This window comes from Xiphophorus hellerii, chromosome 20, assembly GCF_003331165.1.
Source record: "Xiphophorus hellerii strain 12219 chromosome 20, Xiphophorus_hellerii-4.1, whole genome shotgun sequence".
Taxonomy (NCBI): domain Eukaryota; kingdom Metazoa; phylum Chordata; class Actinopteri; order Cyprinodontiformes; family Poeciliidae; genus Xiphophorus; species Xiphophorus hellerii.
The window spans coordinates 26513485-26635508 of NC_045691.1; the positions used below are offsets into that span (position 1 = coordinate 26513485).

The following is a 122024-nucleotide window of genomic DNA, read 5'->3' on the forward strand; positions in this document are numbered from 1 at the left end:
TGGCAAAAGCTGAAAATGAATGTTTACAGTTGCTGAGAACTTAATTGAGTGGGCTTTAGCTACTTTGCAAAGAGGATTGGGCAAACATTTTAATCTTTAGTTGTGGAAAAACTGGTAAACGTACAGCTGGAGGCCGAACTTGGATCAGGGACGTACTACCTGGGTCATAAATAGGGCAAAATGGCCCTCCTTTTTATTTTTTATGTGGAGACAGCTCAATATGAGATGTGCAAACAGATGCTGAGCATCATTAAGCATGTATGAGCAGTGCATCAGCACAAAACCCACCTGCCCTTCAGCTAAGGTCTAATGACAACAAACGCAACAAAAGCCTTAGGTGATCCGCCCAGCCTCGAGGGGGCCGCCGTAGCGGTCTATTCAGCCTCTCATTCACCTGTGAGAAGGGCTCAATGGGGCCTCATGTTATTAAAAGCTTTCATACACGTGGTCTGACAGCATTATGATTTGCGTGGAGGACACCCGCTCAAAACAACGGTTGGTTTTTACATGATGGTTGAGGCTTTTGTTGAAGCGTCCGGCCTGGCCGCCGCTCTTAACATTGGGTTATTTTGCTGCAGCGCTTTAATTTAGTAGATTTCCAACATAGAGCTTGTAAGTATTACGCCACCCAAACACATGGATATGCAGACAATAGGCACGCGAACAAGCTAACCAGAAGGCATGGCTAGGTTACCGGTAACAACGTGTACTTAAAATCTGTCAAACTTTTCCATCACACCATAGTCACAGTGGGAGTTGGGGGGGACTACTACATTTAAAAATGTAGTGTAAAAGAAACTTTATTCCAAAGGGAAATCATAACCCATATGTCATCCAATATCTTCAAAGAGTTGATGCTATGGGCAGAAAGGACCTCTGGTAGCAGTCTGGAAATGAATCTGAGGAGGCCTCTGACTGAAGACTGTATGAGACCGTATGACAGTCTCATACCAGACATCATATCTGATGACTGCCTGAAATAAAACTTCCAGAGTATTCCAAACACCGCTGAACCTACATGCCTCAGACAAACCTGTCGTCTGTGTAGCCTCATCCTGTTTAAAATGCAAACAAGCACACTGCATTGTTTTGGCCCTAAGGAAAAATGACTTGGGTGTCAATAATGTTTTACATCAACAAAATAATGAAGTGAGGGATTTCAGTGAGATGTTACCTGTAGGCAAGACGTGTTGTGAGGTGAATGAAAACATTAACATCAAGTTGCATAAAGTTTTTGTTTTCATATTTTAGCACAACAAAAGCAACTTTTAAGAAGCACAAACTAGAATCGGAGAAGCATGAGTCTAGTGAGGTGGCATGCTCTACTTTACTACCACGTTTTTTGGGGGGGTTGTAAGCCAGGCAAGTGTTGTGGGGGGTAGTTTCTGTTGTGATCATGTGACAGTTTGGTCAGGAAGAAGCGTGTTTTTTTTTGTTGTTTCTTTTACTTTTTTTCACAGACTGTTGTCTGTTGTGAAACTCCTGGTGGATAACTGTGCTGCTCTGTAACCCGTCAGGATGAACCGTTTGACCCCTGACACACAGCTGCTCAGTGTGAGACACACAGGCTCCCGTTTCCTCCTGGGACCAACATCAGTTAGGATGTCTTCAGCTGAAGACAACCGGACACACACACACCACATTAACACACACTGTACACCAGGGTAATGTCAACCTTAGGCCATGATGAGCTATGGAAACTTCAGATGAGTCACAAAAGTGTTACTGCCATCTAGTGGCGGAGGAGCGCTATTTGTTCCAATACGGAAAATGTCTTTCCATAGGGGGGAATATTTGTGTGTAAATATAGTTACTACTATCATTATTGATAATATTTTTTAAAAAGATCTCTAAAGTCATCCATTAACAAGTGAAGACAAGTATCACTTCAAATCCAAGCTAAAAAAAAACAAAAAAAAAACTAAAGGCAATCCTAATGCAGCTGTCCATAAATTAACCTGAGCAAAAAAAAAAAAAACACAAAACAGTCAGCATGGGAAGACGGTGAAATAAATAAAATAATAATAATGTGAACAAAACTTGAAAAGTTATGGAGGGAGTTCCATGACTGTCAAAGCATTAATAGGACAACTTTTTTTTAACATTAATTCTGTTCATTTAAATTTTTCTTTGGATTCAATGAAACATTTTTGAATTTGAATTGATGTTTGGAGATAGTTGTTTACACACCTTTACTTTCAATCAAGTTGGGCTGGGAACTTTGGGGCAAATTAGTTATGCAAGATGTAGCTAAACCACTCTAATTTCATAAAAAAAATATGTTTTTTCTTCATTCAAGTTATAAATCAGCTTTCATTTAAATCTTTTAGAGATTTTTTTTTGTGTTTCTCTACAATAGCTCCTGTAGTGCTTTTTGCGATTTAAACTATTGCGCAACTAGAATCATCTGAAAGCAACAACTTTCAGACGATTATGACCAATTTGCATGGACGCAGGTTTCACCAACTCAAACTTAAGACTTTTTAGGTCAATTATGAATAAAATGTAAAATCTCTATCACTAGAGAGATACAAAATTTACAGTTTTGGTCCCCTTCGTTATTTTGTGTGTCTTTTTGTGGCTCTTGACAACAACCTTGTGCTTCTCACATGTCATATACTGCTCTAGCTTGCTGCTAATACTTGGTTGCTAGTTGGCTAGCTAGAAAACAACTATCAGCAGCTTGTTACTGGTAGCCTTACATGAATAATGTATTCATGTTTATGGTCTTAACCACTTGAGTCACAGAACGCAGCGAGTGAAGATGTCGGCACACAACTCAAACTTTTGCAGGGTCCTTCAAGAAAAAAACCCTACATAGAATGAGATTAAATAATGCTGAAAGGCCTGCAAATGACACATTTAAGGCTAACTTACATTTTTGTGTTTGAATTTTAGATATTTTAAAGCCTTAATTTTAGATAAATTAAGACTTTTAAATATGCGGACACCCTGCCGCTATATTCAGTATTGCTTTGGACCAAAAGGCATACCTGCCAATTCGATTAATTAAAAGATGATGAGAAAATAAATACAAATCACACAATCATGTTGAATTTTTAATTACTGAAGAAGGTGAGTTAGTTTGTTATCCAGCTTATTATTGTGCATTCTGAGAATGAGACTGCAGATCCTGCACTTTTCCTCACTGTAGATGTAGAAAAAACAAATTAAAACATTAAGTCGTTCTGTTTCATAACCAATGAATAATGATCATATAAAAAAATAGCAACATAGATTGACAAAATCCAACAATCACGGTACAAAAAAAAAAAAAGTTACTCAAGGCTGAGAGTCAGATGGCTGATTTTACACACTATTAAAACTACGTCACATAAACGTTTACACTACAGGGCAGTTTCTCCTGTCTGAGTCTGTAAGGACAGGATGAGATGTGGGTTAAAGAAAGAAGAAAAACCAAACATTGCTTCTTTTTATCCATCTAATAGCTTGAGAATGCTTTCTCTCTCCTTCAGAGCTTTCCAGGCCTGATCCTTCTCCTTCTTGGTCGGTGTGCGTTTCTTCTGCCTGGCAGCCATGATGCGCCGGAAACCCTCCATCACCTCGTTATCGGCCACCCTCACTCTCTGCCTCAACTCCTGCTTGCGCATCTCTTCTTTTGCCAACCTGTGGAGACAGCGGCATGTCAAAGGCTCAAAACTGACACCTAGACTTCGTTGGTGCAGTTTACACCAAAAAGGTACAATCCTCACCGGAGCAGCTCCTGCTTCCTGGCTCTGTTGTGGGCAATTAGGGCTTTGAGTTCTGCTTGTCTCTTCTGCAGCTCGGCGAGGACCTCGTCCTCCAAGTCTCCTCCTTGTCCGGGTCGCTCCTCCGAGTCCAGAAGCCCTTGAGCTATCAGCTCCTCCTTGATCCGCGCCTCCAGGGAACGTGTGTGAGGAACACTGGGAGCAAAGAAACCGGCAGGAAACTGTCACTACCAGGGTGTGTGCAGGTTTCACCAACTCCCTTTTAAAGGCCATAATGTCATTAATGTTAAATTAATGACATTAATTGGTAAGACTAGTCCTTGGCATCCGTGTTTAAAATCAACCAAACTTCCAACTTCAGAGTTTGTGCTGCATCAAATGCTGCTCTTAGATCAGTGCTAGTACTAGCTGACTTTAAATGTTGAGGCAACGGCGTTCTTACAGAGTCATATTCAATAAATTAGAATATACATCCCGACGAGTCTAGTTTATCGGATTAAAAGGAGCTTTTTAAAATAACGACTTTAAGCAGGTATTTACAAAGCCCACGTTTTTGTTTTATAAAATAGATGTTTTTACTGGTCTTATGTTATATTTTAGTCTTAAATGCCGTGTTTTCATTAACTGTAAGGATAAAATCCATCATGATTAAGAGAAACTCGTTTACTGAATGGGTCTGTACATTAGGTTGATGTTGCAAATACCTGAAAGCTTTTCCCTGACTTCGAGGGGAAGTCCCAGCTCCATCATTCGCGTCCTTTCCTGACATGTCTGGTATTGGAGAATCCTCCATGGGGGATATAATGTTCTCCTAAAACATGACGGGGGGGGGAATGCGGGGTGAAACAAAACTCAAACGATTATTTCTTTATATTTTATCTCCTGTGATTTCTTTAAAGGGGTTTTAAGAAAAATCCTCTAAGCTTTGGGAATCACATGAATCATCAGAGTAGAAAACCTGGATCTGACCTCTACAAGGGCCTGAAGCAGACGCTGAGTGAGCGGACCAAAGGGACAACCGTCTTCTGGTGATTCGTGCTGAGATTCGGATTTCTTCAGCAGTGAGTCTACATCTACATGGATGAACACATGGATGAGTGCTGACATGGAAACACGGCTGTGCAGAAATACGATCCTGTCACTTTAAAGCCAAAGGCAGACATGGCTGTGTTGTTCTCTCACCTTTAGCATCCAGTTCTGACAGCGGCCCTCCCATGATGCTCTTCTTCTTGTCGTTGGCTCGTGCCCCTTCCCTCTGCTCCTCCAGCAGGTCTTCTTGAGCCCACCGCTGGGAATAGTGTTTCCCCAACGCAGGAATCTACAGGAAACAGAATTAAGTGTAAGAAACAGATTCCCATTTATTAATGGGGTCGTGTTGTTTCCCATAATGCTACCCCTTATTATGTTTATAGCAAAATCAGTTGTTATACAAATACTATGTCAAATATTCAAAGTCTAAAATTTGACTTTGTAATTTAACGACTTGAATTTGGGCCTCTGTCTCTTTAAAAACGCCTGCTTTTTCTGAAACTCCGCCTTTATGCTTTGTATCTACAATGATTTACTGATCCATTTTGTACAAAAAAACACTATTTTGTTGACTTCAAACATTTTCATTCTTTTACTTGACTGTTTAGTAGATAAAAAAGGCAAAAATGTTAGTTTTAAAAATGCTATGAAAATATTTTTTTGTAATGGCTAAAGGTTGGGACAACTCTTGTCTACATGTAGAGTAACAATCCAGCCTCAGCTGAGCCGTTTTAGCCTCGAATGAAGGAGCCGAGTTTTGTTTTCTGTCATACTTTGAAATACTCGGCCTCGTCCTCTGGAGGTTTCAGAAGCTCCTCCAGCAGTCGGGTCTCTTCATTGGTTATATCCGCACAATACGGCTCAACTGAAGCCCAGAACCTGAAAAACAAAGTAGCACCAAGGCGCCTGAAGAACTTTTTTTTTTTTTTTTTAATGGGTTGTAAGTTTACAGGAAAGCAGGGATTCATTACCTGTTGGGAGCGTCGTTTTTCGGAGTGCGGGGGATATCTTGCGGATCATCTGTAAATTCATATTCTTGAACTTTCGGTTGCAGGTTTTTGGATTTGGGTCTGCCGGGTCCTGGGCCCGGCCCGTGCCCTCCCTTGCAGTCCAGTTTTTGCTTCTTGGGCTTGTGGCGGACAGGGGCTGCAGGATCTGGGTCCTTGCTCGGCTTTAGAAAACGCTTGTCTCCCTTTTTGTCCTGCCAGTCTGTGAGGATCTGAGGAGGAGCACGCCACAATGAGGGCAAGGTGGTGCGGTCACAAAGTAGTGCATACCTTTTATTTATTTTTTTCCCCCCAAATATTAAATCAGTAAATACAAATGCATACCATTTATAGTGTAATTCAGAGCAACAAGCTGATTCAGAAGTAATCTAAACAAAACTGGCATAGAGACTCACCATTCATCAGACAACTGGAGTGATGAATTTGAATTAATACAAGTTACAACAACATTTAACTTAGTTTTGGATCAATAACGTATTTCTGAATTTTAATTCGATCAAAGCATATTCAACTGTTAGGAGGATGTAGCCAAAGTCCAGAGCTAAAACTGGTTGAGCATCTATGACAAACTTGAAAATGGATTTTCACCAGATTTGACCAAGCTTGAGCCATTATAGACAGAATAATGAGCAAAACTTCAGCTCAGATATGGAGAGCTGGTACAAGCATAATCCAAAACACTCGGAGTTGAAACAATAGGGGAAAGTCGAGGATGGATTGACTCAAGAGACTCTCAATAAAAATACACATCACACTTTTCAGACTAATTTATTTATTTATTTGTTGTTTTTTTTTACATTAAAGTCTATTTAGCATCTTCCTTTCAGGTTTAAAATATGTGCTACTTAGTAAAAATCCCAATAAAATTGCATTAAAGTTTAGAAATAATGTGATAAAAAATTTTTTTTTAAAAGTACACAAAAATGTTTAAGAGGTGTGGATAAAGTGTCCTGGATCTCCACGCACCTGTCTCTGCTCCTCCAGGGCCCGCAGGCGGCGGCTGGCCGAGGACAGCAGGGTCTCCAGCTCCAGCTGCAGGGTGTCCAGCTCCTCAATGCCGATGCCATCGTCCTCTGAGCGGCCCAACACCGCAGTGTAGCGGGGGCACAGCTTCACATGCTCCACGGGTTTGAAGTCGTAGTATTTAAGCGGGGGACAGTCCTTCAGCTCGCTCATGATGCTGTCCGGCGGTGGTGGGGGTGTCTGTCAGCGGCTGTTCACACGGGCAGCGTCGTTATTTCTTCATCATCAGTCTTATGAACACACAGCGCGGCGTTTCGCATCTCAAACCCAAAGCACGTCCAAACGGGGCTGCCTGCTTCACACGGCCGCCAAATTACTGCTCCGTTTTCACGAAAGCTGCTTCAGTGTTCATATTACGTACGCAAATAATATATACAAAAACGTTTTAATAACCTGTTCTTATGTATTCGGGGCGTATACGCACCCAAATTAAATGTTTTAAGAGTAGCAATATTTACCGTCAGTGAACGGCGTCCATGATGGGAAAAACCATTGTATTGAGAGGGGTGTTTGTAACGTATATAAACAACGTCGTAACCTCATATAAAGCTAAAACTCGCTTAAAAGTAACATTACATTTGCCTTAGTGCGTGTAACAAAGTTAATCATTCAATGTAGCGCCAAATATGTGGGTAAAATTATCAAGTTTCGATCCCATCTACTTGAAATGCTAAGGTGGTATCTTCAGAGCAAACCATTTTCCCACCATGGTGTAGCTGCGTCAGTACTGTCCTACTAATAATTTAATTATAACCTTTCTAACTGTACAATATGTAGTAAAATAAACACTTTGCTCGGAAACCGGCCTAAAATCGTTGAAATGATCCCAAAACAAACCGTTAAACGCAACGTCTTCTCCCATAAAATAATGGAATGGACTCGTCGGGGTGTACGCTCGTTTTGTTTAAAGGTACTTCTGACCTGGGCGGTGGCTTGAACTTAGTTCATGGTTTTCTCTGTGACGTGCAGACATCCGCCCCTTCAAACAAGGAGTTAATAGAAAACGAGCGCACTTTCGCTGTACTCTACTATGTAGGATTTACGGAAGAGTCGTCCCAGGCGTGGCTGAGGAACTTCCTTCTTGTACAGATCAAAAATGGTAAGTCTCCTACACTACATGTACCTTTATATTTAAATATTTAGCTTTTTAATTCGGCCGATCGCGAGCTCGTTCAATGCGATATTAGCTAACTACCTAGCTTAAGTGGCCGTTTTGCGGCTGGGCTGCAGTAGAAATCAGAGCACGGACATCCTTGATGAAACGATATGTAGAAATTAAGGGAGATTTAGCTGAGCTGTCTTTTCTTCTCGGGCCTCTTGTTACGGATTTATTTTTTCAACACCTTTACATTTCAAGGCAAATATATATCTATTTTTTTCTCGATACTGTCGAGGATTTGCTTGAAGAATAACGACGAGCTACCGTCACCTGAAGGCATCACGTCCACTACTCCTAAAGAAACCAATCACTTCCTTCCTAAATCCACACACAGCTGAATTATAGCTTAATAACTTTGTGTGTACGTGCATAATAAATCATTATGAATGAAATGAAACCTTAATGTGAAATGTATGTCAAACCTGACCTCAGAGGTCAGGCCCTTTGAGCTGGTAGGTTCACTTTTGTTCCTGCTCTGATCTTTATCGCACAACAACATAGCAGGCGATAATCATTCCTCCCGTTTTCTGCTCAGACGGCGACTCTGCGCCCCTACCTGAACGCTGTGAGGGCCACCCTGCAGGCAGCCCTCTGCCTGGAGAACTTCTCCTCTCAGGTGGTGGAGCGTCACAACAAGCCCGAGGTGGAGGTCAGGTATGTTTATTGGCACTGGCTCATTTGGAGCCCGTCGAGAATTTTTTTTTGTTTTCATTTTTATTCCATCCCTCAAGCCTCTTGTGGATATCCTGCAGCTGCCACACAAGTACGGACTTGATCCGACTTGCATAAGAACGCGTGGGGAGGGAAGAAAGAAATAGCACAGGCGCGAGCAAGGGCTTTTGAAGTTGTGCTGGAAGGGGGCTTGCCGCAGCCTGTTTTGCCATCAGCAGCTATCTTGTAAAGAATGAACGACCCCGAAGGCTGAAAGATGCGCTTTCCGTTGACATGGTTACAGGAGCAGTAAGGAGCTGCTTCTCCAGCCCGTGGTGATCAGCCGTAACGACAAGGAGAAGGTTCTCATCGAGGGGTCCATCAACTCCGTCAGAGTCAGCATTGCCGTCAAGCAGGTCATTTTAACACAATTTGATGTTGTTGTTGTTTTTTTAACACCACAATCTAAAAGCAATTCTACTCAACTGCAGGCTGATGAAATCGAGAAGATTCTTTGCCACAAATTCATGCGGTTCATGATGATGAGAGCTGAGAACTTCTTCATTCTGAGGAGGAAACCAGTCGAGGTAAGTAATCAGTTTTTTGTTTTTTTTTAAATATAGATTTTTTTAAGCTCTTTAATGACAGCAAAGGGTACAATCATCCATATGCAAACAGAATACAATAAAGTACCGACATAAATCACATTCCTCTACAGAAGCTGGAGTGAGATAAGCAGAAAGATGGCGAACGGATGGATTTTTTTTTTTCTTTTTGTTTTTTACTAAATTGTTTGCATCTTCTGTCACATCTCCACAGGGATATGATATTAGTTTCTTGATCACCAACTTCCACACGGAGCAGATGTACAAACACAAGCTGGTGGACTTTGTCATTCACTTCATGGAGGAGATCGACAAGGAGATCAGCGAGATGAAGCTGTCCGTCAACGCCAGGGCCCGCATCGTCGCTGAAGAATTCCTCAAGAACGTACGTTTATTATTTTTAATTTTTTATAGGCTTCAATATTGTTTGACATAATGACTGAGGCTAATTATCCGCTTCCTTTCCACAGTTCTGATGCTGGCCTTGTCTTTGGGGTCTCTCTAAGGTGCCAATCAACTCACGGAGAACTTAGGGAGTAAACAGCCAATCAGCGAGGAGATGAGATCGTTGTGACCAATCCGACAGCCTTTTGTGTGCATCCTGTAATATTTCCCCCGTATTCATGGATATCAATTCCTGTATATAATGAAATATTTGCCAGTTTCATTTTCAGCCTCTCTGAACAAATCCCCAAACAAAGGCGGGTCCTTAAAGTATTAATCAAGTTGATAGCCATGAATATGATGGAGCGCTGAGGATTTGTTGTTGCAGATAAAAAAAGAAAAATGACCGGGTTTTTTTTTTGTTTTTTTGTATCGTCTAACGGAGTCCTGTATGTTCTGTCGCCATTGCTTCAAAAATTGTCTCCAAAGTTTTGAACACAAAAATGTCTAAGGGGAGCGATCCGCGCGGCATTAAATCACGGAGTTGGAAGCTGCTCTAAAGTTGCCATGGTAACCAGTGAAAGAAAAAATAATGAGAGAGAAATAAAAGTCATCTGTTTGTACTTGTGTGTTTGGAGTCAGAAAAGCGCCATACATGGTTTGGTGCCGCTGCACCTATAAACACTTTCTGAGGAAGTGGTTCGTCGAAGGCAGTGAGGTCATGTCAGCGAGGAAGGGGAAGTGCTGCGGACGGCATGTTAGCATGACACTTCAGGGAGATAAGGTCATTTGGTTTTAAAGTGGGGTTGAGCGGACTACTCCAAAGTTCTCGATGTCTTACTTGCAGCAAATAGCCGTCATGATGAAAATTGAGCTAACTGCTTTTCTTTTATATCTTATTACTTTCAGTTAAGACAATAACCTCACATTGGCACCGCTTTCTAAATAAAACAGTAGCTGTCACTCCATGATGTAAACCCCTACTAAAATGTTCACTTCCTCTTGTTTAATTCTACAACTAGTGCAGGCAGTAAAAACGAGTTGGTAACATTTGACGCTTTTAACACAAAAAACGTTACTTTGGCACAATAAAATATATAGATTTTGGAAAAATACTACCTTGCCACACCAGACAATGACAAAGTAATTGGTTTATGACAATACTTTAGCTTCACTCACTGGTGAGAGAGTTTGCCTAACTTCCTGTTAGTAATGAATCATATCAGGCATATTTCATATATCATCGTCATATATCATATTGCTGTTTGTGAGCAGAGAAGAGGCTAATGCTGTTGGAAAAAGTAAAGCATTCAGAAAATACAATAAGTGGAACAGATCAATACAACAAAAATACTGAGTGGTTTAGAAAAATATCTTTATTGCAGTAGAGTTGGGTCATACATTTTCAAGTCGAGATTAACACCACCAATATTTTTGGCTAATGATCCATTCCTATTGCTGAAATGTGTTGCTTCACAATAATATTTTACAGGTGGGCTTACCCCCATCATGTACAGTAACTAGGAGGAGAGGGGGGAGAACTATTTCCACCCAATTGTAGCGACAGTTTCTCCTAGTTTACTGCTCCACTCCGTTCACTCCTATTAGCACAGACAGTTATCATAAAGAGCTTTGTTTACATATCAGAGCAGGTTCAAAACCTTCAGAATTGCACATGATCACTGAAGCCACCTTCATGTGAAATTATGATTGCACAAAGTCAAACATGCAGCAGACGGATCGCATGATTATTTCGTAAAAACCACAGGGTTAACATTTGAAAACACGCTACAATAACTTCCCAGTGTCAGGTCTGCTGCCGCACAACACCAAAACGCTGAAAACGGCGAATTTAACGGCCGCCGTGAGCCGAGTGTGTACGATATGAACATCTGGGTCACAAAGGTCAAACGTTCCTCCTTAAACTTGGAACAGGACAAACACAGGACACAGGAGGAGCTACAGGTTGTGGCAGTGTGGCCACCCAGTGGGTCACCAGTGGAAAGCGTTTGGAGTAACTGGAAATGTGAGAAACGCACAAGACCGGTACGGGTGGAGGGGGCAGGGAGCTCACTTCAGTATCACCCGATTCCAACCCAGACATCAGAGGTGAGCAGGAACGGTCTGCAGGGCGTCTTGAGTGGTACGATGGATGTCAACGTTCTGGAAGGAGGAATGAGGCTGGGTCAGATGATGCTTTCATATCCAACATTTTGTCAGCCAATGAAATCACTCATGTCTGTAGAGTTAGTTTGGTGTAACGGAGGACAAAACCCAGAGCGGTTTGACACCTTCAATTGTTTTTATTTTTCAAATACATCGCACAATTGGAAATGGGATTTTCTTCTTTCGTCTTATACATATATAAAAAAAAAGTCTTTGCTGCCATTAAAATAATCAAAGCTCCCGTTAAAATATTTACAAGTTGAAACTAAATGCCGAGCATAATTCATTAGACGCTCCTCTCTGAGCAGACGGGAGTCTGTTCTGGACACAGAGAGGATTCTGTTCAGGCCCAAAGGCAGCCGCTCTGTTATCCAACCCCAGAGGAACCTCTGCATATGAATGACCGGGAAACAGACCGAGTCCTCAGAGGAAAGAAGCACTTGGTCTGGGGAGTCTGTCAAGTATATGGTGATTTTAAAATTTTTTTTATCTCAAAGTAGCCTTTTTAGAAATCTGGTTTAAAAAAATCTATATAATAATTTACCTTTCATTTTGTCAATAACTCCAGGCAGACCTGGTCAAAATGTCATCATAACCATGAACTAAAGCATGTTTGAGCATTGTCAGAAAAGTTAGTTTTTTTAAAAATTATTATTATTTTTAAGGCAAAACTAAACAATTACGCAAAATATAAATTAGGATGATGCTAAATATTTACAACCATATTTAATAAACTCGACAGCGCGAGTGAAAATCTTTTTATAAAAGTTCTGCAGCGTGAAATAAGGAAGAGGCTGCTGTATAAAAGACACCAACTGTAGCATGCAACTGTATTTTGCCCCAACTTGTTTAAAAATATAGACAATATTTATTTACCTTTATGTCAGACAAAGTGGCTTGTGTCTTAAAACGAAAAAGTAAAATACAAAAGAAAATGGCGGCTAGCATAGATCCTTGGGGAACACCAGTGGATATTGTAAGTTGAGCTTTCAGATATTTCCACATCAGTTCTGACCTCTAGACCAAATCATAAGACAGGAAGTCTAAAACTACTACATGTGTTTAAGTAAAAAAAAAAAGAACAGGTGTCATTTTTTGTCTGGTGATTGTTTGATTTATGTTTTTCTGTACTTATGTCTGAAACAAACCAGCTGTCAATGGAAACTTAAAAACAATGAAGCACAAGGAGAGTTTGGTAGGAATCAGTGGATGTTTGGGTGAAGTTTATTTACAAACAGCAAACAAAAATATTCCTTTTAATTCTGATCATTGATATGAATATCCTTCAAGATCGTTCACATTATTTATCACAAACAGCTACATAAATCCAGCATTTCTGACTTAATACTCTTTCACATTCTAATAAATTAAAGATTGTTAGGAGAAAAAAATAACAATCTGCAAAGTCGTGTAGGTAGATTAGAGTTTTGATAAAAAAACTTTGAGGCACTAGTAAAGCAAAATTGACATCGCTAAGACGTACAGGCAAGATTTTGCTACACATAAAAGGTCCTTCCTCAGATGAGGTGCCGGAGCTTCGTTGCTTCAGGGTTTGGAGTGCAGCGCCATTTAAAAAGCTTTTCGTTCATTCTCCAAGAATGGGAGAGCGAGCGCGGCAAGATTCGTGGCAGGATTAAAAGAAAACCCCAAAGATTAGCAACCGGAGTCCGCTTACTTGCCACCTTCACCGCGCCTTTAAATGCAAGCGGAAGAAAAAAAAAACAAAGACCAAAGAAAAGAGGTTCAATCAAGGTTTTTAGAGTGCGCCTTAAGGGTTCATTGTGCGTAATCGAGGCTAATGGAGGGAAAGGAGTGAGGGTATCGGAGAGCGCTAACTGCCTCACTGGTGAGCTGGCACAGTAATCAAAGCCTCCTCTGACATCCGTGTCACATCTACGTTCTGTTTGATAAAAACAAAAAACAAAACAAAGCAAAGGTGGAGGAATCAAACACAAGGAAAACAAGAGATACACTACATACACACATCAACACACAACTTGAAACCATAAAAACTCTTCCACGTTTGGTTCTTTAAGTGTTTTTTTTTTTTCCTTCATATGACAGTTAGCTGTGAGCTAGCAGGAAGATAGCACCTCATGCTAAATATTATGCATTTGATTTCGAGAGCTAAAGCATCTTGAGGCTTCATTAGTGAAGTTTAAAATGGTGCCAAATGTTTTCCGTTAGCTTTGAACACATCCAGTGTGTTTGCACCCTGCAGACAAACGACACAACCGTTACGCTCAACAACCGAGGCTACGAATGCCAGCGTCGCGTGACCCACCTCTGGTTTTTCTCTGTGCGTGTTGACTGCGTCCACGTTTAGGCTGATGGACTCCACTTTACAGCCTGTGATGACGGATATTTGTTGGTAAAGAAAAATGATCTTTTTCAGCGCACATCCACATGTTAAGCACATTGAGCACAAGATGGCAGCCCTACCGTAGGCCACGGGGGTCAGCTTCAGCACGGTGTGCAGTGGGCACTTCAGGTACGGCAGCTCCTCTACACACACACATAAATCAGATGAATGACACCACCAGAAGACCACCTCGCTGCGCTTCCTGTGTCCATCAATACGGACATTTGAACGACATTCTTAAAAAATATGTATACATAAATACGTTGAAAGAATTTGACTTCAGGTAATTTTACATGACATTTAAATATTTCTTGATCTAGCCTTCAAATTCGCCGTAGGAAGGATCTGGAATCATTTTTCAGCCTCGATTCGTATATCATCTGGCTGCCAGGATTGGATGATTTTCAGAAAAATTAATAATCACAACTTAACACCAACAAACAGAGGAAAACTGTATTTTATGTAACGTGTTAAGCCATGTCTGTCGTTCATTCAGCCTTTGAGTGAGCGAGAGAGAGCAAGACTTTGGAAATTCTTTCCAAAGGCCACAAATGGCCCCCGAGCCGCACTTTGGACACCCCTACTTCACAACACAAATATTACCAGCATTTATTTTTAAAGAAAAATTTATAGTTTCCTTACAAAACCCAAGCAAATGTGTCATTTACACATAATTCCGTTTTGGTTATCCCCCCACAACGTTTCACTGGTTTTATTTTATGCTTGACTTCTTAAAGCACCCACCTGCCGTCTTGTCCAGGAAGTAGGCCAGCAGACAGCGCATGACCGCCTGGTGGCAGATGACCAGCACGTTCTCCTGCCTCTCCAGCTCCATGATGACGGGCTCCAGGCGCTGCACCAGGTCCTCGTAGGACTGAGCGTGGCAAAAATGTTCAGAGGGGCTAATGAGGTCATCAATCAAAAGGCGGAAGGAAAATCTGCCGAGTGAGGCTTTCTCCGTAAAGGTAAACAGACTAAACATCGGAGGAGGTGGAAAATGGACAATAATGACCGAATCCGTCTTCGTCTGGGAGATTAATGGAAGGCGACAGCTGAGCGGGCGGCGGGCGTTCAGCGAGAGAGCCACTGATGTGAAGTCTTTGGTTACTGCGATCTGGTGTTTAGCTAAAGCCGCCTTGGAGGCTGAATGTCCGAGCAGAGTCTCATTAACGGAGCTATTTGAATAATGTGTTTATAACGTGGTTACTATATTAACAACGGAGAACTGAACTGAGTCTGAGTCACTCCAATGTGGACATGGGATGTGCAGCCAGTGGACACAAAAAAAAAAAACACAAGTTCATTCATCATTTTATGTAAAGTACGTCTAAAAATGGCCGCCTGTGCATATTTTTTAGGGCTGCAACTAACAAATATTTTAGTAAGTGATTATTTTCATTCGGATGATTAATTAATTGATCGGATAAAAGGAATTTTCACATTCTGCAGGTTTTTCATTTAACCACTAATGCCTTTTTATACTAGATTAGAAATACATTAAAAGATGCAAACAAGCAATTTAGCTCCTTTTTTAAATAGTAAAAAGCATTTTATTTACGCAATAAGAGAGCATTCCTTTAGTGAGCGGTTTATCATTTGCAGATTAATTGACAAATTTTTGCATTAACCAATAAATAATTGGAAAGCAAAAGATGCTTAATAATAGATTTGGGTTTTTCCAGAATTTGGACCAAGTTACGCCATTTTAGGAGTTCTGGGAAGAACATATTTAAAAATATATTTAATTCTTTATCTTAAATGCTAAATATATAAATATATATTTGGACAGTTTGGGCTTAGTTACAGCTTTAAGTGTGTAGTTCTTTCAACAGACATCTGGCCTTTTTTTAGTTTGCTTACTCCAGTTAACAATTAATCAACTGCTAAATTAGTTGACGATTAATCACAATTAAGCCGATTAATCGCGTCAGCCCTAACATTTTTATTGGCTGCTAATGCGCAGATGCATATCAGTAATTAAAATATGTTTGAAAAGTTAATCCTGTTGTTTGTGCATCTTTTTATTTTTCTTTCACTCAACTTTCCATCAATATGTTTACATGTGAACCAGCAGCCGAGGCGATCAGCGACAAACCGAGACCCGATTATGAAGGTCTACAAATGAACATAAACATAATAAAATGATTATTTCTCTAATGCTCTTATGAGGGACCATCAGTTGGATCTGATGCCATTTGAGTTAATTGAGGCAGGTTTTAAAGTCGCCTCACTACCCACAGAAACGCGGATCCACAAATGTTCCACACTTTGGCTCCGATAAGAAACCCACAACAAACATAAAAAATGAGCAGAAATCATCTTGCAAGTCAGCAGTAAAACTCTAAACTTGCAAAGTATCACTTTTTTATTTAAATTCAGAACTAAATGCTGGAACGGGTGACTCAGACTTGTTCAGGAAGCCTTCAATATTAATGTGGATGAATGCAAACAATGAATTGCTTCGCTGGTTTTAAGAACATAAAATGTTTGCAGGTAAAAAACAAACAAAAAGAAAAACACAGAATCAGACAAAACTTCATCAAATAAATAATAACAACAAACTCCGCCTCTGACCTCTCCTTTTGGATAGCGATAGCGGTATTTGTCCTGGTCCCTCAGAGCGAACTCCAGGGGGTAATTTTCCTGGATCTCCTCGTACCTCATCTCCTCACACACACCCTAAAAATTACAACACACACACATTGAATTAAAAAAAAAATGGATAAAACAAGTTGCTTAAAAACAGCACTATGAAAACAGTACTTGACGGTCCCTGATGGTAATTTCTACCAAATATTATATTACTTATTGACATTTTCAGTCAATTGATGCTTATTCTATTTAGTGAAGAGCGCAGGAAGAAAATATTGTGGTGCAAATTTCACTGAAGTTCGTATCTGATTGTAAGATTGTAATTTGGCTCTAAATTAAAGGACTATTTCACTGTTTTGGGGGAAATCTAGGCAAACATTTGATCCTCTCTGGTGTTAAATCTTACATATCTACACTGGTCAAACCTAAATTTGATGATTCTAAGCTGAACAGAAATCCCTTTCAACACAGTTTTTTATGAAACTATTTGAAGGAAAAATACATTTCTGAAGCTTTTTGGACAACCAAAGATTACAACGCATAGACTGTGTTGTGGCCATTATTTTTCACTACAAAAAGGATTGTGTGGCCTTTATTCACAGGAATCACACAGGAAGTGGTGGGGGAAAAAACATGAAGCAAAGCTCCTAAAGGATTGGGAATCGAACCCTGGATGGCTGCATCAAATGAGTTGATAGCTCTACCGTTAGCTCGACGGTCCAAGCCTGAAATCACTCTTTAATACACAACTGAGGTTCAGAGAAGGGAAGCGATGAGGTGAAGCTCTCCGTTCTTGTAAGAACTCACCGCGTCGATCTCGTTGAGGACCTTCCACTGCTCATAGGGGGCATTGAGGGCCTCTGCCGTCTGGATGGTTCTCTTCATCTGGCTGGTCCAAACCTTCAGCTCGCTTATTTTCTGTGTCTGGATGAACTGGTTCAGCTTCTTAGCAAACTGCACGGAGAAGAAGGACGTTCAGTTTTACTCTGCTAGTCTTGAGACTACATTTCTGAAGACTCCTTCTCTTCTACCTCTTTCCCCCTCGGCGTGAGACCCGAGTCGCCTCCGATCCGACCCTTGACGTTGAGATCGCTTTCGCCGTGGCGACACAGGTAGATGGAGCGCGGCGTGATGTGGATGTTCATGAGGTAGTAGACGATCCGGCTCTGGACGTGGTCCAGCACCCTGTTGACCAAGTAGCGCCGGCCGACATCCATAATCTTGATGAAGGAGAGATCCCTGAAAGGAGACGGTAAGTTGGCTCGGCTTTCATAACTTCGAGCCAAACGAGCGACTGCGAACCGGTCAAATCTCGCTGGATGTCATTGTTCATCCTGACCTGTCCAAGACTTCATCCAGCGTCTCATAAGAGTTTTCATAACACTTTATCCTCTTCATGAAATCCTCCACTGCTTCTTCCGTGTTGCAGTTAGTGTAATCTGGGCTTCCCAACTTCACTTGCTGAACAAAACAACAACAAACAAACAAAAAAGAAAAGAACAGAAAGAAAGACAGGGGAGCACAAAAGTGAATTCACATCAAGGCAAAATAATCTGATGCAGTACTTTTTAACGTTTTGTCACTTTATATCAGAGTTTCCCATTAGGATTTTATGTGATGCATCAAAAAAAAAGTATTACTGTGATGTAGGGTTGATTTTCTTCAGCAGGAACATGAAAACTGTGGCTAAATATATGAGAAACATGAAGGGGAGGGGCTTCTGCAAAGCGGCTACTTACAACGATGTTTTCCTGAATGACTTCAGGGTCTTCACACACCGACTCTACAAAAAACGCCTAAAAGAAGGAGGGAGAAAACACAGGTTCAGCGCAGCCAACATTAGAAACATTCTCTTTACGTCTTTACATGACAGCCATGATAACAATTTTTACTGGACAAATTGTCCCAGGAATTATCACAATAAAGGCTAATATTGCTTCTTTTCAAGCAATTCAATAAGTCAACTCTCTTAAAGATCAACAAACTTCAAATTTGTAAAAGAACGCTTAACACTGGAACGGGAAGATATTGTAAAGAACCAAAAATAAATGAACAAAGCGAGCAAAAACAATAAATAAAACAGAAAAATTGAAACCACACGCATTTTTGCGAGCAACAATCGACCTCCAAGAAATGAAGACTCATTAGAAAGGAAATAATTGAGTTCATTTAAATTTTGAACTGATTTGCTGCAGGTTTCACCTTAAAACCGTTCTGTTCTGCAAACTCCAGGATGGTGACCCTTCTCTCTCTGGTTGTGTTTGTCGCATCAAAAACCTGTCAAGCAGAAACTGAAGTTTCAGGCGAGCCTCTTAATCCTTCAGCTGCATAGAAAGAAAGTAAACATTTAACCTACGGCGACTTGGCCTCCATCCTCTGTTAAATATTGTCGCACATCGTTCAGAGCCGCGGAAGCACACTGCCTGCAAACACAATGCAGACATTCATAGATTTGCTGCTCAAGAAAAAAAAAAACCAAAAACGTTAGCATAGCGACAGCTACGGATTATACCTTCTGATCTTCAACCCTTCCTCGTTGTCGGGACGGAAAAACTCAAAGGACTTGTAGATCTTGAGGAACTCCCTCCGGTACTGTCCAACATTGAACTCTGGAGAAAAAAAAAAGAACAGGAAAACAAATAAATACTCTCAGATGTTTGTACAGCTGGAGCTCCATGTTTCCGATGAGTTCGCCTCTGTTCACCGTGGCTGAAAACGCCGAGAAGTCGTCGCGGATGTGCACAGATAGACACTATGTGGTGCTAGAGTGTCTGTCCCTTTAACTTTGGAGAGATACAAAGTGCTTTTTATTAATTATGCGTATTGTATGTGGCCCAAGGTGGTGCTTCTGGATTTAAAAGCCTACATTACCACCACCCTATATTTTTGTTTGTCACAATAATAAATATTTGAAGAACGATAAATTGTCCAAGAAGTTATTGCGATAAACAACAATTAATTGAATAAAAATGAACGATCACATTCTTGTATTTGTATAAACTTAGTTGTTAGAACTTGCATAAACTTCAAGTTCTAACAAACACTTAATACTGGAGCTGGGAGACGTTTTAAATATCCAAAATGAACAAACAAAACAACAGAAACAACAAAAACAATGAATTATGAAGTTTATGTGAACAAAATTATCTTTAAAAAATGGGGCTAGTTGAGACCTAAGCACCAGACTGAAGACTTTAGTCATCCAGTTTGTGCTTAAAAGAAAGAGCGAAAAGAGGAAAACGATAATTCATGCAATGATTATTGAAGTTCTTTTAATCAATCATGCGATTAACTGATTTGTTGCTTATCGCAACAGGCCTTCCTCACATTACGTTTTCACTTCTTTCCTTTGTGGTCATATACCTGGACCCGACAGGACCAGCTGCTTCAGAGGTGCTCACTAATACATATATACTAGTATAAGCAGTAGTGATACATATGATAACATACAACTCTGGAAAAAATTAAGAGACCACTGCAAAATGATCAATTCTCTGATTTTATTTTTATATGTAAATATTTGAGTAGAATGAACATTATTATTTTATTCTATTAACTACTGACAACATGTCTCTGAAATTCCAAGCAAACATTTAGTATTTATTTTCAGAAAATGAGAAATGGACAAAATAATGAAAAAGAGGCTGTGCTTTCAGACCTGAAATGATGCAAAGAAAACAAGTTCTTGTTTTTATTTAGAAACAACAATACTAATGTTTTAACTCGGGAAAAGTCCAGAAATCAATATTTGGTGGAATATCAATGGGGGTCAGTGCAGTGGACTCTTAGTCTTTTCCAGAGCTGTACATGTGTCAGTATATTCACATATATTTGTATATATATTTTCTTCTGTTTTATTTGGACAAATTGGTTTTTTTTGTGTTTTTTTTTAATGAAAGGTGACTTCAAAGACAAAAGTATTTATTTTCTTGTGAGCGGCATCAAGAACCTTCCCCGCCTTCCCAGCCCCAAAATGTCTGAGCCCGTCGCTGGAAGTTAGTACCTCTGGTCGGCACGCCGATCCAGTTCAGATAGCGGGTCAGCTTCTTGGAGATGTAGGTCTTTCCTCTTGCAGGCAGCCCCACAGTGACGATCAGGGTGGGACAGTTGGTCATACATACTGGAATAACGAAGGGAAAGAGAAAACCTCTGTCATCACATTTTATGAGCATGGAAGACACACACAAAAAAATGCTTTCAGCTTCAAAACACCAGGGCGATCACTCCAATTATCTTCCCCAGCTATAAAAAGTAGACAGTGTCACTTTTACTGCATGCTTAATTATTGCCTTTCATCAAGTATAATTAAAAGGCACGTATCTCAGGCTAGAATGTTTTGTTTTTTTATTATTATTTTTATGAGGGCTGATCAAGGAGCAGAGGTCACTTTGTTTCCAGGACGTGTCACTATGGTTGTGAAACGCTGGATCAGGAAGGCAAGGAGCAACTTTCCCCATCGGGGCCCTTTTAACTCGGTCAGAGAACGCACAGTTTGCACGGTTTGTTCGTTTCTTTGTCGTTGTGAGACACGGAGTACTTATCACACCGGCTCTCTGAAATCTGAACCTGGCTTTGCTTTTGTTGCACGCCCAACCAGCCGATATCCAGCGACGTCGCTCCATCTCAACAGCTCCTACAGAGCGACTCTGACGTTCGCGTCTGATTCACAGCGCTTGATTAAAGCAACTTTGGTTAGTCCCTTAGATCAAGATTTTATTAAAAACAACAGAGGATTCATACAGGTTTATAAATTTCATAGGTTGTACTGGTTTAAGAGGGCTTCTCCTAAAGAGTTTCAAAGTTTAAAAAAACTCACTCTCTGTGTGTTTTCACCAACTTAATAACGATTTTACAACTCAAAAAATATTTTGAGTAGAAATATTCACTCACAGTTGGATTTTTAAAAAAATGTTTCAATCTTGAACTGCAGCTCAACAAAAGTACAGAAGCTGTCCGACACTGTGTGCAGCCCAAAGCAGAATTCGATCCAAATTTCGACTAATTTTTCACTCTTATAAACCTACCTATGAGTTTAAAGTGTTTAGGTTTACATCCACTTCCAGGGGCCCTCACCGTACCCAGAGGGCCCTAAACAGACGCTCAGTTTGCTTTTGCTTCGGGCTGGCTGAAGCCAAGCACCAGAACAGCCTGCTGAGTCGGGTGCCAACTTCTTCAGGCTCGTTAGGTCTCGACATTTTAAACCGCTCTTTGAGGCCCGCCACAGTCTGTGCGCAGATACAAACGAGTGACTGTCACACGGCAAGTCTTCCGCATGAATGCAAAACAAACAGTTCCTGTCTGTCAACTGCTGGTGCTTCGCGAGGCAGAGATGAACAGAGCGGATCTTTTCTCCTCGGCGGAAGCACATCTCATCTGCGGGGAAGATTACGTGAATCCTTACATAACCGTGCGAACCAGACGGTCGGAGCAGCAGTGCTGCATCTGAACTCCGCGCACTGTCTCCCCCCCACCAACACACGCTTCAAAACAGACGGACTGACGCAGCGCTAATTCATCATTAAAGGGCGAGTTCGCCAACATACGCGTCTCGTTAAAGAGCCAGAAACGGTAACGGTAACTTAGCAACCGTCGCCACGTCGTCTATACGCACCCCTTCGTTGAGAAATGTGTTTTTCAGGAAGGCCATTTTTATTTGGCATCCAGATCTTCTTCAAAGGGTTTTGGGTGAGTTCCCGTGGACTGAACGTGGATTTGTCCTCCATGTCGCTCTGCGGTGATGCTGAGGCGGCCGCGGCGGGGACACTGACCCGGGGAAGCTTCCCGTGATGCGGCTCCGAAGGTGACCGGCGCTTCATCCGCGCGGCTCAGTTCAGATGGAGACAGGCCCGCAACTGCCGCTCGCGCGCTCTCTCTCTCTCTCCCTTTCTCTCTCAGGTTAGTGTTGCGGTCACGTGCTCAGTTTCGCTTCAACGGAACCCAACCGGCGACTCAGTATGGCAAGATATCTTAACATTTAATCATAAACTCCAACCTTTACTTTTTCAGAATCAGCAGCTATAATATATATGGCCAAGTTTCAGCAACAAAAACAAGGGACTCCACCTTACATAAAAAAAAATGTTCAAGATCCTAAAATTTTTTTTATTAAAAATGTCCGAAATTGTAATCTAACATGTCCAAATCTAAAATGTCCAAATCAAATTTGATCAGAAATAAAGTAATGTCATTTACTCTTAGTCAAAAATATTGTGTGAACTTTAATAAATCTGATGCTGCTGTTACACCTAAATCCCCCCACTGTGGCACAGTAAAGCCCATTTCTTTTCTATTATAAATATAATTTTTAAAGTCAAAATTTACATTACAACTACTAAGAAAATGCTTACATATCTAATGGAGTCCACAATTCCAATTGCATTTGTTCCCAGCTACTTCTCATATTTGCCCTAATATAACCTTGTCTTCTTTGTTTGTAACAACGCCGGTCCTTGAAATCGTCTTTATTTACCGCCAAATTTCTATATTTATATTTAAATGATAATCACGAGCAAATTGGAGCTCAAGTAAAAATCCTTGTTTTTGTGCGCAGACTAGAAAAGTTGATCCCAGAGCTGCTCCGAGTTATGAAATGTAATTTGACTTGCCATACAAGACCGTAACGACTGAAGTACAGGCGCAACTTGGTTCCTGTTCATCCTTAGAATAGGCATACAGAGAAGAGCACTTTAGTTAGGTTGGGTGCAGTAATTAATTTGAACAGCCGATGAACCTTGAATGACATCACACTATCACACAATAGTGATAAACTATTATAACAGCAGGATAAGCACAGATAGAACTAGTAACGCAGTAAGTTGAGCAACAGGTTGACGTTAGATAAAATGTGCACTGCCAGCAAAAGCATTATAACAAGATAATATTTTCTAATGTCGTCAGATTACAACAAGGTTTATTCAATTTTATATCGTGCTTGACTTAGACAAAGTAACACATAATTGTTTAATAGAAAGAAAACAGTACATGGTTTGTACATTTCTTTTATAAATTTTATAAATTTTGAAAAATGTGACATGCATTTTGATTCAGCCTCTTTATGCGCCAGTGTTTTGTAGGAACATATTTTGATACGATTACAGATACAATTACATCCGTATCTGTAATTTTATGTGTAATTACAGATTTCATTTAATGTCTTTAATTAAATGGGATGTCGCCACAATGAAACCCAGTTTAACCAACTGTCATAAGAAGTTGCACAATTAGTAAACAGAGTCCACCTGTATGTGAATTAATCTGTAAATGTAGCTGATCTGCGAAGGACACAGAGAACATTGAAAGAGCAAACAACACATTTGGTCGGGGCGAAAGATGTGGAGAAGATCAAAAGCACTTAAGAGTTATCAAACAATACGACTGCCTTTGAAATCTCCCAGAGCTCTATCTAATCTATCATGGCCTGACTGCAAACCCATAAAGACATGGCACGCAAAAAGGAACGAATTAAGAAGCGCATTAATCTGAGATGCAGCCAAGAAGCTCTGGGTAACTTTGGAGGGGATGCAGAACTCCACAGCTCAGGTGGGAGAATCTCCTAAACAGACAATCTACAATCTGGAGAAGTGGTAAGAGTTTTGGCCTAACCTCTAAGAGATGAGGACAGACTTGGAACTTCGCCTTCTAGCAGGACAACAACCCTGAATACGCAGCTAGAGCTACAATGTAGTGGTTCAGTTCACGATGTATTCATGTGACAGATGAGGTGGGATAGGCCAATCGCTTAATGGCACACATAGGTATTTTTCAGCTGACTTTAGAGTCCAGCCTTTTGTCATATTTACATCTGTTCTGGTGTTGTCTCAATTCCTTAGCGACTTATAATCACGTGACTTTCCAACCTTTGCGTTTGAAGTAAAAAATAAATAACTCAAAGTCGAGACCTACATCCTACAGAGAATACACGGTAAAACCTGAAAATTGATCTTCATAACCCCAATCCAGTCTGACTAATGTTTAGCAGATGGCACGCAGTTCCAAGTGTCTGTAACTCACTTGGTTCTTTGCAGGTCTGGTGTGTTTATGCCCTACATATACCAGTTTGAAAAAGTATATCTAGGTTTCATGTATTACATATAGCATTACTATTATTTTTCCCTGTAGAGGTTTAAATCTTGCATGATTTGTACAAATTTAGCAATCTGGAGACAATCGGAGGATCTTTAAACATAATGCATACAACGAGCCAATACCTTGTGAGCAACAACTATCGGTTACACCATCAAGCAAATCTTAATATCAGTCAAAGATAACCCGAGAAAACACAAAAATCAGTTTTCAAATGATACATTTATTTACTAAGGTTAAAACGTTATCAGGCTCTGTTGCCCCTGAACCTAATAAATGGTGCTATTGCCCCCCTCGGCATCAACAACCATCATCAGGCCTGTACGATGACATGTCAATAGGAATTTTTATTCATTCTTTTGCCAGAATTATTTCAGTCATATTGAAGGATTTTTTAAAAAAAGAATGAATACAGACATTGACTAGGCCACTGCATATTTAAACTATAAAATATAAAAACTTTTTTAGTCACTTAGGGAAGTTTTTAACTCACTGGTGTGTACTATCGATTGTGGCAACCTGCGCCACGCACTGGATGTACGTAGGGATGTTACACCAAACATCCGCCAGCAGTGTGCTGCTGATCGCTAACAGCCTTCTGTTATTAGGCAGGAGTCTGTTCGCCCAACCAACTCCCTACGTTTGTTTAAAATAATACGGCATCTCTTGCATGCAAGATTTGATCCTTAAACTACTCCAAGTCACTAAAGAAGAAATGGTCTCTGAAACACAACAAAATGGGGCTCAGCGAGTAGAGAAGGAGCCATCTCAACAATCTAAACCAAAAGAGGGAAATGGGACGATGACATCTGTTTCTGAGCCGGAAACCCTCAAGATGTTTCTGGAGAAAACAACAAAACGTTTCATTATGGAACAGAGTTGAGGATCAGATAGCCAAATTCATAAATGATATTTATGCAGATGAGGCTTTCATCTCTGAGTTACTCCAAATCGCTAAAGTAGCAATGGCCTCTGAAACACAACAAAATGGAGATCACCAAGAGGAAAAAGAGCCCTCTAAGAAATCTACATGTAAGAAAAGGAGAAAGAAGCAGGAAATGAAAGCGGTCTCTGAGCTGGAACCCTTCAATAATCAAAAGACTTCTGGAGAAAACTCTGGACAACAAGAAGTTTCAGTGACAAAAATAGCTGAGAATCAGACAGCCACCTTCAAAGATGAGATCACAGATGAAACTGTGATCTCTAAACTACACCAGGACACTGAAGAAGAGAAGGCCTCTGACATGCAACAAGATGAGGAAGAGCTTTCTAAATCTGAATAGGAGAAAAGGAGAACAGCAGCAATGAAAGCTGCCGCTGAACTGGAAGCCCTAAAAAACCAAGCAGAGATGGACATCTCTGAAACTCAGGATTCTGGCAAAAATGCCAAGACTCTGGCACCACGAACTATTTTAGAAGTAAAAACAGAGAACTCCCAGACAGTTTTTGAGCAAAAAGAGACACAACTTACAACTTGCAGCTTCATCTGAAATGCTGAACGATCAGGAGGAAAAAACACAGAGGTTTAGTGAAGCAGAAATGGACTCTACAACCAAAGAGAAATCTAACCAGGAAGAATTACAATCTAAAACAAGTAGGAAGTCACAAACCGTCTCTGAGCCTCTAACAGTCAACAATGTACAACTTTCTGTAGATGAAATAAAGACAGTCTCAGGAATCAGAAACCCAAGAAGTTATTGTCTTGGCTGAGCAGGACAACATCTCTGAAGAAGAGAATAACCTGGTAAAAAAGGTTTCACTGTGCAGGTGTTTTAAAAAAGCCATCACTCCATCATATCTGCTCCAGCATAAAGACAGAAGAGAAAACCACCCAGAGTAGACTACAACATGGATCTGTGACATTTTAGATTTTAAAGGGAGTTGAGGTAAGTCTGGGCCTCCCAAGTCAGTTTTAGGTTTTTCAGTATAGTCTGGTTTTATTTAGTGGTGACTTTTTGTTTGTCTAATTCAGGTGGTTTTAATTAGTTTTTAAAGTGCATTTGCTCATTTTATTAGTTATTAGAAGTTAAATATTGCTTAATTTTACTATAGTTTTTATTAGTTATAATATTAGTTTTAGTTCTTTTATACTTCTATTTAAAAAAGCAAGGGCTGCACGGTGGCGGAGTTTCCCCGTGTATGCATGGGTTCTCTCCGGGCGCTCCTATTCAGTCCAACATCCATGTTCATCCAGCACAATCTTTATATCTGATTCTAAAATATAAAATGTCTGTGGGTGTGTGTGTGGGTGTGTGGGTGTGTGTGTGCATTTGTTTGTAATAACTTGTGGGGACCGAAGCCTGGTCCCCACAAAGGGGAAATGCTGTTTTGGGGTCAGGGGTCAGATTTAGGATTAAGCTGTGAATTGAGTTTTGGTTATGGTTAGGTATGTAATGGTTAGGGTTAGATTAAGGTTTTGGCTGTAGAAATGAATGGAAGTCAATGGAAATACCCCATAAAGATAGTCAATCAAACGTGTGTGTGTGTGTGTGTGTGTGTGTGTGGGGGTGTGTGTGGGGGTGTGTGTGCGTGGGTGTGTGTGTGTGTGTGAGGGGCTTATGAGGAAACCTGCTTTCCTGTATTGCTACAGCACCTCATTATATTTGAGATTGTGTTATCCAAGCACAGTGGTTTCCTGCTGACATTACATCAGACGCCTGATTCAACAACAATATCTTTGCTGAATGAAATGCTAACCTTTTAAAATCCGAGCTAATCTTACAGCACAATGCTTATACTTCGAGAGCCAGCGGAGAAAAACTCCAGCTATGAGTGCAATTCTGGTTGAATCGTGATGCACATAAGAAGTTGTGAGTTCTTAATTGCTGAAGTTTTTTTGTCAGTAAAACCTGGCAAACTATTTATATCACTTAATCTTTTTCAAGTTAACTCTACAAACGTCAATGTAGTTTATCAGGATTTAATGGCATAGACCAACACAAAGTGGCACAAAAATGGAGTAGAAGGAAAATAAAATGTAGTTTTCAACCTTTTTTCCTGATAAATGCTGAAAAGAGTATTTATAACTTGGTACAAACACCTTTCACTGCAAATGCAGCTGCGGCAGACTGAAGGATTGTCCATTTCTCTTCTTTCTCCTTTCACATCACGGTTATGTTAAAATTTGTTTTTGGCCCATTACATAAAATCTTAGCACTTCTTTCTCACGTCACTTTCAGACAAACGACACTAGGTGGCGCTATTGCACTCCCTTCAACTGTCAATCAGGTGACCCAGGTCTGCTAAGCATCACTACACATTGACGCCAGCATGTCCTAAACAAAGCTGAAACAAAGGACACATTTCCAACACTTCCATACCTACAATTACATCTTCTCTTCATATAATGTCTGTTTTTTTTTCAGGGAGCTACTCAGAATCTCTCTCCCTCCAGGGCGAACAGAAACCCTCAGTGTGTGTGTGGGCCGAGTGCAGCCACCTGAAAACGCTACAACAAGCAGGACTTCTCCCGAGCAGCACCAAATTGCGCGGCTGGACGAACGTTTCCAGGTTAGTAGGCCCATCTGCTTGGTGCTTTTTCCTTTAGCGCTGATTATATTAAGCTCAGAGTCGGTCTCGCAGATGGAGCTGCAGAGCCTGTGACCTAAATGCGGCGAGATGGAGGTGTTTCTAATTAAATGACTGCAACATCCATGGTCCCTTACTGCCATAATTTAAGTCGGGTTCATAGGGTCCAGGAAGAGAAGTGGCTCCCGTGACTCGCGGCGTATTTTTAGAATTTCAGCTGGTTAAAGTAAACATGCTGCAGAGCTTTTATGATCCTGTACAAACTGAGACGCCTCTTATCGGCCTGCGCTCATCTGGCGGGTCATGTTTTTTTTTTTTTATATGATGGTCTCGACTCTAGCTGAACGGGGTGGCTTGAGACGCTTAGCCCATGAACTTTCTCATAACATTTACAAGCTTTTAACGTATTTTAATGTATTTTACGTGACAACACAAAGTAAGAACACATGCATTTCATCAAAGAGGGAAAAAAACTACGATACAGCTCCAAACCTACCAAGACACGGTCGTCCAGCTGAGCCGACAGGTCCAGTAGGAAGAGCATTGAACAATAAAGCAACCAAGAGGGCCGTAGTAACGCTGGAGGACCTGTCGCCATGACAACTTAAGTCTATCATTTGTGGGAAAGAGGCAAGAAAAAAAAATCTTTGATAGAAAGAGGGAAATAGTCCTATTTGCATGTTAACAATGTGCTCAGGTCGTAGTTCAGCTACATACAAAATGAAATTATTTCAGAACAAAATTGCCTCCATCATCAAACACGGTGGTGGCAGCATCATGCTCTTTGAAAGCTCTGCTTTTTTTCTTTCTTTTTTTTTAACAGAAGACAATGTTGCAAGTTGATGGGAGGATATATCATTTTGAATCAATGTGAAAAATAAAGTTATTTTGAAACCAAATTGCCGTCACCGTAGAACACGGTGGTGGCAGCATCATGGTGTTAGGGTGCTTTGTTAATACGTGCATAATTATTTTTAGCTGGGACAGAGAAATGATTGTAAGTTGATGGGAGGATGAATCATTCTGGATCAATGTGCAAAATGAAAGTATTTCTGAACCAAATAACATGTTTGTTTTTTTTAAGCAGTTTAGCAAAACAAAAGTGTCTTCTGAAAAAGAAAAAGCAGTTGGACTAGCAAAAGATCTTACAGTGATGTCTGAGTTAATCTACAGCCACAGATGCAATAACATGCGTTAGATCAAAGCAAAGTTGTGGTTAACATTAAGTCAGCTAAAGACTAGATCTGGAAGGTCGAATCTTTTTGTCACATGAGCCAAAAGTAATATTGGGCCAAATATAATATCATTTTTAAAAGCTAAAATGACCAAAAATGTTGTTTTTTAAAATAATTACTCAGCAATAAACTAAGCATGAACGATTTTTTTTGTAGGAAATGGATCATACATCCACAATTTAAAATGATTTTTGTACGTTTTCCTTGTTCATGGAAAGATGTCCAGTTTGCTTATTCATTAACTCAGAGGGCTGAATTCCAAAAGCACACCACACTTTTAAGATTTTTATTTAGCCTTAAAATTCCGCACCAAGTTATCTCAGTCCTTGTTGCAGAAACCGGAACCCAGGCAGAGTCGCGCACTCCTTTTTGGTAAGGCGGCAAAACACTGAAGTTTGTGACAAAATGTCAAAGGTCAAGGTCGACGCCTGCTGTTTTAAGGCACTTTAGGGCAGCTATTTATGTTGGAAACAGATTCTTCAGTGAGGTGCCTCGCATAGTTTACACCAGAGCATGAACAGGAAGCAGAGCTCAGCTCCTCCTCCTCCCAGCAGCTGCCAGGCTCTGATTGCAGCTAGCTGCCTTTTAGCCCGGACAAGTCACTTCCCAATATAGAAGTGTGTGTGATGGCCGTATGTATCCCCTCAGTAAGGATCCAGCTCCGGAGCCTGGATCTGGGGCTTCAAGCATGACGTCACTGGACTGGACGTGTTGCGTCGCTTCGCGGCGGTCCAGTCTGATAAGAGCCGCACAATCACAACAACAAACAGCTGTAAACAATCCGACCACGTCCTCACACAGCCAGCATATCTACCACAACCACCGAGGCAGGAAATTACACTGAAACGCGACGTCTCGTCCAGATTCTCTCTTTTCTTTCCATCTTCCTTTTATTTATATAAATCTGACATGTTGGTTTGGAGCCCGGATCGAGCCGCCTTGCCTCTCCGTCCCCTGTTACGGTCCAGGCTGCTTTTACAAACAGGCTGCTGACTGTAAACAGCAAAGATTATTGTCGGATGCTGAATGTAGGGGAAAGGTGAAGCAGCAGCAGCAGCAGCAGCAGCGCTCCTGTTTACGTCTTAAAGAGACGTGCAGACCCCACGGTCGCTTCCTGTTATCTTGCTAAAATGACAGCAACAACGCAGCTAAACGCACGGATTCAATAATAATAATAATAATAATAATCATAACAATAAAAAACAGCGACGTCTCTTACCCGCGTTGCCCTGGACTTGCGTGGACTTGCATCGGCTGGAGCAGCCTCTCATGGTCGTGGAAGAGTGTCTGATGGAGCGCAGTGCGTGGCGGTGAGTACGTGCCTCCAGCAGCAGCCTGCACACCGCTCCACAGTGATGCTGGAGCGCACAGCCCCTCTCTGCGTGTGTGTGTGTGTGTGTGTGTACGTGAGATAGCGAGGAGCCTGTAGGTCAGGAGGAGACTTGTACAGAAATGGATGTGATGAAGGAGTTGCCTCTACCTGTCCGTTCTCCTCCTCCTCAGCCTCCTTCACCCCACCCACCATCTGACAGCTGTGTGGGGGCTGCACCCACATGCTGCACCCGCCACTTTGCAGTGGCTGGACGTTTCAAATGACACGGGGCAGTGAAACTTAGGATCTGCGCGGTCTGCGTGGTTGGAAACCCTCAAATGAATTAATTTGGCATTGAATTAGCAGGGATTTCGCGGAAATTTTTGTTGTTGTTGAAAAATTCAACTTTTTTTTATTCCATTCAGGGTGACCTGCATAAAAAGTACCTTTAAAATACACGCAACAAAAGCTTTTTTAAAAAAAGTTAATACTTTTTTATTTTTATTTTTATGTTGGACAAAGTCTCTAGGAACCTTCAAAGAAAACATTTCTGTTCCCCAGGGGTATAAATATGATGTGACACAGAGACTCTTATGCCAACTCTTTTTTGCCAACCGCCAATAAAACCACGAAGAAGAAGAAGACTTATGCCAGTCAGTGTCATCCATCCATCCATTTTCTGTTCACTAGTGATGGTGAGATGAAGCCTCATGAGGCATTGAACCACTTGAGCCAATTGGTTCGAGAAAGGGTTCATTTCTTGAGGCTTCATGTGCACACGAAACCACCTACTGGCCAGGTGTATAATCACAGCCAGCTGTAAATTAACACGTGTGATGCATTGAATTTTTGTCTATTATGGCTCTTGGGAATGACTTCACAAAAGGTGTAGGACAAAATCATTTGTCTACATAAATTATGTATACACATATGTGTATAATAAAATATTGTTTGAATGTATCCTCTGTGTGTAATTATTCCCAAAATAGTAGTGTCGTGATATGGCACTATGGGGAGCAGAGCGCTTTCAGTCGCTCTGCTCCCCAACTCTGGAACTCATTACCACCTCACCTTAGAAACATAAAGTCATTCCCTAAATTTAAAACCGAACTTAAAACAAACCTTTTTAGAACTGCCTTTTCAATATGACACAATTGGTTTGCTTGATTTTTATATAGATTTTTTTACATAGATTTATATATAGATTCTATATAGATACATTGTTGTGTATTTATTTGATCTATTTTTAATTGCTACATTTTATTGTTTCTGTTACTTTTGCTCTTTGTACGGTGTCCTTGAGTGCCAGAAAGGCGCCTTTGAAATAAAATGTATTATTATTATTATTATTATTATTATTATTATATGGCATGTTGTGTAGTAAAGTTTTTCTGTGACTCTAGAAAAATGGCATGGGCTTAATCAGGCAGAGGACAGTGAAAGTGCTTGTGGAACTAGGGAGGGGGCAGTGAATAGGCTAATGCTTGTGTAACTTGGATGATTTCATGCATTTTTATTAAGAAACAACAATTTCTCCACAGTTTTTGGTTTCAAACGATTTCTCTTTTTTGACACTACATGGATGAGGTGTTATTATTGTACCCCAACTCCTTGGAGCACAATAAACACCTCACCTTTACAGAAAATAAGAAACAGTGAAAAATACAGTTCCTCATAAGCAAACCTAATGCATCTGCAAATGTTCAGTTCACCTTACCTTACCTTGTTAGGGCTTATCAAATCGAAAGAGGAGGGGAAATCCTCCTCTTTCTCGCCGGCTCCATCCTTCTCCTATCCTGTCCTCGCGCTCCTAAATCTCCTATCTCCTATCTCTCTCTCTCTCTCTCTCTCTCTCTCTCTCGTAAACTCTCCAAACACCAAACTAACTGTCTCAAACTAAATAACCACTATCCAAACTTTGCTATCCAAACTATCAAAACTCTATCCACTCTCTCAACTGACTGCAACTCGCCTACAACAACCCACATTTTGAATGGAGCCTGTGGGGTTTCTAAAGCTGTCAAACCCCGCGCCAAACTCTGAGCCACTTCCCGAAACAGTCACGTGGTACAGCCGGGCAGCGAGGCTTCGGACGTCATCGTTTCCGGCTCCTCCCCTAAATGAAGCAAGCCTCGATACGCGCTTTACGGAAACGCCCCCTCCATTACTCGACACACGCCTCGAAGCCTCGGCACATCACGTAACATCACTACTGTTCACCTTTGTCCCTAATGGGGTCGGGAGGGTTCAGTGTCAACAAAACACAAATTTTGTTGTTTGCCAGCCGCCAATAACATCAAATCTTCTTCTGAAGAAGAAGACCCTCTTATGATATATTCCACTTGTACTCGGAACTAGGAAATTCCCACTTTCCTGTCGAAAATAAAATTAACAGTAATGCCCTCCTATGGCCGACTACCCTCAACTTATGTGAGTGATTTTGCGTTTCAAAATGGCCGCATCAGCTGCAGTAAGACGTAATTCAAGCGTGTTTATTTTATAAGACACACATGTAAAACCAATGCTACGTGCAAATTGAACTAATTACAAGTATTGTTAGGAAAATAAAGCTTAAAATGACGCTTGTAAGATATATTACAATACAAACAATCTTTATGGGCGTCGCCATGTTGAAATTGCTACTAAATGTCTGGTTGATTGTGAACGATGATCTGCCATGGCAAACATAAATGTGAAGAGTTCGCCAAAATTGACTTCAACTTTTTATTTATTTATTTATCTATCTATGCTCTGGTGATGCGAGACTGGGATTGAGCTTTTGAGTGAAAAAACCCAACCACTCCATGCGGAATTGGTGTGAAATAATCCATGACTAGCCACCACACACTGAGTAGAAAAACACCTTCTATACCATGGAGTGCAGCGGATGATGTATGGTGCTGTGGGCCTCTTTCGCTTCCAAATTTTTAGAGTGTATCATGAAGGAGACGAGGAGATATTAAATACAAATCTGAGATGCAAGTGCAAGAAAATGGAAAAGGGGTCATCACTGGGCAAATTAATGATCCAAAACATGTTCCCAAATCAAGTGTTCCACAAAACAAAAATTGTATATTCCACAGACCTAAATCCCACAGAAACCTTGTGAGATGAGCTATAGAGACAACAGCAGAGGACTCGGGACACTGGACAAGATGTTGTAAAGAGTACAGGTCAAAGATTGAATGTTATAGGAGAAGACGTGTCCTATTGGACAAAGGTCATTGCACCAAGTTTAGGCCTGAATGCCTAAATATCTCAGCGAAAAGTGGCAACTCGGGTTCCATCAGATGGTTACATTTTCAAGGGTTTTGCTTATGAAATTTGAATAAGTTAGTATTTTAATCAGGTTGGGATTTGTATTTTGGTAAGGCCACTGCACCGCCCAGTTCCATTCTGCCATTTTGATATTGATTAACTTCTGAACTCGGGATCGCTGAAACAATGCATGAGCCAGCCTCAGCTGTCGCAGAGCCGGCCTCACCTGTGGGTTGAGAACATTTAGAAATCCCTTCTCTGAAGTGGATTAGCAGTTCAGATAACCAGCAGGGCTGCTACAACTGGACTAATACAAGTTATAACTAATACCTTTTGTTTCTCAAGTCTATCATCAAAATTAGTCTCCACAGATTGCCCTGCCCGTAGGAGTTTGCGTGTCATTCAGCGATTGGTCGGCTCTGTCTGAGCTAGCGTTTCAAAACAAACATCGTGGAAGATACGTCCGATTCCTTGTAAATGAGTTGCGTCACAAATGTTTTTCAGAGAACTGAAGTTCTGTAAGTGATTCTAGGCGACCAATTCTGGAAGCATCATCCAGAGATTTCTGGCTAGATTAACCAATCAATGAAACATTTAGTCAATGGATTCAAACTCTTTAAAATCAAGTCTCACATGCTGACATTGTATTTCTTTAGAGCCAGGAAACGTCTACTGGCAGCAGCTCCAAACCAACCATACTAGCTCAGCCTTATTCTAGCATTGACCCAATGCATTAACTTATTGGCAAGGCCTGACCTCCGTGTTGTTGCGTCTCCTCATGTGCATCATGCCAACTCATCCAAACATTTGGGACGGGTAAACGGCCAAAGCATCTGCTTCAACAAAGATTGTTTTTGGTTCTTAGATTGAGCTTGCCTTATGAACTGGTTGATATGAAAGAGAACGCTTATTAATCTCCATGGCTGTCCCGGCTAATTGTGCCCTTCACACAAATTCAGGAAGAGGCGTTTGGAGGTTTCCAAGGAAACCTCAGCTAGACGAACTGGTCTATCGGGTGTGCCAAGAAATAATGACTCTTTTCTTTACGTAACAGAACGCGGACGAGGCATGCGCCAGCTTGTTACAGTGTTTGTTTGAGGAAAGAACAAGTGTGGCATAATAGAAAGTAAATCTCATCGGCCAGGACAGGCAGAGGCACATGCAGAGAGGTCCCAGCACTATGGCTCTCTAAGGATAACATAAGCATCATGTGACCTGTCTGTGAGGACTGGAGGCTATTTTAGTAGGAATAGCAGGAGCCTATGACAGCGCATGGCAGTGACTGTAGAACCGGGGTCTGGAAAGGATGGGAGTTAATTTCAGCATTTTCCAGGTTTTGATAAAATGAAAATAACAATAGAAGATGGAGCAATATTTACATCTATGGAGTTTATGTCATTTAACCTAGTTTAATGCATTTCTTCCTTCTTTGAATCCTCTCTTTCTTCCTTGTGTCCGTTTTTTCTCTGTTCCCTCCTGCCTTGATGTCTTTCCTATCTTTCTCCTTTCTTCCTCGTGACCTTCTCTCCGTTTATCACTCACTTCCTCTATCCAGTACATGGGTGCGCCTATTCCACCACCGATCCACGCACAGTCACTTTCTTTCCATTCTTTTTCTCCCTCCTTTCTTGCTTCCTTTATGTCTTTCAGCTTTCAAACTTTTGTCCTTACTTTGTTCCCTTTCCATTTTCACTTCTTTCTTAGTGTCCTTTCACATTCCTCGTGTCCTATTTTTCCTTCCTCCCTTCCTTTCTTCTTTCTTCCTTGCCTCCTTCCTTCTTTGTGTCACGCTTTTCAGTCTCTGTTTTCTTTCAGGTTTTCATTGCTAAATCCCGCCTGATTTTCTGGGGAACTTTTTAACGACCGAGTCTGGAAAAGTGTGAAACATCGACGCGAAACTGTTCAAGCAGAGCGAGTGGCTGCACCTCTGTGAATTAACGAGGCGCTTACGCTACTAAACACAACTAATCAGACGTTTCAATCAGAGCCAAGAAAAGAAAAAACATAGCCAGAAGGCATCAGGGAAAGTTCAGACAGCGCTGGACTATGCATGACAGGGAGGCCAGGTCACATTTGTAGGTCACTCTTCATTGACCCCTGCTCCCTCCACAACGCCAAACACATTCCTTCCCAAAAGGCCAAACTGATCAGTGTCCCTGCTCCACCCGCGAGACACTCCTCACTTCCTCCTGACTCCATTCCAGTCCTACTGGTCTGAGATCAAGCTATCAAAATGTGCCTGCATAGAATGACTGAGCAGCTCATCAACAACATCAAGGAATGTCAGGAGTTTCAGCATCAGACGCTTCACAGGCCGAGCCAGAAACGTTTTGTTTCTATCTTTGCTTCCCCGTCTTGTTTGTTTGTAAAACCGTAGCCGCCGTAGGTGATGGCGGGCGACAGCTGAGGAACACCGCCAGCAGGAAGTTCAGGAGTCACTGTTACACCGTGTTAACCGTGCATCGGCGACGCAGTGAATGGCGTAATCGTGACCAGCTTTGTTTTTCGTAAAATGACTCATGACCACGGGCAAAAACATCTAGCTGCTGCTCCTTCATGATGAAATTCACGATCTGTGAAATTCCAGCAATAATTTAAGAAAAGCAATAAACTCTTGTACTAAATTAAATTCCTCCTGCTGTGTTTATAGCCATATTTTACCATAACCAAACCAAACCAAAGAGGAACTCACAGTAGAAACCAGTTGTTTACAGCTTTCGCAAATTAAAGAGCCATTTCTCAATGTGTGACGTTGAACGTCTGCTACATTAGGTCAGTAGGTCAATCATGTGGAATTTGTTCCCTAGGATGAACCAGACGTCTGTAGCTCCGCTGTTTTCTTCTTGATATCTTTTGACTTTCCCCGTCATGTCAAAAAGAAAACAGTGTGTCCCAGATGTGGCCAGGTGTGACTCCAATTAACTCAAATATGTCAGTCTGTCTATCAAAAAAAATAAACATAAAAAAAATCCAGAACTATGACATCATGAGTTGGGCTTTCTTCAATTGCTTAAAGAGACCGTAACCATTCTGTCGCTTCTGATTTTGAAGATATTAACGAATAAATCTGACAGATTCTCTCATTCTTGAGGCAAATAGAAACATTTTCGGTCATTCTGACTGACCGAAAACACAAGAAGTTTGGTTGGATTTAACTTTAGAAAAAAATGTGTCTTTTTATTCAGGCTATGCAAACTTTTGCTTTCAACTGTGTAATCATCGTCATCGTCTCATTGTTCCAGGAGTTTATGATCCCCTGACCCACACCCATAATACTGCACAGCCATATGATCGAAGTGGGGGAAAGGTTATTTTCTTCTAAACATAATATTGTTGACCTTTCGGAGTGTAGTGGCACGTCAGATGGCTGAGTCCCCTAAAAGCACTTCACTGCTGCTATTTATAACACCCTAACAAAGCTTCAAGGACCCCAGTTACAGAGATGATGATAAAAAAAAAAAAGCCTTGCACGTAACGGGGCGTTTTGCTGGTACTGGGAAGTCAAAAGTTCTGAGTTCAGTGTTGGAAAAATCAAATCCAAAACTCTGTATGGTCAGGAAGGAGAGTTGGACATCCTCTGCTAATCTGAGTTCAGTTTAAATATGGCGGTTGCTCATATAGTTGCGGGTACAAACTATTTCTGAGCGCTTATGAACACTGTGTTTGGGTGTTTTACTCTCAGTTCTCAACTCCTGAGACACAGACACATGAAGTGGCCTTTGACCTTTCCAGTGAGACTTCAGGGTCCGTTTCTTGTTGCATTAATCCTCAAAGTTTTACAAGGACCAAACATGGAGACGCAGCATTCGGTTTTTATGTTTTATGCTCCACTAATCAGGAACAAACTTCCAGAAAACTGTAAAGATGCTGAAACACTGAGTTCCTTTCCACCTGCGTAGAGTTGCCTTTAAGTGGAACATTGATCAACATATTTAATGTATATCTGCTTGATGATGGCATTTGATAAAATGAAATGTTTATTGCTTATTTTAGAATTGGTCACAGTAATATTTTTATTGGTGTAAAGCACTTTCAGCTGTCTTTAGTCAAATCCGCATGGATTTAAGTCGAGTCAAACTTCGACTGCATTCACAAGGCGTAATCTGAAAGCAAACTGGAGCCACTACTTAGAAGCGCTTCACTCAGCCGTCACACACCCAAAGCTTCAATGTTTCTTAAGCTAAATGTCGTAAATCCATGTCACACCACTGGTAACCCACCGGTTCTTGTGTAAAACTCCGTTGCGAGACTTTTGTTGCTCCATTTACGGGAACCGGCAGCGTTCCTCAGAAATACCACAGAGTAACAAAAAAACAAAGAAATCTCACTCAGTAGTGAACATGACGGTATGTTTATTTCTGCTTCAGTGAAAAATATTTCTTCGGATGGAACTGTAGGTCGATACGGAGGCTACATTTTAATAACGGGACAGTCGGCGGGAGACTGGGCTTTAATTCTGAAAGGAAAGCAGCAAAAGACAAAGTTAAGACAACACAGGCAACGAGGAGTGCTTCACAGTCTCTCTTTCTCTCTCTGTGCAATTTGTTTCTTTGTGATCTTCACAATAGCTCCAAAGGAGATTTTAGGCATTCACAAAAATATCACCACGGATACGTCGTGTCTGCACACAGACACTTATGAACAACCTAGCGCTACAAAAAAAAAAAAAAAAAATCCACGAATAAAAATAATCAACAGAGACAAACCAACAACGAGCAGAGCTGTCGGTTTCTACCACTGACAGGAACGAATGTCCAGCTTTAATTCTCCCTCTTCCCAGAGTGCATTTCAACTTCCAGTCTCGGAGGTTCAGACCGGCCGTCTGAGTAACGCCATCTGGCGCTTCCTAACTCCCATGTCCGGAGCTGCTCCTCTTCCTCGGCTGACGCTGTTCGGTCAGGACTCTCCACAGAGTTTCCTCGTCGTCTCACTGGCTCTGGCAGACGGTGGAGCCGCCCTTCCCCCCCGCCGCCGCCTTCTTGCGCCTCTTGTTGAGGAGAGGGTTGCTGGATGTGTCGAGGTCCTTGATCTTCACCTGGTCGTAGTCCACGCGCATGGTCGCCAAGGCGCTGGTCATCTCCTCCTGCGAGAGACAAGGTAGCAAACAAAGCAGTTAATTATTTCGGTACTTTCTCAAACTGGAACTAATGTTTTCCCTACAGGAGACAGTAAGACATCAGTTTTTAAAAGTGTACAGTCATATTAAATAAATTGGAATAGACGTTCCGATTAGTTATTTGTTAGATTAACAGCCCTTTAAGGGGGAAATAAATATAATTTTTTTACTAAACCCATGTTTCGGTTTTAAAACTTTTAATGGTCTGATGTAATATCAGAGTTTTTCCTAGAAAACTTGCTAGGCCCAGTGGCTAGCAGTCATCCAGCCGGCCGCCATGTTTTTGAGGTAAAAAATGTTTAACGTTAAGAAATTTGAAAATATCACTTGATAGCTTTGTGTTATCAGAAGACTGGAATGTTAATACCTAAACACAAACTATAAAGTCTTTAAAAAAGGCAATAATAAAAAAAAAACTTAAAATAAATAAACAATGCTAAGCCTGGTGGGGTTACAAGTAAAGCCTGGTGGCCCGCCAGGCTTATAAAACACTGAGGGAAACCCTGAATATTCTAATTTTAAAAGTCATTTCATCAATAACAAAAATAATGACTTTTAAACATCAATCTGTGTGTAACTAATATATTTACTGTGTTTCATTAGGTGATAAAGTTCTGAAAATTAATAGACTTTTTAGTAATATTCTAATTTATCGAACGAGTCTGTAAACTGTTGAACAGAAACATAAATAACCCTCCTTCAAAGTCTGCCCATTTAATACATTGCCTTGCAAAAGTACTTCCACCTGTTGAACCTTATTGACATTTGGTCACATTACAATATCAAACATTTGTGGATTTTATAATAGCAGTAAAATAGTGTTCAACTTAATTTACAATTTCATATATCACAGAGGTTTGTTAGAAACCCCCCCAAACAGAATTGTGAGGCCCAAGGAACACAGCAGTCAGGTCATTAAGAAAGTTGTGGAGATGTTTAATGCACAATTAGGTTGTAAAACAATATTTGAAGCTTTGAACTCACCGAGCGTTTACAGAAGAGTGGAAAACAGAAAATCATTGCAGAAATAAAGCCACAAGAAATCCTGTAAGCCACCAAACCATGTGAGAGATTGTGATAGTTTAAATAATTCTTTATTAATAAATATTATTAGCTAAGTTTCGAATTGGTCCATGCTGCGCCACATGTGACATTTTTATTTGTAAGAAGTTTTTTTTTTTTTAAACTCCGTGGTTTTTGTTTTACTAGTCACTGTATAATTATGCAATATTTTGTTGTTCTGTCCCATAAAATCCAAGTAAAATGCACAAGTGTTCGATTGTTGTGTATAAAATGTAAAAAAAATAATTGGAAGGCACTCTAGTTGCAAAAAACATAAAAAAAATAAAAATCATGCAGAGAAAAAAAAGAAAAAGGGGACAGTTTGAGAGTATTTTATAAACCGGGTGAAAGGTCAAAGGTCTCTAAGCCGAGGTCAAGAGAAACTGGAGTCTCAGAGACTTTTCCCTTTCGTCAGCCATGATCCACTCGGCCTGTATAAAAAGAATTACAATATTCTTCTGGTTTTGCACCTCTATGTGCAGTTTGCCTAATTTTTACGCAACACAGCAGTGGCTAGTTGCAACACAGGATCCCATTGTGAGCGTCTCATTTTAAAGAAAGGCCTATTCACCTTTTATCACTTCAGTCATGCACATTTGGTTGCTTGTGACGGAATGTGCAAATCTACATTTTGCTCAATACGTGTTGAATCAGGCCTGTGCGACGCTCATGGAGCGTCTTATGTCTGTGTATAACAAACAGAGATAGTTGGAAGGAGGCGCATGACTAGTGTTAAACCTTTAAAGAGGCTCATATTACAGGCTCGGGCCTCTTCCTCCACCTAGTGGCAGCAGAGGATTTAACGGGAGTCAAGCTCTGCCATCTATTAGGGGTTCACTGTTTTTCTGCCAATTAAATTTTACTTAAACGTCATTTATTAAATCAGAGTCTTTGCAGGTTTCCAAAGCTCAAATTTAAAGATCATTATGAATGAAATTTAAGACGTGTATCATGACAGAAATTTACTGAAGAAAATATATATTGCTATGCTCTTTATAGCCTTCACTTCACCCCTACAGCGGCCAGGCTTTTTTGCACAGTATGCACATAGTCTTGTGTAGGTTGACAACAGAAATTAGCCAATAACGAAGACGAACGTTGTCCATAAAAATGGCGACAAATTTCAAGTTACTTACCCATGACAGATTAAAAAAAAAAAAACAACAACAACAAAAGACTAGCTAGCTAGCAACAATATACATATGAGCAGCTTTAGTTTTTAGTTATGTCTATAGGTTGTAATGGCAGAGTGTGACCAGAAGGTGTCAGTGTTGACAGTTCTTACCTTCACGTCCTCCCACAGCTCCTTTTCTTCGTTCAGGACCCGAGTGGTGTGGAGCGGAGTGGAGGGAACCATCATGGACTGCTGCAGAGCGGGGAAACACACACACACACACCCACACACACACACACACACACACACACACACACGCACACACACGTCCAGATGAAGCCTGAGACAAGCACGTGGTAAACGGGAAGGGATTTATGGAGTCAGCTGCTTACGTTGATCCAGGGGTGGTTGGTGAACTGAGTGATGGTCATTCTCTCGTTCGGGTCCGTCTTCAGTAGCTGTTGGATCAGATCTTTAGCTGGGGAGGGAAAAAAAACACCTGCATTGTCATTATTATAAGGTTAGTAGCTGCAAACAAGTGAATTATTGTCTCTCTGGGAGGGGCAGTGTGGCCTACTTCTACAGTTTCCAGTAAATAGGGCAGAATCACCTTACAACTTGAGTTTGAGCAAAACCATATACCAACGTTTGGAACTAGAAAACTTGTACCACAGACTAAGCTGGAGCTGCACCCACTGGGCTGGTTACAAGAAGGCACACGGATGAGAAAAAGCTGAGGGTTTTGTGGCGAGACGCTGTAAACATCTTGCAGCTCAGCCTGCTGCATCCAGGGCAGTTGAGTTTGAAGCCGCCTGTGGAGGCGTTCTGCATCACCAGAACCGGCGAGTCAAAGTAATCGGACCGCAGAAAGAGGCTGGAGTTGTAGCTGGAGATCACACTCCTTCACATTACAGCCACCAGACGGTACACAGACAGCACCAAGCAGCACGGCATTTGGAATCAGAAGGAACATGATGCATACGTTTCCATTATTTTTTAAATCTAATTTAGATCTAAAAAGTGTGGCTTGCAATTGTATTCAGCCCCTCTTCAGTCGACACTTTACAAAGTCGCCTTCCGGCGTCTCTGTCGGCTTTACACAACCAGACCTATTAGTCCGTTTTCAATAAGGCCTCTGTGAAGGTCAGTTTTCAGGATTTTTGCAACAGATTCTCATTTGGATTTAGGAGTTTGACTAGGCCATTCTAACTCATCAATATGCTTTGGTCCAAACTATCACACTGTATGTGTTTTAAAGTTGTTGTCCTGCTGGAAGGGAATACTAGGCCAGCCTCCTCCATCTTAACATCAACACTAACCAGTTTTCCTGGGATCTGGGCCCAGAAGCTTCACTTTGGTGTCATCTTAAGAGAGGACCTTCTTCCAAATGTTTGCTGTGTCCTTTTCACGGCTTGATGTGAACTGAACATAGGACTTCTCATGCCTTTCTTTCTACCATGGCTTTCTCTTCTTCACTCTTTCGTAAAAGCCATATTTGGATCCTGCAGCCCTCTTCAACTGAATTAACTAAAAAACATTTGGAATGTTTTTCTCTAACTAATGCTCATTTTGGCAATGAATTATTCTGATGATCTGTCTATTAATCACATAAACAAATTGTCACATTCTGCAGATTTTTTGTCGAAACACATAAGCCTTTTTACGCAATGTTAGAAACATATTAAAAAGTGGCAGGAAATAAAAATGTAGCTCCTTTTGTTGAGAAGAAAAACAGATTACTGCATGTAGTGCAACAACATAGCATTCCTTGTAGCAAAGGACGCATCTGCAGCTGACAAACACTTCCAACGTCAACATATGAAAAGGTTTCTGCTTGTCTTAACATTAATACAATGTAGGGCTAATCTGATTATTATGTTTTCCGTTTACTGATTATAAAATTCATACTAAAACGTGTTTCATAGGAGATTTTCTTCTGTGCAGAATCTGAACCAGTTAAGGTTAAAAGGAGATTCTGAGTGGAACACTTATTTTAAAAATGCAAAATATATATGTTTTTTTTTTTTTTACAGTTTGGGCTTAATTACGACTGCGTATGTTGTTCTTTTAGCAAATGGACTTTGCTTTCTTTAGTCAGTTAATGAGTAATCAATTGCTAAAGTAGTTATTTATTATTTTTTACATCTCCACAGTGTTCCTTAATCCTCATAATGATGGTTGTTCTCCAAGGTTCTCTGACAAACATTTGGGGCCTTCAAAAACTACACAAGGTTGGAGTCTGTTTACATATTTGGTGACTTATGAAAGCAGTTGGTTGCACTAGAATTGTATAATTGTTGTGGAAATGTATGGTACACATTTTGATTTTTTTTTTGTAAAAAAAACAACAAAAAACAATGAAAAGGATGTGTTGTTTTTCTTCTATTTCATATTATTCGCTACATTGTGATGGTCAAAGGCATAAAAAGCCAAACATAATATCTTAAAGTTGTGAGTGTTGTTATGGTTTGGGGATTGTAAAAACAAAAACATCAACTCAAGAGGGATTTAAATGAGAAGAAAAAAAAAAGAACAAGGGGACTGACTCATCCGCTGTCATTGTTTGGTAAAAGGAGATCAGCTGGTTGAGGTCGGAAAAAAAGAAAGACCAGAGATGAGACAGATTGTCTGATAGGTTACAGAGGCCCAATGGTTTAAACTGAAGACGAATGCCGATCTCACGCAAACCGCGCAGAAACAGGCCTGTTTTTATTTTGAAACCCGAGACGAAGATGCAAAGCAGTCCGATTTGTCAAAGATAAGATGTTATCTTGTGCGGTGTGTACGGCCGCCGGTCACCTGACTGAAGTTTTTCCTCTGTGTGAATTAGTAGGTCACCCAGTCAATCTGCAGAGTCACTCTGTGCAGCCCCACGGTTTCCTGTTTCTGGTGCGGCTTGCTTCAGAATAAGGTCAACTCCACACAAAGGTGAGAGCAATAGGTTTCATATCCTTCCTTAAAACTTTGTTTGCTCGCTTTAATAAAAAATTTACATGACTAAAGATATCGAATGTGCTGTTTTACGTAGGAAAAAACCCACAGATAAAGAATCCTTCAGGTTTTTTTTCATAACCTCTAATTTCCTGTCTAAGTGTTGAGGGCTGTTTGATCTGTGTGTCCTCTCATGTTCATCAGTTCAGGTGATTCCAGAGGTTTTCGACTTTGTTTGCCACAGATCCACTTTGGAGTTTGAACTCCTACCTTCCTGCGACACGTCGGACCACTCCAGATCAGGGAACTCGTACTGGCCCATCCTGATCCTCCTCTTCATCCCGGGAGAAATAGCTTGGCCGGTGTTGGAGTAGAAAGGAGGGTAGCCGCACAACCTGGGGAGACAAACAGATACGAGCGTTTTTTAATCTGCCTCTGATACACTTCTTTAGCACATATCCACAGTACCTTCCAAAAGTATCCATTACCTTGATTTATTTTTTAACCTTTTATACACAAATTGTATACATTTAATTTGGGATAACAGGCAAACATCACATTGCGCGTTGCGTTTTTATACTGTGACAGCCTTCACTTAATTCGTAAGCAGAGTCTGGCTGTGTGCAATACTGTAATTTAATCTCACAGCACAGGAAGCCCTTTGTGAAATTTGTCTCAAAAATACGGGGCACGGCAGACACGGTCGCATGAAACCAAGGTGGAAATTTCTGGCCTACATGCAGAATGCTACTTGTGGTGGAAGACTAAACACCACCCTGAATGCATCACCTCCACAGCAAAGCACGGCAGTGGCAGCAGAGGACAGAGTTCACCAGAAGATAAAGGGGAAAAAAAATAAATACAGGGAAATCCCGGGAGAAAACATCTCAGAGGCTGCATGGAACGATTCAGATCGAAGGGTATTTATGTTAGGGTGGCAAAGTCAAAGTCCAGATCCAAATCTAAATTAGAATCTTTATCAAATCTGACTGAAATATTCAGAAGGGGGCGGAGGGAAAGGTCAAAATGGATTGTCGCTAGGTGTGGTAGAGCCAAAACCGAAAAGACAGGAAGTGAAACGGGGTTCAACAAAATATCCATTGGACCCAAACGCACGCCACATTTTTCAGATCTTTATTTGTGGAATTATTTGAAAACAGTTTCATCAAGCGAAAAGTTCAACAGGTGTAATTATTACTGGAAAGCACAGCTTAAATCATCACAACCCTCCACCCATAGAAACCCCTGACTCTACCGTCTCGGTACTTACAGGATGTACATGATGACGCCCAGAGACCACATGTCACATGACTTGTCATACTTCTCCGGACCCAAAACCTCAGGAGCTTATCAATGATGACATGCCAAAAACATAAACACAGAATACATAAAACAGTTCACATTATCAGACAGAAAAGATGTTTTGTTTGTTTTTTTTGCTTTGAAGCAACAACTCCAACTCCTGATATCATTTTACACACCTCAAAAAAAAAAAAGTAAAGAAACCTCTTACCCACATAGTACGGTGTGTAGCAGGGCGTCTGCAGGAGGTTATGTAACGTCGTCTCTTTCGCAAAGCCAAAGTCTGTCAGCTTCAGCACCGCGTTTTTGCCTTTAATGGTATACAGCAGGTTCTCCGGCTGAAGACGCGAGCAGAGAAGTGGACGGAGCAGAAATTACGACGCGCTTTTGCGATTTGGAGGTTCTCATCTGGATTTCTCTACGTACCTTGATGTCTCTGTGGGCAATGTCGATGTTGTGGAGAAACGAGATGGCAGTCCCAATGTCCCTCATGATCTCAGACGCCTCTGGGAGGAAGCAGATAAACAGACTCTCTCAAACCAGTAGCAGATCGGGTACGGCAGGACATGAGGAGATCGAGCGCAGGCCCGCTTTGGGTTTAACCTGGATGTTTGGTGGAAGTTTCACTTCCTATTTTTACCGACGCAGATGAACCCATGTGACCTACATTGTTTCACACTAAAAGATTTAAAATAATTTAAACTTCACACGAGTTGTTTTTTTTTTAAAAAAAAAAGATGACTCAGAGTGGCAGCTGCATTCTCGTGATTTATCTTTAAAGAGGTGCATCCGATGCTTTCGGCTGAAGTGCGTCTGACTCCACGAATCTGTCCTTTCCTGGGTAACGCCGTCCAAGGAGAGAGAGTCTGATGTGGTCGTTTATTCTCACCTTTTTCAGTGAAGGCCTGGTCTCCTCTGGCCTGGATTCTGCTGAACAGCTCTCCTCCTTCCATACTGGAAAAACAGGGATCAATACATGACTGTTTGTTAGTTTTTCACGATAGAATGAAAGCAAACTTCCATAAACAAAATGTCAAAGTCTAAGTTATTCCTTAATAGGCACTGAGATGATGTTTTTTTAATAACCAGTTTACTTTAAAACAAAGTATTTTAATTGATTTCACTGATTCTAAATCCCTTGAAATCGTTTCTTTAGTAGCTCTGAAAGACACTGGAATAGGATGCATGAGGGAAACGCTTAAATCTGGTTTCCATGGTGAAACAGATGCATTCAAGTAACACCCCAGGTGGATCTCAGTGTCTCTGTGTAGGGCTGGGCAATAAATCAATAACAATATACGTACATACACATAACATCAACAGAAAATACGTCTGAAAAAATGTTCAACTAACTCGCTTGTTTTTTGGTTACCTAGCAACAACCTGTTGAGTAACTTGCACATAACTGGTTACAAACAAAAAAAACAATGGCTTGGAGTGGAAACTGTGGATAAAACAGGAAATGTCACATCATCAGTTTGGCTGTATTTCACATGTTTAAAACAAAAAAACTAATTGATAATTGTCAATATCGACTGGTATGAAACGCCTATTTCATGACAGGTTTTGAGGCATATCGCCCAGACCCAGGTCGCCATGGAGTCTGGACCACTGGATACGTTTCCTCGGAGGAACAAATCCGGCCTCTATGTCCTGTCTGACTGCAGGTTTGGAGCAGAGAGGATTATGGCGTGGGTTGTTTTTCAGGCCGTTCAGGTCAAGTGAAAATAACTCCTAATCCTTCAGCGTATCAAGACATTTTGGACAATTTTGTGCTTGCCAAGCTTGCCAAGTCTGGTGTTTTTAAAATGAGAGGAAATTTGACTAGGTAGTTTATTAGAAGACTTAGTTGACAAAACACTTAAAAAAGTCTTAAAATTCAGTTAAATCATTTTAAAGTGATCAACCAAATAAGCTATGAAATGCTGGTCACATTTAAAATTAAAATCAATTATAGAAATATCACCTAAAGTGGAGAATTATGAGCAAGCATATTTTGTGTGCTTTACTAAATATTCTTAAGATACAAAATGTAAAAGTTGTATTGAGTTTTCTTGTTTAATGTCTGTAGCTTGGTGTCGTATTTTGATTTGCTGGAATAACATTTATCCAAGTTTAAAAGAAATATTCTGATTGGATAAAAAAAAAAGACCTGTCTGTGATTGGCTGGTGGTGTGGCTCATTTACGTTAACTTTACCAAGCTGGAAGCACAAACAAACAGAACAAGCATGTAGATTCAAACGCACACGCTGCACAAGTTCACCTTCCAGCTTGAAATAACAAAACAATAAACAAAACATTTTTACGCACATAAGAATTTGTCCGCACCGCCCTCCTCTCAGCTCATCCTTCTCATGAGTCCTTCTTTCCCCTTGAGGAATTCATTCCTCTTCGGGTTTCACATGGCATCTCTGCCAAGACGAGAGACTAAATATAGAAAGATTTTATCAAAGCCCCTCAGCTTGTCTTTAGTATGAGCCTAAAACTCTCCGGTCAGTGTTTGAAGGAAGGCACCTCTGTCTTCATACAGAAAAATAAGATTGCTTTTTTTTTTTTTTCTTTTTGTGGAGCGCCAGAAAATGCTTTGTAATGTAACAAGCACCGACTATAAAAGCATAAAATGTTCTGTGGGTTTCCCTATAGTGGTAGTGTTTTTAATTTACCAGAAAATGATGACATTGGAAGAACCTCCCAGTTTATGGACCCCGGCATATATCTCCAACATTTATCTGATTCTTTACATTTTTTTTTACAAAACTCGTACGGGTCTGGTGATCACCAGACGGAGCCGATTCATAAAAAAACAGCAGATTTTAATTACTGGCAGAGAGACGGAAGCATCTCTCATTCTAACACATTCTGGAAACTAAAACGGCTTAACGTGAAACGCTTAGACAATGATCGACCTCGTTTATGATCCAGGAAATTTATTGTTGTTTGCAGATAACGTTTTACTCAAGGATTACTGAACTCGTTTAGAGTTTTTTTTTTTTAAATTAGTATTCAAATTATTCCCAGCACATACAGCCGCGTTGTTTGAAAGTTTTGAGGATAACATCACCAAAATGTTCCAAGATCAGTTAAAAGTCTGCTCTCCCCCACCCAGTGACTGATACCTGAAACTCCCGTCTGCTGCTGAGCAAAGTGTGTCCGTTCTCATTGCTGAGTGGATCTGTGAGCATTAATAAGTGTGTACTTTTTGTGGTTTACAGATGAGCAGATAGGTGAAGGACAAATGTGACTGTGAGTGCGTTTTGCTCCACTATCTGCAGTGTCCTAACAGCGGGGAATCTTCTTTTAGTTGCAGCTATGAAACTTAGTTGACAAATTAGAGCAGTTGTAGCCGCTCTCTACTTTGTCAAAAATAACTACCTTATAACACACACGCACACACACACACACACGCGCGCACACAAAATGAGCAAATGTGAAAGCTGTTGCTGTTTTAATGCTGACATTTTGGGTGGTGACTCTGAGGACAGTCCTACTGTAGAGATGCTCAGAGAAATGGGAAGTGACAGGAACTAGCTAACTTTCAGGTTGACTGATGACAGGTGGACAAAAGCCCCAAAAAGACATTTCTTTTCCAGTCAGCGGATGCACCAAACTTAAGCACTGCACTGCAAAAAGCACATGTCTCAAAACAAGTTAGAAAAAATATAGAAAACAAGACATGTTTCCCATAAGTGAAAAAATTTGCCTGTATTGAAGAATCATTGGCTTAAAACAAGCTCCTACATCTGTCTGAGTTACTTGTAGGTTTTCTCTTATTTCAAGTGTACTAACATATTTCCACTAGAAACTACACAAAAATACTTTCTTTTTTTTTTTTTGCAGTTTATCACAACATAACATGAACAACTTTCTGCGATGTAAAAGTTACCTAAATTTTGTGTTAGATTTGAAGTCGGGGAGATCACACACTTATAAGCCAATAGAAACTGTAAAACAGTATTTTATACCACATGTGAAGACATATCTGCTGTTCATTTAGGGTCAGACAGAGAAACACAAATTAGATAAAAGGAAGGCTCCATTTAGAGCAAAATGTTTCATTTGCTTTCAAATGAAGCAAAATGCTTTCAACACCTACGTGTCATAAATCAGGCTGGATTTTAAATAACTCGAATCCTGTAAGAAAACTCTGAGTTGGGGAAAGGAGCTACATTTTCAAGATGTACACGTGAACGCTGCTGTTTTAGTAGCGATGTTAGTTTGCCCTCATCGATAATATAAAATACTAAATGCCAACCACATTCTCATTTAGTTCTCCTCTAAAACCTTAGTAAAACCAAACAAGGAGTGATATGGCCTCTACTTCTGATATAGATAATTATTGACTCTTCACAACAGGAGCACACCTTCATTGTTGTTCTCATAATGTAATTCTGCTATCAGAATTACATTATGATAGCAGAAATCAGAATCAAAATTTGCAGGGCTCAGCTTCACAGAAAAACAATCGGATATGCTAAACATACAGAGCAGATGAAATAACTAACACAAAACAGGTTGCTGTGTCTGCACATGGATTCATTAAATGGAATTATATATATACAGTAGAGACCAAAAGTTTGGACACACAGTTGTGTCCAAACTTTTGGTCTGTACTGTATATATATAAAAAAGTGAAGTTTTACAGGCTTGTACCAAAGGTTTGTATTGTTTGGACACTTTCTCTCCTGCATAGCTCTCCTGCCCTGTTTCTGTGGCTGAAGGAAAACTGAAACTTTTCTTGGTCTGCTTCCTCTTTTGAATTCAGAGGTAAACGTGTCTTGTTGACTTGAAGCTTTATCTAAACAGAATTGAACCTGTCACAGTTAGTCAGTGGTTAAAGGTCATGAACCGACAGTGGAAATGATACTGGCTTTGATGGGCCTTCACTCAGACGCTTCTGAATCAATAACGACGCAGCATTACTCAGACCTTTCAACTTCACACCTCCCTACACACGCCTACACACACACACAGACAGTGAGAGCACAAAAAGAAGCAAAGAGCTGCAGTGTAAATAAAAGTGGTTACAATAATCAGCTGCTGTGTCAAATTCCCTAGAACAGAAACGGTCATTTCCCTTCAGTCACTCCCTGCTTTCTTTTGATCTCTAAAATTATGCTTTTCCGCTTGCAACCAAGGCGGTTTGATGGCTTGATAAACCATCAAGGTTTTGATGGGTTGGGTTTTAGTTGGGAGGAGTTCTCTCTACTCTTATTGACAAAAAAAACCCAACAACAACTATCTTTTCTCACGGCTTCCACACACAGAAATCTTCTGTTAAGTTTGTGATGATATGAGAGCATTCTTGAAACACCAAATGTTGCAAACCAGTGTGAAGGTAATCGGCCTCGCATCTGGAAAGATAATAATTTGCTCTTCTAGTAAAGAAGGGGATCTACGTAAACTCAGAGTAAAAACATGAGACCCGCAGGCCTATCTTTACATTTTTGGTGGTGGGCCACTTTTGCGACCTCTTCCATAATTCATCGGTCTGCGTTTTGAGTATTTTTTGGTTTGCTGACCACTCCTGGGAAAGCTCCCCAATGTCTCATGTTTGCTTCATATGTTTGGCTTTGTAACGGTTTTGTGGTTAATGACAACAAGTCTGGGATTTTTCCTTACTTTCAATTTTTCTTTCTACAGTGAGCCGCAATGTTTTTGGTTGCTTCTTCCCTTAATAAATTAAATCATCACTTTAAAACTGCATTTTGTATTGATTCAAGTAATCTGACATAAAAACGTGTTTTGTTGTTTAAAGTGTGACCCCCCCCCCCAAAAATGCTAAAGTTAGAAGAAATCTGTTAAGGAAAAATTGCTATCACCGTGGTGTTTGTCATTTTAAAAAGCTTATAAATTCGGACTCTATTTTATTAGAAATATTGGATGTGTTGGTGTGTACAAAGCTGAGTTAGGTCAACATTCGTAAACTGTCATCCTACCACTCCATGATGATGAGCAGGCATTTCTTCCCGTGGTGCATGTTCTCGTAGAGGCTCAGGATGCGAACGATGTACGGCCCACCAGACACTCGCCAGTGGAGCTCCACCTCCCGTCTGGCTTTGGGACTGTCGTAGAGAATCTGTTGGGTTAACAGACATGGAGTAAGTGAGTAGCACTTCTTTAAGTTACTATTAACGCCTATGAAGATGGGTGCAGATGTTGTAAATGCAGAAAAGCCAGGTGTTTCTAAGAAAGCCTGAAAACAAATGTGAATAAAACACTGAAACAAAAGTCTGTTTTTGTCTGATTGCTTATTTCTGTGGGTATAGCATCTAATGCTATTATTATTAGCAAGCTTTAGCATGCCACTGCCCCTTAAATGCCACTGCATTTAAGGGGCAGTGACATGTTGGGGACAACTAACTCTAGAGGGACTAATAAAGTTTTAGTGGTAAAACAGGTCAGCGTCATCAAAATAATGTTTTGACAACTTCTTTACAGTGGCATAGTTAAATTCTCACAAATAAAACAAATCAGTGAGACTTTCAGCTGCTTCCATTCACTGCTAATGGAAGCCTAATAACTACCTCCTGTTACAGTCGTTCTGAGGAAGGGGGTTGCTGTACACAGATCGGAGTTACAATGCTGTTCAGAATCAGAGCAGATGTAACTGTAATTATCTAAATGCCTCTAAAAAATATGTTTTGTGAATGTAACTTTACACTACTGTGTTAAATCAGTGGCTCACCATGTGGTGCTTTTAAATGCATTGGTAGGGTCCTGGTTTGTAAAGTCTCCAAGCTGCTGTTCTCACATGTTATTAATGCCTTCTTACTCCTCAGAGGGAAAAATAATGAAATAAACATTTTCCTTAAAAAAGTGCATTCAAACTAAGGACTTTACCAGAAAGCTGCATAGATGGAAATTGTATGAATTGGTGAGAAAAGGATTACATTAGTAAAGGTTTCAATTTAATAAACCTGTAGATGTGGGGAATTGTTTTGTTTTTCTTTCAATAGCAATTGTCATAACAAGAGTATGTAATTGCCACATGTCAAACAGAAATGAGATAACTAGTAAGAACTCAGCTTTTAATAATGTGCTACAGGTAGAAAAGCTTGTTGCTGCTGCAGCCAGCATTAACTCAAGGCAAGATGGCTTCAAAATTGGCTCCCGTGGTAAAACACTGACCAATATAAAGCAGCTAATAACAAAAGGTTCTAAGGAAACAGAGCTGAGCGAAAGCTGAGCGAAAGCGTGCATGGTTTCAAACCGTGACTTCCTAAAACCTAAAACTATGAAACAGGTGATCGGTCAATGCTTGCTGCCTGTTTGAGGAGGTTGGTGTGCTGGGTGTTTCAGTTCACCTTTTTTGTTTCATCTTTTTTGTTGTTTTAAAATATTGTTGCCTTTCTGTTTTTGGTAATATGTGTGCATTTCCAAAAACACATTCTTCATTAAAGTTAATGAAGTCAATGAGTGTCACAGTACGCTTCCTAAAAAGTTTGCTAAACAGCCTGTTTAGCCCACAAGCTAAATAGGCTAATTAGCGAGCGCTAATAGGAGCGCTCCACACATCAGCACTGAGCTGAGCATGTGTGTCGCCTTTAAGGGTGTTTGTTCAGATGGTGGGGTGTGTTCGACATATGCAGGTGCAGGACATGGTCGCCCTCATTTAAGCTCACATGTAGACGTACACAGCAGGTGTTTGACTTGGACACCGCATGCAGTCAGAGAGTATTTTTGGATGCAGCACTGATGGAGTGATATGCCGTTCACAAGGCCAAATAAACCAGAGTTCATAACACACACACACACAGTTTGACTGAGTAGCACGTGGCAGACACACGACATAAGTCTGTGCTGTGTTAAATGGCGTCGAACTGTTGAGGTGACCCAAGAGCGAGCAAACTCTGCCAGCAGCGAGCGCCTGCTTCTGAAACGCCCTTACTTCCTGGTCCTTCGTTCCATAGTCCCCTGTCTGTCTTCACTTCTCTATCTCTTTAGAAACAACAACCATAAAGGAAAAAAAAAAAGACGGACTATTTTAGGACTTTCACATTCAGCTGCTAACAGAAAGAAAGGAAACTTCCTGGAAACCCCAAAATGTCACAAAACAACACCTCGCTGGTGTAAGGCCATGTTTCAGCTGGCTAAAGCTGAGGAGGAAGTGAAGAGATCAAGTGGAGCAGGGTGTTGAAAGAAGAAGTTGAGGATTTCCGCTGACTAAACTTGTCCGATCCAGCACTCTCTGTGTCTCATTTCTTTTTTAGCTTCACCCACTTGAGGCTGACTTTGACTAAAAGCCGTGGGCAGGTTTTGTTTCTAATTGCGTTCTTTATGGCTTTATGGCTTCAGTCTGAGCAGCAGGTTTTCCCTTAATTTCCTGGATAGGAAGAGATTGGGGTGGGGACGGGGGCTGGGGATAATAAAACTGAATTAAACGTACCACAAAAAACGGGGGAGGGGAAAGTGGAGCGTTGAGAGGATACGACAAGCTAATCTCATGATGGACTTTGAACACATAAACCAATCAAAAACGTCCCCCAGCACTCAAAGCCGTCTGATTTGTGTCAGGAGAGGCTTAACTCACACCGAGACGCACGATTTGCCTGACCACTTCACTCGTTTTAATTGTCCGGTATGTCTCACAGAACCTTAATTACACGCATGCACACACTACCACTCGGAGATGTTTAAGCGCTATTAAGTATCGGAACGATTCGATGAGGCCGTGTGTACAGCTTCATAAAGCAGTGGTTTATCTTTACAACCTTTTACCAATAAAGCAGGACTCATAAAGTGAACAACAAAGCGTGAGTTGAACATCCGATCTGTGAGGGTTGATTAGGCAAAGAAAAAAAAAAAAGACAGGCCATTCACAAGTCTTGTATAGTCAATACAAAGACTATTGACGATGTTTAAACCACGTTTAGTCCTGGAAACACCCAGGACTGTCCTGGGTGGACAGTCTTGTCCGGCAAGGAGAAAATTAATCAGAAAAGCAGCCAAGAGGCCCGTAGAAACTCAGGAGGAGATGCAGAGATCCATGGTGCCGGTGGAAAAACCTTGACGGTACAACTATTAGTTCCACTCTCCACTGATCTGGCTTTTATGATCGAGTGGCAAGAACAAAGTCAAATGTGGAGAAGTACTGTAGTTGTAGTCCAGTTTACAGAAAGCCAGGTACAGAAGCAGTAATCCAGGAAGAAAATCTGTTTGAGGCTGTAAAAGAAAGGGTACGAGGTTCACCTTATGACAGACAACTCTAAACATAAAGTAGTGTTTACTCAACATACCGTATTTTCTGGACAGTAAATGTGTTTTCACACCTTACAGTCCAGTAGACTCGGTTCAGTTGGGAACCAAAATTGCAACCTTTGTTACATTTTTAGTGGCTGCGGTTCGCTTTCACATTGCACTATGTCAAACAATCCAAGCTAATTAAAAAAACCGGTTTCTCGCCCCCGAACTAAAAAGTTCAATCTCTAGATGTGCAGAGCTTGTAAGAAACATACGGCAAATTACAATACAGCTGTAAATATTGTAAAAGACGGTTCTGGAAGTAGGCTGAATCCAACTGCGCACCTCCTGTTTCAGATTTATTTTCTTTTCTCTTCAAAACTTTAAAAACCACTTACAGTATGTGCTTTCACTTTCAATTCACAATTATGCTGCATCCTGCTTTAGTCTTCTAGTGTTGGTTAATCCCAATGAATTACACTGGAGTTGGTTCTTTTAATGTGAAAGCACATTGTGGGGAAAAGCTTCAGGGGAATAAATACATCTGCAAGACGCTGAACTTAAAATTTCTAAAAATCTGTTTAAACAGAATCATGAGTGAATAAAGTCTGGCTCTGAGTTTTCCATCAGCTAAAGGCAAATATATGAATAATTCACACTAAGAGACTTTAATTTTGTTAACAGAAGACTAAAGACAATGTCAGCTGTCTTGCTCCACTTACAATCTCCTGTTGCGTTCAACCAAGATGAGCCTTGTCCTTAAAACCTGGGAGACTGATTAACTTGTTTAACAAGACCAGCTACTAACGGAGAGCATGCAAGATATGCAACAGCAGCTTTGGAAATATTGATATTTTATATTTGATTTGTAGCACAGCCATAAACACACCTACCTCCATTATAAGAAGGTCTATCCTATTCGTAAAATGAAATACTTACAGGCCAGATTTGTGCTTAATGGCGGTGCTCAAAAGGCCATTCAAACAACACAAGGAACCCTTTGTCCTGTCGCTAAGTGAGACAAATCTGAGTGAAAAGACGACGGCAACCGAATTACATTAAAAGGAATGGCTCCCGGCCAGCTCTGCTGTAAAGTAGATTAGACCTACGTATATCCATCTATTACATTTAGGGCTCAAAGCAACTCTTAATTTAAGACACAAAATGGACGACTCTTTCGAATCCCCTCCGCCTTAGACCTTTAATCATTTCTACTCCACTTCTATTTGTTTAGAAGCAAAAGCAAAAAAAAACCCCCTTCACATCAACCCCGTCAACCTACCGTAGTTGGCATTGCCACAACAACATGCGATGGGAAAATACCTCTATACAGTTTTTTTTACACCTCCAAGAGGTGTCAGTAGGTGCAGACTAATGTGCAAATGAACGTCCTTGGATAGACATTTGACAAATGAGAACAACCAAACATGTGACATCGCTCTGAGTCACTTGCCTCGATGTTAAAGCCAATATAAATGAGTGTGAGAGGCCTGGTCTGAGCGAATAATCTGTCTGAACAGAAGGGGCGCCTTATGCGATCCGTCAGAGCAAATGAAAGATGAGCTCCCGGGGCTGTCTGGCTCCCAGACGAAGCCAAACCACACACCACAGAGGGAGAGCTACATTAGGAGTGTGTGTGTGTGTGTTTGTCTCCATCACTTTTCTGTAAAATCTTTAAATTTCTTAAGATAACAGCACAGTTTGTGATGTTTTCTCAGCCTTTGTGTCACAGTGACTCTGTGTGGGCTCATGCTGATGAAAGCTAAAATCTGCCAATAATGAAGCTGTTACGCGACCAGACAAGAATTCAAGAAATTACACAACGCTGCCGTTAAACCTTGATAATATTGCATGCGAACAGCTCGCTTTATCAGTAGGAAATTCTCCTTGCAGCCTCAAATTTTTAGGCAACATGCATTTTATCTTTCTCCTCACGGATGTTTGTTTCTGTCACAATATTTTGACTTTAGCGTGTCATGTTTCGGTCGTTTCATCTCTTTTTTTCATCTTTTCTGAGGGTTTCGATTACACAGCAACACAGCTGCTGCTGGTTTTGGTCACTCAGACAGATTACAATAAGCCTGCAAATCTCTGAGCGGCTGACACTGTGCTGACAGGTGGGAGGTAAGTGCGCTGGGCACGTGCCTGACTTTAAGAGTGCGCTATAGTTTCCGCTGCTCGCAGAGAAAGAGGTCCCCATCAAAACGCACGCGTCTCTATCAATAAGTGATATCAGAAAGTGCTTCACGAAAGCTAGCTTTTTAAAGAGACCACCGATCTCATGTCTCAAGTCTGAGGGCCAATGAACATTTGTCTGCATCGTAGCATAGGGAACCACCTCATCACAGGATGTCAGAAACCTGCCAGAGATGTTATGGGTGCAGAAACTCTCTGACATAACCCCAAGGAAGAGCTCCAACTGGAAACCAATGTCGTTGCATCAAGATTGAAGTCGCATGTGAAAACTTGGTGGATTTTCTCAGAAGCCCGGCAGCAGCATTTTGAACGACTTCGTTAAGACGTGTTTTTTTGCGTTAAAACACGTCTGAGCGTAATGAAACAAAAGCACGAATAATTGCTCTTCCGTTCAGAAGGCGAGACAAATGGAGCTTAGTGTGGCGATATTTCTCAAAGGATAAAAACAAGAACAAACCACAGACTTGACATGTGCATCCAAAGTAAAACCACAATCAAAGTCTGGTAAAGATCCAGGAGGTCCAAATATCTCCTTCATCAACACATGGATATTTCTGGTGCAAAAACAATTATTTAAGTTTTTCTTCGTTTAATGAAAGAAAACTGCCATCCACTGCATAACACCGTCTACACACATTAACAAACTGCAGAGTTCAGACATTGTACAACTGAATATCATCTGCATAGCAGTGATTAGTTATGTTTTTTAATGTCTTTAAAGCCAAGTACATTAAACGCAGAGTGACATTTCTCGGACTTTTGCATCTGTTCCTCGGATAAGCAGATCTTGTAAGCAACTTACAAAAGTTATTCACACGTCTTGAACTTTTTTGTGATGTTACAACAAACTTCAATGTATTTTATAGGAGGATCAGAGGTGGGTCAACAAGTGTGTGGATAATTCTGAACTGGATGGAAAATCATCCATATATTTCAACATTTTACAAATAAAAATGTAACAATTTGGCATGCACTTGCAGGGTTTCCCCTAGTATTTTATAAGCCTGGCGGCCGCCATGCTTTTTTTAAAAAGAAAAATTAACAATTGAGGGGGAGGGAGGAATCGCTTTGTTTTTTTTATCTACAAGCCGGATTGCAAGCGTCTCCGGTGTTCTGAGAGTTTCACTTGCGGAGCAGATTTATTTTCTAAAAGATTTATAGGTTTATAGTTTATGCATTTAAAGTTGGGAGCGGACCAATCACACAGCTCGCGCCTCTGCGCGTTGCCTCGCGCGCTGCTGCTTTATCTCTGACTTTATCTCAGCGCGGACCCCGCTCGACTCCTTTCACTCAAACTGGACACAGGCTGGCCTGTATGGATATTTACATCAACCCCCAGTGAGAAATAACTTATGTTATGGAGAACATCAAGGTAAGAGTTTAAAACGAACCGCGTTAGCTCTGGTTGCGCAGCTCTATGTGAACCGCAGGAATAACTTGGAGTGGCGCTTTCAGACTTGGCTGTTGAGCGAGCGGTGAGAATGATTTATATTTGAGGACAAAACATTATGCGGCGTTTCCATCTCAACACGCTGCCCCACTGCCTCATTGGCTCTGTCTTCCCTGTAAAGTTTATGTTTGCGGTCCCGGTTGGCCGGAGAGTTAGTGGTTAACGAACCAGCGCTAACCTCATCATGCAGGTTCAGTCCAGTGAGGAGCTTTTGCGCTCTCCTCGTAGTCACGCTTCACGCTGGTTTTATATTATTTTATCATTATTTTTAGCATAATTTTTCCGGTTAGACGTATCAAATGCTTTGTCTACTTAGTCAGCTAGAGTTAATGCGCGCGGAGATCTGAGAAACTCGAGCAACAAACTTGAGCAGCCAGAACAGTTTCTGTGTCCCTTGTTAAAAACTCAATAGACAGAAATGGAGGAGCAACTAAAGCCACATTAGCAGCATTGAATTAAATCTCCCGTTTGTTGCGCATCTCAGCGCAGTGCAGCGGATTTGACTCATCATGCAGGGCCGGTCCTACGCTGTATGAGGCCTGGAGCAGAATTTGACCTAGGGGCCCCTCTTGTTGCTAAAAACATCAGCACCTCTAACAGCTTCTGTGTTAGGGGGAGGGGGTGTAGTTTAATTGGCCAACCTAAAATGCAATAAGTTATAAATGCAGTTTACTCATTTGTATTTGTAAATAAACAGAGCTCAAACTCAAAGATTAAACTCACAGCATCAGAGTGTAGCTATGGTAACAAAACAATCTAACTATGAATATTGTTCTTTGAATTTTTACAAAGTAAACTTGCCAGCTACTTAACATCTTAAATTTAAATGTTAAATAATTTAAAATCTTTTAATTTATGTATGCTGAAAGCATTGCATCACGTTTAACAGCGTTGATAATCTCAATAAACAAATGTTACATTTATCTATCTGTGGTCTGTGTTAAAATATTAGCATTTATGGGGCCCCAGAAGCCCTGGGGGGCCTGATGGAGCCTCTGACTTACTTTGGATTAAACAGAAGTGCAAATCATTGATATTCATTTTAAATGTATTTTTTGATTTGTTGTTTTTAAGACTTGTTGTGGGTTTAAATAGCGTTTCACTGGCGATGTTTTCCCGTAAGATAAAATTATCCAGTAATATTTTTATTTTTCCTGTCAACTTAACATCTTTTAATACAAAAACATGGTGGACCGCCGGTGGGCCGCCTCGGTTCCCCGACCACCGGGCTTAGCAAGTTTTCTGGGGGAAACCCTGACTTGAGTCAATATTTTTGCAGAACCTCCTTTCTCTGCAATTACAACTGCAATTCTTTTGGGGTAAGTATTAACTTAGTTTGCACATCTGAAGTTTTGCCTGTGCTATTTTACGACATTGGCTGATCCCAGCCTGATTGGACAGAACACATTTCTGAAGTCTTGCCACAGTTTTTTAATTGTATTTAGGTTTGGGATTTACATAGGCCATCCTAACTCATAAACATAGTTTGATCTATATCATTCAATTGTAGGTCTGACTGCAGGTCTAGGGTTGCTGTTCCACAGGAAGGTTAATCTTCAACCCAGTCTCAAGATATTTTGCACCCTCTAACAGGTGGATTTAGTTTCATCCATCTTCCCATGAACTCTGACTAGCTTCCCTGTCCCTGCTAAAAAAAAACCCAAAACAAATATACTGCAGCTACTGCCACCATATATCATCATATATTTGTGGCAAAGTATAAACAGGATTTTTAATGGCTTTCTCTTAACAGATATTTACTTCTTCCCACTCTTCCATAAAGGCCGGAGTTTTGGAGTGCATGTCTAATAGTAACTGTGGGTCTCTGGGATGTTTCTTTCTGCCATAAACCCACAAAGATAAGATGCCTCCCTAAGTGGAGGCGATGTTATCTCACATAGCTGTGGGTTAAAGGAAAAAGGAAAAAGCGTTATCAGCAGCATGTGAAAAATCTGAGTCAGAAGACTTCCATATTATTCATTTCAAAAGAAAACAAATAAAAACAAAAAGATTGTAGTTACTAAATAATCAAATAGTAGGAGTGATTGTCTAAAGTGCCTATTGCTGCAAGGACTAAAACATAAATAAGTAAAAACGATCTTTGGTCAGTATTAGTCTCCTTCCCACAGTTCTCCAGCTCAGCATTTTCCAGTCCCAGCTGCTCCACCTTCCTCTGATTAGCTCATCTGGACTCAGTGTCATTCTTCACTCCTTCCTCAGTTTATAAGTTCACCGACTTTCATTGTTCTCTACTTGTTCCTCCCGTTACTCTGTCCTGTTCTCTTTGCTCACAGTCTGAAAATTCTCTCTTTTGTTTATGCTCATCCCAAGCTTCTGTCTGCATTTTGTTCCTGCTCTCCATACGCAAAACATGACAGTGCTGAAAACTAAACCGTCCTAACCACAACCAGCTGACAAAGTGAAAGGAAATGTTTCAATTAATTCAGTATTAGGTCGTCTTAATTCCATTTTGGTGTGTCTGACAGAGAATACTGCCCTTTCAAGCGTTTCCTTAAGTTACAGTTTAGATAAAAAGTGTTAGCTGGTTCTGATGTCATTACAAACCAAAGTTGGTATATGATTTCTAGAAATCTGTAAAAGCAGTTTCACTTATTTAACCATTAAATTAATGGCAACTTTAAATCAAATGTTAGTTTCGGTGCAGGTTTTTTCTGTGTTTTTCATCTTCCAGCTTACCTATAATCTTCATTATTTATCGCAATCTAACTTTGAATGAAATATAGTGAAGAACACATTCTCTGGCCACATTTAAGTATTCTCAAGAAAGTAAAATGATGTTGGGTAGGGATACATGTCTGGCTATGTGTGCTAATTGGATGCAGTACATTGCTAAGATCTGCTGTTGTATATCAACTGATTATTTTAGCCTAGTTTAACTAAAAGAAAGGAAAGTTGCCTAGTAATGCTGCGCACAAAGTGTTGTGCGGCCTTTTTTATTTTACAGTTTAGCTCAAATTAAAGAGGCTAGCTTCATTATTACAATAAATAATGACGTCAAATACCTCAAGCAGTCTGTTTGCTGTAGCTGCATGTGCCCGTTGCACTATTGATTCAGCAACAGATGGATCTAATCTAAAGTAAAACAGATAAACTTTTAAAAACTGCCACACTGATGGTAAACAACATGGACCGTAGCATCCAGAGTTATTTTCATTTTTGTACAACTTTTTAAAAGTACTTCATTTAAGAATAGCACACATTTTATCTTATGAACCTCTATGTGTGAGTCAAACAATAATCTTGCCCAGGGCACCAAAATAGTTAAGAGTCGGCTCTGCTTGATAGGTTTACGCTTGTGCCATACTCCTTCTGTGTTCGGAGGACGGACTGAGCAGGACTCTGTGATACATTTCAAGCTTGGGATATTATTTTCTAACCTCACAGATATATTATCCCTGACATGTCTGGTGTGGTCATCATGATGACACTTGTTGTCTAAACTTGTCTTACAAACATCCATGGTCTGAATAAAGAAGGTTTTATATATCTAAATCAAGAAATTACCCACATTAGTATTTTGTTTACTCACTGGGTGACTTTTGAAGGCAGGTTGTTGCACCATATTTTATTTAGGTGGCCACAGCTACAAAAGCATGCCACACTTTTCAGATGTTTGGGGGTAAAGATGTTTGGTTGTAAGTAGGCCTGTCACGATAGCAAATTTTGCTGAACGATTAATTGTCTCAAAAATTATTGCGATAAACGATAATATTGTTTGAAGACCTTTTTACACTGATTTAATGGAAATGATGTAATAATGCATGCGATTTCCTGCCAAAGATAGATACACTTTATTTTAAAAAAGAACACTTAACACTGGAACTGATAAACAAAATAAACAAAACAACCATAAACAAAATGGATTCTCAGTCTCCATTAACAAAAAACGCACTTGAAAAAAAACTAAACAACATAAAGTAAAAGTGGAAATAAATACTGCATTCAATCAAAAGAGTGCAGATTATGAAGTCTGTGTACTATATTGCCCTTCAGTAATAATTAGATTTAAATAGAGAAAATGGGCACATCGACTACCTGATGCAATATTTCACACTACACGATTTTTTGCTCCTATTTTTCCCCTTACAACAATCTTAGATCGTTGGTCTTTCTAAAATTGTGGTGTGTTATGGTAGATGTTGTTGCCGCTCCGATCTAAATCAGGGTTTTCCCCGACTGGGCGCTTTAACTCAGCCTGTTGAATGTGACAGGCAGCCAATCAGAAAGCGCGGATTCTCCTCAGTGTTTTCTGAGGGGAAATTACGTCCCAAACAGCTGACACGGCGCAACCCGAAGTCCAGCGGACATTGGAGATGATATGTGGAAACAACATTAATATTTATTCAAAATGCAAAGAATATAGAAATGACAAGGGGAGGAGTTGGAGCGAAATTGCTACCGCAGTTGATAAACCCGGTAACTTTTCAGCTGTTCTTCGTTAACGTGGCGTAAATAGGTTCTAATGATTTTCATTCAGTCAGGACTTTACGCTGACACTAGCCACATGCATTGCAGGTAGATTGTAGTAAAGCATTGATTAATGCCCGGTTTTAAAATTAGTTCACTGAACTTGTAGCCATTATTTTGTGCCCATTGTTGGACACCACACGGCAGGAACGAACCCGATCGAACCGTTATACCAAGGATTTCTGTCGGCTAATGTGTGGTCTGTCAGGTTTTGAAAATGGGCCGACAATCGGCCGACAGCTTTAAGATCGTGTAGTGTCCGCTGGGCTTTACACTAAGGAAATGAGGAAGGGAGGAGTCAGTGGAGAGCACCGGAGTTAAGCCTTTTTTCATTCAGTGTCATTAACAGAAAAAGAAAAGGGCCGGATGAGACGATAATGCCGATAATTAAAATGACATCGATGGTTTTAATTTATCGTGCGATTAATTGATTTATCGTTTATCGCGACAGGCCTAGTTGTACTGTGAAATAATTTTAGGGGTATAACTACTTTTAAAAGCTAATAATTGTTCTGGGCTCCTTATTTTCCTAAGAGTGTGAGTATTTCTAACTCCAGAAAAGTTTTTGATACTCCAAAGGGTTTCTCATTTTTACAGGCATTTGGGAGAGAGTTAAAGGGGAAACTTATTCGTAACAGTTTGCATGACAGTACCAATATGACTTATGTAGAAATATCCTCAGATAAGATGTTAGTATGTGAATAATTGTGTAATATTTCATAAAATCATCATGTTATGCTTTAAATTGTAATTGAACAGAACAGAGCTGTCATTTAAACACAAAATATAGCTAAAAAAATGTTTTCAAAAACGTGCAAAAGTTGAATTTGTTAGATGCTTTTCATTTCTAAATAAAGATTAAATCTGTTAAACAAAGCTTCAAAAATGTCCTTACTGTGTAATGACACACTTCCTGAGCTCAAACGAAGCTCTCCATTCTTTTGCCTTTCTCGTCTCTACAACAAACCAGCAGATAAGTGTCAGGTTACTTCTTTACCTTCAGAGCGCACTTCTCCCCGGTCTTCTTGTTGAAGCACTCCAGAACCTTGCCGTTGATCCCCAAGCCCAGAACCTGAGTGGAAATCTTGTAGTCGTCAGTCACTGCGTTGCGCTTTATGTCCAGTTTGGGATAAGCGGGCATGGGGAAGTGAGTGGAGCCGGTGTCCTCGGCCGGGAGCGCAGCTGGCGGCGGCTGCTGCTGCTGCTGTTTCGGGTTGGCAGCTGAAGGTTCCGACTCGGTTCCATCGGTCTTTGTCGACTGCGGCGGTTTTTCCTTCCCGTTACCATTTTGAAGCATGATCGCACCCGGCTTGGAGCGAATCTAAGAGAAGTTGCTTGATGACTCTCGCAGGTCACCGCGTAAAGCCGACAGGTTCGGAACCCTAACCACTAATCTAAACACCGATCACACATTTGCTCATCCTGGACAACAGATCCTCGGGGCGTGGGGGGGAGAGATTAAAAAATAACGCCACAAAAAACCCACCCCGTCTTCTTTTATGAGCTCATTAGTAATTTAGTTTCAGATGTTTCCTTTGACTGCGCGCCTGTTTTTAAACTGTTCCCCGAGTTTCACCGATCAGCACTTAATCCCCGCTGATTAATTCAACACATCCGAAACTAAAACCGAAGATTAAAATCGTATTAGATCTCTATAAAGGACTTTAATCTGTTGACCCTGGTGATCTCCGTTTCCCGTTGATCTTGGGTTCTAGTTACATTCACATGGCCAGCTACTGTCACTGTTTGTTTAAGCGCCACCCCTCCTTCAGTCAAGTCATGTTTCTCCACTGACCTATGAGACAGTCTTAAAGGAGCAGGACGGAAATTCACTGAGCGCTTACTCAGTAGTAGCGCGATAAAGAGAGGTGGAAATGAAAAAGCCCGGACAGAAAAAAAGACACACACAAAAGACAAGGCTTACAACCGTAAATATGTTATTAAAAAAAAAAAAAAAGAACTGTAGTAAAATTTCAAGTTACAGAAACAATTCATCACACGTTTGTTTTTTCTTTCTTTTTGTTTTTTTGACAGAACATTCTTGCTAACACCAGGTGTAGTAAGAGAAATACTGCAGGTACCGTCGCTGTGGACTGGTCAGCTTTATGGTGATGAATGCAAGAAGAATTCATGCTATGTGGTCAGTGATCCAGTGCACAGAGCAGGGCAACCCCTCGTTTGACCCAGTACCTCTGGCTTAGGTCTGTGGGCAGCTCCAAGGCGGTCACGTAATTACTGGAAAGGCCAGTGGTGGACGAGTTCCCTATGGGAGAACAAACAGCAGATTATCTGCATAATACCACGTCTTAGTTAGATAATTATTTCACAGACACAGACTTTAGTATACTTTATTTGTATTTTATAGCATAGAGTACCATAAGGTAGCACATGAATGTGGTAATGTGACATATATGTTTCCCAATTTCTTTTTTCAAAGAAAAAGAATCTGAAAGGTGTGGCATGCATTTGTGCTACAAAGTATTAGGGCCAGGCTAAGAAAAAAAAAAAAATCATGATAATAAAGTCAGTATTACGAGAATAAAGTTGTATATGAATAAAGTTGAAACAAATACAGTACAAGGATAAAGTCGCAACAATACGAGAATAAAATTGTAGCAGTTTCCAGAATAAACACACCGTGGTGTGTTCTGCTACTGATAATAAACTAATGGTGATGTGCTAACAGATTATTTCCTCATTTGTAAAACGAATACCAAAGTATAACTTCACAAGATGCTCAACATTCTTCATTTTACTGCAGTTATAGGACTGCTCTTTCATGTTGGAATTTTTATAATATTCTGACTTTATCCTGGTAATATTTCAACTATATATTCTCCTATTATTTCAATGGTTTTCTCATCCAGTTTTATTCTCGCAATTTTATTCATTTATTTTGTCATAATCTTAATCTAACATTTGTATTGAGTCTCCTTAGTTTCACATCCCTCAATAAAGTCTAGTGCATTTAATTACCTTTAAAAATGGCCCAATCATTAAGGAGCAGTGGTGGGCACACTTTCACTAATAAATTTTTCATTTGGCACTAACTTTGAAATAGTTAAGAATGCTCAGCTCCCCTAAATACATTTTTTGGGATAAATTCTAAAGCATTAATTTTCTTGGCTGTTTTGTAAACTTTTAGTAGAGTAAAGTTCAACATCTGTGGTGAAGTTTTGGTCATCGACTGTTAAGAATTCTTCAAGCAGTTTGCTCTTATTTATATTATTTATATAACCCTGATATATTATTTACTTTTAACGTCACAGTTCTGTTTACACTTTTGCACTTTGTGTATTCGTTTTACAAGACCCAAAGTTCAGCATTATTTGTCACACGCACCAAGTACTTGATTCATAAAATGCTATGAAATACTTTTTGAGCTCAGCCTATACAAAATGTACAAATATTTAACCTCTGAACAAACTGACGAGACAGCCACCATGAGACGTGGGCTTCGTGCTGTAGCTGGAAAACGCAGAGCTGCACTTTCAGAGGCTTCATGAAACTCGACACTTAACTGGAGTCTATTTTGGATGAGTAATAAAACCACTATAAGGAGGTGCACACAAACACTTGAGTAAGACCCTCAGCTTCCAGGCACCACGTTAAGATAGAGTTTATAACATGGGTTTAGCATTGATTATGGATTTTCTTTCATAAATCTCAGATATTAGCAAATTACCACAGCCACTTACATATGTATCTGCTGTGTTTCGGTGGATTTTTTTGTCACTGTATAAGTACTGACCAGCTCGGCTGGGGGTCTTGTAGACGGGACAGAGGTAGACCCAGGAAGTTGCTTGAGTGCTGAGTTCTTTGGGGATCAGCCAGATGACAGGCATTTGTGTGTGGAACTCCATGAGGTTGGAATCAGAGAGCTGACCTGTCTTATAATTCCAGCCGGCCCCCTCCAGGAATAGACCGTGGATGTAGCAGCCTGTGTTGGGTATTTCTTTTATCTCTGACAGGGGCTTGTCGATCACCTGGAGGAGGAGGAGGCATTGCAAGACATATGAGAAAAAGACTCATATCAAATCAATCAATCAAATTTTATTTGTATAGCACATTTCAGCAGCAAGGCATTTCAAAGTGCTTTACATCATTACAAACACAGAAACACAATGCAATATAGAATCAATAATCAAAACACAGCATTAAGTCAAGTTCCATCAATAAATTTGTAAATTGATTACGTTTCAAATACAATCCTAAACAGGTGGGTTTTTAGTTTAGATTTAAAAGAAGTCAGTGTTTCAGCTGTTTTACAGTTTTCTGGCAGTTTGTTCATATGTGGAAAAGTACATGTTCCTTCACATGTGGGAAGGACACAGAGAGGTCAGGAAAACAGGACACCAGGAGGGAATGAAAAGGAGTGACACAAGAAAAGAAAGGACACGAAGAAGGAAGATAGAGGAAATTTTTCAGACAACGAAGAGAATTTAGTGTGAAGATACAAAAACATTCTTTAGGTTGCTTTCACACCAAATATGCGGCACATGGGGCAATTTTGGTCCCCAATTGAACCAAGTCTACCGGACTGTAAGATATCCAGACATGGAAAGAACTAAAATCAGATTCCAGATTTTTCCCAAAAATTAATCATGGAAATATGAAAAAAATGCTTTGAACTAGTAGCGCAAATATAGCCTGATGGACCTTAACGGCAAATCCCAGTTGTTCAATAGGAGTCCTGAAGTGACGTGCGTAATTCTGCAGGGTTCCGGTGAGAAAAGCTTGTGGGAAAAAGAACCCGCTAATCCAGAACACATGTGGGTTGCCGTCGGAGATCCATCCCTGGAAGAAACTGATCCTCTGGTGAAGGTCCGACACCCAAGAAGCCAGAGGCTTCATAGAGGGGTAAGCCTGTCGAGAGAAAGCATGGCAGTCAAAAGCTAGAAAGCCGAGACTAAAAGCAGGAAATATGTAAAAACTTGGTCATTCTAAACAGAAAACAAAGTGTTGGCTACAGTATGTCTTTGAAAGGTTCACATTATCAATACATATCATCTATCAATAAAGTAACGTATTCAGGCTTTACAGAGATTAGACAACATTATGTGAGAATTTAAGTTATTTCCAGTTCTCTGTGGCTTGCCTTGGCCTTCCATATTTCAGGCACTCTGTTGTTGAACAAGCTGAGGGCCATAAGCTCCATGTCTGGAGACATTACAGCCGAACCGTTCAGAGCCTTCAACATATCACCGAGACTCTGACAAACGACCTCCAACAGCTTGTTGTATCTAAAGGACAACAAATAAGAATGAAAAGCATCTTATATATTGATCGCACTATGCCAACTTTTCTGAACACCTTAAGGAAAAAAAAAAAAAAAACTGAAATGGAGCTGAAATAAACATATACAAATTTTTAAGTGCTAAATATCTCTCAGTAGTCTAAAATTGAGTTTCTACTGGTTTCAGTTTGGCTTGAACAGCAAAAACAACCATCACACTTTCGAGATTTTTATTTGAAAGACATTCAGAAAACCATTCATCCTTTTTCTTTCAATTCATACCTACGCACTACTTTATTTCGGTCTAGCACCCAAAATCAACATTGCAGTTGTAACATAATAACAATGGGAAAAAAGTTCATAGATTAAAGTTTAGGAATGTTTTTGTCAGACTGATCTCACCTGATGACCTCATGGATTAGCACTGCGTTTATGGCGTGGTCATACAGACCTGGGTACTTTTCAGTCACCGTATGAAGAGAGAAAAGCTGAGGGAGTTTTCTAATAGTGGCGATCACAACCTCCTCCACTGTCTGAACTCAAAGAGGACACATAAAATGTCACACGTCTCTCATATTGATATTGCAGATTTGAATAAATAAAAACACACAGATGTTATTAGCACAAATAAAGGCAGAAACGTATCAATCAGTGGATGCCAGAACCTCATAAAATGTTTTGTCTCTAGCCGACGCAGCAGCAGCAGCAGCAGCTTGAGGCTGGAAACCAATCAGAGCGTCCAACAGGGCAAAGGTCTCATTCTGGGCAAACCGGATATTAGCGTTTTCGTGGAGACCGAAGAGCTCAGGTGTATCATTGATGGGCAGATCTCGGATGTATGCTAAATAGCCCTATTGGGTCAGAGGTACAATGACATTTTACACAGTCTTCATATAGGTTACATTCAAATAACATATTTTTAGGCCCTGATGACCTTCACACATCCTTCCCTCAGCACAAAACATCACGACATTGTTTACTCCAAACAGAAAGATACCAACAGTCTCACCTCTTACGTTTCCTCGTTTATGATTTGGGGATAAAGCAAAAAAAAACAACACTATTTATTGATGTGAATGTATTAGAGTGTCTAATAGCATTTTAGACTTATGGTCAGATGACTGATATTTAAATAAGAGTGCACCTTTCAGGGCAGCTTAGTCTTGAAGGTTGCTTTTATACTCCTAATTTAAAACAGCACATGATCAGAATTGTGGTTTTAAATTACTAACATGCTGTGTTAGTGTTCAGATGACTGTCCTCAAAGTCACGTATTCCAGACTCGCCTGTTTGCAGCTCCAGACAACCTTCTCAGTTTTGTAAGCCAACTGATGCACTCAAATTTGATTCTGAACGCACACCATCAATCAAATGGCTCTGTGTTTATCTAACCTCGATGTCCAGATTAGAGTCGACGGGCTGGTAGACACCGGAGTAGACGTGATCGTCACTAAGAACGGCAGGACAGTAGAAGTCTGTCAGCAGAGTGAGCAGACACCGTCTGTCCCAGATATCCGTCACGTGGCCACCGTAATTAACCTCTCCAGCAGTGTGTTTTAGAAGCTGGTCATGTGGAGGGCAAAAAAGAAGACAGACAGATAAATGATAATGCCTACAGACACACACTTTTAGTCTCAGAGTAAAAGTAGTTCCATTTCAATTAGCCATTACAACATATTTTGTGGGGATTTAAAGTGATAGACCACAACAAGGTAGTGTATGACTGGGAAGAAGAAAGTGAAGGAAAAATGTTTTTTTTTTAGTTTTTTTATGTATTTTACCAAAAAAAAAGTCCAAAAGGTTGACATGCCTTTTCGTTCAGCTTCTTTTATTCTAATTTCACAAAATAAAACTCACTGAAACTCAAAACAAGATCCCAAAACGTTCAATAACTCAAGGAGCCCTGAGCAAACCAGTTATTTAAAAACAAAGAGTACGACACAACTGCAAACCTATGTAGATCGGAGGATTCACCAACTCAAATTTAAGACTTTAAATATATTTTAGGACCGTTAAGAATGAAATTTATCTCCACAGAAATGGGCAAACTTCTTCCAGCCAACTGGTGATAAATTTGCACTGGATGCATACAAGCAAGCCAGCTAGCTTGGAAAGGGAAAAACAAAATGGGGAATAAAACAATATAGTTGTGACAGTGTAAACACATTGCAATATACATGAAAGCAAAAAAAGGGTGACAAATTAAAATGTAGGGTAAGTTAATGAGTAAGAACTAAAAAATAAAAAATCCTGAAAACCCTAACTTCTCAATTAACAGCTGGGCATACATTTATACAATGCATGCAATGTAGAAACACAAGGGACACAAAGAAAATAACTATGATAGCTAGCTTGCAAAGCTGCAAGCTAGTGCATAACACGCTTGGAAAGCTGGCTACTGGTATCAAGCCAGCTAGATACCAGTAGCTGCAAGCGACACAAGTTACAGAATGCAATGAATATGTCTGAGTGCGACTCAAAGTTTTGCCTGACAAAAAAGTTCCACCAGAAAATAATACGTAGAATATACAAAATTAAATAGTCCTGCCACAACAAAATTTAATACCTGTGATTAATGTATTAATGCAAACCATTTAAAAAATACACATGTAAGACATTTTAAGGCCTTAATTTTAGATACATGACTTTATGTACGTCTTCTTAAGAATTTTTAAGGATGCACGGACACCCTCCTAGACATGACTGTTCACTTAACTTGACAGGCCAGATGAGGGGAGCAGTAACTAGAGAAGCTGCATTGTAGCTTTGGAGGTGAAGCAGAGACGGTGGGCAGATGGATAAAACTTAACAAAAGGCAACAAGACCCAAAGCTCCAAGTGGAATGGGCTAGATCAGTCAAAAGAACGGCCCAGTCAAAGTCCCAATCTATCTTCGCTGAGCTTAAGCAATATTAGAAAGAAGAATGAACAAACATTTCAGTCTCTACACTTGCAAAGCTGTTAGAGACATACCCTAAAATACTTGCAGCTGTAATAGCAGCTAATTATTGACTTAGTAGAAATCAAAATAAATACATACCACACTGCTAATTTACTCACTGTTAAAAATGTTTTTGAAAAGTTTCTTTCACTTCATACATGATCTAATATAGGGTATGAGTTGTTTTACAGAGCACTCTACAGGGCCCTGTGCAAATATATGTCATGCAAGATTTTTTGTGTGTGGTTTAGAGAAATAATGGACATGTTTGGTCTAACCACCTTGTAGGGGATGTCCTGGTACTGCTCCAAAAACATTTGCAGCTGGTCTACACAGACATCCAGATCTTCGTCAGTGAACTCGTAGGGAGTGTTAAAGCCCAGTGGGCCAAACCGTTTGCGCTCCACGGCAACAGCGTGGAACAGGCAGAGGGAGAGAAGCAGTGGCTTGAACTGGGATTCCTACGAAGACAGAAAGTCATTGTAAATAATTTGAACTACACCCCCTTCGAATGAAACTTTGAAACAGGACGAAACAAATCCAAATGAAATGTTTTAAGTAAATAATACGGAGATGAATGTAAAGAGGGCGACATAGACCTTTGTTGAAGAAGACAGAAACTCGTCAGTGAATCTCAGGTAGGCTCTCTCCAGGTTTTCCCTAATGCCTCTCGGAGGCTCGGCGATAATCTTGGAGCCATTTCGAAAAAGGGATACTGGAATCTTCTTAAAGGGAATAATGGTTAGCCACAGACGGAAATCCTTGTGGACCTGTGCACAAAGGGTGTGCCAGTAAAAGAGTAAAAAGGCCTCTGTTTCTATATAGTCCAAAGTTATTTTCAAAAAGATGAGCTCAGTTGTTGTTTCTTAAAGTTGTGTTTTTGTATGTCCTTACTTTTTTGGGACTAATACAAGCAATGAGTCGTTCCAGCGTTGGCAGCCAGTCGGGGACCAGGTGACAATTTTGGAAAATGACCCAGTGACCATTTTTCATAGCAGTCCGCATCATCGACTCAGGCGTGGAACCCTGACGGGAATAACAGCAGATGGTAAGGTAGTTTGAAAAATGGCAGGAGCAAAGTGAAAAACTGGACTTTAGGAGCGGGTAGTCTGGAGAATATTCTGATTTACGAAAGTTTAACTGTCCACACTTTAGTGTAATACCTAGAGGAGGTTTAAATCACATAAACAGGCAGTGTTCTGCAAAGTCCATTCTGAAGTGCATACAATAGAACAACCACAATTGGAAAGTGTAGTTAGGTAAATATTTTCAGTTAAGTTTCCTTTAGATTAAGGCAATAACTCACCTTAAAACTGGCAGATAGGTTTATTTAATCTTTGCTGGAACGCTACATGTGGTAAAGTAGTTTGAAGCAATGCTTGTATTCATCCAGAAACAATGGAGAAAATCACCACAGAACCACAAGGATGAGGTAATTCATAAAAAAAAGAAAGAATATACAGTCGGACTTACCTGCCGTTGAGTCAGACAGATGCCGCTAACTTTCTCCGAGAAACCCATAACATCCGCAAACGTGTAAATGTCAGCAACGGGGTCAGTGCCAGGAGACATGATAACAATGATGGGGTGTGTAGAGGACGACTCTTTGAAGGCTACAGACAGATCTGACATCTGCAGAGACACAGAACAACATTTATATGATAGCAAAGTCATCAAAACCATTACAGATAAAAGTACATTCTTGCATTAACTTATTTTTGTGTAATTGTGTCTGAGTTAGGCACGGCCCAGTTCCTGGGATCAATCCCACGGCAAGGTTGGAAATTTAAACATTTTTTACACCAACAATTTACCATCATATTGTTCCCAACTTTTAATTTATTTAAATGAGATGCCAATGCTGGAGTGACCAAAGTGTTCTCTGCCTTTATGTAGCAGAGTATCGTCCCTCCCCCACCTGTTGCTGGTACTGCGGCTGAAATATTTAGACTCCTGAGAAAAGGACAACATAAGCAGCCCCATTCATCACTCCTAATAAGATAATGTATTAAATTCACCTTGTTTTAAATAGTACCATGTGCTTTTCAGTTACATTGTCATTATATGTGGATGGATGTTATTTGTTGCAGTGGTTTCTGTCATTCTCTCTTTCTGCAGGTATAGAAGCAGATGTCTAGCATGTTTTCTTATGTCCTATCCGCTATCCTCCTCTATTCTTATCTCCTTCTTTCTGTTTTAACGCTTTTCCCCGCCTCTTTTCCTTCCTTTTTTTCTCTGTCATTTCCCCTTTGTTTTCTTTCTCTGTGTCCATTTAATTAAAACATGGACTTAATTCCAATTGAGATATAGAGGCATAAAAGGTTGTTCACCAAGGAAAAACATGGATTGGTCCATGTAATCAATGCAATTCACTTCCAAGGTCAGCAGAGGGAGACAAAACTTTCACAATTGAAGAATTAGAGACCTCCAAGATGCTGGTCGAGAGATCAGAATAACTTCAGAAATGCTTGAATTAAGAGGAAAGTTGAGGCTTCAGGGAGGAGAAGGGGATTTCACCTGAGTCTCTATGAAGGCCTCTCCCAGATGAGCACACACAAAGTCCTGCACGGCGTAAATCACGCAGTCGGGCCGCAGGCATCGAAGGACCAGCAACCTCTGGAATGAGTTTAGATCGTTGTCCCATTTCCCTGGGAGCGGCTCTCTTTAGACACACAGACACAGAAAGCCACCTCATAAGACTTTGATATTGTCATCACAAACAAATGAAGAGTTCATATGTTTGTACTGGGTTAATCTTTTCATGCCTGTGGGGTTGCTTGCTGTCAAAAATGTTCTTGAAGCCCTCCAGATGGTTTGTGAAGCTTTCTGCCAGTTCATCAAAGGTATCCAGAGTGCTGAGGTCTAAAATGTCCTGCCAGGCCCGATCCGACACCCAGTCTACTCCTGAGCTGGTCAATTTGTGGACTGGCTCCCCTCCAGATAGGAGGTACTTCCACTCACTCTGCCATAATAAAAGATTCAGGGAGATCCAGCTAGTGAACATGGGGTAGGCCGATTTCAGTCTTTTACCGACTCTTTTACTTACGGTTTTGATTCTATCCTCGTTCATCATGATGCGAGCACACAGGTAAAAAGCAAACATGAGTTTGTGTTTCTCAAACAGGCCTTGGCACACATTCACGTACAGGCTGAAGGTAAAGTATTCATTGATGTTGTCGATTCTCTCCTCCTCTGTGTCTGTGCGATAGACGATGAAGATATCCAACCAAAATCATAAAAAATGTTTTATATTTAAACTGATTATATTAAATACACACAAACAATTCTCCGCAAAATTAGTCAGTTTTGCTTTGTACCTGCTGTGTCACAGTTGGCAATAGCCTTCATGAAGATGCCAAGGAACCAGTCGAAGGAGTACTGGTACATTGGGTCAATATTGGATAACTCTGACATACAAAAGAACAGAATCCGAGCCCGCACTGCCACTGGTGAGTACTTCAGACGAACAGCGTCAATATCCTGCTCCTCATTCTTTGCTTCCAGCATTTTAGTCTGTCATTAAATTAAATCCAGATAAAAACAAATCAAAACCAACCAATAGCAGCTTAAAGTATACTACGGCAACTTGCAAACATAGTCATAACCTTTGAACCTTTGAACATTTTACTCCACTATAATTTGGGATTTCCATTGTGACAGACCTATAAAGTAGTGCATGTTTTGTCAAGCGCATTTGTATTCGGCCTCTTATCCTTATTACTCTAAATATAATCCACTGCGACCAACTGCCTTCAGAAGTTATTGAAAGAAGTCCACCTGTATGCAATTTAATCTCAGTAAAAATCCAGCTGATTTGCAAAGGCCTCAGAGGTTTGTTAGAGAACATTAGTGAACAAACAGCATCATGAAGGTCAACAAACATGGCAGAAAAGTCAGGCAGAGCTGTGAAGATGTTTAATACGGGGTTAGGTTATAAAACAATACAATCTTGTGCTTGAGGTATTTTTCAAAGAAGAATTGGCAAAGACTTTCGTCTCTTGATGTGTGCAATTGGTAGAGAGAAAGGTTGTTCAATTAAGTATTGACTGAGAGGGGCTGAATACAAATGCACAACATGCCACATTTTATTCATGAAAACTATGAGTGATTCACCATCCAATTAAAGACATGCTCTATTTTGTGTTGGTCTAGCACATAAAGTCGCGCTAAAACCTCTTGAGGTTTGTGGTTGTAGCGTGACATGATATGTGAAACTTCAAAGTTTATGGATACTTTTTAAAGGCAGTATATATAAAACATTCAGTGATGACTTCAAGATCTATCTTTCCAATGGTCAGACCTTCATCTCCTTGGCTCTGATCTTACAAGCCTCCAACTGTGGATTTAAATCCTCATCCACAAATCTCCCTGCTGCAGAGACGAGAAGTAACACGATCTTATCCTCGATTTCCTTCAGTTCCTGTGTCATTTGGGCACAGCTGACTATCAGCTTGTTCTTTGCCTCCTCCATGTCTGGAAGCTCCTGGGCTACCACCCGGCTGAGCAGCTGGTCTTCCATGGCGCTGATTGAGCACAAATTGTCCAGTCAAACACAGGGACTCCAAACACAGGCATATATACTAGTGCTGAAATACCAAGGTAATATATGATGACATCTTTAGAATAAACATTTCAGATATGTGTTTGGAGTTCCGATATGAACTACAGTATTTTGGGTTGCGGTTGCCAATAAATATATCTTGTACTGTACTTCCCAGTGATGCTGCAATTATTATTATATCTCCATAAGTTGTTATGTTTTGTTGCTTTTTTTCTCTCTTTCTGCAGGTGTAGAAGCAGAGTTCTGGGTGTTGATTTGTATTCAGTCAAAGTTTCTTTCTCTCCTCCACTCTTATCTCCTTCTAGCTCTTTAAAATAATATAGAACAAACATTTCCAGTGTGAAACTTGTGAGACGAAAATGCTAGATTTATTAAATTTAGATATGGATATAATATGATGACTCAGAATTACTGCTTTTATATGACACAATAGAGTTTGCAAAATATATTCCTAATTTTGAGTGCATTGACATATTAAGCAAGTAACTGAATTGGTGTTAATATCGATGAAAAGCCGGGTACAAAATATGTCTTCTGACCCAGTTTTGTCAAACTGTTGTAAAGCTCAACACTTTCATAGCTGCCATTTAGGAACCAGACTGACTGACAGACCATTCTCTTTAAATCCAATATTTTCCCCCTGACTCTCAACAATGAGGCAAACGGTAATGAACAACAAAAATGAAGCTTCTCGGTTTTTTTCTTCTACCAGTTGAACATGTGTGTGTTACCTGGGTGACCAAGTGAAATTAATGACGGTGACGCTGGCAGAAATCTCTGGAGAGTAACGTGGGTTTGGCAGCTTTGTGGTGATGTACAACTTGAAATCCTCAGATAACGGAACAACTGAGTCACCCAGCCTCAGCACCGTCTTGCCTTCCTCCTCAAAGGTCTATGAGCGACAAATACAGATTAGACAGTTCCGTTTCCTGAAAATGTTTGAGTTTCTGCCAACAGATGTAAAAGGATGAACGTGTAACCACCTGTAGGAACAAGACAGGTTCTATAGCTGGATCCAGCTCCTCTAATACATTCTCCACCAAGCAGGGTTTACCATCAAGTATAGCATTCTTTATACCTTGGGTGAATTTACTGTGACTGAGTCTCAAAACCCTCAGATCATTGTTCCGCTCCTGAGTGTAAACAACATCAATATAAGTTAAGATATGAACTTTGTTAACTTTTTATGCAATACACTAACAACGCCAAGTAATTACGGTACAGTATGAAAGACTTTACCATGTTTTTGATCCATCTGTTGGCTTGACCTTGTGGATCTATGAACAGTGTCCAGCGGACAGAGTACTGGGCAATTATGCTGTTTTCCACTGATGACGTATCACCGGGCAATCCTGCAATCTATGCACATGGAGTAAAAACTTATGACAATACATTCAAAATATTCAAAATTCAGATCATTTGGAGATGTAAGCTTGTAATAACAGGTTTGACCTAAGATGTAAAGGGAATTGAAAAATTGGTTTAAAATAAAAAAACAGCAAAAGGAATCTAAATCTATTTGATCATAGAGAATCTAATCACGGCTTCTGACCTTCCAAAGGTTTATCGTGATCGGATCTCCTAAACTGCTGATCAGATTAGTTTCCTCAGTGTGCGGAAGACCCAACTCTTTGAAACAATTGAGCCATTCTTCTACTATGGCTGCCCGATACACGTCCTGAAGATAAAACCAGCAAATCAAAATTACTTTAGTGAAAATATACAGAGCTGTGCTAAAGTTACATCCCTCCACTGGTTTCCACTTTGTCTCATACACAATTCAATCCACTTAATCCGGGTTTTGATGTAAAAGATTGATTTAGAGCCACAAATCTATCCTCTAAAGCAGGCACCAATACACATGTTCTCATACGGTACCAAAGTTCTGACAAACTTACACAGAAGGGGCCAAGGTATGTGACGTATCCTGCACACAGAAGCATGTCTCCGGCTAAATTAGAAACCAAATTATCAAGATGTATCACTGTCTCCTTCCAGTGCTCTTCGTCCTCTGCTAGCCCTTCTACTAACTGGAGAGCAAACAATAAACATGTGACAAAAGCTTAATATTTTCAGAATACCATCATTTTGTCCTGAGCTATGACGTTTTTTTTTTGTTTTATATGTAAGCCTCAGTCTTTCTTCCGACCTTCTTTGCTCTGACAAGGTGAGCTTCGGTCAGTTCATATTCGTCGTCCAGCTTTTTCTGCTTAGCCAAACATTCCTGGTACGTGACCTCTAAAGGGGGAATGCTTTCTTCCACTTCTTCCAGTTTTTTCTGGCCATCAGAAACAACCTGCTGGGCGGCTCTCAAGTCCTCTTCAGCCTCCTTGAGAACTTGCTGCAACAGTGTTGACAAGTCCGACAGTTTAGCGGCTCTCCCTGCATGTCTGTGGATCTTACATTTTGTACAGATATCGTTGTCAAGAGAATGCTTCAAGCAGATATTTCAGATCTCACCCATTTTGGTTCCACAGCTTTGAGCACAAAGTGATAGTCATACATGGCTCGCACCCACTGGCAAATAGAGCTACAGGTGACGGAAATCTTGACAAGAGCAGGAGGCTGAAATTCTTCATCGTCGATGTAGGGCCGTAGCAGACTGATGGCATCGTCTGAAATGTTGTCCTGCACAGCAGGCGTCGGGGGGAGAGCAGAATCAGTTTTAAATGCAGCAAACAGGCAAAGGACAAATCAAAATTAAAGCATTTAAGTGCCAGCCAGAAATACAAATAAAACTTAATTACTTATTTCCTCATTAAAGTTCCAATCAAATCTGGTTGTAATGTGACAAAAAAACAAACTCCACATGTTAAAAGGCTTTGAATATCTCGCCAAGCATTTCAGAGTGCTAGGGTTAAAATAAACAGCAGTACATGGAAATATTTATGGGCTTAACTATATCCGAGGGATCGCTTTGCTTGATTAAAGACCTGTTGAGGGCAACATCGTCTCTATGTCCTTTTATGTAAAGCATTATAAGTGGTATCGCTACTATTCCATGTACCTGTATAATATCAGTGAGGTCTACCTTGTCATAACTGTAGAGGCTCTCCAGAAACATCATAGGTTCTTGTAGGAGACTTTCAGCAGGTTCCATGTATTCTTCAAAGCTAGGCGCGTCTGGCGTTTCTGTATCTCCCTTAACTGGTTCGATGCCATTCATGATGCAAACCGCTGCAAGGACAAGCTTTACCTCCCGGGTATACTGCTCAGAGTCTTGGAGCTGTGAAATATAAATCATTCAGATTATAGCAGTAAAACGTATAGTCCGGGGTTCTGCATGTTTTAGCTGTTCAACTCAGCTGCATGAAAGGTAAAGAAAACTCCACGTACCTCAACGAAGCTGTTTGCATTGAGGGCCTTCAGGCTGTCGAGAGCTATATCCAACGTCTTCACAGCCTTGTCTATGTCTCGCTGAGCATTCACACTGATTGCCTTGGCAAAACGCTCTTTGTCTAAAACTTTTGTCTGCTCATCTTGCACAAATTTACGAATCTCCACTGCGACTGCCGCGGTGTCCTAGTAAAAGAAAAGCAAGAAAAGATTATAAATAAAACTCAACAAATCAGAGTACTGTTATTGTATTTCTTGTTATACATACAAGTATGGTTCATACACTTCTGCTGACATCTGCTTACATGAATGGTCTGCAAAGCGACTTCAACCTCTTTAGCAGCTTCCTCCAAAAGTGGTCGCATCGCCTCTTCCTCCTCTTGCAGCTTCTTCACGTCCTCAACTGTGCTACAAAGCTACAGACCCACCATGGAATATTCATCAAGTTATTAATGCTCACTCAATGCTAATTAAATGCACATAATTCATTCCGCTAATTAGTTGCTATTTGGCGCCTCGCCTTGTCAAGACAACCGTCTATGCGCTGACGAGAACTGTTCAGCTTCAGTTTCTTGTGTTCGGTCAGATCTGAGAAGAGTTTGATGAATTCTGTGAAGCTCTTAGCTGTGATGTAGTTGCATCGAGACAGCTCTGTCTGGTACTGCGCACTCTTCTTGACCATCTGCTGATGAATGTTCACACACATCAGGGTCTGTGGAGAGAAATTTTCGGGTCATGTCTTCTGCGGACAGTAAAGCCACACTCCATTTGTTTGTCTTTCATGACGTTAAAATGCATCTGACGTAGTCACAACTCAGTAGGACAGCAATAGCAAAGGGACGTAAATAACTTGACCATCATCACTGAATGTGCATTGCGTCACACCACGCAATCAGAAGGTTTGTGTGTGTGCTTTGCTGTCCCCTGTTGGACAAACTGTGGCAATTTCTGTTTTGCCACAAATGCCAGAAAAATTAAGCATCCTCCCATAAATTACTTTCTGTCTTCACTATGATCAGCTTTGTCGGAACAAAGCCATGGACAGAACAGGCTCCTATGGTAGCCTTCTGTTGAAGGTGACAAATTATCCTGTTTAAGATCGACTACCTGAGAAAGAGTCAGCAAAGATCTGTTAACACCTTTCTGAGAAGACCAGAAAGGTGTTTCTTCAAAAAGTACTACACGATTTTGTCATTTAGTGGCATTAATAAAATCTTCAGAGGCACAATTATTGGCCCCACAGCTGTGAATAATGAGCAGATCCTCTTTTACCAAAATGACAGCACATAGTCTTTTCCTATCACACTTCACAAAGTTGGAGAACACAGAGAGAAGAATCTTTGACCATTGTCCTTTGCACAGTGTTATGTCCACTGATCTCTTTCTCCTCTATTTTGTTCAGCTAACCCTAAATGTTTTTGGTAGGATTTAGGTTTAAGCCCTGAGACGGACTTGGAAGAAAGTGTTAACTCTCTCTCTTTCTTTCTGAATGCAATAAAAGCCGAATTAAATATATATATATATATATATATATATATATATATATATATATATATATATATATATATATATATATATATTACAACAAGAAAAAAAAATACACAGGTTAAGAAGTTCACAAACCACATTCTTACCAGGGCTTCCTTAGTCTCGGGACTGATATCCAGCACAAGAAGCTCATTTAAAGATGCTCTCGCAACAGCCTGCAGTGCCTCATCTGGCCAGGTGTCAAACCAGTCTAAGGTGCAATATTTCACCAGAGAAGGATACTGCCTCAACCGCGCACGAAACCCCTTACCTCCTGGGCTGGGGAGGTAAAGAAAAAAGAAAATCTATTTGCAAAAACAAAACAAAAAACATTAGCATTGAAAAGAAAGGATTTTTTTTAACCTTTTCTGACTAACCTCATGCAGAGAATCAGGTGAAAGTTGCTGTGAACTCTCCTACGGTAGGCAGCCATCAGATTTGCTTCTGTTAGTTGCTGGTCCAGGTCTTCCACCACCGGCTTCATTGTTTTTAAGATACGCTCTTGTTCCTCTGACGAATACAGGTTGGGAAGCTCTCCAGTGATTAAAATGTTGCAGATATCCTCCAGGAAAAACTCCTTCTTAATCTGGAGATTGGATAACAAACAATTGACTTGCTAAAACCTGTTCTTGTTTTTAGAGGATATGGGTTCAGTAATCACATCATTATGAATCAAAAACACTGCGACAGAGGGTAATAAAATTGTGCTGTTTACCTGATATTCAACAAAGAAGAGTGTGATCTTTTGGTTCTGAAGACCAGCAGAGAGCATGTTGTTTTTAATATCATTCCTCCACTCTGTCCTACCGTAACTCTTAGACACTTCAGCCTTAAAACATTTATGTCCAGATCTAAATATGGATAAATACAATGTTAGGACTGGGCCAGTGCATCATACATCACGCTGGTCTTTGGATATATTTAATAAACCTAACACTAAACCCCATACAGGATCTCATTGTAAAAATTTAGTTTTTTTTGAGAAATTCAGCTCAAGTTAAACTAATATATTGATTTGGTACACACAAAGATGTGTGGGATACACTTCAAGAATTTATCTTTGTTGCTTCTTTTGTTTATAAAATACATTATATAGCATATGACCAGATTGATCATGTTTTTAGTATAATAATACTATCTTATGGGTATAGTTTATCCTATTTAAATATGGGGAAAACTGCTGAATTGACAGCTGTTGGATATACAGTGTCATTATTCACAGGGGGAAAAAAAGGTCATTGCTAAAGAAACTAGTTTATCATAGAGCTCTATGTCCAACCGTATTAACTGGAAGTTAAGTGGAAAAAAAATTTAGTTGGAAAGTTAAAGAAAACTCCTATATTACACTAGTCCCAACCTTAAACTGTTGATATTTATGGGGTTTTTGGGGGGGGGGGGGGGGGGGCGTGGGGCGGGTGGTAAAACAGACTAAAATTGAATGCAATCTGCAACCCTGAATGTACTTTAAATAATAAAAACATGAACAAATAGTTTAACATGTTTAAAAACATGACAACTTGTTTGACTCTCACATATATGAGGCAAGTTTGGTGAGTGTCTTGCGGCCACTGCAATGCCCTCCGAGCAACAGGGCATGGCCGAGGGGCTGGCGCAAGATGCGGTTGATCCGACACACGTGTTCAATGCCGTCCATAAAAAGTCCCAGTGGCTCCTTGTCTGAGCTGCTTTGATTGAAGCCTTCAACATACTGCTCCATCACTTTTTTGAGCTAGGCAAGGAAACGCAACATAATTTGTAAAATATCACTTAATATTTCATTCACAGTGGAAACATCCATTATATACCTAAAATATACCCCAAACCAACTGGTATTACTCACTTCTTCCTTGTCTTCTATAACTGTGTATACTTCCTGGTCAGATTCAGGAGACATGAAATCTCCAAACAAAACAGGAGGGTCGGGTAAGACGTCTTCAATGGAGCAGTCAAACTCGTCGATGTATCCCTTCAGCAGGCTGTTGAACCAGTCCCTGTCGCTAACACAAACCAGACGGTCCTGGAAAACCCGGCAGCTTTCGTGGTACCACAGGCGTAGCAGCTCAAACTTATCCTTTATATACAGCCCAAAAAGAAAAATGCAATATATATTAGATTGTTTTTATATATTAGCTACATACAACCTTGCTTAATGCATTACAACAAATCTGAAATTCATCCCACAGATGTAGAATCAATTCAGTAATTAATATGTGACATGGTAATCTCTAAAAAGATTTAAGCACCTTTATAGTGTACGCCTCAGCCAACAGTATGCCCTGAAAGACCTTGGACAGGTCTCGGAGGCTGAAGATATAATGGCACTTTGCTGGAGTTGGAAGGAGGTGATGAGTTACGGTGGTGTAAACTTTAATAGTGGCATCAACAAGAGACTCCTGCAGCCCCTGGGCAGTTAGAGTAGGTCCTGATAGAAAAGAATAAAGGAAAAACCTTTCAAATCTGCACAGAGTAGTTATAAAAGGCACTGAGATGAGATTAGGAGGGAGTCATATTAGTGACAATTATCCTACATATGCAGTTAGGACTGCAACTAACTTATTTTAGTAATTAATTATGTTCAGAACATAAAAAAATGCCCACAGACCAGAGTAACTACTTTTAATCATGGTTTAAAATGTACTGATGTTTATTAATCCTCTCATTAAACAGACATTGAAAAAAATAGTAAAAAAATAACATTCCCAACAATATGAAGAGTTTTTTTTAAAAAAGCATCAATATTGGAAATTTCTAACAACAATAAATAAAAAATCTTATGATGATGGAAAATTTATCACGACAAATGATAACACAATAAATGCCCACCCAGTATGCATGTGCATAACTATATGCATGTTATTATATTACAAATAGTAATTTGTTGGGTGTGTGTTTGAAATTGTATTCAATTTAACATAAACGTAAATCTGAGGTTTGACTCACCCATCCAGCTCCCGAGAATGGTCGAGAAAATTGTTTTCATTGAGTCCTCCAAGCCATTAAGGGACAGGATGTTGAAATGCCGCGTGAAGCGTTGAGTAAAGAAATTCCTGTCTCCTTTGGAGGCACTCATGGCACAAGCTAAATTTATATCCACCAAGTAATTGAACGTTCCTGAGCAGAAGTAGCAAGAACACAGAGGAGAGAGTAAATGCTATCTCTCTCTCAGTCTAATTTCTTTCACTGGACAAATATCTGAAGAGCTAAATCCATAGTCATCTAAATGTTCTCAAGAGTACCCATATAGAGTTAAGAAAACATACCTATCTGATCTCTGTCATACCAGCCACCATGGCAGAGCCACTGCCTGAGAAGTTCAAAAGGAGTATGATCTCTACACATTTCAGACATGGGCATGTGGAGGTCATCGATGAAGAAGATGAAGTTATCCCCCATTTTGGGTCCAAACACTCCTTTTCGCCTGAAACGGATTGACAAGTCAAAGCCACAGGTTATGCATCTGATAAAGAAGTGGTTGTGAACCGTGCAAGTTCTTCCATGTGTTTTGTTTTGTATAATCGTCGTTAGTTTAACTTAGGGTGTCAAAAAGAAAGCGGACAGTTACCTTGATACCTGAAAATCTGTTTAGTTTTATAGGAAGAAAACGTTTTGTTTATACCACAAAGATTTTAAATGTACTAAAGGTTTATTACCGAAGCCTACCTTTTGCTTAGTTTGCTTTCAAAGAAATCTTGAGTCTGACTTGCCGAGGTGCTGGCAGAGAACATGAAAGCATGTGTGCTGAATTCAGCAGGCATGCTCCTCATCAGCTTGTTCGTCATGGTCAGGGTCTTTCCTGCACCGGAAGGCCCGACACACAGCAACTGGATCACACAGACAGCAGAAAAAATAAAATAAAAAAATACAAGTTAAATGCATGATCTGATGAAGTTTGTTCTATTTGCTTTAGAATTTTTATGTTTTCTACCAAAAATGCTTCAAATTCTGCTGTAGTTTGAGAAGTACACTAACAGGTTTCTTGTTGGTCAGCAACAAATCCATCAGGTAAGACATTCTCTCTGTGTCAAGGGTTGGAATAAATATCTCCTCATAGCTCATGTGTGTAGTGATGACAGCACTTTTCGAATGTTTCATCCAGTTGGCCCACTGCACCTAAGGCACAGGAAAATCAGATAATTGGAGAAAAATGGTTCTTTTTCTGTCTAGTTATTAGAAATTCAGGGTTTAGACATATATGTACTTTTTTGTCCTCGTCTTCAACATCAAGCCTGTAGTCGTAAACTAGACCTTCCTCGGGAAAAGATAGTTTGATCTAAAAAAAAACAAAAAACAAGTATAAAACATCTATATTTATATATAATTTCAATATTAAAACCCACCACAGTCATAGTGACAATTCAAAATAAATTCTGGGAACACTTAGCTTTGTAATACCAGTAGCACGTTCTTCTTGTTTACTTTTAGATTTAGTGTTTGCTTTTTTCATGATGTTTTCACTCTCCAGACAAAACAAGACAAACTAATATGACCTGTTCTGCTGCCATTTTGTTTCGGAGCCAGTCGCTAAAGCATTGTCGGCTGGCTCCGTCTCCAGTGGCTCCAACGCTCCAGACCAGTGAAAAAAAGAACCAGGGTTCTATCAGCTCCTCAACATCAGCCAGTTCCTTTTGATAAGGTTGCATCTCGCCCTAAAATAAAGCATATTTACAACACAGAGAGCCATAATAAAAAATACTCAGGCATGCAGGACAATCAAATAGCAATTAGTGAAACTGGATTTGGAGAAGTATTCACACCACTTTACATTTTTTTTCACCTTGCACCTCTATGTTGATTTTATTGGGATTTTATCAGACAGTTCCAATCCATAATGATGCCACTGACATTGGACAAACTGTTATTGGGGCCTCCCATAGGAATGCATAGGAGAGCACTGCTTTGCAAGGCATTTCAAGGCCTCCATGCAATGCCTGGAAGGCACCTATTATTCTACACCTCAAAATAACTGACTCTTCCTTTCACCATTAACGCGGCTTGTACTGCTGCGTGCCCCCTCACAGTATATATATTTCAAAATGAGAGGCTCGATCCCGTGAGGGATGCTACTACTTTTGTTGGCATTTCAAGTAACCATGGCGAAGTAAGTAGCAAAAAACGAGCCAAATTCAAATAAAAATAAAAATTCTAACTGACTCCGTTTTGTGTCAGTTAGGCTCAAAACAGAGATAGGATTTTGTTTGTCCCTCTGTGTCTCACTGATATGTGGCAGTTTTCAGAGAGGATTAATTACCATAGCAACAGAACACTGAGGAGGGCAGAGATGTAGAGAACTACAGAGATAGCGGAGCAGAATTTTAGAACTACTACAGTGATTGTAGTTCTAAAGCTACAATCACCGTAGTTTCAATCAATTCCGAAATATTGACAATTCCATCAATGTGGCGGAATTGTTCCGCCACATTGATGGAACAATTAAGACGGCAGAAAAGCAAAAAAAAGCAAGTTCCATATGACTTATGAAACTTGATGCTCACGAACAAACTTTGAGCTGTCAAAATAAGAGCATCACATCTTATGTTTTTTTGAAAAATAACAATATTTGTTGTTAATCTGTTGCTACGAGATGAGAGGTTTTTTTTCTGGTAACGAACTGCCACGAAGTATAAATCTGATTTTTACTTTTGCTATGATTGTCTGTTTTATACCATCAATCACAAAAAAAACAAACTTTTTCTCTTTTCTGCAAGATTCACCAACTGCAGAATTCTTAGTATTAGACAAGTAGTGTTTCAAAAGAGCAGAAGAAATCTTAGGAATTTTGAACAATAACAATATTTGTTGTTAATCTGTTGCTAAGAGATGAACGAGTTTTCTGGTAACCAAGTGGCACGAAATAAACATCTGGTTTTAACTTTTGCAATATTTACCAACTCTAAATTTGTTGTGTCTAAGCAGATAAGCTGTATTTCAAAAGAGCTTATGTTTTATAAACAATATTGTTAATTTGGTGTTAAGAGATGAGCGGGGTTTTTTTTCTGGTAACGAACTGCCACAAAGTATAAATCAGATTTTTACTTTTGTGATGAATGTCTGTTTTATAATATATTGTTATATATTGTATCGCTGGGTTACAACCGACGAGCACACTTTGGCAGGCCCGGTTGAAATTTCTTCAGAAACTTTCTAGTTTTGTATAAAGTGCAACTTTTAACATAATGAACAGGTTTTGAATCTGTGCATTTCTGACTGATTTTATGATTTATGTTAGCGTGTATTTAAAGACATAACTAAAAAAAAATAAACAATATCTCATAAACTTCAGCTTTGTGCGTACAATGCCACAGGATAAGATGTGGGAAACATGTAAGGGGAATGAATACTTTTGTGAGACACTGATTTGTGGATGGAGACTGTCTGTGCGATGTATAAGAAGATACTCTGCCAAATATATTTTCAAAGACTGCTGCTCAGCACAGAAAAACATTTTTTTCTGCAATTGTCTGTCGTCAAATATGGCTGAGGATTTACATGAACACACAAACCTCTTTAACGTGGTAGGAGCTAAAAAAGCAATCCATCAGTTTAAGAAGACTACAAATAAGGTTGCTATCCAGAGAAGGGATGATCTCGTTCACGGATGAGCGCACAAATGAAATCGAGTCCTATACACATAGGGGGGGAAAAAGGGCATGAGATGGCTTTAACTATCATTAGGTGCTGTAATAAGAGTGTTAAAACAACTCCGCTCTCACCGGCAGGAACCTGGAAAACAGTGAGTTCAGGTGCTCTGTGTATTGTGTCAAGGCCTCAGGAATATGCTTCAGCCAGGAATCTGTGAAGTAGGAGAGCTCTAACAGATTGGGCTCCAAGTAGACCATACCACAGCGAGACGCAGTAGTCGGAGATGCTCCTGCCAGGTCCTGCACCTCAAACATTATAGTCATTTCCTGTTGGGTGGCGAAAACCAGGGGATGTGTTAATGAAAGTAGAAGGAGAAAAACAATGTGGGAGAAATTCCACACTTAAAGAAAGTCGAAAAAACAAACTTCGTACATCAGTGAGATTTATCACTTCCCCACAACTAAGGCACAGTTTCTTGTTGTCATCCAGAACGGTGTTCAAGCCATCCATCCACCCAGCTTCCAGAGGTCCGTCTAACACGTACCACCGTTTCTTTTTGTCCGCCGCCGCTGCTCCTTCACGGAGAATAGCCGGGAGGATACCATCCTTCCTACATGATTTGAAATAAGTCAGAGTTTGAGTCAATTTTTCTTTAATTATTTGTAGCGTATGCTGTGTTTAAAGGACAATGTTGCTACCAGTGCTGGTTGTGAGTCTTGTAGTTTCCATAGAGCTGCGGCATCGTGATGGATTTGGGGTTGAGGACATGAATCTGGACAGCCTGGTAAACGCCGCCCCGGGAAGAGGGCTTGCCTTCCAGAGCTGTTAATGCAGCAGCCAGAACCTCGTAGCACTAAATAAAGAGTTCATGAGAAGAATTAGGTTCAGCTTTTAATGCATGTGTCCATTTGCAATCACAAACCCAAAAAGGTTTATGGGGAAAATATACAAACTAATAGCTGTTTGCAATAAGCTAACCCAACAAATGACTCAACACAACGAATAATATAAGTGGTTTCTCCAAATTCAACTGAAAGCATCACCTATAATTACTGCTGAGGTTTCATAGTTTTTCCACCTCTTCATGTCAAGCATCAACAGTTCTCAGTAGAGCAGCCTAAAAGTGATTTATAGTCAGTCTTCAGCTTCTAGCAGCAAAACTGAAGAATCTTTACCCACTGATGATGGTCAAAACCGTCCGAACAATATTAAATATTCTATAGTTTGAATGTTGCAAACCCAGATTTTCAATAAAGCAAGTCAGGGAACTATGATCAGTTCCTCCGAGATGTTGAGATGTTTTTTGTAATTGTTGCGGCACCTTCTTCAAAAATTTGCAGTCGAAGTTGCAAATTGTTTAAGTTTTATTTTTGCCATAATTACAAAAAACTTTAAATTGTTGCGCATAACCTTCCAAAAAAAGACATGATTTTAACAGTTAATATTTAATATACAAATAACATTTTCAAGTACATTCTTGAAATAGCGCCCTTAGTACAAAAAAAAAATCTTGTTCCGATGGGGGAGCCAAAGTCCAAAAGAAGACTTTTATAGTGGTTATTCAGGTTATGATGAATTGTATAAGCAAATCCTAAAGAACATCTCAAAATGGTTTTGGGTGAAAAAAATTTATGAATTAAATGTTACAATTTTCATCTTGGGATTATTGAATATCCAGTGAAGTCCAAGTTTCAGCTTCTTCTCAGAGAGACTGACATTAGTGAATGAAAGTAGGACTCAGTGTTAAAATTAGAACAAATATTTGTAATGTTAAATTTGTTTTCCTATTTAAACTTTCCTCATTAAAATTGTTTGCTGTGTATTGGAATCACCTAAAGAAATTTTAATTCTATAAATAAATATGATTACACAGAGATGACTTTTATTGCCATAAATAAGTGTTCATGCTTATTGAACTTTTCCCCATTTTGTCACATTAGAACCAGAAGCATACATGTATTTTATTGGCCTTTTTGTGTAACAGACCAACACAAAACAGGAAACCTGAAGTGGAAGGAATAGCATAGATGATTTTCAAAATATTTTGACTTCATTAAAAAGCAGAAGTATGGTGCGCTTTTGTTTTCAGTAACACAAAGATGCTCTAAATTGTATCTCAAAAAAATTTGAACCATCTATTTTCCTTGTATTTCACAATCATTCACTACTTTGTGCTGGTCACGTAAAATTCCAATGAAATACAAGTTGACGGTTGTAAGGTGACCAAACTATGAAGAATTCAACCCCACAAACCTCTATACTATTGGTACTTTTGGAAGGTACTGTACCTTGGTTTTACCAGATGCAGGAGGCCCCACCAGCATTAGACCGTGTCTCGCCACAGTGGTCTGATACAACTGAATGCATTTGTTGATATACCCTGAAATGACCACAGTGCTGTTACAGACTCGCTCCAAAAAGACAGGACGATCCTTGGAATTTTTGCCAATCGAGACACGAACCAAACTCATCTTTGAGGTTCTTTGCTTTGCAGATATCATGCAAGGACTCCTCTAGAACGACATAACCCATGGGCTTTTGTGGTTTCTCATGGAAAAGATCCATGAGAATGGCATTAACGAGTTCCAGGTCGTTCTGTGAAAACTGTGGTATGCTTATTTCATGGATGGCCTGAAGGCAGATTGACCCCTGATAACAGAAATATTAAGGACAGTCAGAATCTTAGTTCATGGCAAACTAGAGCTACACAAAAGAAAAAAACAAACCTCATTAATGTCGGGGTTGTCTCTCCTCAGATGTCCAGCTACAGAGATCACAGCCCTCACAGCTCTTATGTCAAAGTAATAGTGGTCCTTCGAAATAAATCCCAAATAAATTTTAATTTATTTCAAAGTTGAAACAAAATAATGAAAATGATATAAATTCATATCTTTTCGAAACTCAAACCTGAGACGCTAGCTGATCAAATAAGAGCCTGAAAAACGTATGAATCTTCTTGGAGAGGGCATTGGCATTTGAAAAGCCTAACGAATACAAGGAGATCTCCGCAATCATATCATATTCAGGGATCACCATGGATACGGGGCGGAACAGTTTCTGCAGGGAATGTCAAGTTATTTGTTGGATCCAACGTACTTTTTCTCAGTGATACATAGTTATTTGGATTTCAATCATGATTACACACCTTCAGATTGGCAGGTATTTTATTGCAAGGAGTGTGACCAAAGTTCATGGTAAAGAATATGGCACAGGAAGAGACTAAAGGAATCTCCATTCCGCCAAATACAAAATTCTCAGCCTAGAAAAAAAAAACAACAGTCATTTTAGGGTTAGGGTTACTCAACACGTACCACCGTTAAAGGTGTTACGTTAAACTCAACCCTAACCCTATCCTATTATTAACCGAAAAACTAGCCAACAGATTAACTCTAAACTTTACTGATATTTGTCAAGCAGAAACATCTTAACTTTTCACATGATGATGCAAGAAGCAATTTTTTTTAGCTGCAGATGCGTCCTTTGCTACAAATGATTGAATTAAGCATACACTAAGGGAATGCTGTTATTGAATTTTAGGAAATAAGATGTTTATCATTTTATTTTAAAAAACTAATCGAATCACTTGATTATTTGCATTTTTAACAAATTTCTAATTTGGTATGAAATGAGCTCTAGTGTTCGTAATAAAAATCTGCTGAATGTGCCAATTTCTTTCATCCCATCAATCGATTTATCGTCAGAACAAATGGATAGAATTTTCTATTACTGAAATAATTGTTAGCTGCAGCTCTGAACGAGATATGATTCTAACAGGAAGTAGAATGTAAATAATCAGGGCATTCGGTTTTTGCCTGTTGCTGTTGGGCCCTTTGTATTGTAGAGATCTGCTGTGCCACGACAGAGAGAACCTCCACCTGAACGCGAGCGATGTCATCCAAAATAGCCCAAGCACCCGAGCTGTAAAACAAAACAGATAACAAATCTTACGTGAGTGACGGCATGTGTCGTTCTTTTTCATCATACTCTTTCACACTAGCTCGCTTTTTTCTTTTTTTCTCTCTTTTTTACCTGGCTACCCCTTTAAGAAACCTTTCTACTGCGAAGGATTTGAGTTTATCGGAGCAGTTGAAAACCACGGTGTGCATGGCCAGAGCATTTCCGAGATCTTTAATGGTTTCTGTTTTCCCTGAGCCTGTTGCGCCTATGACCCCGCCTCCCAGCTTGCGATGCAGCGCTCCTGTAAGGCCGAGGTAGCATCTAGAAGAGCCAGAAGCTGGGTTTCAGTGGTTGCGCTGTGTAACAAGCAGAGTGCATCGGTAAAAACCATCCAATTCGAGCACTACCTGTTAGTGAGTGGGGTGATCACCATTCGACTAGAGTTGCCAAGATATTCATATCCATATAAGAACTCTGCGTTCATTACATGGATGTGCAGCTCCTCATTTGTCCAGTAATATCTGCAAATAAATATAGTAGTCAAATAAATTCTACACAACAATGTCAAGTGGTAAAAGTGTGTTTGTAAAGTAAAGCAAACCTAAGCTGGCTGATCCACTCAAAGTCGTTGATGGTTGAAACTTTCTGCTCCACCAGTTTGGAAACGACATCTTTTGCGTGGACTTCTATCACAATGAGGGAGGACAGAACGGCCTGCTGCATCTTAGAGACACCTCCCCTCATTAGCTGCACTAAGTCAACAAGCTACATAAGCAAAACGATAAAAAGGTCAGAAATAGTCAAATCAAGTCTGCACGATGTTCAGAAGAGCAGTTCATTAAAAGTAATGTAAACTTAAATCAACAAATTGCGGCTAATCAAACTGGTATGTGGGTTTAGTGCTAGTGAACCTGATTCTGTAGTAGAGGAAGAACTTTATTCAATAGTCTCTTCTCCAAAGTGGTAGACACCTCAGCAGTCCAGAAAACCAGAAAGCTAGCAATCGCCACTTGACCAGGGCATGAAAACACCCACTCAACATGTGGTTGCTATGCAGGGAGAGGGTGAATATGAAGCTTTTAAAAGTGCTTCAGTAAAACTAAAATATCTTGTGAGACACAACAACAAACAAATCAATCAACTTACCTCAGAATAATCTTGGAGAGCACTTTCAATGCCATCTCTCAAAGTGGTCTTCATGGACTTTTCTAAGTCCCTCAGCCAGTTGTCCACTTTCCCAGCTGTTGATACTGGCAGTGAGAGTTGGACTTTTTCTTCTTCTTTAGAGTACATATGCGTTATCTGTAGGTCTGACTCAAACTGCAGCTAAAGGCAAACAGAAAACTTAGTCACTAATCTTTTTCTTCGGTTGTTGTGGAGTACTTAGAGAATCGAGCCAAAGCAAACCTGTGAGATGTTCTCAAAGCATTTGTGCAGTTGTAGTTGTATAGCAGTGGGATCTTTGGACTGGGATAAAATCTGCAGAAGCTCAACATCTGACAGGAAGAAATACCTACATACAAAAGTTATGCACAATGCAAACAGAATGATTAGCAGTCAGTATTGATAATAAAGTGCAGCATTATGTGAATGCTTTGTTATGACGGAAAGCAATTCTATGAAGTTATTCTCAAGCTCAAGGCATGGATGAATACAAATGCATGTCACACTATTTAGATTTATACATCAATAAAAATTGAGATGTATTTTTTTCTTCCTCAGCCAAAGCTTTGTCTTGGCCTATACCTGATAATCCTCACAAAATTCACCAAAGTTTCTTATTGTAATGTGACAAAATGCTTGCAAAAGTGTGGAGAAAAAACAAACACAAAAATTATATATATGAGAACAGGTGGTTTAACCTTTAAATGAAAAAAACATTTTGAGATGTTCTGTACTGTACATGCAGTTCAAGTTAACTTCAATGACCAACCTGAAATTATGTTTTTGCAGTTTGACCCCACTTCAGGACATCATTTTATTTGTATTAAGAGTACTATTCAAGAAGGTACTTTAAAAATCTTATTTGCACTTTAAATATTAACTATGTTAAAATCTTGTCTTCTTTAAAAAGGTTATATGCAGCAATTTGAACTTTCTTGTAAGATCATCTTATGGCAAAAATACAGCATGAAAATTATTTGCAACTCTGACCGTAACTTTATGAAAAAGATGCTGCAAAATCAGTCATTTTAGGCTGCAACAATCACAAAACATAACATTACAACATCCTGGAAGGACTGACTTATTATGACCAGAAAGAGTTGGGTGCCTCTCCATTTTGATGATTTCTTACCTTGGAAAAGAATTTCGTTTTTCCTCCAAGTATTTTTTGAGTCCTTTCTGAGCACTTTGCAAAAACATGTTGTAGCGCTTCAGTTTACTTAGGAGCTGAACATTTTGGCACATTTCAATCACCTAAAAATAAACACATACATGTTGTCCATTATTAACACTGGTGCTAAGTTGGTGTATTACACGTTTTAGCTGTGCATTCAAAAAAGGCAAAACATAAAAGTTCAAACATTTTGCTCTCTGTCGACATTGCTCATGACGCTTCTCCAGCGCTGCTCTATGTGCTTGTACGTATTTCCTTGCTTGAGCTTATGCTTGACCTCATCGCAGCTAAAGATGGGTTCCAATGTCAACCAAGCACACTGGCATTCCAGCCACTCTTCCAGCACATCCTGGATTCGAATATGAAAAGGAAAAGGCAGCAATAAAAGAAGATGAGACAGAGGAAAAATATTATGAACCTAATATTTGGTTTTGTTTGTACTTGAGTTAGCCTGAGCTTTTTCTCCCAGGTGTTGAGGCGGCTCTCAAAGACTTTTTTGACCGGGGACAAGGACAGGTTCTGAGTTTTGGCAATATGGTCATCCAGCCTCTGGAATATTTCATCTGGGACCTTTAGGATGGATTTTTCAGCCTCCTTGTCGAAAAGCGAATCAAATTCAACTGTCGCCCACTCCTCTTCCATCATTTCCAGAGCCTAGAGGAAAAGGCGGAGAAACAGGGGCAACTTCAGTAAAGATATCCCTAGACAGACTAGGAGTTAATATGTAGCTTCTTTGGTAATGTGCACAACAATGAAAAATAATTTAAGTTTTAGCAATGGGTCCAATAAAAATGAGCAATCTGACAACAATTTATAGACATTACCTAACAAAGACCTTATGGATCACTATATGCATCACCTGTTCAATGCTGTATTCTTGTCCGGCAGTCTGGGCCACACTAACTATTTCATCCAAGTGGTCCTGAATGCCAAGCTCAATGTAGCGAGCAAGACTCATGTTTGCTTTTGGTCGAACTGTTATGTTAATGTTTTCTGAAATCATCTCCCAGTGGTAGCTCTTCATTCCCGGGCTCCTTAGGCACTGAATCAGAAGGGAGAACGGCTGGAACTCCTTTATCCTGGTAAGCATTACACTTGTCATTGTTTGGACCTCTAATATTGTGTAGGAGAACAGACCATCCCAGAACACGAACAAACAAACAAAAAAATAAATAAATCAGACAAGTTAGTCACTTTTTTTTGATATTAGAAGATTTTCTAAGGTAACAAATCAGTTGCCAACCAATATTGCCCTCGAACTGTTTAATTAAACCACTCATGGTTTGTAGGGCTTCTGTGACAAGACGGTCAAGCGGCTCAGAGTCGATTGAAGTAAGCGGGTCATTGAACCAGCCATCTGTCCAACGTAGCCAGTCAGACGTGGTGGTCCAGAGCTTCTCAAAAGGCTTGAAGTCATTCATTAGCTTAATCAGATGATCAAACTGTAATAAAAATCCATAATTTGTAGTTTAAAAAAAACAAAACAACTAACAACAAAAGCAGGTACTCCCTGCCATATTTTGAGTGATTCCTATCAATTGCACTCTCACTGAAGCTCTCTAATAAACCCACATTTGAAATTGGTAGACCAAGCAGATGCTCTCTGTTGTTGTAGGTTTCTGACAAACTCTGGCACTGCTTGAATTGTGCTTTTGCGCGCTTCGCTTTGTTGGCGATCTCATGGGCGAGGTCGAGGTCGTCATATCCCACAAACTCAGCAACGACACTCTGTTCACAAAGGTATATATAAAGTTAAGACCTGCTTTAAGACATGTACAGTGTGTTGCAAAATATTCAATGTGTAGCACGAGGGGCGGGTGGGTAGGGGTGGACGATATGGGCCTAAAAGTCCTGATATTTTGTGGTACTATCATGATAACGATAAAAGGTACAATGACAACTATTTATTGCATCTTTCTTAAGATAACTGTATGATTGTGTGTCACAGCAATTAAAGTCCTTAAAGCAAATACTGAGTCCAAAAATAAGGAGAGTTTTGGGGTGTTTTAAACATAACCAATTGTGACAACGATTAATTAAAATTTTTATCACAATAGGAAATTTATCACAATAAATGCTTTATATATTCTGAAAAGAAGAAGGGGAAAAAGTGTAAAACTGTAGATATGTAGATCTGGTGGAGAAACACCTCAACATACTTGCAACTGTATCTACAGTGAAAAGTGGGTTAACAAAAGCATTGAAATTTGTGTTTTTGTAAGGCGACTCAATGTGGAAAAGTTCAAGGAGTACTAGTACTTTTCCAGGTCGTTGTAAAATGGGAAGAAGAGTGCGGAACATCTTTAGGAAGCAACCAGACAGTTATCCAGATAATACCTTTTCCGTATGGACTCAAAACATATCGTGATTGATAAAAAGAGATAGAAAACCTGCAGTGCGTCAATTTGCTCCTCCAGTTTGTTTTGGTCTGATAGTTGGATCTTGTTGAAGCGCTTCTCATCTTCCTCATGCTGGGCATGTACTCTCTCCACTTGACAGTTTATCTTTAGTGGCCACCCAACAGCTGTCCACCTGCACAAAAGAGCCACCGCAACAGGACCAATAACTCCTTAGATCCAGTTTGGGATCTAAGTTACACCTTAGATCCCAAACTGAAAACAGCAAATCAAGTCAAAGCGTAGTCTTATGATGGCTTTGCATCTCCATAGGTGTTGCGACAACAACAGGGGCACAGAGCCTCTGTAAGAAGAAAGTCTATTTTTGTAAATGTTTCTAGGACTCACTTTTACTGTGCACTCATATCCTAAACCATAAAGAAAAAAATCTTTAAATGTAATTAAAGTGAAGAGTCTCCTCATAATCTTAAATTGACCATGTAAGATTACTCATAGATTTGAGCAGTTTTTCAAAACTCACCCACAAAACAAACCTCTCCCAATAGAGCAAATTTTGAATTGCGACAAAAAGAAAAGTCCTGGAATCAGCCACTAAATTTCAAAGAAAGCCTTTTTACATTCAGTTTCATGTAATTTCAAAATGCAAAGTACTTTGAAGGACAGACGGACGGATGTGTTGATGGATGGATCGATGCATGGATCTTTGTTGGGTTAAATCATTCTACTTTGAGGACCACGTCACAGAAAATAAAGTGTTATGAAGCAGCTGTTTAGCCTTTATCAACTTCCATTTCTAAAACTAAGTCAGATCTGCAAAATACTAAAATTCATAACTTTTCCATACTTTTCAGGACTCTGATTAAATCCTGCAAAGTTAATGCATACAATTTCAGCATAATGAATACACACTTACTTTTTGCTAAAATCCTCGTTAGAAATGTGGAAGCTGAGGTCTTCCAGTACGTCGTAGTCCATCAAGATTTTGGAAAGTTGCTCCTGTTGTTAATAGGTTGTGAAGATAATTTGTGTAAATCTTAACTTATTATTGAACATAAACATGCTTAAACTCACTAAGGTGTGCAGTTTTGTACCTTGTAACTCTTAACCTGGTCAGGGATTTCTTTCATCCATTCCCTCTTTTCAGTCAGTTCCTCAATGCTGTTGGGTCTCTCCTGTAGCATTCTGCTTATGAGAATGCACTTTTCACTGGCCTAAATACACACACACACACACCCGCACACACACACAGAAAATAATATATGCTTTTCAGTAGAGTGCTACTACTGAACTCTGGCACATTACAGCAGCATGTGAAAAGTAAAAAGAAGGGGATTTTTGGCCGCCAAACAAATGACTTACATCTTCAATTTCTTTTGAAAGCATCAGAGCAAGATTTTCCAGGAGTGCGTTGGCCAAAAACTTCCGCTTCTTAATGAGTGCTTGTCGCACAGCTTGCACACGGACAAAAAATGGACCAATAACAATGTAGGATGGCAGCGAGTACTCAAGCTTCTCCATTTTCTTAAGATGATATTCGACCTGTTTCTTCACCTCTTGAGGGGCCAGCTCTGCATTAAGGGTCCTGAGGCATTAATGAAATAAGAATTTATCATTCAGAGGACAGAATCACTTCATTTTGAACTAAAGCAGAAATAAGACTGAAATGAATTTTGTCAAATCCTAAAGTCAAACAGGCAAAAATGGTATCAAAGTTTGAAACAACTCTCCGACCTAATCCATAAAAACGGCAACAACAACAAAAGAAAAACAAGAAAAATAACAAACAATTCAAAATAAAATAACTTATTTTGAGCATCATCTCTGAAACATTTTCCATTTTCATTCCAGGCTTATGTGCATATGGAATGTGGAACCCACTCACTATAGCTCTTTGAGTTACCTTACTTATTCAGAATCCCCTTTTGCAATGATCTTTCATAGAATATGAAATATTCTATTTTGAAAGATAATTTAACCTGATCTAATGGTCAACATAATCCCTTTTTCCTGACTGGCTTAGTTTCCTTAATGTTGTGGAGCATCCAGTTTCAGTAATCTAAATTGAAACTTTGAACTTGAAAACTATTATAAAGCTTTCTTTTGAAAAACTGACTCATTTCTTGTGATTGGTTTAAATATATCAGCATTCCAAAGCCCACGTTTGAAATTATATACGCTTTTAATCTGAAAGTCAACATATTCTTTGGGAAAGAGTTACTCTTACTTTGGTGGGTAGCAATGACATTTACTTTTAATGTCCACTTTTAAAGGGACATGCCTAGTGCATGCAGAGTAGCTGGTTGTCATGGTAATTTCCAGTTTTCTGCTTTTTCAACCAAGCTTGCAAAAGATGATGCCATGTTGCTAATGAATCTATAGCTGAGTGACAAAACAGGGATCTCAAAGTCTGCTATTTTGCCAGGCACCAATGGAAATCAACTTACTTGAAAGCGTCTATGTCCAAATTGTGTATGTCCAAGTATTTTTTATATCTGGCAGCGTAGGCTCTGAGAGGTATTGTTGCTTTCTTTAGAACATTCCGGACTTTTTCCTCCAGCTCTGACACTTCTTTGTCGTAGAAACACATTGGCTCGATTAACAAGCTGCCCCTGATGACCAGTTTCTTCATCACAAACTGGTGAGAGGAAGAACCAAGCTAAATCTTTGACGTCACGATGACCTATGTTTATGTCGATATCAGAGTGTTTGATTTTCAATGTAAATGCGCAAGAAATGTTTGCTTTCTGCTTACCCTATAAAGCTGCGGAATTTTGTGTGTGACCAAAATGGCAGATTTGAACAGTTTTGTGACGAAAGACTCGAAATCTTCAAGTGGAGTACTGTAATGAACCCCGGTATGGTCCAGAATCAGATCCACAAGGAACAGAGGATTCTTCCTTGACCTCAATAAAGATAGATGTAGAAAAATTACTCACAAAGTACTGAATAGCAATCAAAATATGTGCACCTTGCAGATACTTTGTTAGATTTTCATTAGTACAATTATTTTATCAGGGAAATGATCATCTGAGTACCTGTAGTTGATCTTACCTGTAGGGGCTACTGATCAGGTCTTTTCCCCAGACCAGGTCCTGAGTAAACGCCTTGCCACATTGACAAGAGTCCAGAAGGAACTTGCTCAGGTTTTTCAGTGAATCTAACACAAGGGTGCGCAAGGAGTTCCTCATTCTGAAGACCACCTGTTTCATCAGTCTGTATATGATTTCGTCAGACTCAAACTCAGGGCGGCCCTTAGAGAGGCAACTGCTAGCGAAGCAGATGCTGTCGCTGAGTGAGATGACCCACTTCTCCTGGAGATACATGATTATCTAGAAAAGGTGAAAGCGTGTTGGTCCTTTCTTTTAATCCATTTGATGAAGAATGTGTGTGGCAAAAGACAGTTTCAAGCATCAGGGTTTGACAGCTACAGAGTAGGGCTGCCCCTAGCTATTTTTTATTTTATTTTATTTTATAAATTCTTCAATCATTCAACAATCCATTCAACAAAAAGCTCATTTGTTAAATTTTATTATACAAAATGTTCACTTTTTTTTTTTTTTCCACAGAACATTTCTGTATTTTTATTACAATCACTTTTTGGAGACATTTTTATTATTACTAACTAGGGCTGTCAATGTTAATACGTTTATGCATGCCATTCATCTAAAAAGTTTAATATTACATAATGCAGACTAATCGCATGATCTATTTTTGACTTAAAAGCCTCTCTGCCACGCAGCGCTACAAAACAGAGCGTTAAATGGTCTTGTACTGCGGTCAACAATTCCGACTTGAAAACGCAAGTGAAAAGATGAGTGAGGAGAGTCTAACTGGTGTGCTCCGTGTCAAATTTCGCTTTAACAAGCACGGCGATGGACGTTTGGATACAACCAAGGTAGAATGTAGCCCACTTACTGCAATGGATGAATTACCCTTCCACTGAAATATAACCAGTATAACCAGTTTGTAGTTAACGTTTCTAAATTACATTTAAAATAAAAAACTTCTTTTGAACCTTCCTGAATGTGAAAATCTAGAAAACTGAGATGTTTGGTTTTAGGCAATGAAACATTTTCTTTTAAAAACGTGCATGTTTATATTTCAAGCTTACAAAGTTAAGCAGAGTGATTAATCAGAGCGTTAGATTTTTAATCCATTGACAGCACTTTTAATAACAGAAGACTGAGATGGAAAAGCCTGTCTGTACTGCGAGCTTACTTACCCCATTTTGAACTTGAGACTGGATGCGTTCAAATTCATCCACTCGCTGTAGTTTGATGATCATCACGTCGAACAGCCTCATGTCTGTCACTTTGTGGCACGTGTCCAAAATGTCATGTATCACAGCGATCACCTCAGGTAGGTTTAGCAGAGAGCTCTGGGCGAATTCACTTTGCTTTACCTTATAGTGAAGGGGAGGAACTGGAATGCATACTGTACGAGTAAAAGAAGCCAGGGTTTAGTTTCTGAGAGTGTCCCTTCATGTTCATAAAAAAAAAAGTACATGTTTAAAAAAAAGGATCTTACTGTTTTCTGGTATACACTTAGGATCTTTTTGTGGCAATATTATGTCTGAAAACTCCTCTGAGTAGGTCATCACAGTATTGTCAAACACCATGCGGTTCATAACCCGGTCATATTCCAGCTTGGCCTGGTTCTCTAAGTTTTTTATACAACTCTCAAATCTGCACATGAAAACAGAGACTTCTTTTACCCTTTTCTGGGTTCTGCTTTTGATTGATCTGTCATAAAAGCATTGCAAACAGGCAACAACGAAGGGACTGACTAGGAATGACATTACTCACAATTTCCCCTTAAAGCCGCAAGCAGACTTTACAAGTTCCTTGATCCGTTGCAGACTGGCATGACTGAGGGACGGATTTGCCTCCCAGATGGGCATGCAGTCTACAGACGTGCTGTACAGGAGTTGAATTTCTCCGTCCTTTCTCAAACGAAGAGCAGACTCGATTCGGTCTGCAAAGATTCGAGGATCCTCGGCTTTGAACAACAGCCTGATCCTCGGGATCCAGTGCTTAGTGCCTCCATACAAAATGGTCAAGCCTGTGGCAAAGTGGTTAGTTTATCAAAAACTAAAAACCAAAAAAAAAAAAAACATACAGCTGTAGTCAGATGTTTTCATATACTGTATATAAAGCCATGTATTCATCACTCTCTGACATTAAATAAAACTAAATATTTCCTGTTTTAGGTCAGATGGGATTGCTAAAATTATTGCTGTTTGCTCACTGACAAAATTAAGATTTTTTTTTCTGTCAAATTCTAAAGATTAGATTAATTTCATTACTAATTTGTGCAATTGTCAGTTTTTAACTATGTGACTTGTGGGACATGTTTTCACAACAGTTTGGTAGGATTTTGCCCATTTATCCAGTCAGAACTGGTTTTGGCTGAGTCAGGTTTGTTATCTGACTTCCTAGCACACAATTTTTTTACCTATGCTTACGTTTTCCTTTTTTTTTTCTTTTTTTTTGTAATAAAATTAGGGTTTTCTGATGGTCACTCCAATACATTGCCTTTGTTTCCCTTAAGTAACCTTGTTTTGGGGAATCCTTAACAGTAGTTGTCCATGAAGACATTTTTTTTATTTTCCTTATGATGCCATTATATAACCAGTCCCTTCTGCTGCAAATCAACATACTGTTACTCCCGTACCTCGCAGTGGGAATGATGTTCTCAGGATTGCAGGCCTCCTCCTTTTTCTTCCAAATGAACAATGGTCATTATGGCCACACAATTTAATTTCAGTTTCATGACAAAAAAACAGAAAAATGTCCCCAAAATTTAAGTTCTTTGTTCCTGAGTGCTGTTGCAAACAATCTGCCTTTAATGTTACTTTTGGCTTCATTAGCTCTAAGTAGTTCTTCTGCTCTTGTTAATGCAGGACCCGTTACCATGGATAGGGACTTTCTCTTATTAGCATCAGCAGCATATGCACAAGGTCCTTTGCTTTTGCTCAAATTGATATATGCATATTTTGCACCAAGACATGAAATGTTTAAACCAAGTTTATTTGACATTTGTAAGATAAAAACACAAAAATTAAAGAGTAGACTTGAGTTAGAGGACCTCAGTGATCTGAATTGTTCTTCAGGTGATAGAAGGCTGAATTTATTATTGTCTTTATGCGTCGCTGAAGGTTAAAGTCTAGCTTCATCACTACAACCAGATTTCGGGCCTTATTAGGAAGTTTCTAGCTGAAATAAAGGAAGCTGTAGCTGAAATAAAGGAAGCTGTACAAGAACTCTTGATTGTTCTTCTCTACGTCCAAAGATAACTTCAGTTTTGTTTCTGTCTGTCTGAAAAACGTTATGGCACATCTACGCTTTGATTTGATCTACACAACAACTCCACGCATGGATGCAATATAGAACCATGTGTCATCTGCGTAGTTATATTAACTAATCTTATTATAATCTCAGCTAGCAGGAGAATGTGTATATTAAAAAAGGAGGGCTGCAGAACCTTGGGGTATCCCACATGTGACTTCTGTCCGCTCTGATGAAAAGCTACCTACTCACACAAAGAGTCCCTGTTGTTTAGGTAAGACTCTTCTGACTCTGATTAGCCAGACAGTGTGAACAAAAGATTGTGTTTATGCAAATATCTCCTGTCAAAAATATATCAAGTACTGTTACTACGCTACACAAGAAAACAAACAAATCAAATGACTTACTTTTCTTGTGTCTTTTTTTAACAGGTTTAACTTCCTCATCTTCCTGAGGGCTGTCTTCGAGCAAGTTCTCCTCCTCTTTCTCCTCCTCCTCATGTTCCTCCTCATGTTCCTCCTCATGTTCCTCGTCATGTTCCTCCTCCTCCTCTTCCTTTTCCTCCTTAAGAACCTCCTCCACTAAGTACTGACATTTTTCCGCAGAATAGTCAAGAACCCCAACTAAATGCCATTTGTACTCAGGGTATGAACTTTCTGAATCACGTTGGAAAAAAGACAAAGACACAAATTGTGACTAAAACTATATAAAAAATCTATTAATTTATATTGTAGAGAAATAATTTTACACCAAAGACAATGTAATCACCAGTAAGCAGCAAGGCCAATGCAGGAATAGGCTTTCGATTACACCATCCTTTGATTCTGCCCAGAGAGAGCCAGCTTTCTGGTGTCCGGCATTCGAAATCATCATTGTCAAATATCTCATAAAATGCAAAAAAAAATACAAAACCCAGATCAAATAAAAAGAACAAGGGGGATGTGGGCATTTTGAAAAACGCAATACATATATGTGAGATGGTTGCCATAGAAGTAGCAGCAGCAACACTATATTTACCTCAAGTGGCAGAAAGGGTGATACCAGCTTGTATGACTTAGGAACAGAATCATCCTGCTTGTCTGGCTTTACTGGCATCAAGTTGTTAGACCTTATGCCTTTTGCTGCCAGGAGTTGAAGTAAGTCTAAAATCAAGTATCCTCTACGGAGTCTGTTAACAGAAATAAAAAAAAGACTTTAAATTGATTTATTATTTGATAAAAAAAAAGAAGAACATTCTTTATAATCTTTACCACAAAAACAGCTCATACCTTTCTTCCACTAACTGTCGAGGAGCTTGTCCAGGGATGGTTATGTAGGGAATCTGAACTTTGGGTGTGTCGCCACCGACGGCGAAATAAGGATCTTCTTGAAGACTGTTGTCAATGCACAGGTCCCATGGAGACGTGAAAACACCAACTATGATACATAGCGTGGAGAGGACTTTCTTTTACTGTGACACAATTACGTTATTTTAAGTAGAACTACTGTGTGCTTATTTGAAACGTACAATCCGTACGGCTGTTTGCAAAAATATTCCTACCTCTTGAAATTTGTTCTTTCACTTTTTATGTTAAACTAAAAAATTCAATGACTTTTTATTTTATTTTATAAATTGGTAGACGTTTCAGTCCAAAGCGAGCGTAGGAGATGCCCTCTGAAGAGCTGGGTCTTTATGAGTTTCTTGAAGACAGACAAGGATGCCCCTCTTTGCAGGACAACATCGCTGACTTAAATTTGATGAATCTAAGGGTGACAGTGGAGCTGGAGAAAAGTGGCGTGTACTTAATTTGTACTTTATGTGACTGCCGACCACAAAGTAGCATATCATTGTGAAGTGGGAAGAAAAAAAGAGAAAATGTGATTTTCACATTTTTGGCAAAGAAAAAAAAACCCTCACATAACTATTTATATAATAAAATTCAGCATAACCCGTTGTCTTCAAAAGTTATCTACTTATTAAATAGACTCCACTTGCATCCAAGGTTTGTTGGAGAACATTAGTGAAAAAAGACACAGGATGTTACTTACCTAGAACAGGAAAACACACAAAGTTATTGGCTGGGTTTTGAACCCAGGACCTTCTTGCTGCTACTTAGAACTAAAATATAGTTCAGTCCTGCTTAATAGTAAATACTGGAATTGCATTTTGTCATATTTTCAATTAAATTCATAATTACTGATGCTCATGGAACAAACTATAGGAAAACATATTCAAACAGTAAAATCCTGCTGTGTGTTTATAAGGTTTGCTCAAATAATCCGTTTATTAAGTATTACAAATCCCAATTCTTTATGTAATGGCTACACATAATATACAATTCCTAAAAGCCATACAAAACTTTCCCAATTTTCTTGTGTGAAAACTTTGGATAAGTATATCACTTCCCATCCACCTCACAATTATAGAATACTTTGTGTTGTAGCATTAGAATCTCAATATAATAAAGTGATGTTAGTTGTTTGATGTGAGAAAACGTTCAGGTAACAGCAATATATCTGGAATGCTCGTATTTGCGTACACATAAATGCTGCAGTAATTCACTTAAAAGCTACAATATCCTCACCCTCGGATGTCTTCTGAATAGCAAAATCCAGTCCGGAGGTGAAGGTCGAGTCATGGGTCATTAGTTGTCTAACTCTGTGCCTTACAAAAGAAGGCTTTTCTCCCGGAGGTTTTGTGGGTAACATTGGTGGCTTCGGACCTTTCCTGTCTAAATTTAAAGGACTGCTGCCACGTCATCAACGGCAGGATTCCAAAGCTAGTAAGCGCAAACTCAACGGCTGTTAAACGGTTGGCTTTTTCGATTCGTTGCTACGAAATTGTCTTAAAAAAAAAAAAAAAAAAAAAAGAAAAGTTAAATGAAATGAAATAAATACAGTGCCCTACCGTAAACTGTAACGCCGACCCAACTTATTTTATATAAAAGTCAAAGCTAGCGTCGTGCTGAACGCCACAAATCTCGGCTCAGTTATCCACAGTAACAGTAAAGTTACTCGCTGTTGCCATGGAGATTCAGTGCGGCTGTATGCTTGGACCGTAGGAGGCGCTGTTGCGTATTTACAGCTCAACTTGTCCCAAGTACACCTCGCTGCAGCAAACAGAATGGGGCGGGGACGGACAACTGTCAGTCTCATACCTTATATGGAAATGGGACTATTTCATTCCGGAAATGAAGGGGGCGCTAGTGACACTATTTCCTGTACCGATCGTGTTATAATAATTATACTAATAATAACGTATTTTATTTGAGAACGCCTTCTAAAACACCCAAGAACACTTTCAACATTAAAAATACAAATTAAATAGTAAAGAAATGGCTACAAAACGTGATATGTCACGTGGTAAGTCACCTTTTTATTTCCAAATCTTTATTAAACCTTTATTTAAAATTATATTAGTAACAAACAATCTAGAATAAGCAACAATAAGGAAACATTATGGAGATGTATTTATCTATCCTTACACCCAATCTTTCTCAAACAAAAGTAATAAAACATGAATCAAATCAATATTTTGGAGACAAATGTACATTACATTAAGAGCACATTTATCCATCCATTAATTATCATGATTGATCCCTATAGTCGGGTCATGAGGGCTGCTGACCCTGGACAGATCGCCAGTCCGTCGCAGATTAAGAAAACAGATATAAACAAATGAAGTTCAAATAATATATTTTGTGAATGGTACTCTTAAAATAAATAAGTTACAAACTAAAATATAATAGGCTCTGGCTTATTAAATAAGAACTAGATGGAAAAGAGGTTTGGTCGGTAAAACATTTAGTCAACAATTTTGGCCAACTTAGTATGTCCATTCACAGCGCACTTTTGTTGTTTATTTGCCAAATATTTTTCTTATTATTCACATTGTGAATATAATTTACAAACAAACCAAAGGACTTCTGAACTTCTAACAAGTGCCATTCTGAAAACTAGAATATTTTTGGTTGCAGGTGACCTGGCTCAGGTATTATCATTGTTTACCATAATGTCTCATTGGAAACTTTTGCTATAAGGACTCCAGTTCAACCAGTAAACTGATTGGTGTCCCACTATTCCATTTATAAATTCCATATCAATTCTATCAATTATAATTGATTCATAAAATAAAGCCCTTAAATATCCAATTGTTGCAAAACCCAAAGAGATTAATTAAAACTTTAAATGTAGTTTCAACCTGGAAAGACTCACACAGAGAGAAAGTAGGTTTTAGAAAGTTTATTTGACAAGAAATAATCTTTGGGGCTCGGACCCTGGCAGTAGACACTGCGCTGGTAACTGCCAGAGAGAATGATCTTTTTTCTATATGAAAACCTTTTTGAATAAAGTCACTGGTTACATAAATTAAACCAGTGTGTAAATTCTAACTATAACTGTCTTCATCTCACCTGCTCAGCCAATCACCTGATCATGTGTCTCCATCCCAGTCTAACGGCGCCGGGCTCATCTCCTCCACCCTTCATAAAGTCCGGCTTGATGTGTGCAACTGCTCCTCATCTGAGCTTCCATCACCTCCACCCCGACTACACCTTCGCTCTGCTCGTTTAATCTTGTTTGTATCTGAACAATGTTTCTGTATGTGCTTGCTTTATTACAAAAAAACCCCAAGTTGATTCTGACTGTTAAAACATAAACAACTTAGCTGTATGTCAGGTTTGTAAAAAAAATTTGTATTGATTCCAGTCATTGTTCAAAAAGTATAGGAAACATTGCATTTACACATATAAAATATTGCAAGTTATTAGCTTTGCTTGCATTTAAAATGTTTAAAACAAGGTTGTCCTATTGTTAAATAACGCTGTTACAATATATTTACAACTACTTTATTGGTTCTACTCTCTCCAACAAATTACAGCCACAATGTAACTTTGCGTGGAAACGGCACCTTTTCTATGAAAACTAAATAATGCAAATCAACTGAGCTACAAGAAAAGGAACATTCAAAAATGTAAATAATATTGAAAGAACACATTATTAAAAAGGATGACTGCACAAGTCAAAAGGCAAATATTATTTAGCAGAAATGATTTAAAATGGCTTGTCACAAAAAAAACACACAATGTGTGACAACTGAAATGTGTGAAAGACTGAGGAAAGCAACTAATATTCTCCTTGCATTCAGTATTGACAGTCAGTGCAGTGTCCAGGTCGGCCATCACAGTAGTAACCAGGGTACTCTCCTCGTCTTCCATTGCCGGTGAAGCCCACAGTCTTTATATTACCGGTTGCAGGAAAAACACGTTACAACCGCAAAAGGAATCCGGTTTTCTGCCTTGAATGTTTTTGAAAATTTGCCCCAGTTGATCTCACCTGTTAATGAAAAATCGATTTCATGTAGTTGAAATCTAATTTCACATGTTTTAGGTGAAAAAAGTCAAAGGTCCTTACCATCCAGCCAAGCAAAGTGAGTCTTCTTCCTGAAAACTGGCTCAGACACAACGGCTTCAAAGCACTTGCAGGTCAATGCCAAGGTGAGGTAAGCTGAGTCTCCCTGTGCTGGTATCACCTCCTGGAGAACAGCTTCAAAAACAAAAAACCAAACAAAATAAAAAATCACATTGCACATTATGATCAGTAAAACAGTAGTTATAATAGCCATTTCACCAAATACTTTGTTACTCTTACTAGTGTAGTTTATTGCAGTTATTTACTAAAACTATATTGAAGTAGTGCTACTCGTCATTAGAGAATCACATCTGGGTACTACACCCAAATATAATGGCAGCTGTTAGTTTATAAAATATATTAGACTTTCCAGAAATTTAACATTGGTGTACAAAACATATTTAAAAAAGATTAACCTTTAAAAATAAAAGAGAAACACTAGAAAACTGGTAAGTATGTAAAAAATATTTGATATTTTTCAAGTGTAGTTATACATACCGTTATGTTGAACCATAGCAGTTTGTGCTAAATGGTTCTGTAGCTTGTATGAGCAAAGGGAACAGCAATATTTATGTTCATGTTGCAAATAGATACGTGGATCTGTATAATGAAAATAAAAAAACAGTTTGAGCATAAAATACATTTCTCAATTATACATGTTATCTACTTTTCTATTTTTATCTAATGGTGCCCAGCGGGATAATAATTAGCTATGCTACATGCTAAAATTAGCCTTCCACTGTATGAATTACGAATTTCACTAGCTGTTAATTGTATTTTCAACCTAATCTAGAAAAGCGTATTGATTTACTATGTGAAAAAATTTAAGAAGGTAAAAATACCTTTTGTTGACTTTGTGAGTTTTGCATTGTTGATCGTGAGCCGAACACCAATGGAAGAACCTCTCAAACTTCTTTCTTTCTTCTTCCGTTCCTCTTAACTCCGCGTCTTAAGGTATTTATACTAGTGATTATGAAAATAGCGCCCCCTTCATTTCCGGAATGCAATAGTCCCATTTCCAAATAAGGTATGGGACTGACGGAAAGGTCCGTCCCGAAGAGGAGACTCAGGCTGAGGGGAAAACTCTGTAAGGGTTTGCGTGAGCGAGAGTTTTTGAAACAACTTTACAAAGGGTTTTGTTATTTTGGCGGTTGGCATAAACTGGAGTGTGACTGGATTGGGATGACCACACAGGTAGATGGGGGTGGTGATGAAGATGATATGGATTTTGACGAATGGACTACGGTAGGTAGAGGAAGGGGTAGAGGGAAGGAAAAAGTTTCGAAAGATGATAGAGAGATTGGTAATCTAAATAGTAAGAGAAGTTTAGAAGAATATAGTTCAGATGAAGAAAACAGAGTGGTTAGGAGGAAAATGGTAAATGAGGAGTTTAAGGTAATACTTAAATTCAGGAAGGAAGATATGAACATAAACCTCAGTCCGATAGCAGTGTCTAGAGAAATAAAAAAGAAACTAGGGGAGGTTGAGTTTGTAAAAATCTTGCGAGATGGTAATATGTTGATAAAATGTAAGTCTGAAGAACAAAAGAATAAAAGCATGCAGATTGATAACATTTGTAAAAAAGTTGTGAGTGAAAAGAAAATTGTTGGAGAAAACAGAGTATCACGTGGTGTAATCACAGGTATTCCGCTTGAGGAAGATTTAGAAAAACTTAAAAGAAATATACATGGTGGTGAAGTGCGGAGACTGAAAAGATTGTTAAAATCTGTGGATGGGGAGAAAATAGAAAGTTTTTCGATACTTCTGGAGTTTCAAGGTGATGTTCTTCCTGATAAAGTGAAAATTGGGTTCTTGAGTTTTCCTGTTAGACCTTATATTCCTCCTCCCTTGCGCTGTTACAAATGTCAAAGGTATGGTCACATTGCATCAGTGTGTAAAGGGAAGCAAAGATGTGCTAAATGTGGTGGAGATCATCGATATGATGAATGTGGAGCAGATGTACAGTTGAAATGTTGTAACTGCGGTGGTCAGCATAATGTAGCATATGGAGGGTGTGAAGCAAGGAAAAAGGCAGCAGAAATTCAACAGCTGAAAGTAGTTAAAAACATTTCTTATGCAGAGGCAGCAAAAAGTGTTCAAGAAAAAAGAATAGTTCAGAAAAATCAGCAAGTGTCTTCTAGTCCAAATTGTGGACCAAGTCAAAAAACAATGTCAGGAATGGAAATTACAATGGATAAATTAATTTTATTCATGGCTTATGTTATTAATTGTACTGATCAAGTGAAACAGAAAACTGAAAAAATCAAAATTATAGTGAAAGGTGCAGAAAAATTTCTAGCTGTGAAGGATTTATCTTGGGAGTTGATAAATAAAAGGCTTGAAATAGATGGGAAGCAAGGTGGAGGAAGAATTTAATGCGTATTTTACAATGGAATGCAAGAAGTTTGTTAGCAAATGGACAAGAATTTAAAGGATATTTAAACTATTTGAAAAATAAACCAGATATTATTTGTATTCAAGAAACATGGCTTAAACCAGAGTTAGATTTTGTCATAAGAGGGTATAATAGTATTAGAAGAGATAGGGAACAAGAAAGTGGAGGAGGATGTGTAATATTTATAAAACAAGGAATACAGTATAGATTTTTAGGAAAAGGAGCTTCACTCGAATGGTTATCTGTGGAAATTTGGATTAATAAAGAAAGTATTAATATATTAAATTTTTATAATCCGTGTAAAAAATTGGATTTAGATGAAATGGAGGAAATGTTTAAAAATATAGGAAGAAAGTTCATTTGTTGTGGAGATTTCAATGCTTATAGTACTTTGTGGGGTAATAGGAATGATGCAAATGGAGAAGTGGTGGAAGAAGTAATGGATAGAAAACATTTGGTTTGTCTTAATAATGGAGAAGGAACGAGAATTAATATTAGAAATGGATCAGAATCAGCATTAGATTTAACTTTAGTTTCAAAGAATTTGGCTGGGATTAGTAAGTGGAAAATATTAAGAGAATCAACTATAGGTAGTGATCACTACCCTATACTTATTGATATTGGTAAAGAAATAGGAAAAAGTGTTAATGAGAACTTAGAAAGATGGATATTTGGAAATGTTGATTGGGAAAAATATAAAATAATAAATGATGAAGAGATGCAAAAAGTTAATATAGATTTGGATGTTGATATGGTAAATTCTTCTATTTGTGAGGCCATTTTAGGGGCTGCTCGAGAAACAATCCAAAGGAAAAAAGGAAAATATAAGAAGAAAATTGTTCCATGGTGGACGAAGGAATGTGATGGTGCAATTAAATATCGAAATAAAGCTTTTAGATTGTTTTTTTTGAAGAATATTTTTTATTGAATTTTATAACATAAAAGAAAGAACAAGTGACAGTGATACACTTAACACAGATTCTCATTAAATAACTTGGTCCCCAAAGCAAACAAACACAAATAAACAATAATAAACAATGAGAAAAAAAAGAAAAAAAATAAAAATAAAAAAAACAAAAAAAAACCCCAGCAATCTCTGCACAGTTCTCTTAATGTCCTTTGTAACGTTTCAGAAACTCGGTCAACGGTGACCATGTCTTTTCAAATTTCGCTCCTTTTCCTCTGACAATATAAGTGAGTCGCTCCAGAGCCATACAGGATGACATCTCCTTCACCCACATGTGATTTGATGGTATATCCATTTTCTTCCAGTATAGAGATATTAATCTCCTGGCCTGCAGGAGTCCAAAGTCAATCAATTCTAACTGTCTGGAATTAAAAACACAGTTCTCTGAATAAATACCCAAGACACACATTTTGGCCTCAGCAGGTACATTCACTCCAACGATCTCTGACAAAGTTTGCGTAACCAAGTTCCAATATTGTTGTAACTTTGGACACTCCCATACACAGTGAAAGAGAGTACCCCTTCCAACCAAACATTTACAGCAGATATCTGGGATGTTAGGTGCCCAGCGGTTCAATTTGACTGGAGTTATGTAAATTCTCATCAACCACTTGTACTGAAGGAGTTTCATGCTTGTATTAATTGATTGTTTTTGGGCCTTTACGCATGCAGTATTCCAGTCCGCTACTTGTATCTCCTCTTGGATGTCAGCTCTCCATGCATCCAATTTATCTGCAGTGGATTCCTCATCGTGCCTTAGTAAAGCTATATAAAATAAAGAAATATGACCTCTCCTCTCTAAATTTCCTAGCACAATATTCTCTAGGTATGATAGTGGTGGTTTGGATTCAATCGTTTTATGTTTTGACATAATAAAATGTTTAATTTGTAAATACTTATAAAAGTGTTTCTTTGGAATGCTATATATTTGGCATAACTGCTCAAATGTAAGAAGCCTGTCATCCTTATAAAGATCTGCCAGTTTCTGTACACCTTTATTTGCCCAGATTTTGAAACCTCCATCAGCTGTCCCTGTCTTAAAATATCTGTTCCCCCAGATGGGTGAGAAAGAGGAAATGGAAGGGGTATCTCCAATATATTGATGGGTCCTATACCAAACATCAATTGTGTTTTTCAGAAAGGGATTTTTTGTCATTTTTATCAGTTGCTTTGGTTTTGCGGAATACAAATACAGATTTAATCTAAGGTTTGTTATTAATTGTTCAATTTTTATCCATGCTGGGGGTGATTCGGTTGAGAAGTAAAACATAGCTGAACGTAGCTGGGCGGACCAATAATACAATTTAAGATTAGGAAGTTGCAACCCCCCTCTCTCATATGGCAGGTACAACAGGCGAAGTCTTAATCTAGGTTTTTTATTATTCCAAATAAATCTACTGAAAATACCATTTAAACCATCAAAAAATTGTTTTGAGAGAGGCAAAGGAATTGTCTGAAAAAGATACAAAAATTTTGGCAATATATTCATTTTAATCACATTTATTCGGCCAATCATTGATATGGGCATTATCATCCAATTATTCAGTGACTTGTTTACTTCACTGACCAGAGGATCATAGTTTGCTGATACAATTGTTTTAATGTCTGAGGTGATCTTAACACCAAGGTACACAAATCCCTCTCTTGCATTGATAAAGGGGGTTTGTATAACCGGGTTCAGTCTTTCGTCCCTGTTCAAAAATAGAATAGAGGATTTTGAATCATTTATTTTGTAGCCAGAAAACTGACCAAACAACTCTATTTGTTGCATTAAATTTGGGATGCTAATGGACAAGCTTGTCAAAAAAACTATCAGATCATCAGCATACAATGCCAATCTATGCTCTTGGTTTCCCAACTGAATGCCAAATAGATCAGTTCGCATTCTTATCATCATTGCCAAGGGTTCTATAGCTAAGACAAATAACATCGGAGATAACGGACAACCCTGACGAGTGGAACGTTCTAATATGAAAGGTTTGGAGGCTAAATTATTTGTCCAAACACTGGTTTCAGGAATTGTATACAAAAGTTTAACCCATTTGAGGAAATTGCAACCAAATCCATACCTCGGAAGAACGTTAAATAGATATGACCATTCAATTCTATCAAAGGCCTGACGGGCATCAAGTGATAATAAAGCAGTATCTTTAGCGTCAAATTTCTCATGAATTATATTTAGGACTCTTCTTATATTGTGAAACCCTTGACGTTTTGGTATAAAGCCATTTTGATCGTTATGAACTAAATACGAGATAAAGGGGTCCAGTCTGTTTGCTAAAACTTTGCAAAGTATTTTAGTGTCCACCCCCATCAGACTGATTGGTCTAAATGAGGAACACTCCTCAGGGGGTTTACCAGGCTTTAACATCAGTGTGATCATTGCATGTCTCAAAGTAGGTGGGAGAACTTCACTTCTAAATGCTTCTTCATACATATTAAAGAGCGGGGTTATAAGTTTTTCCTTAAAAGTTTTGTAGAATTCAATAGGGAAACCGTCTGGCCCAGGAGCTTTACCGCTGTTGATACTTTGTATGGCCTGTGAAATTTCTTCAATTGTTAAATTTGTATCCAACTCCTTTTTTGTCTCTTCTGCAAGTGTCTGAAACTGAAGTTGATCTAAGAACATGTCTTGTTCTTCCGAAGCGTGGCAGCACTCCGATTTATATAGATTTACATAAAATTGCCTAAAGCTATCGTTAATTTCAGCTGGATCTACTGTTACTCTACCAGAGGGGGTCTTTATACTATTAATTGCTCTTTCACTTTGTATTTTCTTAATTCTCCACGCCAATAATTTCCCAGCTTTCTCGCCTTGGTCATAATAAGATTGTTTTAACCACATTAAACTTTTTGCTGCTGCTTCATAAGATAATTTATTATATTCAGTTCTCAAACGTAACAATTCACTCTGCTTTGTTTGGTCATCATTGGTATTTAAGTCTAATTCCAGGAATTTTATTTGTTTATCCAAAATTTCCATTCGCTTCTTTTGTTGTTTGTTTTTTGTACTTGTATAGCTAAGAATTTCACCTCGAATATATGCTTTGAATCCTTCCCACCTCACTGAGGCGGAAGTCTGACCCGTATTTAATTCAAAATAAGTATCTATCTTCTCCCCTATCAATCTGACAAAATTTTGATCTTGTAGCCATTTTGCTTGAAACCGCCAACGAGGTGTATTATGCACCAAGTTTTCTATGTGAATATTCAGTGAGATAGGTGCATGATCACTGATCACTGTGCTGTCATACTGACATTGTTTGATCATTGATAAAAGTTCTCTTGAAACAAGGAAATAGTCTATACGTGAGCGGGACCTGCGTATACCCGAGTGACAAGAGAATTCTATTTTATCAGGATTTTGTTCTCTCCACACTTCCACCAAGTTGATATCCAATATATATTGACTTATTAATTTTCTAGTTTGCTTTTTATAAGCATCTGGGCCAATTGATCGGTCAATATTTGGGTTTAAAGTGCAGTTAAAATCTCCTCCAATTACATAAAGTCCTTTAAGAGTAGACATAGTAAGAAACAGGTCTTCAAAAAATTTTGGCTTATTTTCATTTGGACCATATAAACTCACTAAATTTAAAGTAAATGAGAAAATATTACCCTGGACAATTACATACCTACCAGCTGAATCTTTTATTGTTCTTACAATTTGGAATGGTATGCTTTTATGGATCAAAATAATTACACCTCTTGCATAATTATCATATGATGCATATATCACCTGGCCCGGCCATCTATTTTTAACAGACTTTATCTCACAGTTTGTTAAATGTGTTTCTTGAAGAAAAATTATCTTTGATTTAAGTTGCTTAATCCTGTTTATAACCTGTTTCAGTTTAGTTTGATTCCGAAGACCTCTCACATTCCAACTTGTAATTTTTATGTAAGAAATGTGAGTATTAACTTGTTCCATCCTTTGTTTTTTTTTTGGAATGTTAATAACAAAACATGATGCTGAGTTAACGGAAAATACACACAGATTTGAGTAAAATAAAATAAGTAACTAAATAAAAGAAAAAAAACCAGAAAGTGACACATAACCCTTAATTCCCCCCCTCCCTTACTCAGATTAATAAATTGGGGCTTTTGCTAATCCACTAATAAGAGGAGTAGCTGAACTATGAGGCCCACTTCAAAAGTAACAGTGGTGCCCGTGAACCATACACCATAGTAAACATTAATACAGCGAACCCATAAATAGCCATAAATTCCCTCTTCTGAGATGTTTAACCGAAGATATTTCGTATTAAAGTGGCATACATAACCAGCAAGTACAAAAGTATTTGCTAAAAGTGTTATACGAACATATAGAACTGTCCCGCATAAGAGAAGAGAAAAAAAAAAGCCAAAACAAGGTCACTCCGTAGCTACCTATGACTTATACATACACCAAAAATTAACTGGATATTGTGTCAGCTGAGACAGAGAAAAACAGATGTCAGATATAAGCAGCTGATTTTGTGGTTCAGGAACTGAACCGCTCACCAGTACAGTCAGTTCTCTCCAGCGTATGTGCGGAGGAAATCCCCAGCTTCCTTAGGAGATGAAAACAGCTGTATCTTCCCCTTGTGGAGGATCCTCATTTTGCATGGATTATATTGAAACCCGCGGAACATTCCCTTTTCAGAAAAAGCCTTCCTGATGTTATCGAACTCAGCTCGCTGTCGGATGGTTTCTGCTGAAAGATCTTGGGTGAAGAAAAGTTTATTTCCATCGTATTGAATATTGCGTTGTTTTGTAGAGCGGAAAACAAATTCCCGATCTTGGAAATTCAGGAAACGAATGAGGACGGCTCTGTGCTGGTTCGGCTTCGGAGGTGCCAGAGTGCGGTGGGCCCTCTCAATAATGAAGGATATATCGGTCTCCAGCCAGCGCGGCAGCATCTCCCGTATAAACTCCAGTAAAGGCCGCTGACCTTCAGCGCTCTCCCGGAGCCCAAAAAGGCGCAGATTCTTCCTTCGGCCTCGATTCTCCAGGTCGTCAGTCTTCGCCTCCAAATAGGATATTTGCTTCAGGGTTTTGGTCAGACTAGCCGTACTAGCTTCTAAAAGTTCCTCCACCGACACGATTCTGTTTTCAGCTTCCTCCAGTCTAGTAGCATTAGCCGCAACATTTTGCTTCACCTCTGCTATGTTTTTTTCCAGAGAAGCAATGGACTTCGTCATTTCACCCATACGGTTATCTATGCTGTCCAGTTTATTTCCAAATCCACCGAACTCGGAATGTAACGACCGAAGCTCAGCTAGTACCGTGCTAAGGTCACACATGCTATCAATGCTAGCGGCACCTTCTTTGTCTTGATCTGTTCCCGAAATATCAGTTTTAGTTGGTTTTTGGGAACCGCGTTTTCGTGTGAAAATATCACAATCCTTAAGAGTGGTTGATTTTGACATCTTCAGATCCAAATTATGTTTCTAATCCTGGGTTTTATCGAAGATTTGGTGCAGGTCACACGGAGCATCCACTTTAAGCTGCCATCTTGATTCGCGGCTCCACAGCGCCCCCTGTGGTCAGCTTTTAGATTGTTAAAGAGAAATCAGAATTTTCAGAATTTTATTGAATATAAAAGGTCACAAGCTCTGGTTAAAAGAATGGTGAAAAATGCAAAAAAGGTTTATTGGAGTAATTTTTGTGATTCTGTAGGTAGGGAAACAAAGATTTCAAAAGTCTGGGGAATGATAAAGAGAATGAATGGAATTAGAAGGGAATATGGATATCCAGTTTTGAAAGATGGAAATGTTATTGCTGTGACTGAGGAGGAGAAAGCAAATATGTTAGTTAAAAACTTTGTTAAAGTTCATAGTTGTAATAATTTAAGCGCAGAAGAAAACCGCAGAAGAAATTGTACAATTAATGAAAATGTAAATTTATTAGAAGAAAATGTAAGAAATAATGATTTATTGAATAGTCCCTTTTCTTTATTTGAATTAAACAATGCCTTAGGAAAATCAAAAAATTCATCTCCAGGAAAAGATAATATTTCTTATATTATGGTTAATAAGCTTAGCAATTCATCTAAGAAGGTTTTATTGGAATTCTATAATAAGATATGGGAAGTGGGTATTTTACCTCTGGCATGGAAAGAAGCAATCATAGTTCCAATCTTAAAGCCAGGTAAAGATCAGTCAAATCCAGCAAGTTACAGACCCATTGCTTTAACTTCTCATATTTGTAAAATAATGGAGAGAATGGTAAATGAAAGATTGAGCTACTTTGTTGAAAAGAGGGGATATTTATCAAAATGTCAAAGTGGATTTAGAAAAGGGAGAAGCACTATGGATCCTTTATTATGTTTAGAACATGAAATCAGAAAAGGGCAAGTTAACAAGGAGAGTGTAGTGGCTGATTTCTTTGATATAGAGAAAGCTTATGATATGATGTGGAAAGATGGATTTTTAATTAAATTGAAAAAAATGGGAATTAATGGATCAATGTTTTATTGGATAAAAGATTTTTTACAAGATAGATCTATACAAGTCAGAATAGGACAACAATTGTCAGAAAAGTTTTTTGTTGAGAATGGTACACCTCAGGGAAGTATAGTGAGTCCTTTGTTTTTTTCTATTATGATTAATGATATGTTTGACAATTTGGAAAGTGGAATGGGGTGTTCTTTATTTGCTGATGATGGAGCAATATGGAAGAGAGGGAAAAATTTAAAGTTTATTGTTAAAAAGATACAAGAAGCAATTAGTATTATAGAAGACTGGTCATTTAAATGGGGATTTAAAATTTCTATAGACAAAACAAAGACTTTATTTTTTACAAGGAAGAAAGCATCTGAAAATTTAAAACTGCAAATATATAATCATGAATTAGAAAGGGTAAGGGAATTTAAGTTTTTGGGTTTATGGTTGGATGAAAAACTTACTTGGAAAAATCATATTCAAAAAGTAGTGAATAAATGTAAGAGAGTTATAAATGTAATGAGGTGTTTGGTGGGAAGTGAATGGGGTGCTGAGAGGAAGGCATTGAAATCATTATATACTGGGTTAATAAGGTCTGTATTTGATTATGGAAGTATTGTATTTGGGTCAGCATCAGAAACACTATTAAAAAAATTAGATAGTATTCAGTATCAAGCCTTGAGGTTATGTACAGGAGCAGTTAGAACAACTCCAACGTCAGCTTTGCTAATAGAAATGGGAGAGATGCCACTTAATCTCAGAAGATTACAGTTAAAGTCCAATTATTGGTGTAATTTAAAGGGCCATGATGGAACTCATCCATGTCAAGACATTTTAAAATCTAGTTGGGAAAAAGAAAAGAAGAAATTAAATTCTTTTGGATGGGAGATAGAAAATGTTATAAAAGATTTTGGTTTATCTGATATAAACATTAGTCAAACAGTTCCTCTTTCACCAGTTTATCCGTCTCTATTTCATAATAATGTTGTTGATTTAACTTTGTTGGAGAAAAGGAAAGGAGAAAACATTTCAGATCCATATTTGGTTCAATCATATTTAGATAGTAAGTACTATGGATATGTCCAAGTTTTTACAGATGCGTCTAAAAACTCAAATAGCAGTAATGGGGTATCTTTCATTGTTCCAGAATTCAAAGTTAAAAGATGTAAAAGAATTACTGATGGAGTATCAGTTTATACTGGAGAGATGATGGGAATTATTTTAGCTTTAGGATGGATTGAGGAAGTCCGTCCATTAAGAAGCATAGTATGCTCTGATTCAAGTTCTTCATTATATTCATTAAAAAATAATCATGCTATTAGTAGACCGGATCTTTTATTAGAAATTCAGTTAATAACATATAGAATTCAAGCAATGGGGTTATTAGTTATATTTACATGGATACCATCACATATAGGAGTAAGAGGGAATGAGTTGGCTGATAAATATGCGAAACAAGCTTCAAAATATAGTGATATTGATATATTAGTTCCATTTAGTAGAGAAGAAATCAAATCTATTATTAAACAAAAGGTTAAGGAAAGATGGCAGAGACAGTGGGAGGAAGATAGAACTGGTAGATGGCTGTACAGTATTCAAAGAAAAGTTGGTGCAATGAGGAGAACGGGACGAAATAGAAAAGAGGAAACAGTTATATCTAGGTTGCGGTTTGGACATACAAGGTTAAATAGTAATTTATTTAAAATAGGAAAACATCGAACTGGAAGTTGTGATTTTTGTGGTCAAGAAGAGACAGTAAGACATGTTTTGTCGTTCTGTACCAAATATTCTGTTGAGAGAAGGAAATTAGTTTGCCGGTTACAAGAAAATAAATTACAGTTAAATTTACAAGATATTTTGGGAAAAATTTCTAATTCTAAAGATATAAGTTATTTAATTAATTATCTTAAGAAAACAAAATTGATAGAAAAGATTTAAGTGTTGTTATTTTATTATTATTATTATTATTATTATTTTATTGTTTTGTTTGTATTGTTTTGTTTTGAGGGGGGTGTATATAGTTAGCGTCCCGATCCACACTCCATTCCAGTAGATGGCGGTAATGCACATCTAAAAGTTGCTTGCCAACCGCCATAAAAAAGGAAAAGAAGAAGAAGAAGAAGAAGGTCCGTCCCCGCCCCTTTCTGTTTGCTGCAGCGAGGTCCTTCTCACTTGTCCTGTGTAAAAGAAGAGCGTGCTACGTCAAAAACGTAAGTTTGGTAGGAGATAGTAGTAAAAAAACTAGAAAATTTCGGAAGAAATTTAGCTGGGGCCTGCCAAGGCGTGCCCGTCGGTTTGGGCCCGGCGTTGTCACGCTACAAATTAGCATCGATGCTAAAGAACGCTGCAACGTAATCAATAGCATGTGGAGAATCACAAGAACGTTAAGTAAGGTGGACGTGCACCATTCAGTAAGATTTAAAATTTTCTCAAGGCTTTTATTTTGGAAGTTTTGTTAAACTTCATTTGAAAGGGCCAAACTAATCCCATGCGTAATAGTCATTGGGTTAAAATAGTTATATAATGCTCAAAACACAAGTAGTTGATGTAAAAATATTAAAGGCTTTTATTTTGAAATGTTTGTTAAGCTTCATTTCAAAGCGCCAATCTAATCCTATGTGTATCAGTGCTTTGGATAAAAAATTCACATAATGCCCAAAAGAGCAAATACCTGATGTAAAATTGTCAAGGCTTTTAATTTGAAATTTTCAGTATGCTTCATTTCAAAGGGCCAAACTAATACCATGTGTAACAGTGCTTTGGATGAAAAAGTCAAATAAAGCCAAAAAGAGCAATTACATGATGTAAAAATATTCAAGGCTTTTATTTTGAAATTTTCATTAAGCTTAATTTTTATTGCCCCAATAAACCCATGTCTAATAGTCATTGGGTAAATCAGTTATATAATGCTCAAAACACAAGTAGTTGATTTAAAAATATTAAAGGCTTTTATTTTGAAATTTTTGTTAAGCTTCATTTCAAAGGGCCAAACTAATCCCATGTGTAATAGTCATTGGGTTAAATCAGTTATATAATGCTGAAAACGCAAGTAGTTGATGTAAAAATATTAAAGGCTTTTATTTTGGAATTTTTGTTAAACTTCATTTCAAAGGGCCAACCTAATCCCATGAATAACAGTCATTGGATAAAATCAGTTATATAATGCTCAAAACACAAGTAGTTGATGTAAAAATATTAAAGGCTTTTATTTTGGAATTTTTGTTAAACTTCATTTCAAAGGGCCAACCTAATCCCATGAATAACAGTCATTGTATAAAATCAGTTATATAATGCTCAAAACAGCAATAATCTCATGTAAAAATTCTCAAGGCTTTTATTTTGAAATTTTCAGTATGCTTCATTTCAAAGGGCCAAACTAATACCATGTGTAACAGTGCTTTGGATGAAAAAGTCAAATGAAGCCAAAAAGAGCAATTACGTCATGTAAAAATATTCAAGGCTTTTATTTTGAAATTTTCAGTATGCTTCATTTTAAAGTTCCGAACTAATACCATGTGTAACAGTGCTTTGGATGAAAAAGTCAAAGAAAGCCAAAAAGAGCAATTACGTCATGTAAAAATATTCAAGGCTTTTATTTTGGAATTTTTGTTATATTTAAGGCTTTTATTTTGAAATTATTATTATGCTTAATTTTAAAGTTCCAAACTAATCCCATGTGTAACAGTTACTGAGTTAAATCAGTTATATACAGCCCATAGCAGCAAGTAGTTCTAAAGGCCAGTTCAGTCCTGATCTGTTTCAACTGAGGGTTCCACTATAGATAGAACTACAGTGATGCGTATTTGTAGTCCTAATCAGCAGCCAATAGCCTCTTGAGTTCCGTTGCTATGTTAAATAAGTTTCTCACCAAGGTGTGAACTGTTAGTGACAGAGCCTGAGACAGCCTAGAAAATCCTGTCGCATGACTTTGCTCTGAAGCACCGTGACAGAAAACCGTACGATCTAGATAAATTTCGAAAACATTTTACCGGAGCAGACATGCGTATCAATGTGAGGACCGATTTTGATACCAATCGTGCGATATTTGTGGGCGTGATGGCGATTTCAAAATTATTTTGGGGTGAAAAAGTTCTCTTGATTTCTCACTCTAATCAGTGAGAGACGCACTCTAATTTTAGGAAAAATGAGAAACTTTGGGTCGCTTAGAGACAAATTGTGGACAAACCGTAATTGGTATCGACGAGCCGTCTTCACTTTCGAAGAGATCACAGACGTATCTACAAAATGAAATTTGAATGGCATTTCTACGTGAATTCGTGACGACACAGAAAATCCTCAAAAATAGGGTATTTCTAGGATTTTTCCCATTGACTTATAATGGGGGTTTTTTCGTAGTTTTTTGCGAATTATGTCGCCATGTTAACCCCGAATCCCACCAAAAGTAATAGCTCCAATGGCGTGAATTTTCTGCACGTTTTGATACCTCATTTGTAGGTGTGCACGCAGCGGTACGAGCCGCATTAACGGTTACGGATGGAAAATAAAGAATTGGGAGAATAGCAATAGGTTCCTGCCATTGCTTTGCATGGCAGGCCCCAAAAAAAAGAAGAAAGAAACCGGAGCAAACCGAGATGTTTGTTGACCTTCACTGTTTCCGGTGACGCGCTGCTTCCTCCAAAGTATAAAAAGTATCATCTGAACACGGAATTCATGACTGTAAATTGAATACAGAGGGTCACAGAATAATTTACTGGGCACTGTTATTTAGTGACCAGTAACTTAATTGAGCCAGACTGTTTCTGGGGATTTATTTTCCCTCTAATAAATAATTTAACCACTACAGCCACAAGACTCCATATTATTACAGGTGCATCAGAAAGAAGAACC

At 39.2% G+C, this 122024-nt stretch overlaps 5 protein-coding genes and 1 long non-coding RNA gene across 10 annotated transcripts; 2 read left to right on the plus strand and 4 right to left on the minus strand.

Moving 5' to 3' along the window:
- Nucleotides 1-3046: 3046 nt before the first annotated feature.
- On the minus strand, nucleotides 3047-7655 carry tada3l (transcriptional adaptor 3 (NGG1 homolog, yeast)-like). 2 transcript variants are annotated; one of them, XM_032548802.1, is made up of 9 exons: nucleotides 7228-7655; nucleotides 6713-6959; nucleotides 5711-5958; nucleotides 5513-5618; nucleotides 4893-5028; nucleotides 4680-4783; nucleotides 4415-4521; nucleotides 3714-3905; nucleotides 3047-3627 (listed from the first exon to the last, which is right to left on the minus strand). In XM_032548802.1, the coding sequence occupies exons 2-9, from the start codon at nucleotides 6920-6922 to the stop codon at nucleotides 3435-3437; spliced, it is 1296 nt and encodes a 431-aa protein (XP_032404693.1). In that variant the 5' UTR covers nucleotides 6923-6959; nucleotides 7228-7655; the 3' UTR covers nucleotides 3047-3434. The 2 variants fall into 2 exon arrangements, with proteins under 2 accessions (XP_032404693.1, XP_032404692.1); XM_032548801.1 differs by having other exon boundaries at nucleotides 6713-7654.
- LOC116710033 (uncharacterized) lies at nucleotides 3833-4832 on the plus strand. Its single transcript, XR_004337026.1, has 2 exons — nucleotides 3833-3945; nucleotides 4610-4832. It is a non-coding gene; the product is annotated as an uncharacterized LOC116710033 (long non-coding RNA).
- Nucleotides 7656-7738: 83 nt separating the features above from the next.
- arpc4l (actin related protein 2/3 complex, subunit 4, like) lies at nucleotides 7739-10191 on the plus strand. Its single transcript, XM_032548812.1, has 6 exons — nucleotides 7739-7868; nucleotides 8464-8582; nucleotides 8884-8995; nucleotides 9071-9166; nucleotides 9399-9569; nucleotides 9655-10191. Exons 1-6 carry the CDS (start codon nucleotides 7866-7868, stop codon nucleotides 9658-9660), a joined length of 507 nt encoding a protein of 168 aa, XP_032404703.1. The 5' UTR covers nucleotides 7739-7865; the 3' UTR covers nucleotides 9661-10191.
- A 735-nt stretch (nucleotides 10192-10926) lies between these two features.
- Nucleotides 10927-31023, minus strand: pfkfb4a (6-phosphofructo-2-kinase/fructose-2,6-biphosphatase 4a). 4 transcript variants are annotated; one of them, XM_032548780.1, is made up of 14 exons: nucleotides 30753-31023; nucleotides 20692-20808; nucleotides 19201-19297; nucleotides 19045-19111; nucleotides 18891-18965; nucleotides 18428-18484; nucleotides 18028-18149; nucleotides 17720-17927; nucleotides 17496-17642; nucleotides 16671-16775; nucleotides 14841-14970; nucleotides 14177-14239; nucleotides 14019-14083; nucleotides 10927-11731 (listed from the first exon to the last, which is right to left on the minus strand). In XM_032548780.1, exons 1-14 carry the CDS (start codon nucleotides 30802-30804, stop codon nucleotides 11672-11674), a joined length of 1365 nt encoding a protein of 454 aa, XP_032404671.1. In that variant the 5' UTR covers nucleotides 30805-31023; the 3' UTR covers nucleotides 10927-11671. The 4 variants fall into 4 exon arrangements, with proteins under 4 accessions (XP_032404671.1, XP_032404672.1, XP_032404669.1 ...); XM_032548781.1 differs by lacking the exon at nucleotides 30753-31023 and adding an exon at nucleotides 22457-22584; XM_032548778.1 differs by lacking the exon at nucleotides 30753-31023 and adding an exon at nucleotides 22300-22565.
- Nucleotides 31024-38435: 7412 nt separating this feature from the next.
- mapkapk3 (MAPK activated protein kinase 3) lies at nucleotides 38436-64240 on the minus strand. The gene is made up of 10 exons (XM_032548803.1): nucleotides 63941-64240; nucleotides 51566-51705; nucleotides 46518-46582; nucleotides 46055-46134; nucleotides 45840-45966; nucleotides 45597-45672; nucleotides 44597-44721; nucleotides 41788-41873; nucleotides 41567-41647; nucleotides 38436-39186 (listed from the first exon to the last, which is right to left on the minus strand). The coding sequence occupies exons 1-10, from the start codon at nucleotides 64238-64240 to the stop codon at nucleotides 39031-39033; spliced, it is 1236 nt and encodes a 411-aa protein (XP_032404694.1). The 3' UTR covers nucleotides 38436-39030.
- Nucleotides 64241-64308: 68 nt separating this feature from the next.
- Nucleotides 64309-104957, minus strand: dnah1 (dynein, axonemal, heavy chain 1). The gene is made up of 76 exons (XM_032548822.1): nucleotides 104566-104957; nucleotides 103270-103417; nucleotides 103019-103169; nucleotides 102770-102884; nucleotides 102409-102657; nucleotides 100520-100775; nucleotides 100242-100399; nucleotides 99937-100148; nucleotides 98766-99043; nucleotides 98467-98617; nucleotides 98159-98349; nucleotides 97074-97296; nucleotides 96806-96925; nucleotides 96628-96710; nucleotides 95748-95889; nucleotides 94930-95085; nucleotides 94601-94799; nucleotides 94217-94470; nucleotides 93799-94011; nucleotides 93545-93706; nucleotides 93316-93437; nucleotides 92427-92532; nucleotides 92166-92345; nucleotides 91931-92068; nucleotides 91621-91784; nucleotides 91427-91540; nucleotides 91152-91340; nucleotides 90935-91040; nucleotides 90268-90381; nucleotides 90030-90179; nucleotides 89849-89935; nucleotides 89585-89771; nucleotides 89411-89502; nucleotides 87821-87975; nucleotides 87555-87732; nucleotides 87254-87448; nucleotides 87044-87163; nucleotides 85031-85189; nucleotides 84742-84813; nucleotides 84513-84653; nucleotides 84204-84364; nucleotides 83804-83961; nucleotides 83484-83654; nucleotides 82787-82965; nucleotides 82384-82614; nucleotides 82076-82272; nucleotides 81259-81394; nucleotides 80921-81129; nucleotides 80651-80822; nucleotides 79537-79728; nucleotides 79322-79432; nucleotides 79017-79202; nucleotides 78712-78906; nucleotides 78141-78308; nucleotides 77830-78021; nucleotides 77579-77710; nucleotides 77233-77358; nucleotides 76920-77039; nucleotides 76664-76813; nucleotides 76412-76572; nucleotides 75420-75642; nucleotides 74437-74632; nucleotides 74166-74317; nucleotides 73885-74081; nucleotides 73637-73781; nucleotides 72593-72751; nucleotides 72014-72145; nucleotides 71719-71889; nucleotides 71401-71580; nucleotides 69572-69742; nucleotides 68845-69030; nucleotides 68582-68712; nucleotides 68042-68186; nucleotides 67603-67809; nucleotides 66695-66929; nucleotides 64309-65206 (listed from the first exon to the last, which is right to left on the minus strand). Exons 1-76 carry the CDS (start codon nucleotides 104687-104689, stop codon nucleotides 65085-65087), a joined length of 12453 nt encoding a protein of 4150 aa, XP_032404713.1. The 5' UTR covers nucleotides 104690-104957; the 3' UTR covers nucleotides 64309-65084.
- Between the last annotated feature and the right edge of the window lie 17067 nt (nucleotides 104958-122024).

Bases quoted from the DNA above. Each gene is read 5' to 3' on its own strand.
- tada3l (XM_032548802.1), bottom strand. From the start codon at position 6,922: ATGAGCGAGCTGAAGGACTGTCCCCCGCTTAAATACTACGACTTCAAA. The intron at 4,784-4,892 runs GTGAGAGAACAA...TCATCCATGTAG, and splicing joins GTCAGAACTGGATGCTAAAG to ATGTAGACTCACTGCTGAAG. The intron at 3,628-3,713 runs GTGAGGATTGTA...CTGTCTCCACAG, and splicing joins AGGAAGCAGGAGCTGCTCCG to GTTGGCAAAAGAAGAGATGC.
- arpc4l (XM_032548812.1), top strand. The intron at 8,583-8,883 runs GTATGTTTATTG...ACATGGTTACAG, and splicing joins AAGCCCGAGGTGGAGGTCAG to GAGCAGTAAGGAGCTGCTTC. The intron at 9,167-9,398 runs GTAAGTAATCAG...ACATCTCCACAG, and splicing joins TGAGGAGGAAACCAGTCGAG to GGATATGATATTAGTTTCTT.
- pfkfb4a (XM_032548778.1), bottom strand. From the start codon at position 22,504: ATGAAGCGCCGGTCACCTTCGGAGCCGCATCACGGGAAGCTTCCCCGG. The intron at 18,485-18,890 runs GTGAAACCTGCA...TCCTTCTTTTAG, and splicing joins CAGAACAGAACGGTTTTAAG to GCGTTTTTTGTAGAGTCGGT. The intron at 11,732-14,018 runs GTGGGTCACGCG...TCCTCCTTCCAG, and splicing joins CGCACAGAGAAAAACCAGAG to AACGTTGACATCCATCGTAC.
- mapkapk3 (XM_032548803.1), bottom strand. From the start codon at position 64,240: ATGCTTCAAAATGGTAACGGGAAGGAAAAACCGCCGCAGTCGACAAAG. The intron at 44,722-45,596 runs GTAAGTACCGAG...TTGTCTCCCCAG, and splicing joins GGCGTCATCATGTACATCCT to GTTGTGCGGCTACCCTCCTT. The intron at 39,187-41,566 runs GTAAGAACTGTC...TGTCTCTCGCAG, and splicing joins AGCTGTGGGAGGACGTGAAG to GAGGAGATGACCAGCGCCTT.
- dnah1 (XM_032548822.1), bottom strand. From the start codon at position 104,689: ATGTTACCCACAAAACCTCCGGGAGAAAAGCCTTCTTTTGTAAGGCAC. The intron at 98,618-98,765 runs GTAAGATCAACT...ATCTTTATTGAG, and splicing joins CTGATCAGTAGCCCCTACAG to GTCAAGGAAGAATCCTCTGT. The intron at 95,086-95,747 runs GTTTTCTATCTC...CTTTGTGAACAG, and splicing joins AGCAAATTGACGCACTGCAG to AGTGTCGTTGCTGAGTTTGT.